The 123,348-nt window shown below is 56.5% G+C and overlaps 6 protein-coding genes and 1 long non-coding RNA gene across 13 annotated transcripts; 6 read left to right on the forward strand and 1 right to left on the reverse strand.

Moving 5' to 3' along the window:
- The first annotated feature begins 311 nt into the window (after nt 1-311).
- Nol12 (nucleolar protein 12) lies at nt 312-6,792 on the forward strand. Its single transcript, XM_046429346.2, has 6 exons — nt 312-469; nt 1,832-1,937; nt 2,209-2,257; nt 2,715-2,857; nt 5,657-5,754; nt 5,971-6,792. Exons 1-6 carry the CDS (start codon nt 384-386, stop codon nt 6,134-6,136), a joined length of 648 nt encoding a protein of 215 aa, XP_046285302.1. The 5' UTR covers nt 312-383; the 3' UTR covers nt 6,137-6,792.
- Nucleotides 6,793-16,011: 9,219 nt separating this feature from the next.
- Nucleotides 16,012-66,920, forward strand: Triobp (TRIO and F-actin binding protein). Of its 3 annotated transcripts, XM_046429448.2 has the most exons (23): nt 16,012-16,185; nt 21,225-21,352; nt 22,916-23,114; nt 23,889-24,042; nt 27,760-30,511; nt 34,512-34,626; nt 35,261-36,352; nt 39,144-39,221; nt 41,459-41,596; nt 50,034-50,090; nt 51,128-51,131; nt 52,207-52,319; nt 52,411-52,500; nt 52,829-52,938; nt 54,863-55,370; nt 55,970-56,080; nt 61,152-61,299; nt 62,871-62,973; nt 63,365-63,524; nt 63,670-63,780; nt 64,685-64,771; nt 65,568-65,730; nt 66,276-66,920. In XM_046429448.2, exons 1-22 carry the CDS (start codon nt 16,072-16,074, stop codon nt 65,727-65,729), a joined length of 6,534 nt encoding a protein of 2,177 aa, XP_046285404.1. In that variant the 5' UTR covers nt 16,012-16,071; the 3' UTR covers nt 65,730; nt 66,276-66,920. The 3 variants fall into 3 exon arrangements, with proteins under 3 accessions (XP_046285404.1, XP_046285402.1, XP_046285403.1); XM_046429446.1 differs by lacking the exons at nt 16,012-16,185; nt 21,225-21,352; nt 22,916-23,114; ... (5 more) ...; nt 41,459-41,596; nt 51,128-51,131 and adding an exon at nt 45,247-45,420 and having other exon boundaries at nt 52,251-52,319; XM_046429447.1 differs by lacking the exons at nt 16,012-16,185; nt 21,225-21,352; nt 22,916-23,114; ... (12 more) ...; nt 65,568-65,730; nt 66,276-66,920 and adding exons at nt 45,247-45,420; nt 56,226-57,373 and having other exon boundaries at nt 52,251-52,319.
- Nucleotides 66,921-86,528: 19,608 nt separating this feature from the next.
- On the forward strand, nt 86,529-88,557 carry LOC124082909 (histone H1.0). The gene has a single exon (XM_046429434.2). It carries the CDS (start codon nt 86,900-86,902, stop codon nt 87,482-87,484), a length of 585 nt encoding a protein of 194 aa, XP_046285390.1. The 5' UTR covers nt 86,529-86,899; the 3' UTR covers nt 87,485-88,557.
- Nucleotides 88,558-89,057: 500 nt separating this feature from the next.
- Nucleotides 89,058-95,533, forward strand: Gcat (glycine C-acetyltransferase). The gene is made up of 9 exons (XM_046429706.2): nt 89,058-89,318; nt 91,243-91,373; nt 92,737-92,838; nt 93,302-93,448; nt 93,895-94,049; nt 94,181-94,263; nt 94,383-94,554; nt 94,833-94,954; nt 95,214-95,533. Exons 1-9 carry the CDS (start codon nt 89,123-89,125, stop codon nt 95,363-95,365), a joined length of 1,260 nt encoding a protein of 419 aa, XP_046285662.1. The 5' UTR covers nt 89,058-89,122; the 3' UTR covers nt 95,366-95,533.
- A 4,568-nt stretch (nt 95,534-100,101) lies between these two features.
- On the forward strand, nt 100,102-102,114 carry Galr3 (galanin receptor 3). Its single transcript, XM_046429594.2, has 2 exons — nt 100,102-100,558; nt 101,345-102,114. Exons 1-2 carry the CDS (start codon nt 100,200-100,202, stop codon nt 102,111-102,113), a joined length of 1,128 nt encoding a protein of 375 aa, XP_046285550.1. The 5' UTR covers nt 100,102-100,199; the 3' UTR covers nt 102,114.
- A 4,913-nt stretch (nt 102,115-107,027) lies between these two features.
- Nucleotides 107,028-119,617, forward strand: LOC124083098 (uncharacterized). Its single transcript, XR_009225407.1, has 3 exons — nt 107,028-107,507; nt 118,887-119,059; nt 119,322-119,617. It is a non-coding gene; the product is annotated as an uncharacterized LOC124083098 (long non-coding RNA).
- Nucleotides 111,071-122,074, reverse strand: Ankrd54 (ankyrin repeat domain 54). 5 transcript variants are annotated; one of them, XM_046429665.2, is made up of 9 exons: nt 121,617-122,074; nt 119,365-119,412; nt 118,497-118,546; nt 116,195-116,288; nt 113,630-113,696; nt 113,074-113,121; nt 112,875-112,999; nt 112,567-112,674; nt 111,071-112,195 (listed from the first exon to the last, which is right to left on the reverse strand). In XM_046429665.2, exons 1-9 carry the CDS (start codon nt 121,948-121,950, stop codon nt 112,188-112,190), a joined length of 882 nt encoding a protein of 293 aa, XP_046285621.1. In that variant the 5' UTR covers nt 121,951-122,074; the 3' UTR covers nt 111,071-112,187. The 5 variants fall into 5 exon arrangements, with proteins under 5 accessions (XP_046285621.1, XP_046285619.1, XP_046285622.1 ...); XM_046429663.2 differs by having other exon boundaries at nt 113,630-113,701; nt 121,617-122,068; XM_046429666.2 differs by lacking the exon at nt 118,497-118,546 and having other exon boundaries at nt 116,195-116,293; nt 121,617-122,071.
- Nucleotides 122,075-123,348: the final 1,274 nt, after the last annotated feature.

Below are 123,348 nucleotides of genomic sequence, written 5' to 3' on the forward strand. Positions count from 1 at the left end.
AGGAAGGCAACTAGTCCTGGGTCACAAGCCTGTAGGTGGGGTACCAGACTACAAAACCAAGCACTTTGGCTCTCTCATGGAAATCACCAACCATTTGGCATCAGACCTAAATTAGGACCAGAGAATTTTGGCCATTCACGAATAACTCCACGTTGAGCGCCCTCTAGCGCCAGGCACTGTCCGAGGCATGGGGTCTGGGAGGACCATAACCAGAATACAACCCATTGCGGGAGGAGACAGAACAGGCGGCCCCTTTAAAAGGCGGGGCCTGACGGGCGGAACGGCGGGTCCACTCTGCGAAGTGCACCCGGAAGGCTGCGAACGCTACACCCGGAAGTCTCTTAGGCGATATAGGAAGCTGTGCTGGTGGGAACCTCAGCATTATGGGTCGCAACAAGAAAAAGAAGCAGCGAGATGGCGACGACCGGCGTCCCCGGCTCGTCCTCAGCTTCGATGAAGAGAAGCGGCGGTGAGTGACAGGGCGGGAGAGCGTCCCCCTCGGGCTCCCCGGCGAGGCCTAGGTCAGGTCCGGGTCGCGCCCGCCCGCGTGGAGAGCTCTTCCGGCCCCACCCGGGGCGTGGCCAGACTGTCCTTCGGGCTCTCCTAGCTCCGCCCGTTGGGGTGGCGCGCTCTCCCCCTGCTCGCCTAGAGCCGCAGCTCGGACCTCGGTAGTTCAGCTGGCTCCATCGACCCTGCGCCCAGTAGGCGCTCAGCCGTCGCTGAGAACGATGAGCCAATGAAACGAGAATGGCTTGTCTGCTTTCATTCACTCCCCAGACGCCTGTTGAGCTCCTGCAGTGCCCCAGGCCCAGCGCCCCGCCTAGACAAATGGCACAGAAAAAAAAATGGCACGAGAAAAAGCCCGTGCTGGGCGTCAGAACCAAACGGTTCTGACCTAAAGAGCAGCCGGCTCTAGGAGATGTAAAAGGGCAGGGGTAGGGAGAGAAATTCCTGGGTCTCACCCGGAAACTCCGAGGGTAAATCAGCAGCTCCTAGGGTGGGGCCAGGGGCCTGGGGAAGTGGGTGTTGGTTCAGTGGAGGACTTCTGCAGATCTGGTGTTCTTGAAAGCCCTGCCGGAAGTGGCTCAATACCCTGAGCGGTGATATTTGCCAGTGTAAAAGGGGCCTCAGCCAGTTCTGTGTGTCCACTACCAGCTCTTGTTTGAAGCCGAGAGCTCTGGAGAGTGTAGAGTGGAAAGAGGCAACATATCTCATATTTTGCTAAACTTAGACCGTCCAGCTCCGTGTGATGGCGCACACCTTCAACCCCATGGCTTGGGAGACTGAGGCCAGCCTCAGCAACCTGGTGAGGCCCTGTCTCAAAATAAAAAATAAAAAGTGCTGGGGATGAGGCTTAGTAGTAGAGCACCTCGGGTTCAATCCCTGCTACAAAAACAACAAACAAAAAGAAGAAAAACAGCTTACACAATCAGATGTTCCATAATGATGATTTGGTAGTGATGGCCCACGTAATGATGGTGTACCATGCCACCTCCATGTGTAGTAGACTATACTATTTAAGTTGGTGTGAATATACTTTGTGATATGTAAACAACAACACAATCACCTAGCAACTCATTTCTCAGACTGTGTTCTTATCATTAAATGGTGCATGACTGTACTCTGTGTGACCTGGGGCAAGTAACCTAGACTGTGTGCCTCCATGTCCCTGTCTGTTAATGGGGCTTGATCCCTACAGGTGAGGTGAGAGGAGGGTGGGTGAGTAGAGCCCTGCACACATGGTGCAGCACTGGCTGTGCTCTCTTCCTAAGCCAGTTCTTTCCTTATCTCCTCCAAACTCTCCTGCCTCTGGCCTGCTTCCTTCCTGTAGGGAGTACCTGACTGGCTTCCACAAGCGGAAAGTGGAGCGGAAGAAGGCAGCCATCGAGGAGATTAAGCAGCGGCTGAAGGAGGAGCAGAAGAAGCTCCGGGAGGAGGTGAAGGAAGGTGGATGGAGGGGGACTTACAGCCCCAGATGGCCCTGATAGAGATGGCCACAGGGAAGGTGGAGGGGTGTGGGGCAGGACAGGACTGAGAAGCCCTTTATACAAGGAGAGATTCTGGCCTGGGACTGGGGAAGGTGGAGTATGGAGTCTCCTCTTGACCTTGAACTATCAGCCGTGGTCTCACATGCCCTGAGGTCAGCAGTGCCCCTGCTGAGACTGAAGGAGAGGCCATACTCACTGTACCCTTCCCATGTGCCCTTAGCGCCACCGAGAATACTTGAAGATGCTGGCAGAGAGAGAGGAGGCGCTGGGTGAGTCCTCCTTGGCCTGACCTGGAGAACAACCAGGGAGGCTGGGCTTCTGGTGTTGGGGGGAGAGGGTGAGAACTGCACAGGTGACCTCCTTAGCTTCAGGGGTCTTGGTGATGACCTGGGCACTAGGGGTGGGCCTCTCATATCTCTAAGCACAGTGGATCAGAGACCAGGAGGAGACCCAAACCTCATGGTAAACTGAGCCTGAACAGAACCCTGTTTCCAAGGACTGGAGGAAGTAGTTGGAGGGAGGGGCGGTGGCAGCTCCTGGTATCACAGAGTTTGTGAATGGGGTCTGGCCTAGAGCAAGGAGGGAAGAGTGGGTGATTGATTACATCTGTCTGCAGGCCAGGCTCTGGGCCAGGGTGGAAGGGCCCCTGTAGTCCAGGCTTGGGAGGGAGGCTGCAGCTCCATTGCTTGTTCTGGGGTTGAGGCCTGATCCGTGGCTGCCCTGCAGAGGAGGCAGATGAGCTAGACCGGCTGGTGACGGCAAAGACAGAGTCTGTGCAGTATGACCACCCCAACCACACAGTCACCGTGACCACCATCAGCGACCTGGACCTCTCTGGAGCCCGACTGCTCGGACTACCCCTGCCTGAGGTGGGTCCTGCCCTGGGGAAGAACGGGCATGGGGCATGGCCCTCATTGGGTTGCCGGATACTGCCCATGTCGCGGGTATCGCAGTGCAAGAAGCTCTTGTGGTCTGCACCCTTTGGTCCCTGCCTGCACCACTGGGCAGTAAAGGAGTTTCTTTCTTTCTTTTTTTTTTTGGTACCAGGGATTGAACCCAGGGGTGTTTGTTTATTTATTTATTTTTGTGGTGCTGGGGATTGAACTCAGGGCCTTCCTTGTGCATGCAAGGCAAGCACTCTACCCACTGAGCTATATCCCCAGCCCCCCAGGGGTGCTGTTTTTATATTTTTATTTAGAGACAGGTCTTGCTGAGTTGTTTAGGGATTCATAAGTTGCTGAGGCTGGCTTTGAACTTGCAATCCTCCTGCCTCAGCTCCCAAGCCACTGGGATTAGAGGTGTGGGCCACCGCAGCCGGCTTGGGCAAGTTTCTTTGACTTGCCTTCTTCCCTGTCTTCATCCATAAACTGGAAGCTGCTCATGGTAGCACTTGCCTTGTGGCATTGCTCTGAAGATAAAAGTGGTGATTCCAGCCAGGTGTGGTGTGGCACTCACCTGTAATCCCAGCAGTTCTGGGGGCTGAGGCAGGAGATCCATCAGTTTGAGGACAGCCTCAGCCACTTAAACCCTGTTTTAAAAAATGAAAAGGGGAGAGTGGGGTTGTGGCTCAGCAGTAGAGCACTCACCTAGCTTTCGAGGCACTGGTTCGATCGTCAGCACCACATATCAATAAATAAATAAAATAAAGGTATTGTGTCCAACTACAAATATAAATATATAAATATATATATTTATATATACACACACACTTTTTCTTTTTTTAAGTTAAAAAAAAGGGCTGGGGATGTGGCTCAAGCGGTAGCGCGCTCGCCTGGCATGCATGTGGCCCCGGTTCGATCCTCAGCACCACATACAACCAAAGATGTTGTGTCCACCAATAACTAAAAAAATAAATATTAAAATTCTCTCTCTCTCTTTTTTAAAAAAAAAAAAAGGTTACATCTTTGTGGTGACCCAGGGTTCAATCCTCAAAAGGGGATGAATCCAATCCATGTGAATCACTTGGTACCTTGCCTGCCCAGCAGTGAGTGCTCAAAGATTGCTGTTTGTTGTGATTGTTCCCCTGGTGTGATAAGCAGCAGTAATATGGCACATCTGTATACACTGAGCATGAGTTTTCAACCTGTGGGTTGTGAATCATCAGTAGTTCACAGCATTAAAAAGAGGGGCTGGGGGCTGGTATTGTAGCTCAGCGGTAGAGTGCTCGCCTAGGATGTGCGAGGCCCTGGGTTTGATCCTCAGCACCACATAAAAATAAATAAAATAAAGGTATTGTTTCCAACTATAAATAAAAAACAAATATTAAAAAAATAAAAAGAGGGCTGGGGATGTGGCTCAAGGGGTAGCACGCTCGCCTGGCATGAGTGCGGCCTGGGTTCGATCCTCAGCACCACATACAAAGATGTTGTGTCCGCCGAAAACTAAAAAAAAAAAAAAAAAAAAGAATAAAAATTCTCTCTCTTTAAAAAAAAAAAAGAGGGACTAAGGAGGAGCTCAGTGGTAGAGTGCTTGCTCAGCATGCACGAGGCCCTGGCTTCCATCTCCAGCATGGCAAAAATAATAAAAAGAAAAGAATATAATTGATCCGGGTAGCAGGCACGCCTGTAATCCTGCAGCTCAGCGGGCTGAGGCTGGAAGATCACAAGTTCAAGGCCAGCCTTGGCAATTTAACAAGGCCCTAAACAACTTAGTGAGACTGTGTCTGAAAGGAGAAAATAAAAAGGGGGCTGGGAATGTGGCTCAGTGGTTAAATGCCTCTAGGTTCAACCCCTGGTACCAAAAAAATAAAAATGAAAAAGAATGTAATTGAAAATAGCAGAAAGCTTCCTCGTGAGTACATGTAACCTTGTTTCATGAAACACCACTTGTAATCACAGTTGCATCTGCCTGGTTCGCTTCAGGATTTATTATGTGCAGTTGTCCCTCTGCGGCTAAGGAGGATTGGTTCCAGGACTCCCGATTCCAAGATCTGCCGTGTCTGTGTCCCTTGAATAAAATAGTACCTGCTGTAGCCTGTGCAGTCCCCCTGGGCTTTTAGTCACCTCTAGACGGCTCATGACGTCTAATACCAGCCCGGTGCAAGGTGCATAGTTCACTGCGTTGTTTACGGAATAATGACCAGAAAAAAGTCTGTCATGTTCAGCACAGAAGCAATAATTTTTTTCCCAAATGTTTTCAGTTGAGTGTGAACCTGGGTACAGAGACCCACCTGCGTCCCATGGTGGCAGCGTCCTGCCCGAAGCCACTGCCTTGTGTTGTCCATAAGGGTCTGACTCTCATCTGCCACTGTGCTGGTCCCTGTGTGAGATCTGATGCAGAGACCAGTCCTGTCACCTGTTTGCTCGTTTTTTATTCATGAGTGTTCGACTGTCCACTGTAAACTACAAGCTGAGGCAGGGAGGACTTTGAAATAGGGCTGTCCCCTGTGTGATCTTGGCTTTCGGGTGGATGTGGGCCATCTGGCCAAGGCCTTCTCTGGCCTGGCTCCAGGCCTGTTAGGCATCAGGCCATGCCCACCACTGGACATAGCCATGCTCACTTAGGGTGTCCAGCCTGGTCCCTATCCATCCACTCCCCGTTTTTTGTGTTTTGTGGTGCTGGGCATTGAACCCTGGCCCTCGTGCACGGGAGGCGAGCCCTCTACCAACTGAGCTGTGTCCCCAGGCCCATCCACTTTCTGTGACAGTTCTTCTCCTGTGCTTTTCTAGCCAGGTGCTGGGGACGGGTCCAAGGAGGAGATGTCGTCTGTGGAGAAACCAACCAGAGCCTTACCCAGGAAGTCCAAAGACCCCCTGCTGTCTCAGCGGTGAGCCCTGGCTTGTCACCATGCCTGTGGGGGGAAGCTAGAGGGCCAGGCGTGGGACTGCAGGTGCTCTGGAGTCAGGAAAGGCCAACCTTGGGGTGAATTTGGGGCCTGTCCCCCCTGGCTGGATGATGGTGTGCCCCCAGCCCAGCCCTTGCCCCCCGCCCCCCCATTCCCAGGGCACACTGAGGCTGGGCCTCACCCCTCTGCCCTCCACAGGATCTCCTCCCTCACAGCGTCGCTGCATGCCCACAGCCGGAAAAAGGTCAAGAGAAAACGTCCCCGACGGGCACAGGATTCCACCAAGAAGCCCCCGAGTGCCACCCGCACCAGCAAGACCCAGCGCCGCCGGCTGACAGGCAAATCCCGGCATAGCGGGGAGTGAGCCCGATGGCCGTCCTGTAACCTGCGCACTGAGGCGGTGGCTCCACAGCCAAACTTGAGGGCCTCTCAGGCCTGGGACTGTCCTTGTCCGAGGACCACTCTGGGGCCTGAACCCCGGAAGGAGCAGGCAGCTGAGAGCTGGCCCCAGCAGGGGCCTTCAGAGCCAGGTCAGGCATCTCCCCAAATGTACCCCTGTCTGGAACTCATCAGATTTGTGAAACTCCAAATGTGTGCCTTGTGGTTTGGTCAGGAAAGGCCAATCTTGGGGTGAATTTGGGGCCTGTCCCCCCTGGCTGGATGCTGGTGTGCCCCCAGCCCTTGCCCCTCCACCCTATTCCCAGGTCACTTGTCACCACGTCCCAAGGGCGTGGTGGAAATGGCTGGGGCGGGGGCCCATCATTCTCTGGCAACTCTCCCTGAGGGTGCGCTAAGGTCGTGTTAGCCCTGGGTCCCTCTTGCATGTCCATGGCAAAGTCCAGAGTCCACCTGCTGCTCTGGGTGGCTGGACAGTGGCAGGCCCTGCACTCCTCTCAGACTTCCCCGGGCCTCATCAGGCTCCTCAGCTGGAGCTGAGGTGATGGAGAGCCCAGATCTGGGACCACTTCAGGCTGCCAGCAGCTCCCAGGGCCCAACAAAGGAGCATTCGTTGATCCTTGATCCTCGGCTTTTTCTTTCTTTCATTTTGTTTGTTTGGTTGTTTGGGTGGGGCTGGGCTGGAACCCTGGGATCCCAGTGCTAGGTAGGGGTACCGCTGAGCCCCACCCCAGCGTCCTCAGTTGTTAAAGAAAGTGCATCCCAACCAGCACAGTACGGCCCCTCCAGAGCTGACCCACCCCTGCCATCGCCCGGGGCTGCCATTTCTTCGTATTCTTTCCAGAGAGAGCTTCGCTGTGGCTTCGTAAGGCAGCTGTGCTCCCTCTTGGTGCAGCGTGAGTCCTGGCAGGATAAGTCGTATTCCCAGCTCCCAGGAAAGCCCGCGGGCTAGTGTGGGAGATGGTGCAGGGAAGCTCCTGGGGGGCCACAGGCTTCACCTCAGAACATGGGAGGGAATCAAGGATGGGCCTCCCCCAACTCCACTGGGGGTGCCAGGAGCAGCCGTACCCTTCTGGCAGGCAGGCTCAGGAAAACCATGGCTCAGGCCATTCCTAGGGAACCTGGCCTCCCTCCTTGGCACCACCAGAACCCACCCAGGGGTGTCTGATGACAGCGAGTTCATGTCTAAAACCCACGCCCAGGCATGGGAACAGGCCTCAGGGCTCCTGGCTGGAAGGCCTCAGGCTCCTTCCCTTGCCTCCCTGCCTTCCTCCTGTTCTTGGGGTGGGGTGATTCCCCTTGGCCGCCTCCCTGCTGCGCAGATGGACCTGTTTCCAGACCCTCCAGGGGTTCTGGTACTCAGCCCAGAGTGGGGGTGGGTCTCACCCTGCAGACCACCATGCGCAGCTGTATGGAAGATGACAAAACACCTCCCTCAGGGCCAAAGCAAGACCACCTGCTTGAGCCACTTGGCCACACGGGACACTTCAGGGTGTGTCTTCTGTCGCTGTCTCAGCTGAGACATCCACAGGTCCGGACTCCAGGCCCTGCCCATCACACTCACAGTTTTCCTTGTTTCTACAAGTGTCAAGTCCTGACCTGCCCCTCCCATGTGTGCCATGGTGTTTCCAGACAGCCAGAAAATTGAGTGACAGTGGTTTAGCGAATCCTGGGATCAGGGACCACAGAGTTGAAACTCCCTTCCTGTTGCCCTCCATCCTGGGGGACGACTTGGGCCTCTAGGAGTTTCTTCAAGATGGGTGAAGCCAGGCATGGTGGTGCACACCTGTAATCGCAGCAACTCAGGAGGCTGAGGCAGGAGGATAGCAAGTTTGAGACCAGCCTGGGCAATTAGCAAGATCCTGTCTCAAAATAAAAGGGCTGGAGATGCAGCTCAGTGCTGGAGCACTTGCTTGCACCACTGAGACCCTGGGTCCAATCCTCAGGGCTGAAGGAAAGAAAGGTTCCCCCTGGGCCTGTGGTGCACGCTGTGATCCCATCCACTCCCGAGGCGGGAGGATCTCATGTTTGAGGCTTGAGCAGTTTAGCAAGACTCTGTCCCAAGAAAAAATAGAAAAAGAGCTAGGGATGTAGCTCAGTGGTAGTATCCTTAGATTCAACCCCAGAACCACACTAATAATAATAAATAAAATTTCAAAGGGTTTTAGCTATATGTATCAAACAAAACTAAGAGGGCTGGGGATGTGGCTCAAGCGGCAGCGCGCTCGCCTGGCATGCGCGCGGCCCGTGTTCGATCCTCAGCACCACATACAAAGAAAGATGTTGTGTCCGCCAAAAACTAAAAAATAAATATTAAAAAAATTCCCTCTAAAAAAAAAAAAAAACAAAACAAAACTAAGAAACAACTAATTCTCTAGTTGGCAGACATAGGAGGTTACCAGCTTGGAGCTGGGAAGGCTGAAGGGTGGGAAGGTTGGCATTTAGTTGTTTGTTTTTGTGGTACTGGGGATTGAACCCAGGGATTCTCTACCAGTGTTTTAGTTTTTATGCCATTCTTAACACATGGCTTCTGCCTCATAGTCTAAGATGGCTGCTTGAGCTGCAGGCCATCAAATCTGCATTTCAGCTGGCAGGATGAAGGGGAAGGTAAGAAGGATACTTACTACTTTTAAGAACTCTCAACACTTGGGTTTTGTTGGCCAGGCAGAAGGCAAAGGCCTGGGTGCAGGGGTGGGTAGGGTGGAGGAAGGAAATCCTGGCTGCAAAAGAGGCTGGGGACTTTGGCCTTTCCTGGGAAACCAAATACCGGATGAATATCGGGGATTACAAGTAGGCCCTAATCTTCATCATGTGGATTAGGTCCCAGCTTCCTTAATAAGACTCCTATAGCAAAGAATTAAAACCAAGAATCAATAAACGGGATGGAATCAAAGTAAAAACTTTTTTTCTCAGCAAAAGAAACAATCTGTGAGGTGAACAGAAAGCCTACATCCTGGGAGCAAATCTTTACCCCTCACACATCAGATATAAAGAACTCAAAAAGCTAAGGACCAAAAAAAAAAAAAAAAAAAACCAACCCAGTCAACAAATAGACCTGAACAGCCACTTCTCAGAAGAGGATATACAATCAGTCAGCAAATATATGAAAAAATGCTCATCATTTCTAGCAATCAGAGAAATGCAAATCAAAACTACTCTAAGATATCATCTCACTCCAGTCAGAATGGCAGCTATTATGAAGACAATAAGTATTGGCGAGGATGTGGGGGAAAGGTACACTCATTGCTGGTGGGACTGCAAATGGGTGCAGCCAATATGGAAAGCAGTACGGAGATTCCTTGGAAGACTGGGAATGGAACCACCATTTGACCCAGCTATCCCACTCCTCGGACTATACCCAAAGGTCTTAAAAACAGCATACTAGGGCTGGGGATGTGGCTCAAGTGGTAGCGCGCTTGCCTGGCATGTGTGCGGCCCGGGTTCGATCCTCAGCACCACATACAAACAAAGATGTTGTGTCCGCTGAAAACTAAAAAATAAATATTAAAAAATTCTCTTTAAAAAAAAAAAAAAACAGCATACTACAGGGACACAGCCACATCAATGTTTATAGCAGCACAATTCACCATAGCTAGACTGTAGAGTCAACCTAGATGCCCTTCAGTGGATGAATGGATATAAAAAAAAAAATGTGGCATATATCCACAATGGAATATTACTCAGCAATAAAAGAGAATAAAATCATGGCACTTGCAGGTAAATAGATGGCGTTGGAGAAGATAATGCTAAGTGAAGTTAGCTAATCCCAAAAGAACAAATGTTTTCTCTGATATAAGGAGGCTGACTCATAGTGGGGTAGGGAGGGGGAACATGGGAGGGATAGATGAATTCTAGATAGGGCAGAGGAGGGTGGCAGGGAGGAGGCAGGGGATTAGCAAGGATGGTGGAATGTGATGGACATCATCATCCAAAGTACATGTAGGGGGGCTGGGGATGTGGCTCAAGTGGTAGCGCGCTCGCCTGGCATGCGTGCAGCCCAGGTTCGATCCTCAGCACCACATACAAACAATGATGTTGTGTCCGCCGATAACTAAAAAATAAATATTAAAAAAAAAACAAAAACAAAGTGCATGTAGGAAGACTCCAATTGGGTGACAACCTACTTCATATACTAACAGAAATATGAAAATTTGTGGTATATATGGGTAATAAGAATTATAATGCAAAAAAAAAAGTACATGTAAAAAAAAATTGGGGATTACAGGGGGTGGCACCCACCTGTGATCCTAGCAATATGGGAGACTGAAGAAGGAGAATCAAGTTCAAGGCCAGCCTTGGCAATTTAGTGAGAACTTGTCTCAAAAAAATAGAAGTGGGATGTAGCTCAGTGGCAGAGCAGAAGAGCACCCTTGGGTTCAGTCCCCAGTACAAAAGTAAATAAAATATATGAGGATTATGTTACTAATAGGAGAAGAGGAGTTGGTTGGCAACCAGAAGATTCTACCCCCAAAGCCAAATGTTCAAGGCTGTGATGGGGATCTGCAGACATTACCCTCCCTCAGGTCCCTCCTCGGCAGGCCCTGCTCTGGGACAACGAGGAGCAATGGCCGTGGTTCCTGGGAGTTTGGCTCAGCCCACTAAGGGAAGGAATCTCTTCTAGCAGGTTCTTTTGAGGTGGCCTGAGCTCCCTGTGGGCAAGGTGGGTCAGGAACTGGAAGAGAGGGTCCCTGTGTCAGGGTGGCCTCGGCCTCTGTCTCCTCCAGGGTTCCCAACTTCAAGGTGCTGACCTTCCTTTGGCTGTGCGGGAGGGTGCTCTGGCTCACCCAGGTTGCTGCCTGCTTGGAGAGGGCTGACCGATAGGCGGTCCGGGAGCCAGCAGCCCGCTTCTAGGAGCCCTCAGAAGATACAGGCTGCTCGCAGCCTTGGTCCCAGCCCTGCTCACCCTCCCTGCCTCTGGGCCACCGCCTCCAAGAAGCCTTCCCTGTCTCTATGATAAAATGGGAACAAGGCTGTTCTCCCTGTGCCCTGGACAGCATGGGCATCAGCATGCCCATGTATAGCAAGAGAGAGGCTTTGCAAGGGGAGGGCTGCTGTCACTGGATTGCTAAAAGCCCTTCTCTGCACCAGAGAAGCAGATTGAGCCTTTGTTTGCAGACTGTCCTGATAACTGACAAAGGCGATCCGTAAATATTTAATAAATGACTTGTCCTCATTGCTGCCTTGAGTTGGCTCTAGGTTTTGCTTGTGGGTGGGGGCAGAGAGCCGAGGCCACACCCTGTGCTTCAAATTCAACCCAAGCACCATAGGCTCAGAGGAGGCAAGTCCCATTCTTCAAGATCTCCAGCCAGGAAGCGCGAGGGGGAGATGAGCACTTCCTGAGGGGGGGTCTCTCTAGCCTCTGTTTTGCTTGGAGTAAGAGGGACCAGGCAGGAAGCCTGTGGCCCTTGTTAAGTGGGTGTGTTTTACCCAGTTCCATGCTGGGCCAGGATGACCCATTCAGGATTCTGTTTCTCTCACTGATCAGGAGGCCCCTCACCTTGGAAGGAGTCACATTTTATTCTTCTCTCCTCTCCCCTGTACCCTCCGTGGTGGCCTAGCATGTTCCAGTCACAGGCGAAGGTCTGATGAATCAGGAAGTGAAGATGATCTGTGGTGACTCACAGGGGTTTTAGGCCTGGCTCTGCCACTTACTAACCGTGTGATACTGGCAAGTTAGTTAACTTCGCTGATCTTCAGTGGCTGTGAAATGGGGACCTTAGTACTTAGTCCTTCAGGTGCATATTGGCTGGAAGCCATCCATGACCCATATGTGAATTGAGCCATGTGCATGAACTACAGCAATCTGGAAGCCATTAGGAGGAAAGCCTTGTATTTGGAACTCCCAGTAGCAACCTGGCTGGTTTGAGAGAACGCCTGGTTCATGTGGCTTCCTACCCAGCTCCACTGCAAATTCAGCACAGCATCAGAGATGGGGTGACCCGCTGGAGCCACACAGCCTCTTGGAGGTGGGTGTGGCTTGCCAAAATGCCAATCAACCTGTTTACTACAAGACCCTGCCATATGGAGAAGCAAGCACCAAACCCCACCGTTCCTCCCACTGAAACCTCGTCCAGATGCTCCTCTTCTTATATCTAATATCTGGTTCCATCTCTATTTCTTACTAACTATTTCCGACTTTTATGCCCAGGTGGCTCACACCTCCTGATCAGGAACCTACCCTGGAGGGGTGCTGGTCACCCTGCAATAACTATTGAGGTAGAATTGATTTTGGATAGTGGGGTTGAATCCACTAAGCCACATCCCCAAACCCCCCTTTTTAAATATTTGTTTTAGGTGTAGATGGACACAATACCTTTATTTTATGTTTTCATTTTTATATGGTGCCGAGGATCAAACCCAGTGCCTCACACATGCTAGGCAAGCGCTCTAGCACTGAGCCACAGTCAGGACCCCCTACCCATTTTTTAATATTTTATTTAGAGACCAGGTCTCCCTGAGTTGCTTGTGTCCTCACTAAATTGATGAGGCTGGCTTTGACCTCAATATCCTCCTGCCTAAGCTCCCAAGCCACTGGGATGACAAGCATACACCACCACACCCAGCCAGAGATTATTTTTAAAAGGTAGAAAGGAGACAAAAGAAAGAAAAAGGACATTATATCTCTAATCTGAAGGACTTGTGCCAAAGTTCGTACCTTTTATCCCCAAGCTAGTTCTCTCTACCAGGCCTGTCACTCCCACATTTCTGGAAAATCTACAAATCTTCACGGTGGTCTTTTACTTGTGTATTTATTCCTGTACTGAGGATTGAACCAGGGGTGCTTTGTCACTGAACTACATTCCCAGCCCTTTATTTTTAAGTTTTGAGACAGGATCTCACTAAATTGCTGAATCTGGCCTTGAACTTGTAAGTAGCTGGGATTGTAGGTGTGAAGTCACTGGGAATTTATTCACTTTTGAAAATTTCCCTGTGCACTATTAATTATCCACAGATATAGGTATTTTTAGAATAGATTGAGAAAAAAGAGAAACAAAACTTGCTATTGGGGCACTTTCCCAGTGCTATCTATTGATCAGATAGTGGAGAAGACGCCAATCTAAGAGTCCTGAAAGTGCCAGACTGCCACCACCATCAGTCTTGTCATCACCAGGCTGATGTCCCCATGAATCTTCCCACCACACCCCTCGCCAGGTTTCCTTTAAAAGAAGAGCCTAAGATCCCAAAAGCACACATTGCTCTCCCCCCACACATCCCCAATTCTCTGTTGAACATGAATTCCTTGCTTTCCTAAGTAACTTTCTGTACCTTCATATCTGATACTTGACAACTCTTTTCAGTCACTATGTCAAGGACAACATCCTGCGTTGAGGTCCCCTTCTCCAGGACCTCCTTGGACTCCTTGGTAGGTGACACTGTCTTCTTGAATGTCAGGGCATGGTGCAGGAGCCTGCGTGCAGACAGTACAGATCAAAGGTCAGCGTCAAAGTGGGGAGGGCCTGAGCTCCAGTTGGTGGAAATATGGAGTGGAGGTTGAAGCCTTCCTGCAGGGATGTTTAGTGGTCCCCGAGGCCACAACTGCGATGCTGTGTTAGTTCTGTGCATCTGTTTGGCATTTACTGGGTGCCTATTCTGATACACTTCAGTTTTTTGGGTTTTTTTTTTTTTTGTTGTTGTTGTTGTTGTTAGATGAGGGATGGGGGGTGGAGGGGGTGGTACCAAGGATTGAACTCAGGGGCACTCAACCACTGAGCCACATCCCCAACCCTATTTTGTATTTTATTTAGAGACAGGAGGGTCTCACTGAGTTGCTTAGCGCCTTGCTTTTGCTGAAGCTGGCTTTGAACTCGGATCCTCCTGCCTCAGCCTCCCGAGCCACGTGCAAACTGTTTTCATTCTCATTATGTACTATTACATATCCTGTTCCAAAAACAGGCGGAGAGGTGAAGTCTCGGCTAAAGTCGGCTTAGGGCACTGTGGCCTGAATAAACCAAAGAGAAGATCCACCGTGCCAGCTTCGTGGGCCCCCTGGGAACCGCGCCTGGGAGGGGATGCTGCTGCCCAGGCAGAACGTGCCGAGTCCCGCGCTCCGAGGCTGCGGGGTACCGCCCGCCTCCGCCCCGCCCCTCGTCTTCGGCTGGTCCAATCCCACGGCCTTCATGTAAATGAGGCTCTGAGAGCGAGCCTACCACCGCCCAGCAGCGTTTTGATTCATTGTTAAAATGTAAGGGCCGTGACTCTGGTACTCGCACCCCCGCAGCCCCAGTGCGTGGAAACCCGAGCCCAGGTGAGCGGCGAGCGAGCGGTGGAAAAGGGCTGCTAGGGAGGGGAAGGGGGCTGAGAGATGCGGGAGGAACTGGCTGCCGGCATGGATGGAGAGAGGTCCAGGGGTCCATTCTCCGGGTGGGGCAGGCGTGGCCACTTATGGTTTCGTTGTTAAATCTAAAGTGCATCTTAGAGAAAGATTTTGCCAACTGATTGAGGGTAGGGGAGAACGGGAGCAGCTGGGGGCACGTGGAATAGAGCCCCCCACCCCGCCCCCAGGGAAATGAATGGCGTTCTCCGTCCAAGGCGGTACTCCTTTATGTGGACCAACCGGGAAAGAACCGCCCAGGTGGTGCTGAGCATCTGTCCACCGTCGGCAACAGGGAGCCAGGCGGGGAGATGACTGCCTCTGCCTCGTGAAGATCCGAGGCTCCGATGCCACGGGCGGGCTAGTGGGTGCCCCACCCTGTCCCCTCTGCGGTCCTCTCTCCTGGGGAAGAGATGGAGCCTTCCCCTGCTGCCCCCGTGGAGACGTGAAATTCCACAGCTCTCAGCTGAGATTGACAACAAAGGCCTGATCCCTTGGGAGCTTTGGAGGAAAGTCACCAGGTCCGGTAAGTATGGGGTGGCAGGGGGAGCCTTAAGGTGTTTGTGTGTTTGGAGTCAGATGTCACCCCTGCCATCCTGGTCTCCTTACCGGAGGGGAGGGCTTCTTCCAATCCCTCTCCTGACCCAGCTTTGTTTCCAGAGGCTGAACATTGGAGCCCTGGGCTCAGGTCAAAGCATCAGGGTTTCTTTCCCGTTAAGCTCTGTCACAAACTTGCTGTGTAATCTTAGGCTGTTTACTTTTGTTTAAGACTTAGTCCTCAACCCTAAAAATACTTGGGTAGCCTTTTGCCTCTCCTTGTGTTTCCCAAGTGAACTGTGTAAGCTGTCAGTGTGACCCTAGGGCCCCTCGCTTCCACCTCCAAGAGAGTGGGCGCACACTGACCTGGATTTGAATTCCGCTCAGCCACATCACCTTGCCTGTCAGGGAACCTCTCTGAGCTCTAGTTGTCCGATCTGAAATTAGCATGAATTTGAACTGCAATGCCAGGATTGCTATAAAAAAAAAGTATTCAAATTTGGGGGTGCTTGCTGGAATCTCCCACGGGGAATTGTTTAAATGACATACCCCCAGGCCTCACCTCCTGGAGATTCTGACTGAGTGAATCAGGAGAAGGAATAGGGAATCTGCATTTTTTTAAGAGGCAGGGGTCTTTCTATGTTGCTCAGTCTGATCCTGAACTCCTGGATTCAAGCAAGCCTCCTGCCTTGGCCTCTTTAGCAGCTGGAAATCTGTATTTCTTTATGAGCAGACCAGGATTGTGTAACGTAGGGTCCTTGGAACACACTTTGAACAACACTGTAGTGAGGGCTAAAAACTCACATGTCAAATACTTGGCAGTGTGCCTGGGTGCTTAGGGATTGAGGAGTGTTTACTGAGTGAATAAATGAACATGAGTGGATGGATAGCCATGGATCCTTGGTCCTCGTCTGGCCTGGAGACACTGGGGCTAGGGTCTGAGTGGATGGCTAGTCAGTCATCTGGTCCTTGAACTACCCCCCCTTTCTCCCCAGGCCCCTTCTAGAAGGTCAGCCGGTGGCTCACAGGAGCTGCCCTGGCCTGGCTCACCCAATATGGAGCATGAGGCTGAGAAGGTCTCCTGTGAACCCTTCGAGGCCAATATGCTTACCCAGAGCTGCTGTCAAAACTGCCTCCACCCTGAGGAGGCCCATGGAGCAAGACACCAGGTGAGCTGGCTTTCCTGGGTGGCTGGGGTGGTTTGGGATGGGGGAATCACAATGGCTGGGCCATGAACTTGAAGTTGAACCCAAATGCTTCCTTCTGGCCAGCACCTCAGTTTACCTGTTGATACAATGAGGTGGCTGAACCATGTCGATGTTTTAAAATCTTTAGTCATTTTCCTCCAGTTTTTGATTTTTACTATAGCTTCATCTAATCTATTACTTATTGTTCCTTAGATTAAAATCTTTTGTGGGGGGATAATGGGGATTAAACCTAGGGCCCTGTGCAAGCTCTACCTCTGAGCTGCACCCCAACCCCAAAAGCAACATCTTTTTTTCACTTATATGAGACAAAACTTTACGCCACCACCACAAATAAGAAATTAAGACCAGGGCCTAACCCGATGTGTGGCACACACCTGTAATCCCAGTGACTCTGGAGGCTGAGAGGAGGATTGTGGGTTCAAAGCCAGTCTCAGCAATGGCAAGGCACTAAGCAACTCAGTGAGCCCCTGTCTCTAAATAAAATACAACATAGGGCTGGGGACGTGGCTCAGTAGTCGAGTGCCCCTGAGTTCAATCCCCGGTACCCTCCCCCAAAAAAGAAGGCAGGTTAGCAGATATTGGGTGTTAAAACTACCCCAGAACCTGCCGAAGACTTTCTTCCTGAAGCTGCTGTGAGAGCAAAAGAGTCTTGGTTTTCTTACTGTGCGGTTGGTGTGTCCGATGCCAAGCCCCTGTACGGTAATCCCAGAGCGCCTGGCACACACACCCCGGGAGGCGTGGGGCTCCTGGATCTCCAGAGGCCCTTCCAGCCTTGACCCCCTCTGACGTCGTCATTCCCTGTGGGGTCTGAGGCTCCTCCTGAGCCTGGCAGCGAGCTTCTTGCAGGGGTTGAGATCTGAAAGCGGCCGCAGTGGAGGGTACTCTTCGGTTTGGGAGCCAGCAGGCTGCAGGCGCAGTCCTGGGGTTACCATTTAACGGCTGTGCGGCCTTGGGCCCTTTACGTTCTCGGGCTTTACTGTCCTCCTGGGTCCGTGGGGGCAGCAGGCTCCTCACTCTGGATCGCTGCCAGTACTTATGCCCATTCAGTACCTGCAGTTTCTTCTTTACCCCCTTCCTGACCAGAGAGGTAAGCTTGGAGGCTCCTTTACACCAGTCTCCATACCTCCAGCTACAGCTGCCACCTTGTCCCTGAGGACAACAGATGCACAAAAGTGTTGTAAGTCCTTCTCCCATGCTAGTGACCTCCTCCCAGTGGGTGGGGAGACGCCAGTGTGGATTCAGACAGGTGTGAGTTCCAGCATCAACCTCACCTATTCTCAGCAAATACTCACGTATTTATTCATATTGAATAAGTGCGTAAAATGTGCCTGCCATGGTGCTGGATACTGGGACATAGTGATAAGTAAGACAGTCATATTCCTGCTTTGTGTAGCTGATAGTCAGGGAAATGGAGAGTCAGAAATTCTGCACGTGATTATTTAGTCATGGTTGTGATAAGTGCCATAAGTAATAGCAAGTGGCAGAGGGTAAATGATGGCGCATGGGGAAGGTTTCCCTGGTGACACTTGGCTGCTAGGGGTAGGCTTGCAGGAATTAGCCATCGAAGTTGGGGAAGTGCAGAGGAAGACAGTAGTACTACTGTATGTGCAGAGGCCCTGAGGCAGAAAGGAGGAGGCACATTGGTGGACTGGAGAGTGGTGAGAGGGAGGGACACTGAAGCTACAGGATGAAGCTGGATGGAAAACGGGCGGAGCCTCTGTCTCACCAGGTGGGGCCTCATGTGGCTTTGTGGACAAGCTGAGGATTTTTGGATTTTGTTCAGACAGTCATGGGATTCACTGAGGAATTTAAATAAAAAAGTGACAATGAATGTTATTCGATTTGCATTTTTCAGAGTCACTGTGATTTCTGGGCAGAGAATGAAGTACTGAGAGGCAGGAGTGAATCAGGGACCAGTGAGGAAAATGTGCGAGTACCCATTTGTGCCAGAGAGGACGGGGCTTTGGGGTGGTGACAGAGGACGCACTGGAGAACTAGCTGATAATCTGGGTGTGGGGGAGAGAGAAGCCCTGGCTGACCCCTCGTTATTTCTGTGGGCAGCTACTTGGGGTGGAGGTCTGCGTGGAGCTGCTGGGGCCTGGTGAGTGGGGCACTTGCAGGCACGGTGGAGACGGGAGGCTGCTGAGGACCAGGGCTGCACTTAGCGTCAGACCGCAGCAGGAGATGGAGCCGTGCCCATCGTTGGGGTCTGGCTCCAGCAAAAGTCTTGGGCAGAGTATGGGGTGGGAAGAGGAGAGGCCCCCAGGGCCAGGACACAGCTGTTTCTAGACAAGCTCTGGCCACTGAATCAGCTTTTAGCCCCAGGTAACAGGAGGCGGAGAATCCCGGAGGACAGAGACACGCAGCCCATGATGGGAGGCAGACACCAGAGTGTGGCCTCCTCCCAGCAGCCACAGGTAGAGTGGGTTTCATGACCAGAGAAGGGTACTGGTACCAAATCCTTTAGTTTCCAGTTGCTCCAATGACGAGACCCCAAGGTGTGAAACTCCCCTGAGCCTCCCAGGGCTGAGCCCGGCCGTGGGACCCAGCTCAATGGAGGACAGAATTCTTGTGTAGCAGATGTAAAAGGAAAAACTGACCCCTTAAAATGACTATGCCTGGGATCCCAGCTACCTGGGAGACCCAGGCAGGAGGATCAAGGCCGGTCTTGGTAAGTTAGCAAGACCCTGTTTCAAAATGAAGAAATAAAAATATAAAGAACTGGGGATGCTCTTGCCTAGCATGTGCAAGGCCCTGGATTCCATCCCCAGCACCAAACAAAACAAAATACAAACAAACCTCATGGCCCCTGAGATTTCAAACATGTGAAACGGAAAAGCCTCTGTTAGAAAGCGCCTCCAGTCTGAGGGACTGAAGTTTCCTGCCAGACTTCTACTCACAGTGGGCACAGAGACGCAGGGCCAGGTCCACTCTGACATCTTCAGCCACTCTAGAATAGGTGTCAATGGCCATGTCCCAGGGTGTCCCCATCATCACCAAGAATGACCAACTGCTGACCAAATGGTCAACAAGGAGTCCTTGGAATCCAGCTCCCACAGGCCCCTGGCTCCGGATTCCTGTCCCTCTCTATTCACAGCTGAGTCTCCCAGAGGCTGGGAGCCAGGGGAGGGGTCACATGACCTTGTCCAGGTCACAGCCAGGTGCGGGGCGGCAGGCAGTGGAAGGTGGGTGGCTGGGTGGTCGAGTCCTGCCCTTCCACAGAGTCTTGATTGCATTTAGCATTACTCTGACAATTGCCTGCGTCTACAGTTTATTTAATGCTCTTTCATTGTTATTAAACTTACGATGGGAAAGGGCAGATGAGCCCTTTACAGATATTAACTCATTTAATTCTCCTGGCAGCCCCTAGGACGTGGCTGAGGCCAGTTCTGCATGACATAACTGAGGCACAGAGAGGGCAGATCATGGCCATGATCCTGGGCATGCCTCCCTCTGCCTGCACTACAGAGACAAGGCCCTGGTGAGGCCATTGGCTGGGCAGTGAAGGAGCCCAGACAGGACGCAGGTCTCAGACTGAAGCCCGCGCTGACCCCCAGACAGTAGTCAGAGTGGGGACTGCCTGCCGGCCTGGGGAGTGGGCAGTGAGTGGGCAGTGGGTGGCAGTTGGGGTGAAAGTGGGAGCAGGTGCCATGCCAGACTGGAGGGGCTGCTGAACCAGGACCCTGGGTAGTGTCCAGCAAGCCACTCCCTCTTTTTCCTGCTGCGCTGTCCCCTGGGTGGCCAAGGCGCCGGGCCCGGCTGTGGATCTGACACCTCCTGCTGCCAAGCGCTGATCAGATCAGAATCTGGCTGCGGGGCAGGGGGTGAAACTGATCCCCTCGGCCTCCTCTGGCTGGAGTCGCAGCCGACACCTCAGCACTCCCAGGCCCTGCTGGGGGTGACTTTCCTGGGTCCAGGAAAGCCTGTGCCCACCTGGGGCACTGATCAGGCCGCAGCTTCTGCCCTGGACTCCAGTCCCAGGGTCCCCAGGGAGCCCCGCCCAGGCTCCCACCCGCCCTGGCTCTCAGGTGAGCCACGGGGATCGGGTTCCTGGGTCTCATGTGCCCCATTGTTCTTGGCTGGGCCCTGGCTCATGAAACAGTAATGAGGGGCCCCTGCTCCCGGCCGGCCCCTCTAAGGTTTCCGCTGCCTCTGCTGCTGCCGCCACGGCCCAGAGTCGGGCCAGGAGGGCGGCAGTGTGGGGGCCCGAGCTGGAGCCCCCCGGGGACGAGGGTGCTGACAGCCGCCAGCCTCTGCTGCTACCACAGGAGCCGCTGCCCAGGTAACCCGAGAGGAGGCGGGGCACGGGTGCCATGGCCGGGTGTCCCACCACCAGGGGAGGCCCTGCCACTCCAGGCAGCCAGAGGACTGGGGGGGCCCTAGTGGAGGCGAGCCGCCACCGTTCCCCCTGGGTGAGCCCAGCTCCAGGGCCCAGGTGTGGCCGTGCTGAGGCCAGGAGGGGAGAGGAGTACGAGGGCCATGGCCTTCACCACACCTGGGGCCCCAGCCTCCTGTCCTGAGCCCCTGCCTGGCCCTGAGCAGGGCAAATCTCTTCTCTCCTCTGAGATCTGCTTCCCATCTCGGCTCTTCTCCCCACAGACCTCTCCCTGTTCGCCAGGCCAGGCATCGTGCACCTGCCTTCTGGCCACCAGAGGCCCTTTTGGGTCACTTTGCCTTCTCAGACACACACGCACTGAAACACCCCTGAATGAACCTGCGTGCGCTCACACAAGCACACGCCCTGCGCCCCTAACGCTCTGTGCGCGCACACACCTTCAAGAGTCCCATGCACATGTGCGCACGCCACACACACACCTTAGAACTCGGCACCTGAGCCTAGGCCCGCTGTGTACACACCCCAGGCCCTGCCAGCCCCAGCCGGGTCCCTAGGGGCAGCCTCGTGCAGCAGCAGGCGCTCCCTGAGGACATGGCTGAAACCCACCCGCCCCGTGGCCCCGTGCGGGAGGCACTGAGCCAGTCTCTCTCCTGCTCTGCCTCAGGAGCTGGGGAGCTCTTCCAGCGTTGAGGCGCCCTACTACGACCTGCCCCGCTGCCCGCCAGCCCCTGAGGACCCGCTCAGCACCTCCACCTCAGATTGCCAGTCTGCGGTGGGCCAGGGGCCCAAGAGGTGGGTAGAGCCCAAGGACCCAGGGAAGGGCTCCCTGGGGTAGGGTGGCCTCACCTACCCCTCCTGCGCTTTCCACGGGGACAGCGTCTGCCTGATGCTGCTGAAGGGGGTCACGTGGGTAGTCCATGCTCTGGGCACAGGCAGGCAGGAGGCATGCACCTCAGCCCCACAGGAGAACTCGGATCAGACTGTCCCTTTGGGGTCCTGAGTCTCTGAGCCTACTGTCCCCAGCCCTGGCTGTCTTTCCTGAGGGTGCTACCCACTCGCTAGTTCCCTAGCTCAGCTTCTCTCCAGGGGGCAGCGGCCATGCAGAGGAGGCCTGCGCTTAGTGGGGTACCAGCTGTCACCCTCCCTCCTGGCTGTGCACTGCGCCAGTCTCTCGATTCCCTCCACCCAGGCCTGCGCTCACCTGGACTCCCCTGAACTCCCCGTATGGGGTCATGGAACCTGGGGAGGCCATGACTTCAGGATCCAGAAACCTGGGTCCCAGCTTCTGGTCTGTCCCTCAGAGGCTGTGGGACCTCAGGCAAGTTGGTCCATCTCTCTGGGCCTCACTTTCTTTGTAAAATAAGAGGGACAGGTCAGGGCTGGGCGCATCTCAGTGGTAGGGTGCTGGCCCAGCGCGTGTGAAGTTCTGGTTCCATCCCAGCACTGAGTGTGTGTGCGTGCGTGCACGCGCGCACACACACCCACACACTCACCGTGCAGAATCAAATGGCCTTGCTTGGAAACATGTGCTCCTCACAGTAGGCTTTACTTTTACTTATTCATTCATTTTTTATGGTCCTCGGCCCTCGCTGAGGAAGCGCTGTATTGCTGAGTTACATCCCTCACCCCAAGACGTTATTTTAAAGAAAAGCCCGGCTTTCAAATACATTTCAGAAACCCTGGGATAGGGGAAGTCGAATGCTTTCTCAGCAGGACTTTTAGTTTGTAGGCATGCATCTGCATGGTGGGTACGGGGTGGGTTTGGGTGCGGGAGGCAGAGACATGTGTTCTGTCCCAAACTTGACTATAGAACTCTTTTGGGGTCATCACTCATTACCAGCCTGTAGGTCAATCTGTGTGTCCCCATCTTGAAAGACATCAGCTACATGCCTCCTTGGGTCCGTGGCTGCCCTGACTGGCTTCTCTAAAGCAAGATTTTTCTCTGCAGCTCTTGCCCCACAGTCTCCCACCTCCCCGCATTAGTCCAGCATGAGTCTATCGTCTTATTCTTACTGAGCCTAGAGTCCCCACTCCTGCTCTGGTGACAAGGGTTTGGATCCCAGGCAATTGTCCTGGTTCACAATCCAGCTCTGTCCTTTTCTGGCTGTGTGACCGTGGCCAATATCTTGACCTCTCTGAGTCACATTTCCTTCATCTATAAAATGGGAATCATTGTACTTCAAAGGGAGGCTGTCATCGCACAGCTCATGAGGCCCTTGGTGTGGCTCCCTGTTCTGCAGTGACAGCAGATCCCCGGCCCCTGTAGAGTGTGTTCTCGTGTGCATCTGGGCGGAGGAGTGCTCCCTAACTCCCTATTACTTTTTGGGGGAAAGTCATGAGTGTCTCCTGTCCCAGGGGCCTGTCCCTGACAGCAGGGCTTCCTGAGGAGGACCCCAAAGCTGCCCCCAGGAGCAGGCACCAGGAGCTGGAGGCAGTGCCCTATCTGGAGGGCCTGGCCCCCTCCCCGAGTGGCAGCTGCTACGAGGACCCCAACTCTGACACCAGCTGGAGCCCTGGCAGTTCCACCCATGACACCAGCAGGTCATCCTCTGTGGTGAGCTGGGGGCTGGAGACAGAGGGGACAAGAGAGGATCTACCCCCTGAGCCCAGCCGGTGCCTCACAGCAGGAACTGGGAGGGTCTCCCGGCCGCTGGGCCTGGGGCGGTGGGGACAAAGGTGGTTGACTAGGCTCAGGTGAGTCACCCGCCCGCCCAGGCTGCCAAAGCCTCTCGAGTCCCAGAGGGCTGGGATGTGGGCGCTGTGTCCAGAGCAGGCCTGGGGCTGGGCCCTGGTCACAGCTGCTGAGCCCATGGCCACTCTTGGCATTGGTTTCCAAGGACAGGGAAGGGATCGTCCTGGCAGGGACTGGGCCCCTCCAATGGTGCGGGAGCAGGCCTGGAGTCCTCTCAAGCTCTCCGGTGGAGGGGCCGTCAGGGGGCAGAGGAGGCTGGCCTGTCATGAGACCCTCCCTCAGAGGAACCTGGCGGGGAGTGACAGGCTCAGCCTAACACCCCAGCCGGTGCCCCCCAGGTGGCCCGGGCTGCGGACTCCACCTCCCTCTGTCCTGGAGATGGTCATGGCCACTAGAGCCACACAGAGGGGAAGTGACAGGGCTGGGATCTGAACCCGGATCTCCTGGCTGCGAGGGTTTGGACAGACTCTGGGCTCTCTGGCTGCCTGCTGGCCGGGGTTGGTGGGGGGTTGGTGGGAGGTCGGTGAGGGCACTCAGTGGGCACCTTCAAGGTCAGTTCCTTTGGCGTCTTGTGCTGGGACTGCAGGCCGGGGCCACCTCCCCCCCATCCAGCTTTGTCCTCCCTTTTCCTGGTAGGACTTCGACACTGTTGAGAGGTGGGCGGAAGTCCCCAGCTGGGACCTGCTTGCGATGATCCCGCAGAGGCCCCAGGAGGGGCAAAGAGCCGAAGGTGCCCGAAGGGTCACCAGGTCCCCTACAAGAGGAGACACTGCAGGCCAGAAAAAGGATGGTGAGTCCTTCTATCAGGCTAGTCCCTGTGACCATGGACATGGTAAGGACCTGGAGTTCCCCAGATAGCCACCTCACTGGCAAATGGGCCACGGGCAGGGCTTACTTTGGTGACCTGAGTCCTAATAATAGTAAAGTTTCTGTGGAATTAGGGACAACCGTGATGGGCAGGCTGCCTGATTTAAATACATCATTTCACAACCAGGTTGGGATCCGTAAGTTGCAAGGAAAGAAACTGGTTGGACATGAATGGAATGACTCACATAAATAAAAAACCTCAGGGGTGTGACTTCAGGCATGGCTGGATCCAGGTGTTCAGCAGCATCAGGAAACTGGCCTCTGCTCGGCTTTCTTCTGAGGTGGTTCCATCCTTAGATAGACCCTCCCCTGACCCTGGCATGATGGCCACCGCTGTGCTAGGTGTGTCCCACCAGCTCATCAGCTTCCTTAGAAGGAGGGTCCAGTCTTCTCTAACCTGAGGCTAGTCTCAGGAAGGGTTCTCGCTGGGACTCAGGATGGAGGATGTGCCCACCTGGTGACCAGGGTCAGCTTCTGATGAACCTCATGGCCTTCGATATGGGGAAAGGAGAGAAATGAGGATGACTGTTACCAGAGAGGGGAGAGGCTGTCATCAGGCTGAGCCCATAGGGGCCGTGCTCACCAGAATACGTGCCCAGGATGCTGAATCCCAGAGTTTGAGCCCTCGCTTGATCGCCACTGCTCTGTGTCTCCTTGTCTCTGTCTTCAGCAGGGACAGGATTTGAGGTTAGGGGGCCAGAGCATCTGCATTTGAGCTCCAGTGGGCAGTCCTGGCCCCATGGGGGCCAGGGGTCCTGGAAGGGCAGGTGGGGGTTTTCACTGAGCCCCTGGTTTCTTGCTCCTAAACAGATTGTAGGCCGGATGTGGTGGCGCACACCTGTAATCCCAGGAACTAGGAAGGCTGAGGCAGGAGGATCACAAATTCAAGGCCAGCCTCAGCAATTTAGCAAGGCCCAAAGCAACTTTGCAAGACCCTGTGTCAAAATAAAAATAAAAAGGGCTGGGGATGTGGCTCAGTGGCTAAGTGCCCCTCTGTTCAATCCCTGGTACTAAAAAAAAAAAAGAAAAAACCCCACCTTACAACATGGGTGGGCAGCCTCGCTCTGTGCCCAACTTCATCAGAAGTGGACACCACTGTCCACCTGGTGGCATCTTCCTAAATGGCAGGCCAGGGGCTAAGGCCCAGGACTTGGCCAACTCTGGGATGCTGAGGGCTCCGCCCTCCACTCTCTGAGCTCTTGCCTGTTTGCAGAGCTCACCAGGTGGGCAGGTGACACAGAGCCCACCTGGCGGAGGACGGACACGCAGGCGCCTAGCCCATTGTGATCACTAAGGGCTGTGGGAGTGAGGGCGGTCCTGGAAGGGCCAGGCGCGGGGCTGCTTCAGATGGTGGGAAGGAGCTGGGCCCCCTGCAGGGGCAGCTCGGCCAGTGCCCACTCTCAAAGGACAGGGACCCCAGGCCCAAGCACAGCTAGAGCTGGAGGTGGCAGCACAGTGTGTACTGTGCACCTACTGTGTGCTGAGCGCTTTTCCAAGCCCCATCCCGAGGGCAAGGCCCTTCCTGAAGAGAGCTTGCTGGGGAGGGAGCCGGGGACCAAGTGAAGGAGACCATGTGAGGAGGCGACTCAGGGCTGCTCCCGGTGACAGGGGCACCTGAAGGAACCAGCCAGGTGAAGAGGGGCGTGCTTCAGGCAGAGGCAGCAGCAAGAGCTGGGGTGGTGAGGTGTCTGTGGTGTGTTCCAGGAACCCAAAGGTAGGCAGGTGCGGAAGCTGCCGTTGTGGGGGGGGCAGAGCCAGCCTGGTGGCGGAAATTGGGGATTTTATTTCAAATGCAGTAGGAAGCCCTTCTCTCTGTCTTTCTCTCCCTCTCTACCCCTTCTCTCTCTCTCTCTCTTTATAACTTCCTGTTTTGAAATACTCTTAAATTTATTCGAGGGCCTGGGGTTGTGGCTCAGTGGTAGAGCGCTCAGCTAGCATTCATCGGGCACTGGGTTCGATCCTCAGCACCACATAAAAATAAAATAAATATATTGTGCCCACCTAAAACTAAAAAATAAAATTTAAAAAAAAATTTGGCTGGGGATACAGCTCAGTGGGTAGAGTGCTTGCCTTGCATGCACAAGACCCTGGGTTCCCAATCCCCAGCACCCCCCCAAAAAAAATAAAATTTATTCGAGAGTTGCCCGGATGATATGAGAGGTGCATTATGCCGTTTGCCCCGGTTCCCCGGATGTTGGCATCGAATATGGCCACAGTGCAGTGATCTGAATTAAGAAATGAACACAGCGAGGGCTGGGGAGGTAGGTAGAGCACTCACCCAGCGTGTACAAGGCCCTGGGTTCCATCCCCAGCACAAAAAAGAAAAGAGCCGGGTGCAGTGGTGCCTCCCTGTAATCCCAGCAGTTTGGAAGGCTGAGGCAGGAGGATCGTGAGTTCAAAGCCAGCCTCAGCAACTCAGCGAGACCCTGTCTCTAAAAACATATAAAAAAGGGCTGAGGATGTGGCTCAGTGGTTAAGTGCTTCTGGGTTCAATCCCTGGTACCAAAAAATGTTGATTAGTTAATTAATGAACGCTGGGGTGTGACACTATTAACTAAACTACAACTTCATTGGGAGCCTCTCTTTTCTCTTCTAGTAGCCCTTTATGTCCACTCTAGCCTCCCACATGGCATCAGTTGCCAGGTCTCCTCTGTGTCCTCTCTGGGACAGCTTTCTGGTCTTTCATCCTCCCCTGCAAAACTGTGAGCAGAGGGATCTGGTCATTTTGCTTTGGAAAGGATCTCCCTGGGGAAAACCGTGACATTGGACCCAAAGAACACATGCCCGTGCTACTGCAACCACCCAGGCGAGGAACGGTGGTGGCAGGGTGGAGGGGAGGCTGGAGATGAGAGAAGCGGGTGGGTCTGGACACGCTCAGCATGGCCCGGGAGCATCAGCCCATCTGGAACAGCAGTGCTAGGGATCCAGATTTAGGTGACACCCGCGTAGCAAGGGTGGAGGGGACGGAGCTGAATGCAAAGGAGAGGGGACGTCCAGGAAGGCAGTTGTGGTTCCTTCAAGACAAGGCCACAGTACTGCTCACCTGACCACCAGCCCAAGGACACAGCTGGTGGCCAAGGAATCAGGGGTGGAGGTGACACCAAGGTCATGGCAATGCCATCGTGGGCCTGGGGATCAGGAAGAGGTGACTGTTGAGGGAAGTTCATTTGTCCCTAGACCAGCGCTTCTGAAGCTCTGAGGTGCCTAAGTCGTCTGGAATCTGGTCAATGCTGACTGTGCACATGGGGGCAGGGCCTGAGGTTGTGATTCCCTGTAGACAGCCAGTGCTGGGCGGGGCCTCCGGAGCTGGAAGAGCTGGCAGGCACAGGGAACAGGAGCCCTCTAGAGTGTCACACACAAGAGGCTCCTTAGAAGACATCGGAGCAACTCGCGGGAACCCCCTCTGCAGGAAGCAGGACTGGACGGGGAGTTGTGCGGTGGCTTCAGGCCTGGCGCCCCCTGCTGGCGAGCGAACCTGGCTTTGATTTCAAATCCCAGCCCCAGAGGAGAGGGAGGTCCAGCCAGCCTTATGGAGGGAGCAGGGTCTGCCCCCATCGTGGGTCCCTGGGGACAAAGAAAGATAGGGCGTGGGGACTGGCCTGGCGCCCTCCTCATCTTCACCTTCTGCGTCTCCCTCCAGACTCGGGCGCTGGGAGCCGCTGTGCCGCACAGCACTGGGCCAAGCTCCGGGGAGAAGGCGGGTACTTCTCCTTGGAGCGACAGCACTCAGCCCCTGCCCAGGCTTCCTCTGCGACACCACAGCACAGACCTCACAGCGCCACCACCCCGGCCTCTGCTCAGGCTGCTTCTGCACAGCGAGAAGCCCCCCGGGCCTCCTCTACCCACCGAGTCGCTCAGAAGGACAACCCTAGGCCCTCTTCCACCCAGCAGAACACCCCCAGGGCCTCCTTCACCCAGCGGAACACCCAGGCGACCTCATTGCCCCCCAGAGTAAGCCCGCGGGGTAGCCCCGGAACCTCATCCACCCAAGGAAGCCGTCCTCAACTGTCCTCTCCCCTCAGAGCTGCCCAGGAAGACAACCTCGGAACCTCTACTCAACAGGACAGCCCACAATCTTCTGTTCCCACTTCTCAGCGGGAGACCCCCAGGATATCCTGTGCCCAGCGGGACAACCCCAGAGCCTCCTCTCCCAGCAGAACCTCCCAGCGGGACAACCCTACAGCCTCCTGTACCCAGAGGGACAACCCCAGAACCTCCTCCCCGAGCAGAGCCACCCATCGGGACAACCCCAGAGCCTCCTGTACCCAGAGGGACAACCCCAGAACCTCCTCTCCCAACAGAACCTCCCAGCGGGACAACCCTACAGCCTCCTGTACCCAGAGGGACAACCCCAGAACCTCCTCTCCCAACAGAACCTCCCAGTGGGACAACCCTACAGCCTCCTGTACCCAGAGGGACAACCCCAGAACCTCCTCCCCAAGCAGAGCCACCCAGCGGGACAACTCCAGAGCCTCCTCTCCCAGCAGAACCGCCCAGCGGGACACCCCCAGAGCCTCCTCTCCCAACAGAACCTCCCAGCGGGACAACCCTACAGCCTCCTGTACCCAGAGGGACAACCCCAGAACCTCCTCCCCGAGCAGAGCCACCCAGCGGGACAACTCCAGAGCCTCCTCTCCCAGCAGAACCTCCTCTCCCAGCAGAACCACCCAGCGGGACACCCCCAGAGCCTCCCGTACTCACCGAGACACCCCCAGAACTTCTCCCAACAAAGCCACCCAGAGGGACAACTCCAGAACTTCCTGTGCCCAACGGGACAATCCCAGAGCTTCTTCTCCCAACAGAACCACCCAGAAGGAAAGCTCTAGAACCTTCTGTGCCCAATGGGACAACCCCAGAACCTCCTCCCCCAGCAGAACCACCCAGCGGGACACCCCCAGAACCTCCTCTGTCCAACAGAACGCCCCCAGAATCTCTCCTGCCCAACGAGCCAACCCCAAAGCCTCCTGTACCAGGTGGGAGCACCTCAGGAGCACCTGCACCCAGCGGGACTCCCCACACTCCTCCTTCGTTCAGCGGGACGGCCCTGGGACTCCCAGCGTTCAGACCAGTATCCCAAAGGACAACCCGGGACCACCATCTCCCTGCCGCTCCACTCAGAGAAACAGTCCCGGGAATCCTTCTCCCCACCGCACCAACAGAGACATCCCCTGGGCTTCCTTCCCACTCCGGCCAACTCAGAGTGACGGCCCCCGATCCTCTTCTCCATCCCGCTCCAAGCAAAGTGAGGTGCCCTGGGCATCCGTGTCCCTCCGGCCAACCCAAGGTGACAGGCCTCAGACCTCCTCTCCCTCCAGACCAGCCCAGCGGGACCCACCCCAGACTTCTGCTGGCCCCTCCCAGCACACCTTGCCCTCGGGGGCCACCTCTTCTACCCACGATCCTGGCCACCTCAGTGCCTGGCGCATGTCCTCGCCTCTGTACCCTGGGGCCCGCGGGGCGCCCCAGTTCTCTTCTGGGCCCTTCCAGCCAACATGTGCCGTGTGCATAGGACACCGAGATGCCCCTCGAGCCTCTTCACCGCCCCGCTATTTGCAGCACGACCCCTTCCCCTTCTTCCCAGACCCCCAAGCCTCTGAGATGGAGTTGCCCCACCATGACCCGCCCCCCCTGCCACCGGCTGTGTGCATTGGCCACCGCGATGCCCCCTGGGCATCCGCGCCCCCTCGCCACACCCAGTACGACCCCTTCCCCTTCCTCCCAGACACATCAGATACCGAAAACGAAAAGGAGCCCCCGCACCACGACCCTCCTCAGTTGCCCCCACCTGTGTGCATTGGGCACCGGGATGCGCCTCGGGCCTCCTCCCCGCCACGCCAGTTCCCGGAGCCCTCCTTCCTGCTCCAGGATTACCCCAGGGCCAGCACCGAGAGCCTCGTCCCTTCCACGGATTCTCTGCCCGAGCCCCCGCACAGGCCCGCCCCCGTGTGCATCGGCCATCGGGATGCCCCCTCCTTCTCCTCGCCGCCCCGCCAGGCCCCCGAGCCCTCCCTGTGCTTCCAGGACCCCCCCGGGGCTAGTATGGAGAGTCTGGCCCCCTCCACCGACTCCCTGCGCGGCTCCCTCCTGCTGCCCCCACAAGTGTGCATTGGCCACCGAGATGCACCCCGAGCGTCCTCCCCTCCCCGACACCCGCCCAGCGACCTGGCGCTCCTAGCGCCTTCACCTCCCCCTGGCAGCTCAGGAGGCTCCCGGGGCTCGGCAGCCCCCTGGGAAACCAGGCACAATTTGGAAAGGGAGGAGTACACCGTGCTGGCTGACCTGCCCCCGCCCAGGAGGCTGGCCCAGAGGGAGCCAGGACCCCAGGCACACGGGGGCCGCACCCGCAGCCCTGGCCGCGCAGAGGTGGAGCGCCTCTTCGGGCAGGAGCGCAGGTGAGCCCGGGGTGGGTAGTGGCGTCCAGGGGGCCTGCGGGAGGTGGAGCGCAAGGCAGGTGGACTCAGGGTTATGTTGCCAGAAGCAAGGGTCCAGTCCTTCTGCTTTGCTGTCCACTGGCTGAGTGACCTTGGGCAAGGCACTTTATCTCTGCTTTTGCATGTAGACTAGAGTCAGGCAGGCTGGGTTCAAATCCAGGGTCCAAGCCACTCACATCCTGTGTGACCTGCTAACATGAGTTCACCCATGTGAGCCTCAGTTTCCTCTTCTGTCAAAGGAGGGAGAGCAATAGCACATTTATTTAATGAAATTAAATTCTCAGAACTTTGTTTGACCCATAGTCAGGGATGTTTTATTTATTTATTTATTTTTCTCTCTTTCATGGGGAAGAACATGATTCTTTTCTGACGGAGCAAAGAAAACTCACAGGCCCTTTTGCAATTCCAAAAACAGAGATATTCATTTAAAATGTACAGCCAGAGCCATGTATTTTATCTTATTTATTTGGCAGTGTTGGGGATGCAACCTGGGGCCACACCCCCAACCAGAAGCCCCGTGTTTTAAATAAGTGAGCTCACAGACTGGCAGGGTTAGGGTCAGGGTTAGAGTTAGGGTCAGAGGTTACATATGATTTTCCTGGGACATAATGCTAATGCCTGGAGTCCAGGTGTGAACCTCCTTGGTCAGCCATAGCCCAGAGACTCTGAAATCTTTAAACCAAGTTAACTTTCAACTTTCAAATGGTGCCAGAAGGGGAACTGTCCCCCTCATTAGGTGGCTGAGATTTCCTTCCCAGCAGTGCTGGCTGCGGAGTTTTCAAGGCCCAGAGCTAGAATTCCATTAGTTGAGGTCAAGGAGATTAGGGGGAGGAAAGCAGGTCTGAAGCTCAGAACTTCCAGTGAAGTTTAGCATATTTACCAAGTTGTAGGGCCATCACCACAGCCTAGTTTAAAACATATCCCACTCCCTAAATACCTTTTTTTTTTTTAATGGACACAACACAATGCCTTTATTTTTATGTGGTGCTGAGGATCCAACCCGGGTCCCGCCTGTGCTAGGCGAGGGCTCTACCACTGAGCCACAATCCCAGCCCCTAAATACCTATTATTTAGGTAATATTTGGTGCTTAAAATTCCTCTTTGCTGTCCCTGAGACATTTCTCTGAGATCTAAACCTGCACAAGAAACCTTATCTCTTATTCTTCAAATTTCCTTTTCCAGTACACTTGATCCATTTGATATCCAAGTGACAACCTTTGGGGACTCCAGCATTGGTGTCATTCCTTCTTTGGCATTTATTTGTTTGTTTATTTATTTATTTATTTTTGGTACTGTAACTGAACCCAGGGGCACTTTACCACCTCCTCACCTCTTTTAAATTTTTAATTTTGAAACAGGTTCTTGATAAGTTGCTTAGGGCCTCACTAATTTGCCGAGGCTGGTCTTGAACCTGCAATCCTCCTGCCTCAGTCTCCCAATTCGCTGGGATTACAGACATGTGCCTCTGTGCCCAACTGATGCCAATTTGTATACCTCTGTTTTATTGAAAATTCAACAGAGACACTGAAATATTTTTATTTTTATTTTTTTAGTTGTAGGTGGACACAATACCTTTATTTTTTATTTATGTGGTCCTGAGGATCGAACCCAGGGCCTCACACTTGTGAGACAAGTGCTCTACCACTGAGCCACAGCCATAGCCCAGAGACTCTGAAATCTTTAAACCAAGTTAACTTTCAAATTTGTTCCCCCTGAAATGACTTTTGGAGAGAGAAAGGGATTTATAACAGAAATCAGGGATTTGTTTGCCCTTTTATTAGCAGTTTTGTTATTCTTGTACAATCTTACATATTTTATTCTGCTCCTCTTCAAAGTAGATTATTTACCTTTTGGTCAAAGTCTTATAACTCTTCTGGGTAAAATTTCCCCTTATGTGGCACTTTTCCACAGGGAATGCCAATTGTCTTCTGAAGACAAATTAAAAAAAAAAATTGTAGGTAGATGGATAGAATTGTTTTATTTTATTGGTGCTAAGGCTCAAACCCAGTGCTTCATACACGCTAGGCAAGCACTTTGCCACTGAGCTTCAGCCCCAGCCCCTGAAGACAAATTTTTAGACTATGCATTTGTGTGAGGGACAGACTGGAAGTTATGAGTGGGTGGGTGTCGGTAGAGTAGTACTTCTATTGTCTCCCATTCATCCATCCTGCCGTGTTTATTGAGCATCTACTCTGTCTAAGCATTGTTCTGAGCCTGGAACGTTTTTCTGGAAGGGCTATCACATCAAAGCATCAGGAGTTTTAGTTTGATATCTTGACCTTTTTTTCTTTAGATACTTTTGGAATCTTTTTTTTTTTTTTTTAATTTATTTATTTTTAGTTCTCGGCGGACACAACATCTTTGTTGGTATGTGGTGCTGAGTATCGAACCCGGGCCGCACGCATGCCAGGCGAGCGCGCTACCGCTTGAGCCACATCCCCAGCCCTGGAATCTTTTCTTTTAGAACCATATGTGTGTTTTGCTGTCACCTGAATTTAAAACAGAGCCTTTCTTCTCTGTGCTAGACTTCATGACTTGGAAGTCGATGAGCCCATTTATGCTTCCAAAGGAAACTTTTTAGTCCTCCTCCTTGTGGCCACACCAGCCCTCAGGAACAGGGGCCCCTCTGATAAGGAAAGCTGAGTCTCTGTAGGGGCCTCAGAGTGTTCTAGAATCCCTAGGTCCTTCTCAGTGTCTCACGGGGAAGAAAGAAGAATTCCTGGAAGGAGTGCCCATCTAGCAAGTGAAGTTTGGGAAATGCACACTGGGGAGAGAAGGCAGCTCTGCCCTGCTCCCTGGTGTGGCATTTCCTATCCTGCTCCTCTCCCTCCCAGGAGGGAGCCGCATCCACCAGTCACGCCTGGGGCTTTGCTTCACGGAGCCACCAGACCTCAGTTCTAGAGAAAACTCCCCTTTATGGCTCTCAAGGAGAAAGGAAAGTCGTGCACCTCCAATTACATTAAAAAGTGAACCTGATGGGGAGCGCCCCAGCTTACAAGCTCTCCAGGGGACCTGGGCTCTTCTCTGCGTGAGCTGCTAAGAACTGCAGAAAACTCAAACCACAGCCTGGGCGCAGCTCGGTGGGAGGGCGCGTGTATTCTAACCCAAATTGCTCTGTGGATCTGGTTCTAATGACACTGGCAAAAGCCACGTGACCAGCAAACCCCAACTGCATTTTTTTAGACTCTGCAAAACCCCTGCGCTCCCAGGCTTCTTCAGCAGGCTGCAGGGCGGCTCCCAGGGAGGCCCGCTTCCTCTCCCCTCCCTTTTCACTCTAGGCTCATCCTTTTCAGGCCTCTCCTCCCAGTTCAGCTCACTCTCCAGAGACATGACTCCAATCATCAATTTATTTTCATTATTTATTTTTGAGATGGTGGGGATTGAACCCAGGGCCTCAAACATGCTAAATACATGCTTTGCTACTGAGCCACCCCGTCCCCACCCACTCCCTCTCTGCTTGCCAATTTAAATGAAGTCAGACTCTCAAACCCCATGAAAATATTCATGGAGTGGCTGGGTCTACAGAGGTGACCTCCTTACTAAGGGAGGGGACAAATGTGCCCAGAGTCTGCTTGATGTTCTTACTTTTCAATGCTCAAAAACTGTTTGCTTAAACATTGTGTGCACAGTGCCTGGTACACAATAGGTGCTCAGTAAACCTGAATTCCCACAAGGGCCAGTCTACCTTTGTTAGAGTGGCTGGTGGACTGTTGGGCAGCACGACAGAGGAGAGATGTGGCCCAGGCCTGACCCTGCTTCTCTCCTGGCAGAGTAGGGTGGTACTGCCCAGCCCCATTTCTCAGAAGGGGAGACTGAGGCCTGAGAAGGTCAACCCTCATTTAGGGCTGTCATGGGTCTCTGGACCCCCCACATCTCCTCCCGCTGGGTGGGAGGGGAGGGGCTGGGGCACTGAGGGTGGAACGGTCCTGAAGGCCTCAGGAGCAACTGCATTCGCTCCTAGGAAGTCCGAGGCACCAGGGGCCTTCCAGGCTCGGGATGAGGGATGGTCGCAGCGGCCCAGCCAAGGTCAAAGCCAGCTTCACCGAAGACATTCCAGCCCCATCCCCAGCAGGCAGGTGAGCACTGCCAGCCGTCGCGTCCCAGGGGCAGTCACTGCCTCCTCCTCCCACTCCTTGCAAGGCAGGGTCCTGGGCAGGGCAGTCCTCTGTGAAATGGTCAGGTCCCATTCACGAGTGTCCAGGCCTCCTCCCTCCTCAGGGGCCAGAAGCTCTCGGTAAAATGTAAATGACCCAAATTAGTCTCTGCCAACAGCCCTTGGGTGCTGGCCCTTTCTTCTTTAGCTCCCTGCTGTTTGGAGAAGGTTGGGCTGCACCGCCCACCGTCCGGGGTGGGGATTGTGTTTCCCAAGAAGCTCGAAGAGGGCGAGGCCCACCCCAGTGGAACTGGGGATTGGTGGTGGAAATTCCGGCACCCGATGGCCCAGGGTGGAATCGGTGTCTCAGGGAAGGGGGAGCCCGGGGAGCCGGGGAGTGAGCAGCTTCTGCACGCCCCTCTCTGGAACTGGGGACATGGGTGGGAGGGCAGAGCTGACCCCCTGGAGGGGAAGAACCCCAGAGGCCTTGGCTCATTCAGTCTGCTCCATCCAAGCCACTGTGAGGACATAGCCGACTGTCCCGGGCCTGGCCAAGACAGACAGTGGCCACTCAGCCCAGTCCCGGGAGCCTCACCCGCCTCCTACCTGTTCCTCAGGTGACCAAGCTCCCTGCCAAGCAGCCAGAACCAGCCGCCCATCGGAGCAGAGCAGAGCCCCCTGGGTCCCGGAGTCTTGAGAGGCGGCCTGAGGGTAACCTGCGACTCCAGGCCCCCTCACCGCCCTCCAGGACATTAGCCAGACCCCCTGAGAGGGAGCCACGGACTGAGAGACCTGCTAAAGGAAGCCGAGCAGACTCCCAGCAGCCTCTGAGGGGGTGGCAGAGTCAGGAGGAGCTTACGGGGTCCCAGGGCTCTCACAGACACTTGGAAAGAAGTTGGAGCAACCACGAGAAAGGCCCAGGGCCTGAGGGCTGGCCAGGACTTGGGGAGCCCAGCCTGGGGGCTGCCAGAATGCTGGAGGGAACATGGAGAAGCCTTCCCAGGGAGTACAGGGACAGCTGGGGGCAGTCAGAGGCCTGGAAGGAGGAGCCCCCCAGTAATGGGCTTCAGGACCCCTTCCAGGAGCCAGCCCAGGGGGGCTGGGGCAGCCTGCAGGAGCTGTCCAGTCCCCACCAGCCTGTGACTCTCCCAGAGAGTTCCTGGGCAGGCCCCCAAGACTTCTCATACCCTCCGCAGCCAGAGACACCCACTGCCCTGGGCTGGAGGGGTGAGGGAGCATGCCCACACCTTCCCGGCCCCGAGAAGCCACCTGACCTCGACTGGAGGGACTTGCTGGGCCTCCTCCGGGCACCTGGGGAGGGGGCCTGGGCCCGACTCCCAAGGCTGGACTGGGAAGGTCTCCTGGAGCTCTTGCAGGCCCGGCTGCCCCACAAGGACCCAGCCAGACACTGGGGTGACCCTGCCAGGACTTCAGGACCAGAGCGGGTCCCCCCAGGCACAAAAGATGCCCCAGAGCCAGAGCGACACAGCCAACCCAAAGACTGGATGGAGGCCACTCAAGTGAATGGACATATCCCTGGGCAGCGGCCCCAGAGCCCGGCCCAGCCACCTTGCCCTGCCTGCACCTCCACCTCCACCCAGTGGCCAAAGACCAAAGTGACAAGTGACCTAGAGACCTCAACTCTGGAGCAGATAGGCCACCTGGGGAGCAGCAGCCCCACCGACGGGCCCAGCCCCCCAGTGCTGGAGGTGAGTCTGTCCCTCCTCTGAAGGGCGGCCAGAAAGTCCACCCCAGTGCAGATAATTCTTAGAAAGGCCTCCCTGTGGCATGACCCCAGCTCATGCACTTCCCCCACCCCGCCCCCGGTTCTTTTTGTTTGTTTGTTTAGTATTTTTTTCAGTTGTCAATGGACGTTTATTTTATTTATTGATATGTGGTGCTGAGATTCGAACCCAGTGCCTCACACATGCTAGGCAAGCCCTCTGCCACTGAGCCACGACCCCAGCCCCCCCACCCCCAGGTTCTTTCCTTGTCCTCCCTGCTGATTAAGACGGTCCCAGCTCCCAACACTGGATCCCAGCCCTGTTTTGAGCGTTTACTACAAGCCCAGCCCTGGCCCGGATGCTTCTTCTGCCCTGTCTCCCTTGTCTCCACAGCACCCTGATGAGGAAGGCGCGAGTCTGGAGGAGAAGGACTCCGAGGCCCCGCCTTGTCCACAGGTAGCGAGGGCTGGGCGGGGAGAACCAAGTCTGCCCCCTGGGGGTCACCCTGATGCGTTGAGCTGGACGCTCTGGTCAGGGCCTCTCTGCTTCTAGCCACACAGCACCTGGTTTGTGTTGTGTCTGTGGTCCCTACCTGGCCATGCCTGGGACTGCAGCCAGTGTGGCTGTGTCCCCTCCCCCTGCCCCATGCCAAGTTGCTGAGTCCAGGAGAGCCTCACCTCTCCCTGGGGCCCCTACTCTGCAGACACTGAAGAGGCTGGGGAGTGCTCCCTGGGTCGAGGTGGCTGCCAAGACACACTGCTTAAATGGGGACTGTGTGCAGAGTAGGCCCAGCACCAGGCACATAGTAGGTGCTCCCCAAGTCCCCCCCCCCATCTCAGTGGTACTTTGGTGCGTCCTCCAAGCCCAGAGCCTGTATCTGAAGGTGGGGGCAGGGAGAGACCTGCCACCTGGCTGTAGCTCACCAGGAACACGGCTGCTCTGGCTGCTCTCGGCCTATTCTTGGCCATAAAATGGGACCTAGCACTCGCGGCACCACTGGGGGGACGGGAAGGCTCCTGCTCACTCACCCATACAGCCCTCCCCAAGGAGGGTGAGCTTCTCGGCATTGGCGTTTGCTGCCATGTGACATCTTGGGTGCTGTGCCATCTGTGCCTCAGATGGACAGGAAGGACCTGCGACAGCCCCCTGTTATAGATGAGGAAACTGAGACTCAGATTCACTAGGCATCGCTGGGGACCACACATGCAGACGTTAGGAGAATGACAGTAAAGCCTCCACTCCAAAGCCTGTGCTTTCAGCCGTGGTGCTGTGAAGCCCTGAGCCCAGGGTGGGACTGGGGAGGCCTCCCTGGTGGTCTTTCCCTGAGGCTTTGTGTGTGTGTGTGTGTGTGTGTATACCAGGAATTGAACCAGGGGCACTTAACCACTGAGCCACATCCCCAGCCTTTTTTAATTTATTTTTTATTTTTTTATTTTGAGACAGAATCTCGCTAAGTTGCTTTTACAACCTCACTAAATTGCTGACGCTGGTTTTAAACTTGTGATCCTCCTGCCTCAGCCTCCCAAGCCTCTGGGATTATAGGCGTGCATCACTGCGCCCCACCCTGAGACTTTTCTAAATTGGTCTTTTAATGAGCTCAGTGCACAGACAGCAGAGATGCAGGGAGAGCCAGCTTGCTCTTGCCCTTGCCCTCTAGCTGCCCCTGGACTAGTTAGGGAGGTCAGGAGACTACAAGCAGCTCAGGGAGGAGGACATGGTGCTGTGTCCCAGGGGCCACTGGGGTGCTGCAGGCTGGACTCTCAAAAGGGAGGCAGGTGGTCAGAGAGTCTTCAGCCTCAGCTCAGGGGTCCCAGGGAGGCTCAGGAATGGTGGCTGGGGCTGCCTAGCTCCTCTCTAAGACGTCCTTGGTGCAGCGTCCAAAGCCTCCTCTCTGGGGGTCTGCAGGACTGAGCCCATCTCCCACCTTCACATATGCCGCTCCCCTGCCTGGGTGCTGTTTCCTTGCCTCTTCACCCACCAAACACCCGCTTGTTGTTCAAGCCTTATCTTGGGTGTCCTGTCCTCAGACCTCCCCAAACACCCCACCCCCAGCTCCCCTTCTGATGCTCCCCTTCTGAGCTTGGCAGTTTTGCTTCCCTCCATCTGTCACACTGGGCTGTCATTTCCCCATAGGAAACATGAGCTCCACAGGGGCAGGAGCCCAGCCTTCTTCATCTGTGTGCCTCTGGCCCTGGCCCAGGCCTGAAGGGGCTTGGCTCAGTGGATGGCTGGTCATGGCTCCGTCGAGGAGCATCTGAGAAACACAGGGAGGCCGTGGGACAGCGGGTAGACTGTCCCACGGGTGAATGATAGGTGCCAGATGTGTGAATGGGATGGATGGATGACGGACAAATGACCAATGGTGGATACACGGATGCTGGAAGAGTAGAGGGTGGCTGCGGGGTGTGCTGGCGGGCTATGGATGGAGAATGTCACAGGGATGAGTTAACACTGGGTGATGAATGGGAAATGAGGGCTGGGATGATGGTGGATGGATGAGCAGATGTTGAGCAGACGGAGGAGGATCTATACGTGATGGATGGAGAGGTGTTGAATAAATAGAAGCTGGATTGGGAGTAGGGGTCGGTCGGATGGTGGATGCCGAACGGATGAGAGGGTGGATGACGTTGGATGGACGGATGGACACTTGGACCCACTGATGCTGGGTGTGAGATACAAGTTGGATGGATGGATGAGAGTGGGACAGATGAGAGTGGACAGACAGATGGACCCTGGGGAAGAACCTGGGTTAATCTGTATTCTTTCTCATCTCCAGTTCCAACCAGAGGAGTGTGAGGCGTCAGAACCAGGCAAAGGCCAAGATTTACTGACTGACCAGAAGCAGGCAGACCCGGTAGTTGGGTGATGAGTGTGGGCATGGGCACAGGGGAGTGGAAGGGAAGGAAATCAGGTGGGAAACCAGGTCATCTGTGCACATGGTGGGGGTTTGGAAAGCTGGACAGCAGGGTGACTCTGGCTTGGAGACCTGGGAGTGGCCGGTCCCGGGGTTGAAAGCCCGGGGCTCTGTTTCTAACTTGCTGGGCTGCCCTACAAAGGTCGCTGCCTTTCCCCAGGCAAACGTGGTTTGACCCTGATGGTCTCTGAGGGCAAGGTCCTTCTGGTTCTGGGGGGCTGGACCAGGCTGAGGGGCAGGGTGGGACATTTAAGAGCCAAAGAAGTGTTGAGGAGGGCTGGGTCAGCTGGGCCTGGAGGGTCTCCAGGTCCTGGGGGAAGGGACATGTGATCAGGGGGGTGGGGTGGGACCTGTGAGGCCGCTCTGGGGCCAGGCTGCAGCTGGATGGAGCGCCCTGCTCTGCCCCACCCCTCCCCACAACCTGCCAAACAGATGATTCTCATCACCCTCAGCCTCCAGAGGGCTGGGATCAGAGCAGAGGGGCAGAGGGCAGGTGACACACTGTTCAGGGCTGTTTTCCTGGTCCTGCTCTTCCCTGTGCTGCCTCCTGAAAATCCAGGTGTGACAGGAGAGCATCTGTCTGGCAGCCTGGAGCCCGAGTCTGGCCCTGCTGCTTGGGAGCTGGGGGATCTGTGCACCCCTCCCTGTGCAGAAGAGGAACAGGCAGGGGTCATCCCAGGTCACATAGCCAGTCAATGGCTGGACTTGAACTAGAACCCAGGCTCAAGACCCCCACCCAGTGTTCCCTCTGCCCCTGCCCTCCCGCTCAGCTCTCCCCTGATCTGTGTGCTCCTTGTTAGCAGCTTGCTGGGCCAGTCTTCCCTCTGTGAGATGGGGATGGGACAGGGGACTCTGATCACTATCTGGGTTCTGACAACGTTGCTCTTCCTCTTTTGGAGTAATTTCTTCATACTTCCTGAAGCCACAGCTTTGTGAACAAAGAGGAAATAGCAATACTGGGGGACCCTCTGGTCTCCCAGCCACGTGGATAACCTCCCAGCCAGCCCCCAGCAGCCCTGACTGCGCAGACAGACGTGCTGACTGCTCCATTGGGTCTTCATCTGTGCGCTCCCTCGCGCACATCTGTGTGCAGGGCTGGGTCAGCCGGAGCTGGAGTGCCACTGCAGGCCCGTTCCAAGCTGGTGCTCAGGGCCGCGATGGGGGCACGGTAGCCAGGTGGGGCACTCTGTCCTCCAAAGCCTTGCTGGCCTCTGCTTAGAGGCTTCCAGCTCTGCTTCCAGGGAGTGTGGACTCCAGCTGTCGGGGGCACGGGGGCACGCCGCCTCTGATCCCCCCTCCTGGGATCTGGGGGGCTGGACCAGGCTGTGGGGGAAACAGGAGTGTGCACATTCAAGGTCAGCTTGGGCAACTTAGCAAAACTCAAAACCAAAAAGCATCGGGGATGTGGCTCAGTGGTCGAGCACTGGCCTAGCACGTGCAGGGCCCTGGGCTCGATCCCCAGCCCTGCAACCAAACCAAAGACCAAAGGAAAGCCCAGAAAATCTGCGATTCCAGAAAGGTACGCGTCCAGAGAGGTACGCGTAGCTCTGTCCCACCCCTGCCCATAACCCTGTGACTTTGGGCCAGTCCCTCTGCTTCCCTGGGGTCTGTTTCCCCAACAAGGAAGAGTTCAAAGGAACATTTTGGGGCTCTGCCAGAGGTGTCTGCAGGTGTCTGTTCTGTGACTCATTCCTTTCATGTAACCTGGGGTCACAAATCTACTGCCTGATGGCTAGGCAGGTGACAGGAGTAGGGGCTGGGGGATACTTGTATGACCCCTTGGCTCCAGACATTGTTGCTCTGAGGAAGAGGAGCCTAGAGTTCAGCACAGATTTAACGGTCTCTGCGTCTCTAGAACCTAATGTGAAACAGTCTGCCCACATCTCTTGGGGTGGACGCGTGCGTCTAGGACACGTAACCCTCCCCTTGGCAACCTGGGGTTTGACTCTAGGGTGTGGGGTGCACATCCCCAGGATGCTGAGCCCCAGGGGCCCTGTCTGTAAAACACAGTGAGGTGTGAACCAGTTGGCAAGCTTCTCTCCCGGGCAGTTCTGGGAGGGGAGAATGACGGGAACGCTGGGCTTTTGAGGTGGCAGAACGGGCAGGGGAGGCTGTGGCCAGGGATGCCCCCATCCTGCCAAAGGGACATGTGGCCAACACTGGACCCTGTTTGACAGGCAGACAAGAGGCCAGCAGAGGGCAAGGCTGGGAGCCCACTCAAGGGCCGACTGGTGACCTCATGGCGGATGCCCGGGGACCGACCCACGCTGTTCAATCCGTTCCTGCTGTCTCTGGGGGTCCTCAGGTGGCAAAGGGTAGGCTGGTTCCACGGGGCTGGAGGGGTGAGGGTGGCAGAGGAGGGAGGGCAGGGAGGAGGCTGATGTTAGTCCCAGAATAGTGAGGGGGCTAAGCAGGGATTGGGGCCCCACACAGAAAGAGCTCTTAAGCTCCTGACAGTCTCTGCGAGGTGGGTTTTCTTGCCTCCAGGGCAGGGTGGGGGCTCTTTTTGGCTTTGGGGGTGAGGACAACCAAATAGCCCAGTGACTGAGAGCTTCTCCTTGGTAGCTCCCCCCAGCCCTGTGCCAGGGGAGCCAGGCTGGGGAGAGGGAAAGGCGGGGGAGGCCTGCAAGGGGCTCTGGGATTGCAAAGTGTGCCTGGGTCTGAGCCAGTTTCACAAACATCTGGCGTTACGTAACCATCCCCTGCCCAGAGAGGCCTGTAAACACTCTGGCCTCTGATTGGGGCTTCCTCAAGGGCAGAGAGGGAGGCATCTGGGACCTGTACCCTCCTGTCCCCTTCGCTTCTGCTGCATGTCTAGGGGCTGCAGGCTTGCCCATGGCATCTCCTTTATTGGTGACAGGCCAACTCTTGTACTTTGTATAGTCGGCCCTGGCGCTAGCACTAATCCAGGTACCTTAGAGACAGTGTACCCATTTTATAGATGAAGGGACTGAGGCTTAGAGACGTGAGCTGATTGACCTGAAGTCACACAGTTGGGTGTCCTGGAGCTGATTTTCCGCTTCTCATGTGAGATAAGGGTTGCGGCCAAACTTACCCAGCCCTGGTTGCCACATCCATTGGGGAAAATCTGCCCAGAATTTCAGGGCTGCAGGGAGGGCTCTGGGAGATCCAGAGGCACAGAGGTTGGAGAGGGTCATCCACTTCTCATCCACATCATTATTCCTCTTTAGGGGATCAGGGCACCAAGGGCAATTGGGCAAACATAGTGATCCAGGTAGGGTGGTACCTTCGAGGCAGGGGCAGGAATTACCTTATCAGACTAGCTAAAGTCACCAACACACAGCAGGTCTGCCAGGAGGGGACACGTTCGTCCTCGGTGGAGAGAAGGAGGAGAGAAGTTGAGGACAGCACCCTGGGGTAATGATGATGGTGATGGTCACCAGCAATGACTGTGTACCTACTGTATGCCCAGCTCCATGCTCAGTGCGCAGTGCGCCTGACCACACTTGATGCTCACCACCAGTCACAGTTAGACACATGTTGCCCATTTTGCGGATGAGGAGATAAAGCACAGAGGAAAGTCACGTGTTCCAGGTCACAAAAGGGCAAGCGGCAGAGCTGGGATTCAAACCCTGCTCTGGCTGATCTCAGAGCTGGATGTCTGCAAACCCTGCCCAGCACCTGCTGCTTCCCCTGAGTCCTCACCTGCTGTGCGCTCTGGCCCGTGGCCCCCTTCTCTGAGCCTTACCTTATTATCCTCAATGGAGCAGTGGGTTGAGGCCGGACCGCCTGAGTTTGAGGCTGTGGTCTTTGCCATCTTAAAAACTCACTCCTGGCGTTGCCAGTTGTGTTTGGCTAGCCTGGGCCATGGCTTCTTTATTTGGTGTTTATCCATTTAACCAACCTTCACTGAGGAAGCACTGGGGGCCAAGGCCTGGCACACTCCATCCCCGCCCACAAGGAGAACAGCAAGGTGAGGTCCCTGAAAGGTAACTGTTTAGAACACAGCATGGCCATGACCTTGGTGGAGGGATGTGCAGAGGCAGGGGCACAGGTCTGGGCAGCAGAGGCAGGGATCACTCTGGAGGGAGCACGTGGCAAGGAGTTTCTAAGTTTAACTGGACACTCTGGCTCCCTTTGGCCTGAGGCATGAAGGGTGAAGAGAATAGTCCAGGCAGACATTCAGGGGGATGAGGAGAGAGGAAATGAGTGTGTGCATGCGTGCATGGGTGTGTGGATGACAGGGTGGGAAGTATTCCAGACATGGCAGCCAGGAGGTACAAAGGAGCTGGTTAACCCCGGGAATTTCCAGTAGTGCGGCGTTATGGACCCTGAATGTGAACGTACCCTTAAGAGGGGGACAGTAGGTGGGCCTGGTTGTGATGACTCCCCAGGATGAGAAGGTACAGCTGGTCTGTTAGTATGCATTGAGTGAGGAAAGACTTTGTACAGGGGAGTGCTCTGGTCACTGGGTTGAGGGTACTAGAAGGTGAATCCCTGACCAGAAAACCAGAGTGTGGGGCTGGTGTAGTTCCCAGGCCATGGGCCAGGCCCCTGGGGGTAGGTGGGGTCTTCGGTCTGTTCCTCACTCTCTTGAGGCCTGAGGAGAGTGGGAAGTACAGAGGAGAGTGAGAAGCCACACAGGTGCCTGAAGGCCAGTGTCTAGAGTGAGGTGGACTTATCCTCAGCCTCATTCTTCATGGTGGGGAGACTCCTAGCAGAAAATGCTGAGAAAGAACAGCAGGTCTCTGGACCTCCATTTCTTTATCTCTGAAATGGGGATAGTCATTACAAGGCAATAATTTCCTTTAAAATCTTTTTTTCATTTTAAGGGATACAATACCTTTATTTTATTTATTTTTATATGTTACTGAGGATTGAACCCAGTGCCTCACATGTGCTAGACAAGCACTTTTTCCACTGAGCTACAACCTCAGCCCCACAAGGCAATCATTTTTAACCCCAAGTCGTCAGATGAGATGAAATGGTGGGTAATCCAGGCTCCCTTGCCTCCCATGCCTCCCACCTAAGGAGGGCTAAGTAGGGATCAAGAGGTTGTTTCACATGCCTTACTTGGATTAAAGCTTAATCCTCATCTCAACCAGATGAGGTAATAGCATTAGTCCATTTACAACGGGTGAAACTGAGGCAGAATCCAGTGCCTTTCTTCAGGTAACAGTTTGGCTATGCTACACAGGCTACCAGTAGCCAAGAAATTCCTCCAAGGACTCCTCATCTGCAGGCCTCAGATGAGATCTGCAGCCAAAGAGCCTATAACTGTCAAGAGCTCTGGGAACATGATGGACGGGTGCACACCCACCCGCAAGAACCAAAAATGAGAAGGATCTGCTTGGCAGGAGGGAGCATTTGGGGAAGCCTTTACCATTCAAGAACTCAGTCTGCGTGCCATCTTACTTACTAACAATTCTGTGTCTTACTTTGTGACCTTGGGCAAGTTGGCCCACCTCTTTAAGCTTCCGTTTTCTCATTAGTAAAATGGAGACAAGGAGCACTCCCTTTCAGGTCTATGGTGAGGACAAAAGTCGTTTACAAGGTAACAGGTGTGCCCCTCGAGTCGTTAGGGCTAGATGCTTCGCCCATGTCCCCATCCAATCAAGGCGCGGAGACGTGGTTGGCCCAACGCCCCTAGCTGGGGGCTAGGGCTGGGGGGTAGCCAGGGCGGCAAGGAGGCCACCCCCAGCTCCCGCCCCGAGCAGTGGCTGGACGGAGTCACCTGCACGCCGGGCTCTTCCTTCCGCCAGGCAACCGGCTGCGGAGCCGGACCCGCCCTCCGTGGCTCCCTGCCGCCGCCCCCATCCGCCCGCCGGGCCTGCCGCCCTGCCGCCCCCGCGCGCCCGTCCCTTTGGGCAGGCCCCGCCCCCGGACCCGTCCCGCGCCCCCATTGGTCCGATCGCGCCCCCCGCCGCTGTTTGTCCCGGCGTTCCCGCCGCCCATTGGCCCGCCCGGGTCCTCCCAGGAAGTTTGAAAAAAAAAAAAAAGTTTTATGGGCGGATGGAAGGGGCCGGGACTGAGCTGGGGAAGGGCAGGGCTGGAGGAGCGGCGGGCGCCGGCCGAGAGGGGCGGCGGCGGCGGGGTCCCCGCGCCGCGGAGCCCGGACCGAGAGCCCCTTCCACTGTCCCGCCGCCTGGTCCCGCCGCCCCGGGGCGCCGCCATGACGGTGAGTGCCCCGCGCCCCGTTGCCTGCGCGCCGCCGCCGAGGCGGAGCCCCTCCGCTCCCCGCCCGGGCAGCCCTCTCCTCACTTCCCGGAGTTGGGAGGTGGTGTCGGCAGCCAGACCTGCCTCCGCGCCCCATCCCCTCGTTACCGTAGGAGCCCAGGCGACCCCAAGGAGCTGGGAGCTCCCGGTCCCCGGCACCCCGCTCGCCTTGACGGGACCAGTGGCGGGCGGACTCGAGCGAGCCTGTCCCACCTTCCCTCCGACTCCCTAGAAGACCCGACTTCCCGGGGTTGCCAGGGGCTCCGGCCCGGGAGGAGCGCAGATGGGCCTGGCCTGGGTTGGGTTGTCTCCGGGCTGCTTGACTGGGTCGCACAGACCTGGCCTGCAAAGGCTGGCCACCCGTGTGCGCGCTGGCCCGAGATTAGGAGGGCGAGAAGGGCGGCCGGCCCCACCCCACGGCCCGGGAGCCATTCTGAGGCTCTGAAGCTGCGGGATAACATACTTTCCCCCGCTTGGGCTCTGGGGCCTTGAGTGGGGCGACACTGCAGGTGGGGCGGTGGGCATGATGGCAGGAGGTTGTATTTCTCTGGGGGATAAGGTCTACTCAGGCGTTGTCAGTACCTGCGCCTTAACGATCATGTAGAGCCTCATAACTGAATTCACTGTTCCTACTTCCCAGCAAGATAAACTGAGGCTTGGACGGGCCTTGGTGAGTTGCCTGAGGGTTGCCCCTAACGTAAGGGAAGAAGTGCCCCTTTCCAGATCAGTCTGGCCAACTGATCATGATGTGCTGGAAGGGAGGGGTGGAGCTGCTTTTGATTTCTGGCTAATGCATTAGGGAGGCTCCAGAGTTTGGTGACCCTCCTGGGGTTAGGATGAGCAGAGGGTGTGTGTGTGTGTGTGTGTGTGTGTACACACACACACACACACATATATATATATATATATATATATATATATATATATATATATATATATACACACATACACATACACATATACATGCACGGCACATGCGCATTCTACCTTCCAGTGAGTGAAGTCCTAGTGAGGAGTGGGCTGGGCTGATGGAGGCGGGGCCCATGTGGGGCCCCTGGCCCTGTGAGCGGGATGACCTGGCGCTGCTGCCTGGACTTCCTCGGCCTCCGCACATCCTGCCACCTCCCTGCTGGCCCTTCCTGTCGACAGCAGCCTCCCCTTCCCTGTCAGGGAGCAGAGGGGGACGTGGGGGGAGGAGCTGAGTCAGTGTCCTGGGGCCAGGGGGAGGTGTTTACACTGCCCACTGGGTGCCTGCCAGCCCCTGCACTGGGTGCTTTCACCCTACCAGATGGAGCCTTTAAGGTCTGCGGTATAGTCCCCATCAGACAGCTACGGGAGCTAAGCTGTGGAGAGGTGAAGCAGCATGCCCGTGGTCCCTCTGTGGCTGGGCCACAGTTTGTGTCCAGTTCTGTCCCATTTTTTTTCCTAGGGAGAGATAAGAGATGTGTGTGGTTGCAGTTCCTGTGCTGCACGCGCTGAGCAAGAGTAGGCTGACAGTTCCTCCCCGCTAGTGGGAGGAGGGCCTGGGGAGGGAGATTCCTGTGATTCTAGAACTTTGTCAGGTGATGGACTGGGGAGGAGGGCAGCGTTATGGGGGAGGGGCATGTGGGTGAAGGCTGCTGTTGGGGATGCTGAGAGCGTAGAGGAGGGCTGGCAAGAGCACCTGGAGGCTCAGGAAAGCCTGGTCGTGGGAAAGGGGAGCCATCACAGGTTTGGGAGCAGAGACAGGCTCCTAGTCACCAATCTGGGGCTCAAGTGCTCACCTGGCTGCCATTTGGATCTGAGCCTGCTCCAAGCTGCCTCTCCTGTGCCTGACCCATCTCCCTGGCCCCCACCCCTGACCGAGCAGAAGGCACAGTACTGAGGGCAGGTAACTGCTCGAGGCTGTAGGAGCTGGTGATCTGGCGCTGGGCCTGGGGTCGGAATCCTTGTCTGCCACTCTTGCCTTAGTCCCAGCACAGCATTGCTGGGCGTCAAGTTATGTGCTTGTTCTCTTGTTTACGGTCTGCCACTCAAACCCACCAAGGCAGGGGCTACAGCCCTTGTTCCCAGCTGGCTTCCTGCCCTAGAACAGTACCTGGTGCCTAAAAAAAAAAGGTTGCTTTTTGTTTTTCCTGCAAAGACTCTTTGAGCTCCAGTGGGGTCTGGGTGAGCAGCCCACCAGGGGGAGAAGTAAAGGTCTTAAGACAATCTTGACACAGTGGGGCCTCTGTAAGGGGCTGTGGATGAGCGGCTGGTGGGTGGTAAGTATGGGGAATGGGGCCTCAGAGGTGACAATTAGGGCAACTCTTGAGGCACCAGTGGGGACTTGCTTGGCCGGCAGATGAGGGCACCTAGTATTTCAGGCTGAGGACAGGGGCAAGTGTGAAGGGCTTGGTGGCCTGGCATGATGTGGGCGCCGAGGCTGGGGGAGCCAGGTTGGGACAGCAGGTGGAGGCTTTTGTCACATCCTGAGGCAGTTATACTTTGTTTTGGAGACACCTGGAACCAACCTTTCAGGTCTTAAGCAACCCTATGACACTAGGCCTCTTTGAGTGAGCAGTGTGCTTAGAGGGGTCCATGGCCTTGGTCCAGGCAGGAGGCAGGGCTGACCGGTGGCCAAGGTCTGGGAGGACAGCCGCAGGAGCCTGTGGCTACTTCCGAAAGGACAACGGGAGCACTGAGCATCCTGCAAGTGCCAAAGGGTGACTGGCCACAGAGCCAGGGCAAAACAGGAGAAATGGAGTTGGCCATATCTTTTGAACCTGGCCCTAGGTTTCTGTGCCAGAGATTTTAAAAACTTGCTTTGGCTGCCTCCTTTCTCGCAGGTCGCCTTGCTAGGTCGTGCCTGACATGGCTGTACTGGTCTGTACTGATCTCTGAAGGGTCACCAGGCTGCTCTGTCTGCGGCAGGTTCCGGCCTCTTGGAAGGCTGGGGGAGGGCAGGACCCTCAGTCACTTGCCATATCAGGCATCTGGGGCTCCAAGAGGGATGTGTCCTAGAAAGGTCACAGCTGTTCCACTTTCCAGGCAACCCTCAGAGCCCCCGCCTGTCATTGCAGTGAGGGGGGGAGGTGGGGGGATCCCTGGCTCAGCTTCTTGGGTCCGATTGGCTGTCGTCTGCTCAGCCCACCCAGGGGTTCTCCCCTGGGGCTTTCCCCTGGATCAGCTCCATGGGCCCTGCCCAGAAGCACAAGAATTTAGGCCAGGGAGGCAGAAGAGGTGTGATTGGCAGCTTTTTCTGAGGCCTGCTGTAGCCAGGCCCTGTGGCAGGCCCCGGGCCGTGGAGGGTCTGAAGGGAAGTAGAAGTGTGGTCACTGGTTTTCAGGCTTGGTTTGGGACAGGTGGCTGACGGGGCAGGCAGAACACAGAGCAGACAGGACAAAACAGCCCTGGGGCTTCCTGGCTCAGAGCAGAGCCTGTCTCCTTGCTCAGACAGGTAGCAGGGTGAGGCCGCCTGTCTTTGAGGTCCCCTGACCATGGCCATGCATAATTCTGGATGTCCAGGCTGCTGGCCCAAGCCCCTCTCAGCCAGCTTCCTCCACCTGAGGAGAACAGGGCTCCCTGGGAGTAGGACTGGTCAGGAGAGGTGGCCAGGTCAGGTGGCTCTGGTTTCCAGCTGTCGCCGCCCACCCCACAGAGCCATGCCACCCGGCTCCCTCCAGGCAACCAGATACCTCGGCCTGTAAGCTGCGATGCAGGTGCTGATAGGTGGGCTCAGAGCCATGGCAACAGGTGGCTGCCTCCTCCCTGTCTGCCAGCCTCCCAGCCTGTGGGACTGAGACTGCAGAGGGACCAGGACATAAACAAGAGAGGACCCCTACAGGCAGGGACGGGCTGGAGGCTGGCACCCTTCACATGGACATGGTCAGGGATATGCCCGGATGTGCAGCTTCTTCCTGTAGGCCTGAGTGGGGTTTCTAGCTGCAGGCTCCCCAGGGAGCATGCTGCAGCTGGGAGCCCCCCGGCCCCGGGGTCGTGCCCCACTGGGCAGCACCTGGCAGGTAGGGCTTGCCAGGAGTGAGATGCTGGGCCTTCCCAAAGAGACTTGGGGGACCAGAGGGTTTCTGACCCCAGCCTGGGACTGGCTCCGTCTTTAAGGGTCTCCAATAGATGAGTAGAGGGTGGGACTAGGGGGACCTCAGAGGGTCGGAGCAAGGGGTGGGCAGAGCTTTAAGGTGCACACCTGGGCTCCCTTGGCCTGTCAGAGAGGATGGGACAGCTTGCTCCGACTGTTGCTCTGTGTTGTCCTCTGAGCCCCTAGGAGACTCTACAGGCAAAGTCCCCTCACCCCTTCTTTCCCCATCTTGGGTTAGGAAGGCTGGTGGGAGGGGAGCTTGGACATGGGTGGTGTGTATATCGGCCACTGGCCACTCCCTGGGCTCTCATGCCAGGTGTTGGGGAAGGGGCCAAGCTGCCTCAGTGGTGGGGAGCCCACCTGCATGTGGGGTAGGTGTTACCTGGGCCCTCAGCCCTCTCCTGGTTTCTCAAGACCTCAACCTTACCGGGGTTGGGGCAGGTGGGTGTAGTACCCCGTCCCCCCCAGCCCAGGGGCTTCTTGTTGGGCCTGACCCTCTGCCTCCTCACCCCCCACAGCCCGACCTACTCAACTTCAAGAAGGGATGGATGTCGATCTTGGATGAGCCTGGAGAGGTAGGAGGGCCGGGCCAGGGGAGAGGCTGGCTTGGGCTTCTTCAGGGCCTCCCTGCCTTCCCAGCCTTCTAGAGCCCTGGCCTCTGGGGGTGGGAGTGGGGCCCAGAGTGAAAACCCTGGGGGTACATTTCCTGTCCAGTGGAGAAGAGGGCCTGGGTCGTGCCGATGGGAGGAGTGGGCATCGTCCTCCTGGATGATCTGCAGTATGTGGGTCACCCTGAGTGGAGGGAGTAGAGGCCTGCTGGTCCACACACCAGGCCCCATCCTCTGGTCTCACCAGGGGCCGCTTGTCCTCCCCCCTCACAGGGGTCGGGCAGGAAGGTCCACAGAGATCACCAGGCCTGACACATGCAGATCCCCAAGACTCAGCCTTAGGGTGGGGCTCAGCGCAGCTCAGGAGTCTCACCAACCTGGGGCCCCCGCTGGTGGAGCCAGAGCCTTCTCTAGGCCTCAGCAGCTCCGTCTGTGATATACCCGTGATGGGAACTGAGTGGAGACAGAGGCACAGAGATAAGCGTGGACAAGTCCCCACAGCCCTGGCACCTATTGGGGTGATGACCCCTGCCTTTTTCTGTCATATCTGTCTTTGGAACCAGAGAGGACAGTGACCACTTCACCAGCTCTGCCCTTTCGGCTGCCAGGCCTGCCTGGGAGTGAGAGCTGGCTCCCCGCCACCCAGCCTGGGAGGGGACACAGCCTACCCCAGTCTGCGTGTGCCTGCGGCTCGGGGCTGCCTGCAGCCCGCATGCCAGGCAGGGCTCCGGGCCAGGGGGGACCTCATTGTATTTCCTGCCCACATGCTTTATTCCCTCCAGCCCACAGCCTTCCGTCCCTGCTGCCTGCCGCTGTCCTCTGGTGGCTGCTTTCCAGACTCACACAAGGCCTGGCGCCCTGCCAGTGACCCCTTCCTGGCTTCCCCACCCAGGGTCCCCGGAGGGCAGGAGCATTATGGGCCCCGCCCAGAACTGGCTGTTACTCACCCTCTTTCACAGGGTTTTGGAATGTCCGAGCTGGAAGGGCCCTGGGAGCCCAGCCAGCCCAGTCCCTTGGTGCACAGGCAGGAGAAGGCCCACCAGGGTGGTGGTCCCCTCCTCTCCTGGCAGCACCTTGGGCGGCCCAGGCCTACAACTCGGGACTGAGGCCCATGGCGCTCCTCCCTTCCGTCTCAGAGCCGTCCTGCAAGGACCAGAGCCCCATTGCCACAGCACCTGCCGCTCTCAGAGAGGCAGCTGAAGTCCTACTTAGGGAGGGCAGGGTGGCTGAGCCAGCGGCCTCTTAGGACCACTCCCAACAACCTCGGCCAGGCCCCTGCCAAGTGTCGTGAGAAACACAGGGGTAGGTACTTCTCGCCTTGCCAAAGGCTTGGGGACTTCTTGGTAGCCCCAGAAGACTAAAGCTCAGAGAAGTGCAGACAGCTGCACAAAGGCACTCAGCCAACAAGGGCACAGGCACACCCCAGGTCCTTGGATGTGACACCCGAGTTCCCAGGAGATACTGAGTGGGAATAAGTGGGGAGGTCATCCCTGCACACCCCTGAAAACTGACTATGGCCCAGGGGAAAGGAAACTAAGTGCTTGCAACAGCACAGGTAGGGCTTGATGATGGGGAGCCCCAGGAGGGCTGGGGCCTGGGCGACACGCACTGACCCTGGCAGGACACGGACTGCCCGTGGCATTCCAGTAGAAAGGCCAAAGCCCAGAGTGCATCTCGTGCCCCTGCCCCTTACTAACATGTTTTGCCACCTGACCCTGGACTAGAGGAGATGGGCACCACAGAAAGGTGCCCAAGTCATCACGTACAGGTTGGCGGAGCTCACACGCTGCCTGTGCCCAGCTCTCTGTCCCCTCCCCTGGGCCTCTTTCTCCTGTCTGGGAAGTCTTTTGTCCCTGACCACAGGTGTATGAAAAAAGCCTGGGTGATGTTCTGGTTGCCCTTAGCCCCTGACTCGGCCAGGAAGTGGCCTTACCCAGGACACGCCCCTCCCTCATCTGCACCTGGGAGGTGCTTGAGGCTCTGACTCTCTGACCCGGCTGCTTTCCCGGGTCAGCCATTCTGATGGCACGCACAGCCCCCCCCATCAGCCAGCAGGATGGCGCGCACAGCCCCCGCGGTCCAGCCTCCCGCAGCCTCAGCCCTTCTCACCTCCCCTCTCCCCAACAGTGGAAGAAGCACTGGTTCGTGCTGACAGATTCAAGCCTCAAGTATTACAGAGACTCCACAGCGGAAGAGGTGAGGCAGCTGGTGCCCACAGGCCCCAGCCGGGCTCGGTAGACTGGGACTCCCCAGGGCGCATGTGACCCTGCCGTGCTTTCTGCTCTAGGCAGATGAGCTGGACGGTGAGATCGACCTGCGCTCCTGCACGGACGTCACCGAGTACGCGGTGCAGCGCAACTATGGCTTCCAGATCCACGTGAGGCTGCGTGTGGCTGGGGGAGGTGGGGGGTGGGCAGCGTGGCTGTCGGACCCAGAGGAGGTGTTGGTATCGGACGTGACTCCCCCATTTATGCAGAGACCCTCTCCGCAGAGCCAGTCAAGCTTTGGTGCCAACACCTGGGAGTTCTGGGGAGAGCTTGGTGCCAGTGGCGGCTGCCCAGGCTCGTGGAGGACGTTTGCGCCCTCTGCAGACCCTTTGCTTATCACCTTAGACCCCCTCCAGGGAAGGAAGGGCCACCTTTCCTGCGTCAGCAGGGAGACTGTGGGGTTGACCACGTGTTAACCTACTGCTGTGTGGATTGCAGACCAAGGATGCTGTCTATACCTTGTCGGCCATGACCTCAGGTATCCGGCGGAACTGGATCGAGGCTCTGAGGAAGACTGTGCGTCCAACTTCAGCGCCAGATGTCACCAAGTAAGTGCTGGGCTGGGCTGGGCAGGTGTCCCTGCCTTCACATCTTGAGGAGTGGGATTCTGGGAACTCACCTGACAGCCTTGAGACTGAGCCTCCTGGGCCTCGGTACCTCTAGAACAAAGTAGGGAGCTGGGCGCTGTGGCACACGCTGTAATTCCATCGCCTTGGAAGGCTGAGGCAGGAAGATCACAAGTTCAAAGCCAGCCTCAGCAGTTTACTAAAGCCCTAAGCAATTTAGCGAGAAATCCTCAAAAAATAAAAAGGGCTGGGGATTGGCTCAGTGGTGGAGCATCTCTGGGTTCAACCCCCAGCACCAAAACATAAGCTAGGCAAGAACAGCGGGGGTTCTTGGCATTCACCCGGAAACACATTGAGAATTTGAAGTCTGACCTCTCCCCCTTCATGTCCCCCACATCCCGTAAGAGTGGGAAGGGGATTCAGCTCTTGAGAGAAGAGGCATTGAGTCAGAGGTCCCTGCCACGTGGCTCTTCCCTCTCTGCCTTGGGGGCCATACCTGCGCCTTTGTAGGGGAGAGACTGGGTCCTCTGGCGTCTGTGCAGTCCCCTCCCAGGTGGGGAGCCCCTGCTCCAGGCTGCCGGGGCAGAAGGGTGGGGTTCTTGTTACCTGGTGGCAGAGCCTTCTTGGGGCCAGGACTTGAAGCTGCTGGGCAGCAGGAAGAGAGCCTGCTATTGAAGAGGGCTGAGGTGAGTCCCCCAGCCTGGCCACACCCTGGCAGCTCAGCCTGGACCAATGACTTCCCATCTGAATTTCAGATTTGTCATCTGTCGTGTTGGGCTTTATGTCTGCACACCTGTGCAGATGTGCCCAGAGCCTTGGTAGGCTCCCAGGTCCAGTGCAGCGGAGTTGTTGTTCAGCATACAGGCTCATGGCCTTGACACAGCCACTCAAGACACCGTGGCTTAAGCCAGATAGCTGTTCACTCCATTCTCCAGATGAGCCCCAAGGTGTGGAGTCTAGCCTGGTGGGCTGCTCTGCAGCCTCTGTGCAGAGCTTGGGCTATGGCTCAGAGGCCCTGTCAGGAGCCAGGATCACCCAGCCCCATAGAGGGAGCAGCTTCTTGCACCTGCTGGTGGAATGCAGTCTCGGCCAGGGGTTGCTGCAGGGGCTGCTGGGAAGTGTAGTTTTTGGTTGGGTGACAGTGTACCCGCCTATACTGTGGAAGAAGAGAACTGCCAGTCACTTAAAAGTCCCGAAGTCTTCACCCCATCTGTAGAGACCACAGGCACCCCTCTTCTGCTCCACCACGAGCCCCTTAAACCCTGGGCCTTGTCTTTTTTTTTTTAATATTTATTTTTTTGGGCTGGGGATGTGACTCAAGTGGTAGCGCACTCGCCTAGCACACGTGAGGCACTGGGTTTGGTTCTCAGCACCACATAAAAACAAAATAAAGGTATTGTGTCCATGTAAAACTAAAAAATAAATATTAAAAAAATAATTATTTTTTAGTTGTAGTTGGACACAATACCTTTATTTTATTCGTTTATTTGTATGTGATGCTGAGGATCAAACCCAGGGCCTCACACACGCCAGGCAAGCGCTCCACCACTGAGCCCCAGCCCCAGCCCCTGGGCCTTGTCTTATACGTTTTTTTGTTTCTTGCTTTTGGTAATAACGCACTGGTCAGCATTTGCGAGGGCTTCCTGGTGCGTCCCACTCTTCTCTAAGTGCTGGCGTCAGTGCTGTCCCATGTTACAAATGGATAACGGAGGCTCCACTGAGTGGCAGAGCTGGGATGCCCCCAGGGTCTGTAAACAGTGAAACTCAGGTCCTCGGCCTCCAGGTTGGGTTGCTTACTCCCCTGGGCCCTGTCCAGCTCCTGGCACCTGAGCCGCCCTCTGAAAGTGCTCCTGGGGGACCGAGTGGGCAAGTCCCCCCTGAGAGTTCTCTGCTGTGCCCTGCCTAGGCTCTCGGAGTGCAATAAAGAGAACACGCTGCACGGCTATGGCTCCCAGAAGGGCTCCCTAAAGGCTGGGGAGCAGCGAGCCGGCTCTGAGGCCATCGGCCGGGCCGGCCCCCGGAAGGCGGATGGGCCTCGGCAGGCCCTGGACTATGTGGAGCTGTCCCCGTTGACTCAGGGCTCCCCGCAGCGGGCCCGCGCTCCCGACCGACCGGCCAAGCAGGAGGAGCTGGAGCGGGACCTGGCCCAGCGCTCCGAGGAGCGCCGCAAGTGGTTCGAGGACAGCCGGGCCCCCGAGGTGCCCGCCGGCGAGGGGCCGCGCAGGAGCCTGGGCGCCCCGCTGACGGAGGACCAGCAGAGCCGGCTCAGCGAGGAGATCGAGAAGAAGTGGCAGGAGCTGGAGAAGCTGCCCCTGCGGGACAACAAGCGGGTGCCGCTCACCGCCCTGCTCCACCAGAGCCGAGGCGAACGCCGCGGGCCCCCGAGCGACAGCCACGAGGCCCTGGAGAAGGAGGTGGGCCCCTGCCCGGCCGCGCCCACCGCGCCCACCACGCACGCCCTGGCGCTGCGTTGGCCTAGCTCCCGGGGTGGGGGGTCGCCCGATCTGATGCCCCGCTTCCCGGGAAGGGAGCCCTCCCCAGGCTGGGCCGCGTTAGTCGCGTGTGTATTTTCCGCTTCTGCCCTTAATTTTAAGCCATGGAGGTGGAGAGAGGTCACCAAATGTGCATCTTGTACACCCCAGGCCTTGTCCTTGGTCCTGAGTCCGCTTCACTGGTTACTCAGTCGCCGGGCAACCTGGGATCCCACAGTGCAGGCCTTCCACTGGTGGCCAAACAGACTTAAGGTGCCCCTGCTACCTCCCCGGTGTGGGCAAGGTCTGTGCCTGCCGTGTGCTGTTCCCAACCTGCTTGGGCTTCTCTGGGCTGAACTCGGCCATCCAGGAAACAGCCCAACCGTCCCCTTGCCTGCACCTCCACGCCAGGGCTGCGTGTCCCTCTCAGCCCCTGAGCCCTTCCTAAGCACCTGGAAGCTGGAGGCCTGTGGGCCTCTCCCTGCCTCCCACCAGGTCCCTCGTGCTTCTGCGCCCACTGACCTGGTCTCCTCCCCTCATAGGTCCAGTCTCTTCGAGCCCAGCTGGAGGCGTGGCGCCTCCGAGGGGAGACCCCTCAGAATGCACGCAAGTCCCAGGAGGATGGCCACGTCCCCCCAGGCTACATCTCTCAGGTATGGCACAGAGTTGTTTTGAGGGGTTGGGGGCAGGTTCCTGGTTGCTGTGTTACCCGAAAACAGCTAATGTTTTGGGAGCCCTTCCTGCCCGGTGGAACCGTGAGGCATTTGACATGCGTCATCTCATTTAATCTCCCCACAGCTGGTGGGCATGATCACTGTGCCCATTTTACAGACAAGGCCACTGAGCACTGAGAGGTTATGTGACTTGCCCGAGGTCACCCGACCTGCAGGTGTCAGAGGTGGGATTTGAGCCTGGGTCCAGCTGACTGCAGAGCCTGTGTGTGAGTCCCCGTGTGACACTCTGCACTTGGACCCCTCCCCTGCATCACCCTGGGGAAGTGGGGAGCCAGTGGCCCTGGGAGTTGTTCCTTAAACACAGGGAAAGCCTGCCTGTGCCTTCCAAGGAGGTCTGCAGGACACGGGCCCCCTTAGTGGCCCTCTGGGAGTACACTGTCCTCCCAGGACAGCGGCTCTCAACTGGGAGAGATTTTTGTCCCCCAGGAAGAGTTGGCTGTGTCTGGAAACTCTTGATTGTCACAACTGGGACGACTAGCTCGCCAGAAAGTGTGTGTGTGTGTGTGTGTGTGTGTGTACACATTTATTATAAATATTCCCCATATAAAGGATGTTTTTAGTATATAACTTACAAATAAAAATGATGAAATACTTTTTATTATGAATTCCATATGGCAGATGGACTTGTCTCAGGGCTCCGGTGACTTCTCCGTGCCGTGTCCATGTGTAGTTGTAATCTGTGTGTTGATGGATATGTGGTTTATGCTAATGAATAAGAAGACGTACATTGAAACTTGGTAAATGTGAGCAAACTTCTTTCCTGAATCAGATAATAGTTTCTACTGAGAATATTCTATTAAGAATATTTCTCCAGTTTTTGGTTCTGTGTGCATTTAAAGCTATCCATGACGCACTTCAGAGTCTAACCTGCATCCTTTCCGCATTTCCTCATCACTGGCTGAAGTCTGTAGTTGATCCATGAAGCAATAACCTGAGCCCTGACTTGTGACGCGTACGGGTTTCCGGGGTGTAACACTCCCATGTGGCCAGTGCCACAAGTCCAGCCCAAGTCCCTGGCGTATTGGAGCCAGGGTCTGGGAGGAAACACCGCAGGATAGGTAGCACTTCCCCTTCTGGCACCATCAGGCACACCCTCAGGACGTAAGCGTGCTAATAAACATGGGGAAACAATTAGGGAGTGATACATCCTGAGTATTTTTGTTTATAATGTAATTAATTTAATGATAAATATATAAATTTAATTTTTTGAAATGGTCTTGCTTAGTAATGAAGTCATAAAATTCCTAAAAATTTGATAATCAGCTGTCTGCAGTCAGCACATCACTGCCTGAGGAGAAAAGAACCCTGGGGTCCCAGACCCTGGGAGCAGGACCCTTCTGGAAGCTTCCAGTAGGGGAAGGGGGAGGTCACCACGAGGGGGATCCAGGAAGGCTTCCTGAGGGGCAGGCGCTGATGTGAGAGTGGTGGTGGGGGGGAAGGCCAGCCGCTGCCTCTTGAAGGCCTCCAAGGACAAGCTGAGGAGTTGGCCTGGGGAGGTCTGCCAGGGACACGGGCAGGTCTGGAGAGGGCAGAGCCCAGGCAAGGAGTGGGCCGAGCTGGAGGGCAGCGGGCTGGCAGGAGCCTTGTAGGGCTGGGCCCTGGGCAGGCCAAGGGGAGCCCTCGAGGCTGTCTGCTGTGCTAGTTGGGGCCACCCAAGGCCGAATTGAAGGTGACGAGTTCAGTGAGGGAGTGGGGTGGGGGCTAGTGAGGAGGGCTAGCCTGGGGTCCCTGGGTTTGGGGAGGGAGGACTGGGGGTGCAGGGGAACTGGTATTGTCAAAGTGCCTTGGGCAGGGCCCCTCCGCAAGCTGGGCCCACACCACAGCCTGGGGCACCTGGAAGACCTCAGAGGCCCCCCAGGGCAGGAAGCTCCAAGTGCTCTGGGTGGGCCCTGGAACCCAGCAGCTCCGCCTTCATCTGTTCTGCTATGAACCAGCTTTTGATCCATTTGGAAAGTGTTTCTGCCACTAAAATGAAGCTTGAACAGCAGCGTCTGGCTTCTGACTTACAGATAGAAGGGGCGTGGCCCTGGGCTGTCACAGACCTGTGTGCTCCAGGCCATCCGCCCCGTGTGTGCTCCAGAGGCCTCGGCACTCTCCTCTCGGGATGGGATGGGTGGGGAGCAGGCGGATTGGGTTCAGCTGAAGGAAGGTAGTCGGGATGGAAGGCTGCAAAAGAGAAGTTGTCAAGTGTCCCCCTCAGGCACAGGACAAGGTGGCTAGATATTCAGCGGGCCCTGGAGAGGTGTCTTCTGGGGAAGATTCCCCAGCCTGGTGTCTCAGGCCAAGCGGGCGCCCTTCCTGTGGGGCTCGGCACCCTTGAGGGGCCTGGCTTCATGCGCTGGGACTTCAGCCCCTCCGCTGGCAAAGGAGACCCCTCCGGCCCCATGCGGTGGTGCCGCAGTGTCTCTTCACTCACCGAGGTGTTCATGGAGAGGTGCAGCCAGTACCGGGACCTGGGGCCACTCAGGAAGGTAGGTCGGGGCAGCACCTCGCCTTCTAGGAGTCCTCTTCACGGGCACCTCCTGCGGTTACCCCACACCCTCAGCTGCCCTGCCTGCCTGCCTGCGCTGGCCCTTTAAGAATGCAGGCTTCCCCCAACAGTGCTGACCTTGTCCTCCTGTGCCCAGCGGCCCCTCTGCTCAGGGAGCCTCGTGGGTTGGTCTTGTGAGGCCAGTTTGAGAGGCTGAAGCTAAGCTCAGAGAGTGGGGCTCTGCAGATCCACTTCCTAAGGAATCCATTCTGTGGGGCTCTGAAGCCATGTTCTGTGGTCCTCAGTAGGGGACATTCGGAACACAGCAGAGAGGCCCAGAGGGCAGAAGTGCCTCTCCCACCAGAACACCTGCATCCAGGAGGCCCTTACCCTCCCTCCAAGAGGCCTGCTGCAGGGTCCCGCGAAGCTCTCCTGGCTCTGAGCAGTGCTTTCCTGCCCGGCTCCTCCCTGCCTTTCTTAATTACTGGAAACATTTTCACAAAATGATACAAGAGCTGGACGCGGTGGTGCACGCCAGTAATCCCAGTGGCTCGGGAGGCTGAAGTGGGAGGCTCATGAGTTCAAAGCCAGCGTCAGCAATGGCGAGGCACTAAGCAAGCCTGTCTCTAAATAAAGTACAAAATAGGGCTGGGGATGTGGCTCCGTGGTCAAGCACCCCTGAGTCCAGTCCTGGTACCCCTCAAAAGTTGACACAAGAGACATGTTCACATTTTCAAGACGTTCTCACAGGGGCTGGGGACGGAGCTTGGTGGTCGTAGAGCACCTGCCCAGACCTGGGTGAGGGCCTGGCTTTGACCTCCAACACCACAAAAATAATAGTAATGACTGAAGCAAATTGAAAGGTTAGAAATGAGCGTGTCCCTGCCTCTCCCACCCCAGTGACCATCGCACCTCGTCTCCATTTGTCTCCTCTGGCGCAGATGACCACAGACAGCGCTTAAACAGCACAGGTCTCCACTGGTTGGGAGGCTGGAGCCTGGCGCCGTCTGGCCGGGCTGCAGGACGGCCTTCCCCTCCGTGGCTCTTGCCACGTCCCACTTCTGGTGGTAGGCCTGTTCTTGGCTCCTGGTCCCTTCCTTCATCTTCAAAGACTGCAGAGGGGAAGTCTGGTCCTTGTCACTTCTTGCCCCAGTGACCACTCTTTCCTGGTCACATCTCCCTCCCTCGGCTTGCTGCTCCCCTGTGATTGCATTTGGCCCCATAGTCCAGCCTAATCTCCTAGTTTGTGGTCTGCTGGCAGCTGGTCAGCTGACCAGTAACCTGCATCCCGCACAGCCTTGATTCCTCTTGCCATGGACTGAGACGCAGTCCCAGGCCCAGGGAGTAGGGCATGGACATCTTGGGGTGCTGTTTTCCTCCCTCCCACAGTCTGTGCCCGTCTCTGTTTTCTCACACGCGACTTGGACACAGAGCCAGATGTGCTTTGCCTGTGAGCACACTTTGTGTGCATGGTCACAGCCAGCTTTCATGGCCTGGCTCCTGGGACACCCTCCGCAGCAGCTAGAGGGGCATCTGTGTCCTAGCAACTGCCTGGAGTCCTTCAGAAGGTGCCCTGCCATCATTTATTTAAGGGTCTCCCGTTGGCATTTAGATTGTTTCTCGTTTCCATCTGTTGCCAACCTTGCCACAAGGAATACCCTTGTCCCCGAGTCTGTACACGTGTGGCTTCCTGTGTGACTCCCTGTGTGACCACTTCAGAGTTGACCTGCTAGTCAAGGGATAAAATTGTTCAAATGCGGTGACGCGGGGCTGGGGATGTGGCTCAGCTGGGAGAGGGCTGGCCTCGCATGCACAAGGCCCTGGGCTCCATCCCCAGCACCACAGAAAAACAAAACCAAACAAACATTTGTGCAATGATGCGCAAATCCACCCGCACGTGTCCGTCATGGTGGGCACTCCTAGCGGTGGGCATCGCCAGTCTTTAAAACCCCTGCCCCCTTCTGCAGAACCCTGTTTGGTATTACATCATTAACTTCAGCTTGTTTGCTGAGCATCCGCTGTGTGTTGTGCCCTGGCCTGGACCCCAGGGGTCAGAGGTCCCTGTTTGGGGGTATTATGTTCTGGCAGAAGCAGAACCTTTGGAGGCAGGGAAGGGGCTGCCCAGGGACAGAGCTCTGAGAGGCATCTTGACTGGGCCGCAGGCCAGGCACCTTCCCTAGGGAGAGGACGGGGCATTCCGGGCAGTGGGAACAGCGTGCGCTAAAGCTCGGAGTATGGACGCGCCCAGGGTTGCGTTTTCATAGCGGGTTGCTGGGAGGGATGGGCCACAAGGCCAGCCGCGGGACAGGGACTGGAGCCTGCAGGGTGGGGAGCCCTGGAGGGTGTGAGGCCAGAGAGTGGCAATTGAGGCTTCTGGGTGAGGAGGGTGGGCGGGGTGGGCAGGTGCAGCTGGTGGGCAGGTCCGGGTACTGCCGAGGAGCTGCCGGAGGCCTCTTGCCTGGAAGGGCTGCTGGCCTGGGTAGTGGCGCAACCGGTGACCTCCTGGCCTCTGGCCCACAGGAGGCCTGCGAGCGCAGCCTGGCGGAGATGGAGTCCTCGCACCAGCAGGTGATGGAGCAGCTGCAGCGGCACCATGAGCGAGAGCTGCAGCGGCTGCAGCAGGAGAAGGAGTGGCTGCTGGCCGAGGAGACGGCGGCCACCGCCTCAGGTGAGGACGCGCCAGGCTCGGCCTCCACACTGAGCCTCCCGACGGAACTGGGGAGGCTCTGAAGAGGCAGGGTTTCGGTGTCGGGCTTGGGAGCCGTCGGCAGAACTGGTTTCTGGCCCTCCTTTGAAAGGCCAGACTGAGACGGGAAGTAACTGCCCCGGGGGTTGTGACTGCGTTCCCTCAGGGCCTGTAGCCCCTGGCGTCCACCTCAAGTCACAGGCCCTGTCCTTATAGGTGTGCCCTGTCCCTGGGCACATGGCCAGACCCGGGCGGCCCAGCTTTGGTTGTGAGCATTGCCCCAGGCCGCTGTGCCCACTCTGTGTTGGCCAGGAGATGTCCTTAGCCCTCACTGCTCCCCAGAGCAGCCCGTTTCCCAGGTGAAGAAGCTGGGCCTCAGAGAGGCTGCTGACTTGTCCCAGAAGGCAGAGCTGGAGGTGGCAGAGCCAGGGTTGGAGCCCCGAGCACTCTGACTGCAGTCACGCTCTGAGTCCCCCTGTGCCTTCAAGCCAGAAGCAGCAACTGCCCAAGGTGGCGACACCTCCTCCCCCTCCGCTGCACGCCTGCGGTGTGTGCTGGCACAGCCTGGCACCCGGGGGCTTGTGGCCAGGCACCCAGGGCAGAACGTAGGAGCCATAAAAGAGGCCACATGATGCGGAGCTGCAGCCGCCAGCTCTGGACACGGTGCTTCCTGTGCAGCCCACAGTCCCTCGTGCTGGGCCTTGGGCTCGGGGACTTGTGTTTGGGGAGGTCACCCTGTGCAGGCGCCATTGCCACCCTCACCCAGCAGGATCCAGGTGCCCCCTGTGATCCAGCACTAGAGCTTCTGCAGTGAGACGGATGGAGTGGCATTTGTGTGACAAAGCAAAGACCATGAACAGCCTCACGTCCCTTCACATCGGGGACCTCCATCAGAAGAATGATAGGAAACTTTCATTTCTGTGTTCAGAGCTTCTGGATTTGGGAATTGCGGGTAAAATTACAGATGGCGACTTGTTTAAGCCTCACCACAACCCTGTGTGGTGTGGAAAAGTACTCGGGCCTTGGGAGCTCATGGTCTGAGAAAAACAGCCAGCTAATGTCCGCTTTGTGCAGGGCCTTGCTCTAAACGCTCTACGCACATCCTCCAGGAACCCTGGAGTGGAGTCGCAGCTGATTCCCCACTTTCCAAATGAGGCACAGAGAGGTTAAGTCACTGCACAAAGTCACACAGGTTTGTGCAGACTGTCCAGCTCCAGCTCTGTTCCTTGAGCCTGGGCGAGGCAGACGGGTCTTGCTCGAGGGCCCTCGGGGCTCTGCAGGGATAATCCACCATGTCAGGTCCAACCCCACAGTTACTAACAGGAGGCACCAGTGGTTAGACATCGTGGTCTCCCTACGAGAGTCCATCAGACAAGATTCGTCTTCCGTGACAGGCTCAGAGAGGTTGAGCACTTGCCCAAAGCCACTCAGGGCACAGCTGGACTATGAACCCACTTCCTGATCTTGTCTCTACCAGTTCATGTGGAGGCTGAGAGGAGGCTGGGGTTGGTGCCTCCCCCCTCCAACCTCTCCTCCCCTCTGCCCGGTCCTAGCCATCGAAGCCATGAAGAAGGCCTACCAGGAGGAGCTGAGCCGCGAGCTAAGCAAGACGCGCAGCCTGCAGCAGGGCCCAGACGGCCTCCGGCAGCAGCACCAGTAAGAGGGAACAGCCCTGGAGCCCGTGGGCAGGGTCTGCCTGGGAGCCACAAGTGTGCCCCGTGGAGGCTCCTGCCCAGTCTCACACAGGAACAGGGACAGCAGGGCCGCAGCCAGCCCAGGCCAGTGCCGGTGACAGCTCTTCTGGCCTGTCTGAGCTGGTCTTGACCACCTCCCTCCTCCTCACCCCTTTAGTGTCCCCAGGCCCGGGCAGTGTCACCTCCCCGCCACAGAACACAGTTCTGGAATTGGGGGACTCTAGAGGCTTTCGCCACCACCCTGCAGCCCAGAAAGGCTGTCACCGGCCCCCAGGCCCCAGTGGGCCGAGGGCAAGCTGGGGAGGGACCAGGAGTTCTGGTCGCCTGCAGCTGGCCGCCCTCCCTCCCCGCAGGTCGGACGTGGAGGCTCTGAAGCGGGAGCTGCAGGTGCTGTCGGAGCGCTACTCGCAGAAGTGCCTGGAGATCGGGGCGCTGACGCGGCAGGCTGAGGAGCGCGAGGACACCCTGCGCCGCTGCCAGCAGGAGGGCCAGGAGCTGCTGCGCCACAACCAGGTGGGCCTGGCCCGGGGGCGGGCTGCAGGGGGCGGGGCGGGGCTCCAGGGGCGGGGCTCCAGGGGCGGGGCGGGGCTCCAGGGGCGGGGCTCCAGGGGCGGGGCGGGGCCGGGCCAGCACCCTCTGACGGCGCCCCCCCCCCCAGGAGCTGCACACCCGCCTGTCGGAGGAGATCGACCGGCTGCGCAGCTTCATCGCCTCGCAGGGCACCGGCAACAGCTGTGGGCGCCCCGAGCGGAGCTCCTGTGAGCTGGAGGTGAGGGGCTCCCCGACGCCAGGCACGGTGGCCCCCGGCCCGGGCTGTGCAGAGAGCTCCCTGTGACAGACGGAGTCACCTGCAGCTGGGGACCCAGCCTCATCCAGTCCTGTCCCGCTGCTTTCGTGAGCCACAATGGCTCCTCTGTAGGATGGGCCAGCGCCTCCCTTACAAGGCAACGTAGAGCGGGAAACTGCGCGAGATCCAGGGTCACCCCGTGTTGTAATAGTAACACACAGGTACACCAGGCACCCCGCAGCAGGGCACTTGTGTAAGTCCTTCACCTCCGTTGCCCAACCTCCCAACCCTGGTGAGTTCCATGTCCTCTTGGACAGAGGAGGAGCACACACGGGGAGGTCAGCACTTTCCTGGGGTCCCCTACTCCTCCTTGCAGGAGCAGGGCTTGAACCAGGCAGGCGGACTCAATCAGAGCCTTTAAGCTGGGCTGGGCTATAGCTCGGCTGGTAGAGAGCTGGCTGCGCAGGTGCAAGGCCCTGGGTTCAATCTCCAGCACACACACACACAAAAAGCTTTCGAGCCTTCCGGGCCCAGCTGGGATTGCAGCCCCCTGGTCAAGTTAGCAGCCCTGCCCCTGGGCCTTGGGGGTAGCCCACCATGGTCACCTAGCTCTGGTTGACCGTCAGTCCACAACACAGCCTCCTTTTGACCTCCTTGCCCCCAGCAAGGAAGGCCTGGTGCTGGGTTGGGGCTGCAGGTACGAGTGACAGATTCCCTTGCACTTGTTGTGGACAGGGTGGGGGGAGGGACAGAGAAGAGTGGGCTTCCCAGGGAGTCCACCCCGGATGTGGAGCAGGCTCCGAGGCAGCGAGAGGCCCTCTGGGTGCACTGCGGGCCTGGGTGCTCTGGCCTCCGGCCCTGGCTCACCCCGGCGCCCCGTCCCCAGGTGCTGCTGCGAGTGAAGGAGAATGAGCTCCAGTACCTGAAGAAGGAGGTGCAGTGTCTGCGCGACGAGCTCCAGGGGATGCAGAAGGTGGGCACCGGCCTCTGGGGCGGGGGCACAGGGGTGCTTGGGAGACACTGGGTGCCAGGCACCCTCTAGCTCCTCCTCTCCTGAGGCTCTTCTGTGTGTCCCACGAAGGTGTCATTATCCCAGTTACAGACGGAGAGACAAAGGCCAGGAAAGGGGAAGTGACTGGACGAGGCCCACACTTGCTTTCATTTATTCAGCAGGGTTTTGTCTGCTTACTATTATTGAGCGCCTGCTGTGTGCCAGGCACCATGCTGGGTCCTGACAGCAAACAAGCAGACCAAGATCCCTGCCCCTGAGGAGTGCGCACTCTAGTGAGGCCCAGGCCACGTGGCGGGGTGCTGGGGTGCAGGCCAGGTCTGCGCCTGTGGCCTGGCTGGCCCACCCTTGGCTACTATGTCCTGCCCCAACACACTCTGCCAGTTTGGGACCAGAAGTGGACATGTTGGTGGCTCTGGGCATGTGTGAGCAGCATGGGGCTCACCACACTTGAAGAGCCGGCCCCGGCACTGGCCAGGCTGACCTGGTTCTGGTCCCTGCCACTCACTGCCTGTGGTCTTGGGCAGAACGTCACCTCTCCAAGCCTCAGTGCTCACCCCAATGGGATGAGATGACAGTAAACCTGTGTCTCAGGTAGGGCTGGGAGGGGGTGGCCCAGGAGGGGCCCTAAAGGGGCCAAAGTACCAGGCTGCAGAGGGCCTGGCCACCTGGCGCTGTGTGGTCAGCAGCAAGGTGGGAATGTGCCCAGGTCAGGCCCAGTAGGGGGACTTCAGGCCCTCATAGCCACCCCCTCCCCCAGGACAAGCGCTTCACCTCGGGAAAGTACCAGGACGTGTACGTGGAGCTGAACCACATCAAGACGCGGTCAGAGCGGGAGATCGAGCAGCTGAAGGAGCACCTGCGCCTGGCCATGGCCGCCCTGCAGGAGAAGGAGTCCACGCGCAATAGCCTGGCGCAGTAGAGTGAGCGGTGGGCCCTGTGGCGGGCAGCCGTGGGTGTCGGGTCTGGAGGAGGGAGCTGCACCCGCCCCTCCTGCTGCCGGGCCACCTTCCCCCTCTGTGAGTGGTCACCCCCTGGCCACACAGGGTTGTCCCTGGGAGCTCAGAATCAGGCCACGGGCTGCACTGAACTTGTTTGCCTAAGTTTCTCCAGGGCCACTCTGTGGCCTGATTGGGCCACCACGGGGCTATTGGGGATGCAGGAGTGCCACTTTCAGGCGCTCTGCCCCTTCCCAGAGCCACAGGCCAGACCTCAGGGGTGCATTGTGCACACGGGGGTCCCCGCACATCAGGGGTTCTCCTCACTGCTTTCCCAGGGCCCGCCTGCCTGAGTGTCCTCTTCCTCCCAGGCCGTGCAGGCTTCCCAAGGCACACGGGAAAGGCCACGGGCTGTTCGGGAAGCCAGGGTCTGGCGCAGCCTTCAGGAAGGGAGGAGGTGGAAGGACCGACCCCAGGTGGGCCTGCGGCTGGGGCTTCCTGGCCCTCAGCACCCCGCCCTTGCCTTCCAGGTCCTCATGGTCCAGTCCAGCTGCAGACCCTCCAGCCCAAGGGACCAATAGCCCTCTTTCCCTGATGGATGGAGTCAGAAGCCAAGCTTTCTCGCCACCCTGTGGGCCGCGCATGCACGTGTACCAACACACACACACACACACACACACCCCCCACACGTGCACACTCTGCGGATCTGAGCGCGCCCTGCACTGGGTCTTACCTGGCACCTTCTTCAGGATTTTATATGTGAAGAGATTTTTATATAGATTTTTTCTTGCAGAACACTTTATACTTTTTAAAAAGCAATTCCTGGTGGTGTGTGCCCCAGCACTGAGTCCCCTGTCTCTAGTCCCCTGCTGGGGTGTCAGCTGTGGCCCTGCCCGGGGTCACAGAGGAAGCCCAGGCAGCAGCCAGGCAGGTGGCCCTGGTGAGGAGAGGCCACGAGCCAGCACCCTCCTCCTGCCTACCTCCCACTAACTACTTCCTGCCCTGGGTGGACCCACACCCTGGGACTCTGGACAGAGGACCGAGGAAGCCAGAAGCTGCCCCACGGCCCACCTCCTCCTCCAAGGGGTGCTGGGCCTGGAAACGCTGGCGCCACCCATGAGGGCGCTTCTCTCCTGCTCTGTGAACCTCCTTAACTTAATAAAACGTTCCAGCAACTCCGGTTCCCTGGGTGGCCAGGCAGCGGGGAATGGAGAGTGGGGTTTCTTCAAGTGGCTTCTTCACCGGCGCCCCATAGCGCCCCACCCTCGTGAGTGGTGGCCTGTGGCTTGGAGGGTGGAGTTGAGAAGCCAGTTCCTCCAGGAGGCGAGGATGTGACATCTGAGTGTCCTGCAGGCCCCGCCCTGACCTGCTGGAGCCGTCTGCTCTCCAACACGGTCCCTAGGGAACCATCAGCAAGCACCCAAGTCTGGCACGCCCTGGGGGAAGGCCCTGCACCCAGGCCTTGCAGAGGGTGGGAGCTGAGGCTGCCCTGGCCATGACCCTGGCGGGTCACCCTCTCCGAGCCTCACTTTGCTTTTCCATTAGAGGGCGTTTCCTTCCAACCCCGTTCCTGCATGGAGGACTGGCCTCGAGCCCATGAAAGCTCTGAGCAAGGTGGGCATCGGCTGGCCATGGCCATGGTCACACTGGGCTGGGAGGAGGCCCCACTTCTGAACCATAGAAACACCACGTTGGGTTGGATCCCAGAGGCCTGTGGGAACTCGAGAGCCCTGCTCGGCCTGCAGTTGCTCTTGGAAGCAGCTTGCACATACGACTTTTCCAAATGGGAAAGTCAAGGAGGGATTCTAAGCAGAAGGAGCCGCAGGAACAAATCCTGAGCCTATCCCTAGTGTGCCCTGGAGGAGAGCGACCCGGGGGAACGTGCCACCCCTGCCCGGGATTAGCTCAGAGATGGCCGGGAAAGCAGCTGCAGCCAGTGAGGTGCACGGAGGAGCGGGGTGGAGAGGGTCCTCGGGAATGTGTTTGCTTCTTTTTTTTGGGGGGGGGGCGGGTACCAGGGATTGAACTCAGGGACACTTGACCACTGAGCCACATCCCCAGCCCTGTTCCTTGCTTCTTAGAGGGGGCACAGGAAAGAAAGCCCCCTCGGCCTCTAGACGGCATTGAGTGAAGTCCTCATGCTGCCGCCATCTTGTCTCATCCATATGCTGGGAATCAGAGAGTAGTCAGGGTCCCCAGGCCTTCAAGTCACCCAGGCTTAGGGCTAACCTGCCTCAGGACCTCTTAGGGGACGAGGAGCATCCCCCACCACTCAGAGATGGAGATCTGCAGCTGGCAGCCCCACCTGAGAGGACCTGAGCCCTTCCTCTCCCTCCTCATCCCCGCCACCTACCCAGGCGGCCCTCACTGCCCCTCCACCGCGCCTCAGTCCGGTTCAGGACCCATCTCACCTGGGCTGTGGCAGTGTCCTCCCGGCTGGCGTCCCCCCTCCTCCTCCCCAGGGCTCTGGGTGAGTGGGACAGCCCCAGGCCAACGCGGGAAGCAGCTGGCCGGCAGGAGGCGCCAGGCATCGCCATTAGAAGGCCACACGCCTGCAGCTGGGACACCCAGGCTAGAAGGACTGACCCTATCAAGTGCTGGCGAGGACACGGCTGGGCTGGTTCTGCACAGCTGGTGGGAGGGTGCTCTGTGAGCCACCCAGGAAGCGGCCGGCGTTTCACTCCTGCGCACACAGCAGAGAGGAGCCAGCGGGAGCCACGAGTCAGCGGCTTCATTCAAAGGAGCCCAAATCTGGGGACATAACAGTTGTCCATCAACAACAGGATGAACAAGCTGGGGCGTGTCTGTACCCTGTGACACTGTACGGTACGGCAGTGCAAAGAAGAATCCCCACTGCATACAGAAACACGCACGATGAGCAGAAGAGCCGCAGAAGACCACGTGTCGCAGGATCCGTCTGCGTGACGTCCAAGAGCAGGCCATGCAAAGCGGGGCATGGCGGTGCCCGCCTGGAGTCCCAGCCGCTCGGGAGGCTGAGGCCGGAGGATTGCCAGTTCAAGGCCAGACTGGGCAACCTGGCAAGACCCTGTCTCCAAGTAAAATAAAACGGGCCGGGTGTGGCCCAGCTGTGCGGCTCTTGCCTGGTGTTTGGAGGCCTGGGTTTGATCCAGGTCACAGAAAACAACACTACACAAAGCAAACAGTCGGGTGCAACAGCCTTCAGAACGGTGGGTGCCTCGGGGCCGGGGGAGGGGCGCTGCCTGGCAGATGGCACAGAGGAAGTTTCTGGTGCCAGAAATGCCTGTCTCTCGAGCTGGGTAGTGTCACAGGGCTGTCACAGGGACACCAGTTGGGCTGGGTGTATAAAATGGCTGCTTGAAACACAACAACAAACAAACACCAAGCCAGGGTTCAGCAGGTGGCCACCTGGAGGACACCCGTAACCTCGGTCACACTGGGAATTGGGCCAAATCCACGTGGTTTGGTGGCAAGTTCTGGACAACAGCCTCAGGCAGCCAGGCCGGAGCTCCGGAAAGAGAAGGGTCAGCCCTGCGGCCGCCCCGCCCACCTGCCCGCCAGCCGGCTTGGTCCTGAGTCACCTCCCGCCCTGGGCCACATTCCTCAGGTGTTAGAGGGGCAGTGATGTCCCCTGGGCTGCGCGGTACTGAAGTGCCCACTGCTCCAGTGCTCCGCGGCCTGTAACCAACCCCACGACCTCGCGGCCCAGGAAGCCCTGTGCTCACGGGGTCCCCTGGGCGAGCTGCTCTCCTGGGCAGTCCTCCTGGTGTCCTTTTACGGTGGCAATCGAGTGGTGGCAGGGGCTGGAGTCGCCAGGAGCCCCCTCTGGGTGCACATCAAGGTGGCTCCTTCGCTGGGGGGTCGGTGCGTCCACCAGGACACGTCCCTCCCTTTCTCCATGTGGCCATCCCTGGCCCTCCTCGCTGCACAGTGGGACGTCTGGAGCCCCATTTCCTCCTGCCTCCTCCAGGTCAGGCTTGGCAACGCTGCAGCGCGGCTCCCACCACGTTGTCCAGGCCGGTTCCAGGGGACAGGATGACAGCAGAGTGCAGGGGCAGAGACGTGGCCCATCCAGAGCCATCCTGCTCCCGCGCCTGTCCCCAGCAGCTCCCCCCAGGTCCCCGGGGAGGAGTCTGCGCAGCCCCCTAACACCTGGTCCCCAGGGTCCGTCTTCCTTCTCCTGTCTTCTCCTCCCCGTGTTCTCCCGTGATTCCCTGACCCCTCATCCTTGGCTTTAGTTATTAGGGTGTAGACACCCCCGGGCCTCCTCGTCACCAGGAAGCCCTATCCCTGGTCCCACCATGGCTCTTGCAGCCCCTGCCTGTGGCACATTCTCCCTGTTTCCCCCAGACTGTGAGCTCAGGGCCTGATTCACAGGGGACAATTCAACTGGGGACAATTGTGCCACCTCCTGCACAGGCTGTTCTGGGGATAAGGGAGGGGAGGAGTGGGAAATGCTTCTGCAGAGTCCCTGCCCAGCCAGTGGTGACGAAGGTGGATAACGTTGCTGTCAGGGCAGGCGGGGGACCAGGGACAAGCCGGGCTGGGAAGACCCTGGCTCTGATTCACTTCTGTCTCCAGTGCCCAGCCCAGGGCACGCAGTCTCAGCTGAATGAGTGTTTGTTGACTGACTGACTGACTGACCGGCTGGCTGGAAAGGAATCCCACCCAGCCAGGCACAGTTACAGCCTCAGCTCCCCACAAAATGACAAGAGGCTGTGTCTCCCCATAAACCTGCTGGGAAGCCCAGCACTCAGCCTTCGGGGCTGGAGGCTAATGGCAGTTTCCAGAACATGAAGGGCTGGGCTGTAATCCTGAGTCATCCCTGTCATCCTGGCGTCCCATCTGGACTTCAAAAGGGCCCTGTGGGCTCTGAGGCCCAGGGAGCGTCTGTCACGTGCAAACTTTATCTACAACATTCCTCTTAATGCGCACAACCCTTTGAAGTATCCATGGATCTCCTCGCTTTACAGAGGAGGAAACTGAGGCTCAGAGAGGGCCTCTGACTCAGCCAAGGTCAACAACTCAGGAGGTCTGGCTCCAGAGCCCGGCTTGTCCCTGGTCCCCCGCCTGCCCTGACAGCAACGTTATCCACCTTCGTCACCACTGGCTGCGGCAGGGACTCTGCAGAAGCATTTCCCACTCCTCCCCTCCTTTAATCCCCAGAACAGCCTGTGCAGAGGTGGCACAATTGTCCCCAGTTTACAGGTGAAGATTTGGGCCAAATCACCTGGTCACAGAGCTGAGGTCCAGGGGTGCCAGTCCCCCAGCCCAGGTGGCCTCCAGAGCTGACCGGGCTCTTCTCATTGCAGGCTGCCCAGAGATGAGGGGCCCTGGGCCCCCACAGGGGCTGCGTATGGAGGGAGGTCAGGGGACCTCCGTGGGCCCTGAGGGGCCACCTCCACACCCGCCAGTTTCTGGAGAAGCAGAGTAAGAGCGTCCTTCCAAAGGCCCAGGACGCTGGAGGCCTCTGGACAGGGCAGGAGGGTGTGGGCCCCGCGTGGCTGGCCGCCTCGGGATCCCACAGCTCTGGCCTCACCACATCCCCATGCGGTGCCAACCGCACCTCCCAGAGCCCCTGAGCTCCCGCACGGCCCCTGCCTGGAGCTCCTCGCCACCCCGCGGCGCCCAGCCAGACCTCCCCAGGGCCGGCCACCCCCGCAGGCCGCTGCGGCTCCTCCCCTGGTTCAGGAGGTTGGCAAGGAGCAGGGTGAGGTCTCATGGTTGGTCACTCGCTCTGAGTCCTGGCTTGGCCACCCTCAGGCCCGTGTCCTTGGCTGCATGGTCACATCCTCCCTCGGAGCAGGCTGCGGCAGCGCTGGCCAAGGTCCGAGAGGGGCTAGGTGTGCCCCGGCTTCAGCGGGTGGCCCAGCTGCCTTCATGGGGGGGTGCCAGGGGCCCTGCAGAGAGACTCTCGCCTGGGGCCTGGCCTCTGGCTTCTCCTTAGGAAGGCAGGTGCCCCTCGGCCAGGCCCCCACCTCAGGCCTCCCCTCACAGCCTCCCCTGTCCCCTGGGCTCCGGGGCAGGGCGACAGGCCTTCCAGAGGACCGGGAAGGGAGCAGGCCTGCGGCAGAGGCGCACGCCGGGCGGCCGCGGTCTGTGCAGGAGGAGAATCGGCCCGTGGGGTTTCGCGTGGGTCTGCACGTCCTTAAGACCTCTCCAGAACATTCCACACCCAGGGCCAGCGAACCCGGGGCCAAGGGGCCCTGGCACTCGAGACCTGGCCACCGCGCGGCTGCTTCCTGGGGGAAGGCCAGGCCCGGGGATGGGGGACCCTTATTTCAGTATCAGGTGCCTTCAGACATTCTGAACTGCTCCAGTGTAGATTCTAATAGAAATAAAGTTTCGTTTTTCTCTTTTAATAATAAAATATCCCAGAAGGACTGTGGTGGGGCCCCAGGGTGCAGCCAAGCCCAGGTTCCTCCCTGCCTGCTCCTGCCAGCCGCCCAGGAGAGCTCACCCCCGCCCCCAGATGAGGTCACTAAGTGGGGTTAAGTCATGTCCACACCTGCGGAGGGACAGCTGTTACCAATGCTGTTAATGTCCTGGTCAAGCCTGTTTCAGGCACCAGGGTGACACAGATAATGGGGGGCACACCCTGTCCCAGCCCTCACCCCACCACACAACAACCAGGAAGAGCAGGTGACGCAAACGACCCAGCAGGGGACCCAGGGGAGGCTACCTGGCCTGGAGGTGCCGCCTCCTCTGAATCTTCAAAGATAAACTGGGGACGTTGGAGGGAGGGTGCCTCGGCCTGGGAGCAAAGCCACTAAGACTCATGAAGAAACCTCCCACTGGACTCACCACGTCCTCCCCACACAGAGCTCTGAACACGCTCCATCACGAACACCGAGCACACCCCGCCCCGGCCTGCGCGTCTCTTCTCCTCACATGTCTGTGTATTTGCTTCCAAGGGTGCACAGCAGCTGTGTGACCCCAGGGAAGTCACTCAACCTCTCTGGGCCTCAGGTCCCCCACCTCTTGCATGGCCATAAGTATCCACCATGTAGGGATGTGAGGAGGAGCACCTGGAGAGTGTGCAGGACCATGAGGTTTTCTGTTTTGGTCTTGTTTTTGCTGGTCCTGGGGGTTGACCCCGGGGTGCTCTCCACTGAGCCACATCTCCAGCCTTTTTGGTCTTTTTGTTCTGAGACAGGGTCCTGCTAAGTCACCCAGGCTGGCCCCAAGCTTTTAATCCTCCTGCCTCCACCTCCCAAGTTGCTGGGATCTCAGGCCCGAGCTGCTGCTGTTCCCAGGAGGATTCCCCACGTGTACGTTAAGGTGCAGAATCAGGGGCTGGGGCGTGGCCCGGGCAGAGGCTCGCCTAGCACGTGGGAGGCGCTGGGCTCCATGTCGGCAGCTGGTGAAAATAAATAAATAAAATAAAAGGCACGTGTCCATCTATAACTGAAAACATCTTCTAAAAAATCCGCATACTCACGTATCTGACCATGTGACGACGTTTCCTTATTTGTCCATATTCCTGGGATATCCTGGTGTTTTATCGGAGGCAGCCATCGTGTGCGAGTGTTGGACACACACACCCAAAAGCCTGTGCGCGCCTATTCACAAGCTCATGCACACGACGAATGTGTGTCCACACACTCTCCTGGCACGAGACGTGCAGGCGTGTGGACGTGCGCACCCCCGCAGGCCACCTCTGCCCTCTCCTGCCACGCTGGCCTCCACATGGGGCACTGAGGCCGGAGCCTGCAATACCCTGGGATCTGGGGAAAAGCGGCCATTGTTGCATGTGAATGGAAGATGTCTGGCTGTGAGAACAACCTGTGTTTATCTAACCCTGAAAAGCCCCAGGGAAGGACCATGGCTGTGCCGCGGTGACCCTGCGCCCTTCTTGGGAGCCGGACTCCAGAGTCTCCCTTCCCCAAGGGGCCAACATGGCAGCTCTAGTTCCAGGCATCACATCAGCATTTGACAGCAGGAGGGAGAAGAGGAATGCAAAAGAAGGGACAAAGGGCCCGTCAGCTGTCTCTCCCTGGCCCGTGCCAGGAAGCTCTAGCACAACTTGTCCATTGATATTCTTTGGCCAGAACTTGATCACATGGCCACTCCCAGTTGCAGAAGAGGCTGCGAAAGGCAGTCTCCATTTCTGGCACCACGAGCCTAACCAACCACCAGAAGCTGTGTCCCAGTGCTGGGGGGGGGGGGAGCGGGGGACGTGGACATTGGCCTCACATTTTCAGTATTTGCTGACCTCAGCTGCCTAAGACTCAGAGACCAACCATCTTGGAGATTCTCTGTACGTCCGGAACATAGAAACTACTCAGGGAAAGACAGACTATATATATATTTTTTTCTCTCTCTTTTGCAGTGCTGGGGATTAAACCCAGGGGTGCTCTACCCCTGAGCCATATCCCCAGGCCTTTTTAATTTTGATTTTGAGATAGGGTCTCACTACATTGCTGAGGCTGGCCTCAAACTTGCAATCCTCCTGCCCCAGCCTCCCTAGTTGCTGGGGTTATGGGATGCACCATGATACTTGGCCAAAGATGGACTCCAGCCATTCACCAGCCCATAGAGCTGCACAGAGAGGCGCTGGCAGTGACGGTAGCCAGAGCTCAGCTGCACTTTAGAGTTCAACATGCTTGACACCTGGCTCTAGCCCCTTCCCCCTGTGTGACCTTGGGCATGTCACTTAACTTCTCTGGGCCTCAGCTTCTTCATTTATAAAATAAGAATAATCATCCCCACCTTAGAAGATGGTCATAAAACCAGACCTGGTGGCCCACCCCTGTAATCCCAGCAACTCAGGAGGCTGAGGCAGGAGGATCACAAGTTTGAGGCCAACCTGGGAAACTTAGTGAAACCTTATCTCAAAATATTTTTTTTATTTGTTCTTTTTAGACATTCATGACAGTACAATGTATTTTGGCAGATTGTCAAAATTCAAAAAATTTTTAAGGCTGAGATGTATCTCAGTGGGAAAGAGCCAATGGGTTCCATCCCAGGACAGCAAAAAATAAAATAAAGTGTACTTTTTATTTTTTCATAGAGCCCAGGGCCTGGTACAGGCTGGGCAGGTTCTCCACCACTGAGCTACCACCCCAGCCCCTTTCCCCTAGTTTTTCAAAGATCAAAAATAATGCTACCGCTGGGCACAGTGGCACACGCCTGTAATCCCAGCTGCTCAGGAGGCTGAGGCAGGAGGATCGAGCCTTCAAAGCCAGCCTCAGGAACTCAGCAAGGCCCTGTCTCTAAATAAAATACAAAAAGGGCTGGGGATGTGGCTCAGTGGTTAAGCATCCCTGGGATCAATCCCTGGTACCAAAATAAATAAATACAAAATAAAAATAAAAATATTTTCAAAACATAATCATGCTACAGCGAATACCCTTGAACTCTAACATATTTGCTGAACTTCTGCTTATCTCCTTAGGTGACGTTTCTATAGTGGACCTCTTCCATGTTTCAAAAGTTTGGGTCTCAAACTCCATTAGGAAATTAGAGATTCCTGCATTCTCCAACCTTCAGCAGAGCCACGCGAAACCAAAAAACCGGAGCTTTGAATTAGCAGAAGGTCACTGTCCCTCACTGAATCCACATCAATCAGCCAGAAATGAAGACCCTCCAGGCTCATGTGTCTCTGCCACCTTGCTGGGGCAAGCGTGTGAAGTCTACCTGGGCGTCTGGAGTACCAGCCACGATGCCAACGGCTGACACTGCCACCTCCTGACCCTGTGTCAGCCTCTTCTTTCAGGGGAAAGGTCCCTGACATGTGCAAAGGAGCCAGGTGGCCCCCAGGGTTCCTCCACTGCCTGGAGCAGGGCCAAAGCATGGTGGGTGTTTTTTTGCTTTTTGGCACCAGAGATTGAACCCAGGGGCACTTTACCACGGAGCCACACCCCAGACCTTCTGTTTAATAGATTTGCTTTACAGACAGGATCTCGCTGAGCAGCTTAGGACCTTGCTTAATTGCCGAGGCTGGCTTTGAATTCACGATCCTCCTGCCTCAGCCTCCTGAGCCGCTGCCAAAGCACGCTTTGGACACCTGCAGGGAGTGACAGCAGCCGTGCTTGGGTTCCAGGCGGGCAGCTGGGTCCTGCGCATGGGCCTGGGCCTCTGTCTCCATGCCATGTCCCTCTGGTGCCCGCTGCTGGTCAGGGCACCGGCTGGTGCATCAGAGCCTGATGCGTGGAGTAGGAGAGAAGGATTTGCCCAGTAACTGTAAGAGAGGGCCACTCTGACCCTTTACATTTTAGAATATAAAGTGACATAAGTGGGTCCAGAATTCTTAGCTCCTGTGACTCTGTTATTCTGAATTTTTGATTCTAGAAGTCTTTGCCTTTTATTCTGGGAAGGCCATTGCTCCTCCTCTGAAGTCCAGGGTCAGGGTCAGCTGGACTTGGTACCTTGGAGGGAGGGACTCAGAGCAAGAACTTTGCTGTCTTTTGTGGAACGTCCTCTCTGTGTTGCTCTAAGGTGCCCTCGTCCCCCCACCATGGACCCCTGCTTACCTCCTCCTCCAGGCAGGCTCTGGCTCACACGAGGGGCACCAGGTCAAGCTCAGCTGCCCACTCGGATGGCAGAACACGTGCCCAACGTCAGGAAAACAGTGCTGATGTTGAGTGTTCAGAGCCCTGGGGATGGTGATGAGCGCAGGTGAGGACACAGACCAGCGCAGGTCAGGGCCTCAGAAGACCACAGGCAGCACCAGGACTGAACCCAGTGTCTGTCAAACTCAGCGTCGACGCCAAGCTCTGGACCAGGATCCGGGTCTGGCGTCATCATGGGCCTGACGTAGGAGAAGAGGGAGGGAGGAAGGGGCTGGGGCAGGAGGCCCCTGTGGAAAGTCCAGCCTTTCCTGGAGGTGCTGTGGGGGTGGGGCTCCAGGATGGCATGGCATTGAGGACAGGGCAGGGGTGGGTGGCACTGAGGACAGAGGCAGCCCAGGAAGCTGGCACGCCTGCCCTGCTGCTCCGGGGTGTGTCCTAGAAGGAGCTTCCCGCAAGACTCGCTTGACCTCGAGCACCCCCCAACTTACCGGGAGCATCTTCAAACTGACACTGCGCTGCGCCAGGAGAGCACCCAGGGCCCGCGCGCCTGCCCAGGCTCACAGCCGCTCCCCTCCACAGCCCTCGCTTTCTCTGCCGAGCTCTGTGTTGAAAGATAAGACCGTTGTCCCTCGGTGTCCACGAGGCTGGATTCCAGAGCATTCCTTGGACACCGAGATCTGCAGATGCTGATGTGCCTTATGTAATATGGGGTAGAATTTGCACAGGAGTGACGCAGGCCCTCCATACACATAACAGTCAGTCTGTTACCTAATGCAAGATAACCGCTGTGTGCCCAGTTGTTACACTGTATTGTTTGGAGAAAGAGTAACCAGGCTGAGGACAGGGAGTCGGCAAGTTCAGCACAATGCGCTATCTTCCCTCCCCCTCCCCCGTCTCCCCTCCCCCTTTCTCTCTTTCCTTCTTGCAGTGAGAGGCTGAAACCACACAATGGGCAAGTGCTCTGCCACCCAACTGCAGCTGTGGCCCTCTTTCTGCATATTGTTGGTCTGCGGTTGGTTGAGCCCACGGTGCGCTGAGCCGACTGTATGCAGAGTAGACAGCTGTGTCTACATTTTAACACATGCGCCTGCTGAATGGTCCCAGATGCAGCAACGGGGCACTCGACGCTCTGACGCCATCATCAGTGACACCTCAAGCACGAGGACATTGGCCTGCATGACCACAGCCCAGGGAGACACCCCGGAAGCGGGTCACAGGCACCACAAGTCACAATCGACTTTGCTCAAGATTCCTGGAGTGTCCTCGTCGCATGTTGAGTTTGATTGCCAGGTATCTTTGTCTCCTTTAAGACGGAATCAATCTCTGGCATTTTGTGGCTCTTCGTTTTTTCATCTGTTTTTTGGGGGGCATGCGGTGGACTTAACACAGGGGTGCCTTACTGCGGAGCCACATCTCCAGCCCTTTTTATTTATTTATTTTTATTTTGCGACAGGGTCTTGCTGCGTTGCTGAGGGCCTCATTAAGTTGCTGAGGCTAGCTTTGAACTTTCGATCCTCCTGCCTCAGCCTCCTTCGATGCTGGGATTACAGGCGTGCATCCCCGTGCTAGCTCGGCTTGTGGACCTTTGTGACATTAACGTCAGCAGGTCCTGGCCGAGCATTCTGCCAAATGTCCTCAGTGTGTTTTGCCCCCGTTCTTTTGTCTGATTGGACCCAGGCTGAGTCTGACCAATTTAAGGTCCTTGTTCCTAGAAGCAAATTGTTATCTAAATAGGTTGGCGGGACGCTGATGCCCGTGGGTGGGACTCGGTGTGCCTCTGTCACACTCGGCCAGCCCCACCGTCATTTCTAAAAGTCTTAGTTAATCTTGGTGGAAAGTTCGACTTGCTGCTGTTCACAGCTGTGTGGCTCCGTGGCCTGTGACGTGAAATGAGCTCCTTGTACTGATTTCTCTAGAAACAGTGTTCATCAACTTTCTCCTGATGGGGGGTCACGGCTTTCTTTGGGGCATTTGTTTGAGCCTTTGATGTCTTAGGATGTCTGCCGCTGCTCCTCTGTACCCCAAGGCTTTTTCTAGGTGATAATTTGCCTTTTCATCGAGTGTTTCTGACGTTATGAAGACCCCCCTGTCCTCTCCCTGCTTCCTGCAGGGCTGGGATTGGACCAGGGATCTGCGCCTGCAGGTGAGTGCTGACTGTGGCCGTGCCCTCTTCATCTTACAGAATAACTCGTGCTGATGGGCTATGGTATTAGACACTGTAGGAGTGTGAGGTCGAAAATAAAGCCCCCGGGAGCCGGGTTTGCCCTCCTCAGAGAAAGCAGTCTGAAGCTCTCGGGCGGTTTTACTTCCTGCACCTCCAGCGTCTACCCGTGCTTAAGAAGCCCCGTGTCTCCCTCTTGAGGTCTCTCCCAGAACAGCCCTGGAACCTCCGGGGCTGGGTGGGTCCAAAGGGGCAGCCTTTCTCCTGTGTCGGGTTCTTCCCTCCCGCCTCCTTCTTCCTCATTTAAGAATCCTTGGATCACATCCCGCCCCCCACCTTCCAGGTGACCCCCATCTCAAGGTCGGCACACAGGCTGCCCTGCCCCCCCACAGGCTTCATTCCCCCGCAGGAAACAGCACAGGCACAGGCTGGAGGGTCAGGACGGAGACCCGGGAGCCATGAAGACAAGGGCGGCTTCTCCCTGCGCAGGAACACGCTGCCTTCAGGGACAGCTCTGCTGGGAAGCTGTCCACACTCACGTCTCAGGGTCCCTCCATTGCTCAAGCCCCTTGCAAGTCCTCACGGGGACCCTGGCATCGTAGGTCAGTTAATTAATACAAACATGACGATTCTGGACTTTGTGATATTTTTCAGTTTTTTTGTTTCTTTTAATACAGGGTCTTGCTCTGTTGCCCAGGTGGGTCTTGAGCACTGGGCTCAGGTGACAGGCATCACACCATAACTGGTCTTCTACAGTTTTGTTTTTTTTTCAATCTGTCTCATTCTTAATATAAAATCACTTTTTACCTAGTTTTGTTTTATAATTTTGTGGGGTTTTGAAGAGGACCCTATAGTCAAATAAGCTTCGGGGCCTATAAAACTAGTCTGTGCCGGACATGGTGCTGCACACCTGTGATCCCAGCAGCTCAGGAGGCTGAGGCAGGAGGATCACAGTTTCAAAGCCAGCCTTAGCAACTTAATGAGGCACTCAGCAACTTAGCAAGACCCTGTCTCTAAATAAAATATAAAAAGGGCTAGGGATGTGGCTCAGTGGTCAAGTGCTCCTGGGTTCAATCCCTGGTATCAAAAAACAAACCTACCTAGGTGCCCTTCAACAGATAAATGGATAAAGAAACTGTGTTACATATATACACTGGAATATTACTCAGCTTTAAAGAAGAAAACTAGGGCTGGGATTGTGGCTCAGCGGTAGAGCACTCGCCTAGAATGCGTGGGGACCTGGGAATGGAATAAAGGTATTGTGTCCAACTACAACTAAAAATAAATAAATAAATATTTAAAAATTAAAAAAAAAAAGAAGAAGGAAACTATGGCATTTGCTGGTAAATGGATGGAACTAGAGAATATTATGCTAAGTGAAATTATCCAATCCCAAAGAACCAAGGCCCCAATATTTTCTCTCATATGTGGATGCTAATTCACAGTTAGGTGGGGGAAGAATAGAGGTATTCCGGACTAAACAGAGGGGATTGAAAAGAGGGGACAGGGCCTGGGATAGGAAAAATAGTAGAATAAATTGGACATTATTAGCCTATGTGCATATACAATTACCCGGCCAGTGTAACTCAAATCACGTACAACCAGATGAATGAGAAGTCACACTCCACTTATATAAGCTGTCTCAAAATGCAAAACTCTACTGTTATGTATAACTAATTAGAACAAATAAAAAATATTTAAACAAACAAACAAACAACTAGTCTGTGCTCTGGCCACGGCTTGACATGAACTGACCCCAAGCACTGTGCCCGGAGAGCGCTGCAGTCTGGATTCTGGGAGACCAGGCCTGACTCGAAGTCCCTCGGCCAGCCGCTCACCTCTCCCCCTTTCCTTGCGGCCTGAATTCTGCACTTTGCGGGAGACTCACGCTCTGTGGAGCAGACCAGGCAGGCGGGGGTTGGGGGGGGGGGCGAGGGCTACTGAGGACCCCAGAGCAAGACCTGGAGACAGAGGGATGGGTCACAAGGGACAAGGGACGGTCCCCTCCCTCAGGGGACACCGCCTTGCCCTGCAGGCCTGAGTCCCCTCTTCTCAGCTCAGTCCTGTGTTACACTTTGGGAACCTGCTGGAAATAGGGGGTGCCCTCACCTGGACCAAGTGTCACTTGGATTCTTTCGGTTGAAGAGCATCCGACATTTGAGGGTCCGCGTTTACGAATGTCCCTCCCTCTGCTGCGTAGTGGCTGGACAGCGTCCACCTGCCTCCAGCTCAGCTCGGCGTCTCAGGACATGGCGACAGCCTGGGCCTGGGCAGGGTGGCACCTGGCACGGGGAGGGTCCAGGGGGACTCCGCGCACACCGGGCCCCTCCCGCGCCACCCAGGGAACAGCACAGGACCACAGCAGCGCTCCCCAGAGATGCCCACAGCCTCGCCCCCGAAACCTGAGGGAAGGTACAGTACATGCAGCCAACGGAACCTCACACCATGTTCTAAAAGAAGAAATTCTGATACGTGCCACAACATGAATGGACCTTGGAAACAGGATCTGTGTGAAATAAGCTAGTCACAATAGGACAAAATTGTCTGATTCCACTGGGGCCAGTCGGGCAGCCTTGTAATCCCAGCTACTCGGGAGGCTGAGGCAGGAGGATGGCAAGTTTGAGGCCAGCCTCAGCAGCTCAGCAAGCTTTCTGTCTCAAGAAAAGGGGGGGAACTAGGGATACAGCTCAATGATAGAGCACCCTTTGGTTTGATTCCCAGGACCAGGAAAATGAAGACCAACAAGTAGAATGACTGCACTTGTATAGGAAGCTCTTAGAGTTGGTGAGTTCATAGGAACAGCAATGGTAGGTGTGGGGCTGCGTCATGGGATGGGCACAAGAAGCTATTCAAGGGTGAAGAGTCAGTTTTGTAAGATGAAGAATCCAGACTGCACAGCAGTGTGAGTGCACTTGACCTGCTGAACACAGTATGAGAATGTCTAAGCCAGGCTCCCACCTGGACACCCACACGGAGGCTAAGGCAGGAGGATCTCAAGTTCGAGGCCAGCCTCAGCAACATCGTGAGACCCTGTCTCAAAATTTAAAGTCTAAAAAGGGCTGGGATGCAGCTCGATGTTAAAGCGCCTCTGGGCTCCATCTAGTCTCAAAAACAAAAGCAAAACAATGGTGGCAACACCTTGCATTTCCAAGAGAAGGGCAGAGGGTGGTAGGGGAGTGAAGGGCCCAGTGCCCTGAACCCTGGGCCGGAGGAGCTCCCACCCTGGCCACCGGCCTTTCCTTCTGCACTTGTTCTTCATGAAGAAGCCACAGAGCAGTCAAACTCCCATGTCGAGCACGCCTGGGTTTGCAGTCCGGCCCTGCCACTTGCTCCGTGGAGACTCTGGGCCAGTTACTTCACCCCACCTCTCTGCAGCGGGCACGGCCAGCTAGCCCTCGGGGGTGCAGAGCTGCCCCCATCTGAACCACACTGTGAGGCGGAGAGGACACTGACGCACGGACCAGGGAGAACTGGAGTCCACGGGGCTTCACGGAGGAGGGTCCTGGGCTGGCCCTGAGGTTGGCTCGGATGTCCAGGGGGCAGGGGTGGCCGGCCGGGCTCTCCCCCACTGCAGCTCCTGGCAGGCTTCCCCCCTCCATCACACTCCTGGAGAAAGCTCACGTCACTCCCTGTCCCCCTCAGCCCAGAGCTCTCTGGACCCCCAACTCCCCGGCCATCTGCCTCCTGGGCACCTCTGCCTCTCCCTTCAGGCTCTGCAAACCCTCCCCTGTCCCGCAGTCCACACCCTGGCCTCCTGTGGACACCTGGACGTCGGGCCCCTTGGCCTCCATCACCTCTCTCTGTACCTGTCACTCTGGTCTCTTAAAATCCAGGCCTAGTCTTCAGGCCTCTCCAGGGGCCGCCACTTCTCAGACAGGGTCTGCCCCGCACCCCGCAGCCTCTGGCTGTGTCACCGGGAAGGAGTCCCAGGCCTTCCTGCCCCTGCTCAAGGCTCCTTGGCCTGCCCCTCCTGCTGCTCCCCAGCCAGGCTCCTTCCTGCTGCTGGTAAAGTCACCCACGCCCCTTCCTGCCACCCTGCCCTGACACACAGCCGTCCCCGCGGAATCCCACTCACCCTCCCCAGCCCAGGTCCTGTCCCCCGGACTCTTTCCTCATCCTTCACCGCACAACCTGCCCCCTGCCACAGTCCCTGCTTCCTCTTGTCCCTGAAGGGAAGACATGTCAAGGCTGGAGGCCCCCAAGTCCCTGTTTGTGAGTCCCAGAGGGTGGGAGGTGCTCCGGAACCCCAGGAGCTTCACCTTCCAGCTAAGGGCAGGACGGACGTCTGCTGCCCTGGCCTGTGGCATCGACCCTCTCTCCTTCCTGAGCCTCAGGACACACACCTCCTCCTTGTGCTTCTCTTCACCCCTCTGTTGCTCCCTCTTGGTGTCCTCTGCCAGCACCTCTACGTCACCTCCACCTCCACATCAGGTCCCACCGCGCCCTCTGTCCTCCTCCTTCCCCTGACCACCTGGACCCTGCAACAGCGCCTAACCCTGCTTCTGGCCTAGGCCTCTGCAGCCTCTTCTCCACTCAGCAGCCAGAGGTGCCGCGGGTGGGATCATGCCCTCCTCTGCTCAGAGCGCCCCAATAGCTTCTCACTCGGTGAAAACCTAAGGCCCTACACACAAAACCTGCCATTGGATTCAAGCACATTGCCCTCCCCAGATTCCTCCTTCTAAGCCTTACTTACCCACCCTTCACACCTTTTTAAACTCTCCTCCCTGCCTGCCTTGATCTGGCTACTCTGCCCACTCCTACCACAGGGCCCTTGCACTAGCTCTTCCCTCTGCTTGGAAGAACCTTCCACTAAGAATAAAAATGGCTCCCTCCCTTACCTCCTTCAAGTTTTTACTCAAATGTTAGCTTCTTAATGAGGCTCCTGGGACCACCCCATTTAAAACTGCAAACCACCTCCACTCCGTACTGCCTCTACCTCCCCACCCCGCTCTGATTGTTCTTTACAACCATCACCTTCAAGCGTTTTGTATAATCTCGGTTTATTCTTTATGCTTCTCTTTCCTCCACGGGGCAGGGACCCCTCTCCTCACTCACGGCCGGATCCCTGCATGTACCAGTGTGTCACACATAGGAAGCGGACACCTTAGGATTCCTAGTCCAAAACACGGGTGACCGCCTTGCCAAGGTCTCACGAGCCCACGGGGGCAGACGGAAGGGGCATGGCTTGGGCGTCTGTCGGCCCTGGGGTGTCATCAAGCCTTTCTGGGCCCCCGGTTTGCGAATTGGAGATGTTGTGTGTCGGGGCTCCGTGGACGCTGGAACCCCCACCGCCCGCGCCCAGTCCTGGCTGCGGGTCCACCTGTCCACGCAGGATTTCACCTGACCTTCCGCCAGCGCGAGGCCGGCAGCGCCCCTTTGTGACAGCGCCGAGTCCCAGGTGCACCCACGCCCGGCGCGGGAGGCCGAGGGTCGGCGGGCGGCGCGGGGCTCTGCCGGGACTACATTTCCCAGGAGCGGCTTCCCGCGCGCTGCGGCTCCGGCCTTTAAAGGGCTTCGCGTGGCGAGGGCGGGGGCTGGGGGCGACACCTCTGCGGCCGGCCAGCGGCCCTGCGCGGGCAGGGACCCGAGAGCCGCCTGCGCCTGCGAGGGGGCCCCGGGGCCTCGGCCCGGCAGCGCCCACAGGGCGAGGCCACGCCGGACTGGAGGCGGCCTCTCCTCATTTTGCCCCCCGACCCCGCCAGCCCGGGCCTGGGCCCCAGCCCCCGGGACCCTCCCCTCCCCCTCCAGCGCTTCCCAACAGGGACGGGCGACGAAGGGGGAGCAGGGTGTCCGCAGGCTGGTGGCCCGCTCCCGCCGACCCCTCCCCCATTTCTGGCTTTCACAGGTCGCAGGGACGGGCGGGGACGGGCGGGGACGAGGCGGGTGAGCCGCAAAATGAACTGAAGGCCGGGGTCTCCCCAGGAGAGGGCTGGCAGCGCCCTGCCCCACCCCTCCTTCCAAGCTCGGTGGCCCCCACGGTCAACTGGGGGTGATGGGGTACTGATCACATTGCCTCCCAGTCGGGAGGCACAAAGGATCAAGAAACTGGTGAAAAGCACTTTGCAAACTGTAGTGCGCTGCGCGAATTATGTTTTTCAGCCTCCTGTCACTGGATTCAAGCAGTCGTTATTCTGAGGCAAAATGGGCCTGGGGGCGGGTGTGGGGGTGACAGTCTCTGGGAGCGCAGGGTGGAACAGTGGTTTAGGGGTAGCTCTTTGGGAATGCATTTTCCCCTTCCAGATCTTAGTGGGCACCCGCAGAACTGTTTTTGAAAATAGCCAAAACAAACCTACTACAATGTTGTGTCTTAAAATCAGGAAACCTCAGGGTAATCGACATCACAGAAATGAGAACCTTGACCCTTCCAACCAACCTGGCCCTTGGGCTTCTCTTTGCGGCCTGTGCCACGGAGATAAGCCTTGGGAGAAGGCATCTCCAACGTCTGGGCCTCCCCCTCCCTGTCTCCTCCCCTCCCCCTCGTCATTTGGATTAACCCATCCCATGGTGTGTGGGGGGAACCCACTCACTCGCCTTGGACTCCCAGGTCCAGCAGGAGCCCTCCCAGCAGCCCCCCAATTACAATCCCCCCATCCTAAGCCTTCCTTCCCCCACCCCTCCCGGGCAGGACGGTCTGCACACAGCTCCCTGGCCGGCCATACCAGGGATGTGCTTATTTTGACCAGCTACAAAAACCCACTGCCAGTGTATTGTTCAATTAAAGAGTGACAGACCTTTTTGCTAAGGAATAAAAGCGGGTTGTTTGAGGGAGGGGCCCAGGAGCAAGCGTCCCAGAGTCCTATCCCGGCAAGGATCCCACTCCCTGCCCAGAGGACCTGGCACCGTGAGCAGGGCTCCTGGGGTCTCTGGGGTTCCTTCTGCGGGCATCTGAGCCCCTAAAGCCCCACCCCGAGCCCAGGTCTGTAGCCCAGGACTGCGCACAGACCGTGGCGCCCCTTGTCCACTTGGTCTGTACCTGCGGAGCTCCAGGAGGAAATGTTTACATTTTAACAAAGACGTTGCATCTTCCCAGCAAAATGGCGGTGGGCTCCCTGGATAACTGCACTCTTCCCGAAGATCAGTCACGAGCCGGGGAATGGGACCCCTCCTCGCCCGGCCTGCAGCACCCCGTTTCCCCAAGTCTCGAAAGCACTCAGGGCCTCTCTTCATCCCTGGGACGCCCAGGACCAACGGGCTGGCTGGCCTCTGGGGCAGCTCCTCCATTGTGGACCCCCCACACCCTACACCCAATAGGCTCCTAGGGACCTTGGGAGGGGGGCTGGACCCCCAGGCTGGGCCTCGGGGTGCGGGGCAGCGAGCTCGGCCTCCTCCGCCCCAAGGCTCCCAGGCCGAGGGAGGCACGTAAATGATCTCTCCGTGAGGGATGTGGGGGTCCTCCAGGGGAGCAGGCCACCCGGGGGCCCCTTCCCATCTCTCTGGGGACCCAGGTGGTACTGGGGGTCCGGCCTCAGGAGGGGACCTCGACGCATAAGTCGGGGGGCTCGCTGGGGGAGAGGACTCCGGAGGGGGAAGGGACGAAGTTTGAAAGTGCTCTTCCAACTCTTCCAGGGAAAGTTTCCTCGGGGGGGCCCGCGGACTGACGGGGGGTAGGGGTGCGGGGGGGTCGGGGGTGGGGTGACCCCCGAGAGGTGGCCGGACCCCGGGGGAGCGACCCCTCCCCCCTGTCCCGGCTCAGCCCGGCTGGGAGTCTCCCCTATCGGGGCCGCGTGTGTTAGTTGGGGCTGCTTTCCAGCCGCGCCGCGGGGCCGGGGGGCGTCGCAGTGGGCCGGGAGCCGGGTCGCTGGTAGCCCCAGGGGGGAGCTTTGCAACGGGGTGCTTCCCGCCGCGGTGCTCCCCGGCCCCGCAGAGCCAGCCCCCCGCAAAGGGGAAATGTCCCGGCGCCCCGGCGGTCCTCGGCGCCGTTTGGGGCGCGTGGCGGGCGCGGGGGGCGGCGGCGGGGCCGGCGGGCTGCCCAGCAGGGAAGCCCAGGGAGCCGGGCAGCGGCCCCGGGCGGCGGCGGGGGGCGGGAAGGCCCGGGCCGGGGGGAAAGGTCGGATTTGCTCGGCGGAAGAAACACAGATGGCGGCGGCGCGGCGCCATTCCGGGCCGGGAGCAGGCAGCCAGCAGCCCTGTCCTCACCGCGGTCCGCCCGCCGCCGCTAAATACCCGGATGCGCCGCCCGAGCGCCAGACGCGGAGCTGGGAAAAGGGAGGCAGAAGAGGCGGAGGCAGAGCCTGAGCAGGAGCCTGAGCCCGAGCCCGGCGCCTGAGCCGAGCGCACACCCGCGCCGCCGGGCCACGCAGAGCCGGCCCGGCGAGCCCTCCTGAGACCCGCGCCCGGCAGGAGAGGCCGCGAGCCCTCGCCCGCACCCCCGCCAGCCGGACCCCGCACTGGCCCGCGGGTCAGGGGCCTGAGAGCAGACCCCGAGTCAGGCTTCGCTCCGCCTCCGACGAGGGCTGGTCCTTTGGAAGGCGCCTTCGGCAGCAGGACCAGGAGGGCCACCATGACCGAGAACTCCACGTCCACTCCCGCGGCCAAACCCAAGCGGGCCAAGGCCTCCAAGAAGTCCACAGACCACCCCAAGTATTCAGACATGATCGTGGCTGCCATCCAGGCCGAGAAGAACCGCGCCGGCTCCTCGCGCCAGTCCATCCAGAAGTACATCAAGAGTCACTACAAGGTGGGGGAGAACGCCGACTCCCAGATCAAGTTGTCCATCAAGCGCCTGGTGACCACCGGCGTCCTCAAGCAAACCAAAGGGGTGGGTGCCTCGGGGTCCTTCCGTCTGGCCAAGAGCGACGAGCCCAAGAGGTCCGTGGCCTTCAAGAAGGCCAAGAAAGAAGTCAAGAAGGTGGCCACGCCAAAGAAGGCAACCAAGCCCAAGAAGGCTGCCACCAAAGCCCCCAGCAAGAAGCCCAAAGCCCCCCCAGCCAAGAAGGCCAAGAAGAAGCCGGCTGCCACGCCCAGGAAAGCCAAAACCCCCAAGGTCGTCAAAGCCAAGCCCGTGAAGGCGACCAAGCCCAAGAAGGCCAAACCAGTGAAGCCCAAAGCCAAGTCCAGTGCCAAGAGGGCCGGCAAGAAGAAGTGACAGCCAAGGCTTCTCTATGGACACTCCTTCCTCTCTGTTTTCTGTAAATATTCTCCTCCTTTTCTCTCTCCATCCTCCTCTGCAACCCTTTGCCCCATTCTATTCTGACTTTATGAGACAGAATTTGGATTCCTCAAAATTTGTGGGATAGTCCCCTTTTCCTTAACAGTGGTGCAAGGACAGCAGCGACAGACCTGGGCGCTGTGGTGCCGGGATGGGCTTGCACATTGTGTTCTGTGGATTCGCTAGTAGTCTCTGGGGTCAGGGGTTTGGGAGGTTTGTTTGCTATGAAGGTAGGTGGGGGAGGCAGTTTGTTCTTGCTGGACAAGAGGGAGCCCAGGAACTGGGGCGCTGTGGGAGTGTCTTGAAGTTGGGTGCCCCTTGTGAGAGTCTCAGAGCCTTTGCGCGGAGGAAAGCGGTGACAGCCACCAGCGGCAAAGGAGAGAGGTGGACCTCCCGGTGGTGAGCCAGTGGCCAGTTCCTCCTCACTTTGGTGTCCTAGTGGCCTCTATTGTCTTAGGGAAGGGGAGGGGGTCCAGGTGACAGCTGGTTGGGAGAAGCCAATGCTTCTCCCAGTCAGCTGGGAACTAGGCATCGGAGGGTCTTTGTGGCTTGGCAAAGTCCCCTGTTAAGTGGGAGTGGAAACTTTTGGGGAAGGGAGGGTAGTCAGCCAAGTGCCTCAGTGTGCCCTGCTAACTTGGGTTTTTCCACACAACTGATGGATGTGCCCTAGGAGGACTGTTTTGCTGTCCCTGTGTAAGACTAGGTCTCACTAGCCACTTGAGGAAACCTCCCGACCGACCTCTTTTTACTTCTGAATCTTTTATAAGTAGCTGTAGACGGGGAGGGGGAGGGGCGGGGAGTGGCCGTCAGACTTGCAGTCGGTTTTGGCTTTGCCGAGTAGCGTTAGCAGCTGGGTCTGTGCATGTGTCTGTGTCCGCCTGTCCAGGGCTCGTGCTCACGTTTCGCACCGGGAGCTGGGAGAAAAAACCTGTACAGTTGTCTTCCTCTTGTTTTTAATAAGAAAATCGCGCACTTGCGCGTCCCCCTCCCTTCCCACTTCTTTTTTTTTTTTAACAAGTGTTATTCGTGCCGGGAAAAGATTTACTGTCGTTGTAATTTTAAAACTTTAAAATAAAATTGGGAAATGGAAAAAAAAAACAGACGGAGTGGTGTATTTTTCATATATATACCTTTAAGACGGGAGGAGAATGCGGAGCCGTCGGGCTGCTGGGCGCGGGAGGACATCTGGGGCCGAGTTTGCACCTGAGAATGCCCGGGGGTGGGGGGTTCCGAGAGCTGGACGGAAACTTTGGGACTGGAAGGTGTAGAACGTGTCTCAGCCTCCGTCTAGACTCTGTCCTCTGGGGCCCGGGGGGCACCCCCTTTCTAAGAGGTGGGTGTGTAGGCGGGGGATGGGATTGAGATGGGGGGCCTGGTGGGCTCTACTTCCTCGGGTTCTTCACTTTCGTCCTTGGCTGATACTGCCACGCCCCGCGGGTTCCCGGCCCCGCCCCTTGAAGGGAGCCACTCTCGCTGCGATTGGCTGCCGCGGCCCGGCCCCCGGCCACGTGACAGCCAGCGGCAGCCGTGCGCACGGCTCCGGGCTGGCTGGCGGGCACCGGAGCGGTGGGCGCGATGTGGGCTGGCGGCTTCTGGCGCGCTGCGCTCTCCCGGGCTCTCTGCGGCTGTCGCTCACAGTCAGCGGTGGCTCAACTGCGCGGCATCCTGGAGGGGGAGTTGGAAGGGATCCGCGCGGCTGGCACCTGGAAGAGTGAGCGGATCATCACCTCCCGCCAGGGGCCGCACATCCATGTGGATGGCGTCTCCGGAGGTAACTTCCGCTCCTGGGAGTCGTCGGACCTGGCTGGGTGGTCGAGAGCTTGTTCAGGGCTAGCACAGTAATGGAGATCCTAGAGTCGGGGCGGGGGTTGGGAACGGCGCCTGCATAATAGAGCTCTGGGTCCCCTTCCCATCTGCCAGGCTGTCATGGCTTCCCAGAGTTAACTCTAACCTGGTTAAACTTGTTTCGACGCAGGGAGGTGATTTACCCTGGAGCACCTTTTTGGCAGAGGGCAGGGATAGGCCTAGACCGGGCACTGTGAGAAAAAGAGACCCAGCTTCCTTCCATCGTGTGGTTCCAGGGAAAGGTGGTGGGAAAGAATCTGTTCTTAAGCGGCTGCTTTGTGAAGAGGCTCTACTAATTTTCGCACGTGGGCTCCTGTTGGTCCCTAGGAGTGACTAATGTCATTTACGTTGTAGAAGTTGGAATTCAGAGATGTAGTTTGCCCAGAAACCCCCAGCTGGCTGTGGGTAGTTGTGGAAATCTGGACCTGGAAGTTTAGCTAACTGGCCAGTGAGGCCAATTTCAGAGTCGAAGTCAAAACCAGCCAGCTTCCAGGGCTGCTACAGAAGCCACACATGCGTGGTCCACACCAGGTCTTCCTCATGTTACTGCACTCAGTGATCACTGCCCATCCTATTTGTGCTGGCCTCAGATGAGTAGTGGTGGTTATCAACAGGTTCCTGAAGCTTCTGACTGCCTAGGAAATAGGCGTGAACTCCTTGGTACTGATGTTTCATTTGGAAGTCTGGGAAATCCTTGTCTTCCCCCACAGGAAGCATAGATTGGTGAGGGCAAAAAGAATGTTGGAGGTAGAAACACGTCTTCCAATCAGTGCAGTCCAACAGAACCCCAGCCAGTCCAAATCTAAGGAAAGGCCCAAATGAACACAGAGGTACTTAATCAAAAGATGGGATGTTAGCTGGGCTGGTGCACACCTGTAATCCTGGCTATTCAGGAGGGTGAGGAAGGAGGATTGCAAGTTCAAGACGGGCCTGGGCAACTTAAAAAGACCTGTCTCAAAATTAAAATTAAAAATAAAAAAGGGCTAGGAATGTCGCTTAGGGGTAGAGGGACCCCTAGGTTCAATCCCTAGCATCACACACATGCACCAAAGATGGGAAATTAGACCAAGTGCTCATCCTGTCTTCACCTTGCTCAGGCTGTGAACCTTCCTCTCCTCAGGCCTCAGGCTTCTCCTCAGGTCAGCTGTGCTCCCTTTGGGCTTTATAATTGAGGACCAGGGCCTCAGGGACCACCCTTGGGGTTGTGATTCTGTATGAACAACAAAAAACTCTGGAATCAAAACCACAGTGGGGCCAAGCACAGTGGCGTACACCTGTAATCCCAGCAGCTCAGGAGGCTGAGGCAGGAGGATCATGAGTTCAAGGCCAGCCTCAGCAAATCGCTATCTCAAAATGTTTTTTAAAAACGGTCTGGAGATGTTTTCTCTGTGGATAAGTGCCCCTGGGTTCAATTCTTGGTATCAAAACAAAACAACAACAACAACAAAAAAAAAAAACCCTGCAGTGGGCATCTGACCCAGCCCTCTCCTTTTACCCACAAGGAATCCAAGACCTAGAAGAGAGGCTGGTGGGGTCTTCAGGGCAGGAGAAGCCTGTGACGAAGGGCTAAGTTCCTCCTTAGGTGGAATGTGATTCCCCGAGTGCAGCGCCGAGCCAGGACCCCTCACTAACCTGCCTCCTCTGTAGTGTTGGATTCACTGCCTCCTGGGGGACCCCCAGCCCCGTCCTAGCCTCTGTCCCAGAATGGAGCATCTGTGTAGTTGTAGCTTTCTTATAGGTGAATCCAGGTTCCTTTCCTCTCTGGACCATTTCCCCGGGGCCTGGCGCTGTGACCTTCCAGGCCCTTCCTTGCCCTGCCTGAGGTGTCCCTCTCTTGCCTTCCTCTTCAGGGATCCTTAACTTCTGTGCCAACAACTACCTGGGCCTGAGCAGCCACCCCGAGGTGATCCAGGCTGGCCTGCAGGCTCTGGAGGAGTTTGGAGCTGGCCTTAGCTCAGTCCGCTTCATCTGCGGGACCCAGGTACCCAGTGGGTGTTGGGGGTGGCTGGCCCCAGCTGTCCGCTTCCCACAGCCAGCAGGGCTGCTTTAGCCAGCTCAGCTAGTCCCAGTGCTCTGGGCCCATGTTTGCCCAGAGCAGGTCGTAGAAAGGCTGGGCGCAGGCCTCTGGCCAAGACACCTCAAGATAAGAAACTTTACCTGTTTGAGCTTGTTTCCCCACCTGCAGAGCAGAGTTCCTCATGGTTTTCTCCACTGGTAAATTGGGGAAAATAGTACTTAATAGGACTGTAGAAATTAACGAGTTAGAACATGTAAAAATGCTTACAACCGTGCCTGGCCCACACTTAGTAAATTTTGGCTACTGTTTACTTTGTGTGATAAAATATGTTCATGTTAAACATGAAATATATTCAGTGCTTACTATGTGTCAAATCCTTTTTTCTTTTTTTTTAGTTGCCAATGGACCTTTATTTTATTTATTTATATACGGTGCTGAGAATCGAACCCAGTGCCTCACACACGTTAGGCAAGTGCTCTGCCTCTGAGCCCCAGCCCCAGCGCCTCAAATACTCTCTTAAGGACATTACAAGTATTAACCCATTAATTCTCTTGATATTCCTGAGGGTTAGATGCTCTTCTGATCTCTGTGGTTGACACGAAGACATGGAGGCTCAGAGAGGTTAAGTGATTTGCCCAAAAATATACAGCTTGTCATGGTGGAATTTGGACCCAGGTAGCCTGGCTCACTTTTTTCTTGAAGAAAAGTAAGGGTGAAATGAACATCAGGCAGAATCCCTGTCTCCCATCTAGATAGATACTCTCCAATAAAACCCCCAGCCAGACCCAATAGCTTTCAAATCTAAGATTCAGACGCCCGAATGAACAGTTACCATGCAACCCTCTTCTTTGTCATGAAGCAACCAAAGGGACACTCCTTTTGCTATTAGGAAGACATCTTCTCTAGCCTGTAATCCCAGTGACTTGGAAGGCTAAGTTAGAAGGATCACAAGTTAAAGGCCAGCCTCAGCAACTTAGGAAGACCCTGTTTCTAAATAAATAAAGGAAGGAAGATGTCTTCTTTCCCATCAGCACCCACGATTCCACCATGAGGTCCATCCAGGATAGGAAACCTAGTAAGTCCCCAACTCAGTAGGAACCATGTGTCAGGTTCCTGCCGGCTCTGGGATAACCTGTGCGGTGCAGAAAGAGGGATCCAGGGCCTGGGAATGTAGCTCATTGGTAGAAGGCAGGTGGGCAAGGCTGAGGCTTCAGCCTCCTGGGTTCTGGGCTGGGTCTGTTTGAGGCTCTCTAAGCCTGTCTTCTAGGACTAGTCCCACAGGACTCCACAGGAATGAATACCTACGTGGCTTGTGTCCATTTTTTAGAGCATCCACAAGAGTCTAGAAGCCAAAATAGCCCGCTTCCACCAGCGGGAGGATGCCATCCTCTATCCCAGCTGTTTCGATGCCAACGCTGGCCTCTTTGAGGTGTGTGGAGGCTGTGGGTGGGAGCTGAGTGGGGCCTGCAAAGCCACAGATGGTTTGGGATGGGCCATCAGGGGAACCCAGCAGGATGCGGCTGCTGTTCCTGGAAGTTCCAGTGCCCTTTCTTATGGAGGTCATGGTTGGGCCCCGCAGGTGTTCTAGGAGGAAGCCTGGGGCTGGCAAGGAGCCCCGGTTCTAGAGCATCTGGGGGTAACTGACATCAGCTGGAAGGCTGGGGCTGGCGGGGCCTGGGACTCACCAGGCCATGTCTCACCTGCTCTCACTGGAGGAGGGCCCTGTCCAGCCCTGTAGTGGGCACTGGGAACCAGGTGGAGGTGGAGGGGCCTTGCTTCCCTGCCCAGAGGAGTACCCTGGCTGGCAGTGAAATTCTGACCTGGGGGGGCATCATGAAGGAGAGAGAATGCCAAGGTGGCTGGGTGATGACTCTGCCGATTGCCCCCTCCAGGCTCTGCTGACCCCTGAGGATGCGGTGCTGTCGGATGAGCTGAACCATGCCTCCATCATTGACGGCATCCGTCTGTGCAAGGCCCACAAGTATCGCTACAGTCACCTGGACATGGCTGACCTAGAAGCCAAGCTGCAGGAGGCCCAGGTGGGATGAGGCCCTGGAGCTTGCCCTCAGCCTCCCTGGTGAAGGCGCTGAGACTTGGGGAGGCTCCCTCCTCACTCAGGTACAGCCTGGAGGTCTGACGCCACCAGGATCCCAACCCAAAGCCTCAGCCACATGGCTACCTTGAGGGCAACGGGCACCTTCCAGGACGGGTAGAAACAGCGGCAGGACCTGGCTTCGCCTCACCCTGCCCTCTGGGACCTGACCAGGAGGTGATGCCTGGGACACTTCTCACTGCCCGGGGCTATGTGTGGCTCCAGGCTGCCCTGAGGAGGTGTAGGGCTCAGTCAGGTGCTCGCGGGGGAGAGGATTTGCAGCCAAAAAGTGGCAGCACCTCGGTGCCCGCCTCTCAGACCCTCAAGCAGCGCAGGGCAGGTGCTTAGGCCCAGCTCACCACAGCGCTCGCTGTCTTCCTGTCTTCCCCGCAGAAACATCGGCTGCGCCTAGTGGCCACCGATGGAGCCTTTTCCATGGATGGTGACATCGCCCCCCTGCAGGACATCTGCCGCCTTGCCTCTCAATATGGTGCCCTGGTCTTTGTGGATGAATGTCATGCCACCGGTTTCCTGGGGCCCACAGGACGGTGGGAGCATGTGGCACCTGAGGCCTGGGTGGGGCTTCTGAGGGTGGGTGGAAAACCAGGAGGCCAGCCCCAGCCTGCCCCACGGGTGGCACTCAAGAGACCAGTGGCAGCAGTGGCTGCTTTCCTTGCAGGGGCACAGATGAGCTGCTGGGCGTGATGGACCAGGTCACCATCGTCAACTCCACCCTGGGGAAGGCGCTGGGTGGAGCATCAGGTGCCTGGAGGGGTGTCAGGGAAGTGGGGGGCAGCAGAGGACAGCACTCACTGTATTCCTGAGGGGACTGGGCTGGGCTCTGGGCCCTGACCAACCCCACGCCCCTCCCATGTTCTCAGGGGGCTACACAACAGGACCTGGGCCTCTGGTGTCCCTGCTGCGGCAGCGGGCCCGGCCCTACCTCTTCTCCAACAGTCTGCCTCCTGCTGTGGTGGGCTGTGCCTCCAAGGCCCTGGACCTGCTCATGGAGAGCAACACCATTGTCCAGTCTATGGCTGCCAAGACCCAGCGGTGCGGTTCCCAGCAGGGGTGGGGCAGGCGGAGAGTGGGGGTGTGGTGAGGGCTTCCTGGGCCACAGGCTCCTCCTGAAGTCTCCGTGCCCCCCCCCCCCCCCCCGTCAGTCCTGCCTTTCCCCCCTCTCTCCTGCCTGCCCTGGGTCTGCTTCCCCCTCCCTTGTAGGGTCTGTGCCTCTGTCTTTGTTGGTTCATCTTGCAAACTTGGGCACAGATCCTGAGCCATGTGCCCAGGAGCCCTGTGAATGTCCCTCAGTCACCTTGCTCTGTCCACAGGTTCCGCACTAAAATGGAGGCTGCTGGCTTCACCATCTCGGGAGCCAGTCACCCCATCTGCCCTGTAATGCTGGGTGACGCCCGGCTGGCCTCTTGCATGGCGGATGACATGCTGAAGAGAGGTAAGGGGCTGGGGCAGGAGGACCGAGGGATCCTAAGAGGAAAGAAATGGGAACCCAAAGACTGTGGGTCTCCCTTCTCCCCACCCCACCCCTCTCTTAGACCAGCTGTGAGTCCCGCCCCACAACCCCAGACATGGGCAGCACCATGTCTGAGACCTTGGGCAGCTCCTGGCCCTGTGCGGGCCTCGGGAGAGCCGGCACTGGGTGTGGTGTCCCTGGAGCCTGTGCAGCTCTTGCACTCTGCTGTCCACCTCCACAGGCATCTTTGTCATCGGGTTCAGCTACCCTGTGGTTCCCAAGGGCAAGGCGCGGATCCGGGTCCAGATCTCAGCGGTGCACAGCGAGGAGGACATTGACCGCTGTGTGGAGGCCTTCGTGGAGGTGGGGCGCTTGCACAAAGCATTGCCCTGAGTGCCGGGCACAGCGGCAGAACCAAGATCCCCTACTGCCACCGCAAAAAGGGGGGGCTTTTGATTAGGCCAGAGGCTCTAACCCCTGACCCCAAATCCTGAGCTGGCTCAGAGAAGGCCTGTGCTTGTGCCACGAGGGTGTGAGACAACAGTGTGAGACGTGCTGTGACTCCGGTCTGCTTTATTCTCTGTGAGGCCCAGTCCGGTGGTGGGGTAGACAGGAGCCAGGATTGCAAGGAAGCCTCCTGCAACAGGACTGTCCCTCCCAGGGCTGACCTCCTCTCCAAATGAAGACAGAGAGGAGTGTCTGGGAGATAAGCAGGGGCCATGTTGGCTCAGCTGCATTCTGTGATGCTATGTTATGCTGGGAACCAGCCCTGCCCCTCCCATGCCACTCACCCTGTTCTGCAGCCCCCCAAGTCTAGGGTTGGTGGACACCTTGTCCTCTACGCCCTATCCAAAGAATATCCTGTAGTACCCAGATAAGAAGAGATGGCGTGCCCAAAACCACGTTTGGGAGGAGAGGTAGGGCATTTAGGCCCTAAAGAAAAGAATGTGACTCGCTACTGAGAAGCCCCTGACAATCTGGAATGCTGTGTTCCAGACCACTTTGTCCCTGACTCCATGACCTGGGGCAAGCCCCGTTTCCTGTGTGTCCCAGTTTGCCCTACTGTACAGAGAGGCTGTTACATTGTGATCTAGGCTCTTCCATTGCGCTCTTTCCCAGGCCTACTGCCTGAAGATCAGCCGCCAGAGGGCGCAGCTATTTCAGGCTTGGGTCGCTGCACGGTTGCCGCCTGCCCCGCCCACTTCAGACTGGTGGCCTTGGACTGGGGTGATTTCGGTGGCCAAGGCCTGGAGGGACGATCTGCAGCTCCAAGGCCCCATCCTCCCTTCCCTGCCCCAAACGACTCGCCGCTCCCCTATTGGAGGTGCCAGCCTCTTTGCCACAGTCGCTGCCCCTGGTCCTACAGTCGTCACAGGATGAGGGGAGTGCCTGCATTGGGCTCAGGCTCCTGGGCTCACGGTGCTGGTGGGGGTGGGGACTGAGTTCTGAGTCAGTGCAGCTCCAGCTTCAGCGTGGCATGGCCTTGGAAAGCTCGTAGTTTGCCTGGTGTGTCACCTGGGAGGAAAGGCTCTTTGTCATTAACTCTCTGGCACCTCCAGCCCTGGGGGAGCTCTGGCCGGATCCTGAGGGTGCTTAAAGTTGAGATTCGGGGCATTGTAGCCTACGATCCGGAGGAGCTTGGGGCGGCTGCAGTCGTGCAGGAGGTCATGGTGCCCGAGGGGATCAGGCGGCAAGGCCGGCAGGTGTGGCCACATCAGCGGCAGGAACACTTGCAGGCCGCCACTACGGGGTAGAGCACCTGGCGCCATGCGCACTGCTGCAGGGGGAGTGCCTGGCCTGGTGGTAGCCTGGGACTCACCCAGCAGTGCCAAGCCAGCAGCTTGATGTGCATGGGCTGTGCAGGCCGGCAGGTCATGCCAGGCGGCCAGGAACAAGCAGGAGGCGACGCATTGCAGTCGGTGTGGCGGACCCAGCGGGGCCAGAAAACGGGGCCCAGATCTACCCAAGACGAGGTGAGGCCACAGGAAGCGAGGTCCACCAGCCAGTGGCGCAGAATGCTCGCGGCCTCCCACAGCTCCCAGGCGCCGCTGCTGGTGTTGGCAGCCACAGTGCAGGCAGCCACAGCTTGGCGACCTCCCGGGCCAGCTGGCCGCGGTAGCGCTCCATGCTGTCGGCCAGCTCGCGGCTCAGCGTGCCCATCCGCCCCTCCCACCGTGAGGCTCCTCCTCCGTCATCCAGAAGGGATCGTAGGAGGCGCCCAGCAGACTCAGCAGCCGATCCGGGCGCCTGTGTTTCGGCTTGGGCGCGTACTGGTAGTCGCCAACCGCCCGCGACAAGCCGTAGGGCCGCGCAGGACCCGAGGGCCGGCTGCGGATCAGCTGCAAGTCGGCGTCCTGCGGGGCCCAGAGCTCTGGGGACCGCTCCCAGGACTCGTGGTCCACTTCCTGTTCGTCAGGCACCTGGTTGAAGGGCGCGGCCATGAGTAAGGCCGTGAGCAGCAGCAGGAGCAAGGGGAGGAGGTGGCAGTAGGGACACCCTGAAGCTCCGGTCATGACCGCACGCCAGTCCTGCCTGCCCAGCCGCACTTTCCGTGGTCGCCTCTCTTCCCCTCCTCCCCTGCTATCATATCTGCTCAGCCCTGCCGCTGCCAGAAGCCCTTGGCCCTAGTACTGCCAGCCCAACCCCCTCGAGGAGAGGCCTTGAGGGCAGGGGGCTCCCAAGGAGCCCGAGGCGGCTGGTCATGGATCTCAGGGGCTTTCCAAGCGGTTCTGGGTGTTTCCACGCTACTACTGTCCATGATTCCAAAAAACCTACTGCACTAAGCCATAATCCTACAAATTCCCTTGATCAGGGATCATAAGATCCTACAATGCTAATTATCTCATTCAGTTTTGATGGTTCTGGATTCAGGTTTGGAGAGTCTAGGTCTGATTCCAATAGCTTCAATTCACTGAATCTCTATCTCCAAAATTTTGGGGATTCTCTATATCTGGAGTTGGTAATGCAGGGCTTCAGAGGCACCTCTGAGCCTTGTGAACAGCCCTGGCCTCCTAGGAACTGATCCCAAGGTCTTCCCCAGCTCCTCTGGCCTCCAATGGAAGCTTCAGCTCTGTCAGCACTCTTTACAGTCTCCCCTCCCAGTCAGTTTCTAGAAAGACCCTTCCTGACTCAGGGCAAACTGCCTTCTGCCTTACCACACCTGTCCAATATGACAGCAACCTCCTGGTTATGAATCCAGTCCACTGCACCGCACCCCAGTGCATTTGGCTATGTGCCACTCCTCCAAAGGGTCCAGGCCAGCACCCCATGAATCACATAGCCATTCACCTAGACCTTTTAACTTCTTTGGCTGTTGCCTGGAGAAGAGGTTCTGAGTAGGTTTCTCTCTCTCTGTCCATTTTTTTTTTTTTTTTTTTTTTTTTTAGCAGCTTGATGTGCATGGTCTGTGCAGGCCGGCAGGTCATGCCAGGTGGCCAGGTCATAATAAACTTCTTTCAAAATAAAATGTGCAGGTCATGTCCCTGCTCTAGAACCTTCATTAGCTCCCTGTTACTCTCAAACTAAAGAGAAACTCTTAGGACAGTTTCCTGAACCATCTGGAATAAGTTTAGGGGAGATGGGTTTCTGGGGGTTCACAAGGGCCTGAGGAGGGGGTCCTACCTGAAGTCTGCAGGAAGGGTACTCATATACTGGCTTCCCAGCTCAGGAAAGCCCTTTAAGACTAGGAATTCAGACGGACCTGGTGGTGTACTCCTATAATTCCAGCTATTCTGGAGGCTGAGAGGAGGATCACAAATTCAAAATCAGCCTCAGCAACTTAATGAGATCTTGTCTCAAAAAAAGTGTGTGTGGGGGGGTGCTGGGTTGCAGCTCAGTGGCAGAGGGCCCCTGGATTTAATCCCCAGTACCACACACACACAAAGACTAGGAATCCTGTCCTTGCTTAGTATGGATTGGAGCAGAGAGGGGAGAAGAGAAGGGGTGGAGTCAATGGCAGGGCGGATGGAGGTGGGAGTGTCAGGAATGTGCTGGGCTCTGGGCACCAAGTGGTTAACTACAAAGCCAATCTCAGAGAGCGAGATCAATGGGTTACTCCCAGGAAAGAGAGAATGAGGCAGCAGCAACGCAGACAGGCAGAGAAGAGCCAGGCAGAAGAGCATGCCACCCCGGGGAGTCAGGGATTGAGCACGGGTGGCTGGTGGCTACTCTGGAGGGAGTGCCCAAGCCGGACTCTGCAGACGGGGGCAGAGGAGAGGAGGGGCCTTGAAGGCGAAGGGAGAAGTAGGAGGCAGACCTGTACCTGCAGGGAGGCACCAAGGGGCAGCCGCTGAGCCAGGAGGCAGCCCTGGCCTGGCCGTTCCACCCAGGAGGGCCCAGTTCCCAGGGCTGAGGTGGGTGCTGCCTATTCTGGGCTTGGGGGCTTGCTGCATGCTGGGTCCTGGGTGGGAGCAGATGGTGCCTTTCTTCCCTCCTCCCTGCTTCCCTACCCCAGCTTTTAATCCATTCCTACTCCATTGTCCCAGCATGCAAGGGGATCCACAGGTAGCAGATGGGGATGGGGCAAGGATAAGGTTGTCAGTGGTACCATTGTTACAGCCTCTAATGAGCACCCCGGCCTAGGAGCCAGGGTACAGGATGCACGCAAGGTGTGCCATTCACCACCCTGTTCCCCCTCTGGGCCTCAATTTCTCCATGCTCAGAAAAGACCATATGGTTTTCCTACCTTTGCCCTCGTGGGGAATCTCACTAGACCAGACTCACCAATGACTTGGGGATGTCACACATTTTGCTGAGGCTACCAGCCAGAGAAAGTCCTGAACCCATGTCCAAGGGTCTCCCCTGAGCTTCAGAGCCCCATCGAGAAATAAGGGAAATATATCAAGCTCCTGGGATTGATGCTGCTCCTCCCCCATCTGCCATATCTTCACCCTGTTCTGTTGGTCTTCATCTGCCTCATGACTTGAAGGTGTCCTTCAATAACTCAGAGTCCTCTGCACCCTGGGTCACAGGAGTGTTCCCTAGGAAACTGAGGAACTGCATCCCCCCACCACCAATGTGACTGTGCCAGGGACTTGCTCACCCAGTGGGTCTCAGTGTTGACTTTTGGCTTTGCCCCTCTCCACCATTACCCATGAGCTTCCAGTCCAGGACACCTGGCCAGACCCAGGCTAGGGGAACTAGGGCCTCCAAGACAAGTGCCCAGAGCGGGGGACACACTGCCTGAGGACTCCAGCTTCTCTTCCCCAGGTGTCCATCTGATGAGGAGATGGCTGATGCCCAGAACATTTCGCTGGAGAGCCCTGGAAGTGTGGGGGCCGTGGCAGTGCCTGTGGTCTTTGCCCTCATCTTCCTGCTGGGCACAGTGGGCAATGGACTGGTGCTGGCGGTGCTGCTGCAGCCAGGCCCAAGCGCCTGGCAGGAGCCGGGCAGCACCACGGATCTGTTCATCCTCAACCTGGCCGTGGCTGACCTCTGCTTCATCCTGTGCTGCGTGCCCTTCCAGGCCGCCATCTACACGCTGGAGGCCTGGCTCTTCGGGGCGCTCGTCTGTAAGGCCGTGCACCTGCTCATCTACCTCACCATGTATGCCAGCAGCTTCACCTTAGCTGCCGTCTCAGTGGACAGGTGGGCTGTGCCTGGGGCCCAGCTGGGGAGGGAAGACCAGCACAGATTCTCACTGAACTTAGGAAGGAGAGAATGGGGGACCGACAAGGGAGGTGGGAAGGAGTGCTCTCTGGGCCCCTGCAGGGCATGCCTAAGGGGACCATGCTGCCCCTCCCATCTCCACTATAGAGTCCAGGGGACATCTCTTCAGTCTCAAGAGTTGACATAGGAGGTGAAATTCTTGGCAAAAGAAATTCCCAATGTTTTAAGATATTTTGCAACTGATCATTCCAGGCCCCGGTCATGCTCACACCTGCATCAAATGGCTTGAAACTTGGGGTCAAATCCAGGCTCAGTGCCTAGCTGATAACCTTGGGCAATTACTTGTTTCACCCTTACTTGATTCCGATGTGAAAGAATTCTGGACATCTAAGAATTCATAAAGTCTAAGTGCACGCCTATAATCTCAGGGCCTTGGGAGGCTGAGACAGGAGGATTGAAAGTTCGAGACCAACCTCAGCAACTTATCAAGGCTCTTATCTCAAAATAAAAAGGGCTGGGGGGGTTGTAGCGCCCCTGAGTTTAATCCCCAACACCAAAAAATAAAATAACATCGAAGGGCGATTGGGCCCTTGCTAGGTGTCAGGCTTGGCTCTCAGCACGTAGCGATAGCGCCCTGGGTCCTTAGGATCCCCCCACTGTCAGTCCAGGAGCTCCAGGTCCACCCCGGCACAGGTCCCCTGCGCAGGGGCATGGACGCGGGCCGGCGGGGGAAGGCCGCCGCTGACCCCGCGCCGCCGCCCGCAGGTACCTGGCCGTGCGGCACCCGCTGCGCTCTCGGGCCTTGCGCACCCCGCGCAACGCGCGCGCCGCCGTGGGCCTGGTGTGGCTGCTGGCGGCGCTCTTCTCGGCGCCCTACCTCAGCTACTATGGCACGGTGCGCTACGGCGCGCTCGAGCTCTGCGTGCCCGCCTGGGAGGACGCGCGCCGCCGCGCCCTGGACGTGGCCACCTTCGCCGCGGGCTACCTGCTGCCGGTGGCCGTGGTGAGCCTGGCCTACGGGCGCACGCTGCGCTTCCTGTGGGCCGCCGTGGGCCCCGCGGGCGCGGCGGCGGCAGAGTCGCGGCGACGGGCCACGGGCCGCGCGGGGCGCGCCATGCTGGCGGTGGCCGCGCTGTACGCCCTCTGCTGGGGCCCGCACCACGCGCTCATCCTCTGCTTCTGGTACGGCCACTTCGCCTTCAGCCCCGCCACCTACGCCTGCCGCCTGGCCTCGCACTGCCTCGCCTACGCCAACTCCTGCCTCAACCCGCTCGTCTACGCACTCGCCTCGCGCCACTTCCGCGCGCGCTTCCGCCGCCTGTGGCCCTGCGGCCGCCGCCGCCGCCACCGCGCCCGCTGCCCCGCGAGCGCCCGCCGCGCCCTCCGGCGCATCCGCCCGGCGTCTTCGGGCCCCGCCGTCTGCCCCGGGGGCGCTGGGCCTCGCGGGAGGCTGCCGGCCGGGGGCGGCTGGAGCCGGGAGCCCGCCCGCCTGGGAGAGGCCGGGCGAGCCCTGTGTGCCCGAGGACCCGAATAAACCTTGCCTTTCTGGACTCTGCTGGTATCTGTCCATCCGTCTGTCTGTCGGGCTGTTTCCTGTAGGGCAAGACGCCACTGGGCTAGGGGACCGGGCCAAGGCCAAGAGCCCTTTGAGGAGGCGCTTAGAGGGTGGCAGGACTTATCTAAGCTCCACAGCAGAGCCGCGGCAGATCAGGGTTCCAGCCCAGTGAAAATGTCCCGTCCTGGCCCTGTCCAGAGCCAGCCAGGCAGGAGAGCAGTCCTGCTACCCATCCATCTGGCCCCACCTTTCAGGCCCTGCTTCCTCCATCGTCTGTACCAGTCCCTTCTCTGTCCCAAACCCTGTCCTAAGTAACTGGACACTAGCAGTTAACAGCGAATACTTACAAGCTCTACATTCCTTATTAAGACAGCCTTACAAGGTAAATAGGGTTAGCCTCATTTTACAACCACGGCAATCAAGGATCAGAGAGGCTTAGTGATCTGTCCGAGGTCACATATCTAGTGTTTGGTAGAGTTGGACTCAAGTCCATGGCTGTCTGACCTTTTCTACTACGTGGGCTTCCTTTTCTACTTCCGGGGCCTCTCCTCTCCATTTCCATGCTTCCCAGTTTTTCTCGGTTCTTCCTACTTCACTTTCCAAACCTGCAGCTCCCCAGCTTCCCATAGCTGACTGGATGCTCTCAAAAACTCTGAGAGCTCCCAGTTTTTTTCCTTGAGAGTGTTCTGTAGCAAGTACCATGGCACATGTCTGTAATCCCAGCTGCTTGGGAGGCTGAGGAAGGAGGATCTCAAATTCAAGACCAGCCCCAGCAACTTAGTGAGGCCCTATCTCAAAATAAAAATTAAGACGGCTGGGGCCTGGTAAAGTGTTTACCCAACATATGTGAAGCCCTGGGTTCAATAGCCTACAGAGAGAGAGAGAGAGAAAGAAAGAGAGAGAGAGAGAGAGATCTGCTTGGCTACTCAGGCAGCAGGGCCAGTCAGTCAGGCCTCCTTTTCCAGTCAGTCCTGGGTCCATTCCCTGGCCCAAACATCCTGCAGTATTCCTTTAGCTCTTCAGTGCTCCTGGCTTAGGAAGACACTGAGTTTTACTTGCGGCCCCAGCTGGCCTCCCCACAGTCCTGGCTGCCCTGTGGCCCCTCCCTCCCTGTCCCCACATGCAGTGGGGAAGTCTGTGGCTGTAGAAACCACTAATTAACCAATAAATCAGTCTCGATGGTTCTAAAGCTGCCCCTTCTTCCTCCCTCCCCACACATCAATAATGTTTATTAGCTTTGGGATTGAGGCCTGAGGCCCTGCGGCTTCCACATCTCCCCACTATTTATACGTCCTGGCTGCTGGGACACCCAGGAAGGACCTTCCCTGACAAAACACAGCTGCCACGTCTCCATCACTGCCTGCCACCTGCCACAGACCCAGTGGTCACAGCGGCAGCGGGAGTCTGAGGCCAGGTGGAGGAGCCACACGCTTCCAGGGCCTGACCCAGGCTCCCGCACCAGCCCGGCACTCTTCCCCCACGTCTCTGCCTAGGTTCCCGCAGCTGACTCTGGACATGGCAGTCGGGGTGTTTCCTGGAGGCTGGGGGTGGGATGCTGCCCCCACAAAGCACCCAGTGTGACTGAGCCGTCACCCTGCCCTCTCCTGTGCCTCACCAACCCTGGCAGGAAAGGGAGAGCGTCTCCATTTTCAAAAAGAGAGCTGGTGGGGCTAGGGCTGTAGCTCAGTGGCAGAGCGCTTGCCTAGCATACGCAAGGCACTGGGTTTGATCCTCAGCATCGCATAAAAATTTAAAACAAATAAATAAAGGCATTCTGTCCATCTACAATTACAATAAATAAATAAATAATAAAAGAGAGAGCTGGGGCCCAAGGAGTGGGGTAATATGACCAGGATATTAAACAGAAAATGAATTGCAGGGCTGGGATCACTGCAGGGCAGCCCGGGCAGCCTCAGCAAAACAGGGAAGGGTAGCAGACGAGATTCACTGCACCTCAGACGGTGGGTGCCCGCAGAGTTGACGTGGGAACCTAGTGTCCTAGGTTGGGTGGCAGCTGCTCAGCTCTGTGTTGGCGTGAATAGGTGCCTGGGATGGACAGGAGACCAGATCACCTGGCCAGAGAGCACCCAGACTGGAGTTCGGACCTGCAAGAAATCCCGGAAAGGAGCTGGTCAGAGGAACCCTCTGCGGTGGCCCTGGGTTCTGGGACTGTGCTCAGCTGGTGAGAGCAGTTGTATGGCCCAGGGCCCTGGCTGGCAGTCTGAGATCCCCTGGTTCTGAAGCGGTCTCTCTGGCCCAGTGAAGCCACATGGAGGTCCAGGTCCCCAAGTAGCAGAGGACTGTGCAGCCTGACACATGGCAGACACACAGCAGATACTTGATACAGGAGGACAGGGGCGCCCGGGAAGGAAGACTTGTCCCTGACCTTCTTTCTCTTCTTGATCCTCAAAACATTTGAGGCTTGGGAGAAGACAGAGACAGCCTGCGCTCACCCTGGTCCCTGCCTTCCAGGAGTGCTCAGTCCTACTGGACGTCCAAACGCCAAAGAGAGGACAGCCCAGTAACATGAACACGCCCTGTTCTGAAAGGGCTCAGAGTGGGGAGCCTGCCTTCCCGGGCTGTGCAAGCAGGAATCCCATAGGTGACATTTAACGTGCATTTTTCAGGAAGGAGGTGGGAAAGGCGCACCAGGTGGGCAGCAACCCGCACAAGGCAGGGGGCTCAGGAGCAATAAGTGGGCTCGTGCAGTAGAAGCAGGGGGTCAGCCGGGGAGGCAGAGAGGGCATGTGGGGAAAGCAGGCTTCCAGGAGGGGAGGTGCCCCCGAGAGATGCAGCTCAGAAAGCTGCAGGGTTGCCGGGGACAGGCTGGGAGGAAGGACACCAAGGTCTGTTCTGAGCCCTAGGTGGGAAGCCAGCTAGTCCTGGGCCAGGGCTGGGAAATTATTTTTGCCACGGATGTGGCAGGAAAGTGGATGGCCTGCCGCTGGGCTTGGAGTTGGCTCAAGCGGCTCCTGGGTTTGCTTCAGTGGGTGATGAAATACCTGGAAGAGCAGATGGTTGAAACATCTTGGCCAGGAGAGCTGCAGCTCCCCCGAGTGCAAGGGAAGCAGTGGCACTGGGGAAGGGGTTCAGTGAGCCCTGGCCTCTGCCCCTGAGGGCCCAGGAGAAGGACCTGGTCTAGGACCTGCCAAGTCCATGGCTGAGCCTGGAGCATCTCAGGGATCCAGAAGGAGCAGCCATTTTCTCCTCCCTCTCCCCCTCCCTCCCTCCCTCCCTTTTCTTTCATTTTGTGTTTCAGCTCTGGGGATTGAACCCAGGGACACTTTGCCACTGAGCTTCATCCCAAATTCTTTTTTCTTTTCTTTCTTTTTTTTTCTTGAGACAGAATCTCACCTAATTGCCAAGCCAGCCTCAGCCTCCCGAGGCTCTGGGACTTCAGGTATGGTTTCTACAGCCACAGACTTCTCCACCTCATGTGGGGACAGGGAGGGAAGGGCCAGCTAAGGGCCCTTCTTCTTTTGGTCCTGGGGATTGAACCCAAGGGCACTTAACCACAGAGCCACATCTCTAGCCCTTTCTAAGATTTTATTTAGAGATAGGGTCTCACTGAGTTGCTTAGAACCTCACTAAATTGCTGAGGCTGGCTTTGAACTCACGATCCTCCTGCCCCAGCCTCCCGAGCTGCTGGGATTACAGTGTGCGTCACTGCTTTCAGCAGGAGCCCTGCGTAATGGAGGGAGGTTTGGATTCTGCAGCCCTCTTGCTTTCCTGAATGTGCAAACTTTTCAGGGAGGAGCCCAAAGTGCTCATATCTGGACACCCCTGGGGTGTGTCCGGGGGTTATGGAGCCCTGGAGAGGCCTTACCCTGGTGGCCCAACAAAAAAGACCCTGGAGGTGCCCCAATCCAGCCTTGAAGTGGAAATTCATCAGGGCAGATGGGAAGGAGGAGACAAAACAGGAGCTGGGCTGCCTGGCGTGGGGTCAAGGACAAGATAGGGGAGCCCCACAGGGGGGAGGTGGGAGAGGTGGGGAGGAGTCATGGAGGACTCTAAATTTGATCTGAAATGGAGGCCATACTTTGTCCTGAAGGCAATGGAGAGCCATTGAAAGTTTGTAAACCAGAGTGACTTGATAAGATTTAGGGAAGTGTTTCTGGCTGCCAAGGCTGATTTTCATGGGGTGGCAGAGCAGAGAGAGACATGGCAGGGAGACCAGGCAGGAGGCTGGGTGAGAATCCAGGGAGATGAGATCACCAAGGATATGGCCGTGGGGGGCAGTGAGAACAGGTGAGTCGACTACTTAGGAGGTACAATGCTCGGAGCCTGGTGACAGCCGGAGGACAAGGAGAGAGGGGTCCTAGGTGACACCCAGACTTTTGGCTTGGGCTACTGGGGGTGGCTAAGGGGGGAAATTGGGGGGAAGATGATGAGCTTGGTGGGACAAGAGGAGACCCAGGGGCCTGGGTGACATGCCAGGGGTATCTGTGTGCATACTTACCAGGTGTGAGGCCTATGTGTAGCCCTGAACTTGGGTCTCATCTGTCTTAGAATTTGAAGACAGAGAAACTGAGACTCTGAAAGAGCCAGGATGGTGGGGCTGGGGTTTTAACTTAGGTTTGTTTGACTTGGGGGATGATCTTTAAGGGGTGCAGTGGCAGAAGAGCCCCCCCCCCCCCCCCCCCGTGTAGCGACCATGGCAGGGCTACCCTTGACCCTGGCTAGGGCAGGTAAGGGGAGGGCCCTGGAACAGCCTTGTTAAGCAGCCCTGCTGTGGCTGGCAGGAACAGGGCCATTTATTAGCCTGGAGGCGTGGACCTGGGAAACAAATACCAATTAACCACCCTGAAGTTCTCCATTAATGAACAGCAGTGCCTCAGCCCTGATGAAGGCCTCATTTGTGAGCCGCTGGCTGCATGCAGAATGGTGTGGGTGGGGGGCAGGCGAAGCACAGGTGAAGCTGTTTCTGGTTTAAGGACTCCAGCTGTTGGGCTGAGCTTTTTTTTGGGCACTGGATATTGAACTCAGGGGCCCTCAACCACTGAGCCGCATCTCCAGCCCTGTTTTGTGTTTTACTTAGAGACAGGGTCTCACTGAGTTGCTTAGCGCCTGGCCGTTGCTGAAGCTGGTCTTTGAACAACTCACGATCCTCTGTCTCAGCCTCCTGAGCCACTGAGATTGCCCGTGTGTGCCACGCACCCAGCTAATATTTAATTTTTAATTTTAATTGTGCAAATAAATAGAAATGGAAAACTACATTCAAATCAGCTGTGAAGGAAGGGCAAGTCCTGAACAGAACTCTATGAAAACCCAGAAGAGCCGCTCCCTGGAGGCATGAAGGAAGTGGGACACCACGGGGAGGGGATCTCGGCCTCCAGAGAAGCCCAGGCCCACAGGTCTCCCCTCCAGCCACAGGTGAGGTGCAAGGAGGGCCATGGGTGTGTGTGGGGGGGGCTGCTGGCTACTGGGAGCCTGGTTCAGGAGTCCTCAAGGTCAGTTCCTTTCTTAGGAAACAAGGATGAGTCCAAAATGCCTGGGTGACACTTGAGGCACAGGCAGGGGACCACATCCCCAGGTCTTTTATATTTTATTTTGCAACAGGGTCTCCATAAGTTGCCAACTTAGCCTTGAACTTGGGATTCTCCTGCCTCAGCCACCCAAGTAGCTGGGATTCCAGGCGAGGGCCACATGCCCAGCCTGAGGCATTTGCTTGGTACCAAGTTAAGTGGCCTGTGTAGTGGGGGTGAGGCTGCAGCAGGAGAAAGGGAGCCAGCACCAGGGTGGAGTGCCTCTAGGTGCTCTGAGGTCCTCTGGTGGTCGTGATGCTGGGAAACTCTGGCTCAGGGAACCTGGGCCTGGGAGGCCAGCTCAGAGCCAGGACCGTGTGGGGGAAGCACTGGCTTTGGAGCCATGCTCTGTTGGGATCCTGGCTTCTGCACTTTCTAGCTATGACTTCCCTGGGTCTCAGTGACCTGCAGAATTGAGCTCTGACTGAGCAGAGTCTTATCAGAGGCGCTGGGGATCCTTCACCTGGGGGCTCCCTGTCTGTTCATCCTTATCCCATGGAGGCCCTTGAGTCCAACTGAGGAGATTCAACCCATCGCCTCTGCCCACTGGGCAGATCTACCCCCAAATGCCTGTGTGACATGGACCAACCTCCTGGGCTTCCAAAGCCACAGAAATTTGCCAAGTTCACATGGGTCAGAGTGACTGCTCTGTGGGCACAGCACAAGAGAGTCCTGGAGTCCTCATTTGGGGTGCCAGGCAAGACCCCTTTACCAGCCCCCTTTACCTACCTGCCCGGCCTGTTTTCTACTTAAAGAAGCTGGTCACATCTTCTTGCAGGCCCCAAGGTCCAGTGTGAGCTTCGGGGCTAGCATGGGAGCTAGGGGCTGTAATATCCAGAGCGAGGGATTTTTTTTTTTTGGGGGGGGGTACTGGGATGTGAACCCAGGGGCACTTAAACCACTGAGCCACATCCCAGCCCCTTTTTAATATTTTGTTTAGAGACAGGGTCTCCCTGAGTTGCTCAGCCTTGCTAAGTTACCGAGGCTGGCTTTGAACTCACAATCCCCCTGCCCCAGCCTCCAGAGCCACTGGGGTTATAGGTGTGTACCCCAGGCCTGGTGAGGGACTTTGTTGGGATTACCCCAGACATCATCGGCCTCCTTACCCCAGGGTGGACTCCATGTCTGATGCGGTCTGGGGAGCAGACTGTTCTGGTGGGGAGGACTTTCTCAAGGGGGGGCTTTACCTCAGACTGAGGTCACAGCCAGAGCTGGAGCATTGGGTACCTGCTCTGGGGTAAGGATGCATCTAGCCCCCAGGGTGGAGGTGACAGCTTGCCTTATCTGCTTTTTGCCTGTGGGGAAACTTCAGACCTCAGGACCTAGCCAGCCTCTCAGCCTACTGGGTACCTAGGCCTGGCTCAGACTGTCCCTTCTCCCACCTACCAAAGATCATCAGGGACCACTCCAGATCCAGCCCAGCTCCATCACCTCATATCATCCTCTTTCCCTAGGTGACAAGGTGCCTGCCTTGTCCCCTGAGTATGGGGTGTCATGTGCTCAGGGAAGGGTCAGACCCTCCCTGTCTGGGAACACGGAATGATCACAGAGACAGGGATTCACTTAGCACAGTCCAACAGTCCCCACCAAGTATGTCCCAGAAGCACTGGGGACCCTGGGATTTGGAAACCTGGCAGAAGGAATGCTCAACCCGGCCCGGCACCTCTGCCTGACCTCAAGCCAGTTCCTTTCTCTCTCTCTTCCAAGATGGAGGATACATAAAATAGTGACAACATCTTATTGCAAATATTAAGCCAAAGGGCTTGGATAAAGGGCAGAGTAACTCAACAAACGTCACCCTGCATGTGAGCAAATGTCCCCTGCGTGTGAGAGGGCGCTAGAGGCCAACATGGTGGAAACAGTGGGGACTTCGGGGTGGATCAGGTTCTAGCTCCAGCAACCTGGTGGGGTGACCCTGGCAAACCTGCTTCCCTCTAAGCGGCAGCAAGGCCACCTGGAGCAAGGCCAGCTAGGACACAGGGCTCACACGGGTGACCCAGGGCGTGTGAGGCAGTCTTCACCGGAGGGGGCTCAGCTGCTGCGGAGCTCCTTTCTGCTCCACCCACTGCCATGAGGGCAGCAGCTGCAGAGCTGGCCACCAACTAACTCTGAGGACACCCTCCGCCGGCCGCCTGCTCTCCTGCCCGCCCTGCCCAGCACTCGGGACCACTTGGGTGTTTTCTGACTCACTCCAGTGTCTGGAGCCGACTTCATCTGGCTGGTTTTTCAGACAGATTTGAAGTTATCGGAAATATCCTGGCTGGGATATTTCTGGCAAGGCTGGTCAGCTGGCTGGTGAGTGTTTAATGACTGACTTATCAGGCCCTCTGTCACCGTCTGCATGGCGTGTGGCTGGAAGGGGTGGGACAATGACAGGTGTTGCCTTGGCTCTCCGCCGCCTGGGGCTCCGGGTGGAAGATGCAGCAGGAGGTCTGCCCTGGTGTCCCTGCTGGGCCTGGCTTGTCAGGGCCCAGGACTGTGAGGGGTCAGTCAGGCTGTCCTGGGAACGTGCCCAGTCTCCTGGGGCAGTCTCGCGGTCCTAGCACACGCGACTCTGCAGGTACAAGGTGGTGTCACTGGTCTCAGGCCTGTCTGCCCAGCCTACAGGAGGGCTTGTGCCTTCCTAAGGGCCCCCTAACTGAACTCCTGCACCTGAAGTTCAGCGGCCTTTGTGCTTCAACTCTGTGGAATGGTCAGCCTGGGGGGAGGAGGCCTAGAGAAGCTGGGACCAAGAAAGGGCCCCGCTGATCGAGGTCCACTCCCTCTTGCCCTGCCCACCCTGAGCCATGGCCAAGGTCCAAGGGGAGCCCCTGGAAAAAGGCAAGCTCACTGCAGAGTGTCACCTGAATGTAGAAGGGAGAAAGGCCACTCCCACCACAACTTGACCCCTGGATTCGCACTGTGCTCGCAGCAGCCTGAGATCCATGGAAACCTAGTGTTCCCCCTCCCCCCCTGGGGACCGCAGCACCCCGACTCCCTGGCCTTGCCAACACGGGCTTTGGCTTCTCCTCCCACAGCTTGCTGGGGGCAACCCTGGGCTTGGCCAGTACCTCACACCCCTTTTCTCCAGGGTCTGAGGAGCAGCTGAGTCCTAGAGTTCAATTCAGACCTGAAGCACACCAAGCTGGGGCCTCTGAAAGTCGTCAGGGCTTCTAATCTGGCAAGAGGGCAAGTGGGCAGGCCAGACGAGCTGTGGCCTGATCATCTGAAGTTGTGGCCAAATGCCTCCTTGGAGGGGGCAGGCCAAGGGGTCTTTGGTTTCCTTACAGCAGATCCCTGCCTTGAGGGGCCCTGCCTGCGCCTGTCCACAGTGGGGTGGGGCCTGGAGGATGAAGGCCTCTGGGGTTTGCCGAGCCTCGGCTACAGCCTACAGCACTGGTGTGCCGGGACCCCGCAGCAAGTCACACACACTGAGCAAAGAATGCAAATTTATTCTCTTATAGTTCTGGAGGCTGGAATCTAAAATCAGTCTCACTGAATTAAAGTCCAGGTGTCAGCAGCGCCATCCTTCTGGAAGTCTGGGGGACAGTCCATGGCTTCTGGAGGTGGCCTGCATTCCTTGGCTTGTGACTCCTTCTCGACTCCTTCCCTCTTCAACGTCCTGCTTCCGTCAGCACACCCACTTGCTCTCACCTCCTGCTTCCCTCTTCCAAGGGTCTCTGTGATGGTACCCGGCCCACCTGGGTGGTCTGGGATCACTGCTCTCGGTAAAGACCCTGGACTTCATTGCACCCACGAAACCTGTCTGCAGGCTCCTGACCTGAGGCCTGGGCACCTTGGGTTACCATCAGCTTAGGACAACCAGGCTGCAGAGCCGTCTTACCTTCCTGGTGTTTCAGTGACCGAGAGGGCAAGGAGTGGAGATTTTTTGCTCTGGGTTCGGCAGGGTCCTTCCTAACCTTGTTGGATGTCACCAACCCTCTGTTCCAACCAGAGAACTCCCTGCACTGTCTCCTTGAAAGTTGGGATGAGCCTAAGCCTAAGCACCAGAAAAAGGTACAGGGACAGACAAGGGCCCCCATGGAGCCTGCTGGCCGGGGGTGCCTGAGGGTGCCTGCCCCAAGTCAGCTAACGGCAACAAGCCCGAGGCTGGGAAGGTGCATAGAGAAGGCTCGGCCTCAGGGCCGGACAGGGCCCCGGGAGGCCCTGGGATGCGTGAGGCCCACCAGGACAGCACGAAGGGCCAGCGTGTGCGTGTGGCTGCAGAGCTGGCTGGTGCTGTGGGAGCTGGAGCAGTAGCTAGGGGCTGTGGTCCCGGCCCGCAGAGATGGGACAGAGACTATGGTTGGGAGCAGTTCTGAGGTGGTGGGGAGAACATTTCTGCCCCTGGCCTCTGAGGGCGAGGGCAAGGTCCTCACCAGAGAAGTGTAGCTCAAAGTCCCAGAAACCCGGCTTTTCTTTGTAATGAGAGATCAGAGGGGCGGGGGGCAGTGGCAGAGCAGGAAGCGGGGGCCTCCCTCGCTACCTCCTCTCCATGTTCTGCATCTGCAAACTGAGGGAGGTGAAGCTGGCCAGGAGGTCGGTCACTTCATCCACCTGTAGGAGGAGACCCAGGCTCTGGTCCAGGTGCCAGGCTCCCTGGCCTCCCCGTACCACAGGCTCCGCCCCGGGCATGCCTTTCCTCCCAGGGCACCTGGAGGCTTCTCTTGACTATGGAATAATTTACCAAGGGCTTGATCCTTGACACTAGGTGGCCTCAGGCTGCCACCAAGAGCATGGCTGGGGAACACATCCCAGCCATTGTACCTTCAAAGGAAGGGGACGAGGCTGGGAGGGGCATGGCAGGCTGTGACCACAGGCATAGCCTCTCTCTGATACGAGGGTCTGGCGGCCTTGGAGCAGGGCTGGACTAGGGCTGGACTGGCGTCAAGGCTGTCACACCCGGCTGGACCACTAAGGGTGCTCACCTGCTCTTTGGTGCTCGTCATCTGGAGGCGGGTGCAGAGGTCGTCCAGCCGCTCCCGCTGTTCGTGCCGCCCCAGGCGATCCAGGTACTCCCTCAGCATGTGGATGATCTGGAAGAGGGGGGCCGGCTGAGCCACCTGGCACCCCCGACCTGGGTTCTGCTGCCAAAGGCACAGCAGAGCAGGAGCCTTCTGGGGCTAACTCGAGATGATCAGGGGCCCGGAGGCCAGAGGCAGGGTGTCTGTGGCGAGCAAGGCCTTGCACAGGGCTTGCGCAGGGCCTTGGACTCAGCACAGGAGGCCAGGCTCACCTGCTTCACCTCCAGCCGCACAGCCTCCAGGCACTGGGAATGGCCCTCCTGTAGGATGTTCAGCTTCGACTTGGCCAGGTGCAGGGGCGTGCGGCCAGCTCGGTCCAGGGCATCCACACGGGCTCCTGGGGGGAGAGGCAGAGGTGAGCACACTGGGGGTGAGGGTGAGGGAGGAGGGGCAGGAGAGGGGACCACATACCTCCTCGTAGCAGTGTGGTGATGACAGGGACATGGTTGGTGCAGGCCGCTGAGGAGGAACAGAGACGTCAGAGCGGGAGCACTGAGTGCAGGGGTCAGAGCTGTGGCTCCAAGTGAGCCTGTGCCAAGCTGTAGCTCCCACGAGGTGTCCCCAGGGCAGCCGACAGGCAGCACTCGGCAATCCAGCCCACCTCCCTCCCTGTGCGGCTGGGGAAACTGAGGCCTCACAAGCCACAAGTCAGCAGCAAGGCCAGAGCGAGGCCAAGGCCTCCCGACACTCCCACAGGTGCTGCTGGCAGGTCAAGGCTGCTACATGGGCTCTGCCAAGGGCACCGCCAACTGCAGAGGGACTGGATGGTCTACGGAAGACAGGCTGCTGGGAAGTGGGGCCTGGACGCTCAGGTTGTCCCCTGATGCTGGGAGCCAGCAGGACCCCAGACCCTCCATCTCAGGAGCATGTCTGTGCTACATAGGGTCTTTATTGTTCTTCTTCTTAGTTACACGTGACAGTAGGATGTATTTTAATACAGGTGTCTTGAAAACACTTGAGGACTTACCCAGGTGCAGCGGCGTGTTTCCCAGCCCGTCTCGCTGGTTGGGGTCGGCCCCGTGGTCCAGGAGCAGCTGCACTAGAAACAGGAAAACCCAGGGAGCTGTCAGCGGCTTCTCCGCCCCGGACCAGTCCCCTCGGCTGGCTGAGTCTCGCTCAGTGCGGGATGCTGAATTTGTAAACCCGGTTCCCTATGTTGTTTCATTCATTCATTTTATCACCACTCAATGGGGTTCACGTGCAGGACCCTCAGATCCGGGAATTCAAGATCCCAGGAGGGCCCCTTAGCACACACAGGTGCAAGGGGGATTTTTTTTTTTTTTAAATATTTATTTATTTTTTTAGTTATCGGCAGACACAACAACTTTGTTGGTATGTGGTGCTGAGGATTGAACCCGGGCCGCACGCATGCCAAACAAGCACGCTACCGCTTGAGCCATATCTCCAACCCCGCAAGGGGGCTATTTTTAGGGGTCAGGAAGTTACTAGAGAAGGCTGCCCACGTCATTTTCTTCTCCTCCCTTGACCAAGTGCCACAGTGAGAAATAGGCCAACTGAGGATGCTGAACTCAGTAAATGACATCCCCTCTTGACAGTCTTGGGTCACCTCAGGGGTGCCTGTGGTATTGCCAGGGTTTGCCAGTTACCCTACTGGATACTCAGGAAGGTCAACTGGGTCCAGGACACTGTGCGGGAGCACTGGACTGAGCCTCACACCATACACAAAAACTAATTCCAGAGGTACCACAGACCTAACTGTGAGAGGTGGAATAGCCTGGCTTCTAGAAGAAAACCAGGGAATATCTTCATGACCCTGGGATAGGCTAAGATTTTGTAAAAATCACAAAAATACTAAACATAAAAAAACAAAAGATTGATCAACTAGATTCGTTAAAATTAAGAACTTGTGTTCATTAAAAGATACCACTCAGGGCTGGGGATGTGGCTCAAGAGGTAGCTCGCTCGCCTGGCATGCGTGCGGCCCAGGTTCTATCCTCAGCACCACATATAAACAAAGATGTTGTGTCCGTCAAAAACTAATAAAATAAAATATTAAAAAAAAAAGATACCACTCATGGCTGGGGATATAGCTCTGTAGGTAGTGGTATGTGCTATGTGCATGCTTGTGTTCCTAGAAACTTGGGAGGCTGAGGCAGGAGGATCACAAGTTCAAGGCTAGCCTCTCCAACTTAGGGAGACCCTATCTCAAAATAAACAGTAAAAAGTGCTAGGGATATAACTTGGTGATAAAGCACCTGGGTTCAATCCTAATATCTACCCATCCCCCCAAAAAAGATACCACTCATAGAAGGGAAAGATAAACTCAAGAGAGAAGGGCACTAATAGTGGATACATACCTAGAATATATAAAGAATGCCTAAAATTTTTAAAATAAAATTATAATCATTTTTTAAAAATGCCGAGAATAAAATTTCACATAAAAATGTCTAAACTTGGGGCTGGGGATGTGGCTCAAGAGGCAGCGCGCTCGCCTGGCATGCGTGCAGCCCGGGTTCGATCCTCAGCACCACATACAAACAAAGATGTTGTGTCCGCCGATAACTAAAAAATAAATATTAAAATATTCTCTCTCTCTTTAAAAAAAAATGTCTAAACTTGTTTAGAAAATAGACAAAAATACTTGAACAGATGCTTCACATGAGAGGACCTACAAATGGCCAGTAGATACATAAGGAGGTGCTCGATATCACTGGTCAGCAGGGAAATGCAAATTAAACCACTGTGAGCTGTTAAAATTTAAAAAGAACTGGCAGTAAGCATGGGGAGGGAGGGAGACAATGTGGGACACTGCTGGCAGGAGGGGAAGGGGGGCTGGGACGTCCACTTTAGGGAAGAGTTTGGTACGTCCACCCTGGTGCTTCCACTCCCTCTCCAGGGCTTGCACCCCGCAGAGTCAAGCAGCGAATGCAAGTCCGAGAATGTCTGCGGCAGCTTTATTCTCTAGCCCAGACCTGGGAACCATGCACATGTCCATCAACAGACAGGTGAACTGGGGAAGAGCACACAGCCAGGTAGTAACCAGAACAAGAAAGGACAAGTTACTGACCCGCACAACATTTGTGCCTGGATGAACCGCCCCATGTAACTTTGATTGAGGGTGTGTCCAGAGGAGGGCCCGCTGTGTGCTTCTGTTCATGTGAAATTCAAAAGCAGCCCAGCCCAGACGGCAGGGAACGGGGTCTAGACAGGGTGAGAGCCTGGTGGGATCTAGACAGGGTGTGGGGCTGCCAGGAGCTGAGACAGCTGATGAATGGACAGGGGTGGACACGGCACGGTTCACTGTTTGAAGCTGCGCCACATTTAAAACCAAAAACAGCCGTCCTGCTACCTCCCTGAGGAAAGCTGCCAGTTGTCTAGGGCTCTGTCCCCGCCAGTGGACTCCTCCCTCAGAGTCACTCATGGTCCTTCCCCATCTGGCAGTGCTGGTTCCACAGGTGAAGGGGCAGGGGGCTGTGGTGCCAGGTTCCTTCCTGTCCGGTTCTCCCTGTAGCCCCGCTGTGCAGGCGGCAGCTCCCCCCACTGCCCAGTCCCAGGCCCTCCCAGGACTCACCAATCTGGTCGTTGCCGTTACAGGAGGCAAAGTGGAGAGCCGTGCGGCCCTTGTCGTCAGCTGCACAGGGATCGGTGCCATCTTCCAGCAGCTGCTGCACTGACACCACCAGGGTGGGGAGGAAGGGGACAGCAGCAGTATTAGCTGAGCTTCAGTCTCCAGCGGGGGGACAGCAGCGCTGGGGTCCCTCCAGACAGTGCTTAGGGCCTTGCTAAAATATCTGAGGCTGGCCCTGAACTTGCAGCCCTCTTGCCTCAGCCTCCTAAGTATTGGGATTACAGGTGTGTGTGACTACACCTGGTTAGATATTTGCATTTTGATAAAACAAATGGTTACACAGACTATGTTTATAATATACAAAATATTATGTGGGCTACAAAAAAGTGTACATAGCCGTTTTAAACCCGTAAAGAAAATTTTTTTTTTTTTTAGTTTTAGGTGGACACAATATTTTATTTTTATCTGGTGTTGAGGATCGAACCCAGTGCCTTGCGCATGCCAGGCGGGCATACTACCACTTGAGCCACATCCCCAGCCCCCAAAAAGAAAATTTCTATGCACAGGAAAAGGGACTGGACAGATACCAACAAAATATTTTTATTTATTATTTATTTTTTTAGTTGTAGTTGGACACAATACCTGTATTTTATTATTTATTTTTATGTTGTGCTGAGGATTGAACCCAGTGCCTCACATGTGCTAGGCAAGCGCTCTACCTGAGCCACAATCCTGGCCACCATAAAAAATGAACACGGTGTGTGTGTGTGTGTGTGTGTGTGTATGCACGCGCACACACTGCTGGGGTTGTGGCTCTGCAGTAGAGCACTCACCTCGCACGTGTGAGACCCTGGGTTCGATCCTCAGCACCACATAAAAATAAATAAGCAAAATAAAGATATTAAAAAAAAATGAACAGCAGGGCTGGGGCTATAGCTTATGTAAAGCATCTGCCTTGCATGTGTGTGTGGCACTGGGTTTGATCCTCAGCACCACATAAAAATAAATAAAGATATTGTGTGTCCATCTACAACTAACAAAATATATATATGAAAAAAGAAAAATTATAAAAAAAGTGAACAGCAATCAGATCCATTGCTAACAGTATGGATATTTTTCTTGTATGTTTTTATAACTTCCGAAACATTTTAAGTGCAGCTGTTATTTTCATCCTCAACATACTTTAAGTGATCAGGAACTCATAGAAAATCATTTATGACTTGACAATAACAACAGGATATAAACTGTATGTTCATTATAATTGTTAAATCTTATAAAACCCAACATGTTCAGAACGAACAGAAATGCTCACCATAAATGCCATGAAAATGATGGTGAGCCAGGCACAGTGGTGCAAACGGTAATCCCAGCCCAGAGGCTGAGGCAGGAGAGTCACAAGTTCAAATCCAGTCTCAGCAATTTAGCAAGGCCCTAAGCAACTTAGCAAGACCCTGTCTCTAAATACGATATTAAAAAAAAAAAAAAAAAAGGCTGGGATTGTAGCTCAGTGGTGGAGCGTTTGCCTAGCACGTGTGAGGCGCTGGATTCAATCCTCAGCACCACATAAAAATAAATAAATAAAATAAAGGTATTGTGGTATTGTGTCTGTCTACAACTAAAAAGAAGGGTGGGGGCTGGGGATGTGGCTCAGTGGTTGAGTGCCCCTGGGTTTAATCCCTGGTACCAGAAAAAAAAAAGTAATGGTGAAAAACACCATTGAGTCCTTCAGGTAAATCTAACAGGCTCTGAATGGAAAATTACAGAATTTCTATCAAAGTACTAAAACCACCTGATTTAAGATAGACTGAACTTTCTGTGGGAGGTGAGTGTTATTAAACATTCTCTGGTCATACACTGGAGATATTAAAAACACAATGGTTACTGTTTTTCATTGAGGAACTATCTTAGGTTGCTGCTTGAATATTCCAAAATATTAAAGTTCATGGAAAAAAGACCAAAGTGAAGAGAGTTGAAACCCCTCCAGTTGCTAGACCTGCCGACCACTGCTGTGCCAGAAGCAAGGGGAGAGTCTGAAGCCCATCGGGCAACACCTGCCCTCACCCCTGCTTCGAGTGGGCGCCTGTGACCCACAGTTCGTCATTGGTGCTCACAGTTGAGCTGCTGACCACAGCATCCTACCACCAAAGCAGAATGATGTGCAGAATAATGGTCCCCCAAGATGCCCCATTCTAATTCTTAGAATTTGTAGATGTTAGGTGTCCAAAAGGACTTTGCATATTTGACCAAGGCTGAGGACCTTGAGATGCAGGGATTATCTTGGATTATCCAGGTCTAATCTAATCACCTGTGAGTCCTTAAAATCAGAATCTTCCCCTGCTTCAAGCATCAGAGAACCTGCAGGGTTAGAAGGACTCTTCTTAGCTGGAGTTGGAGACAGTAGAAGAGACTTCAAAGCAAGGACTGTAGGGGGCCCCAGGAGCTGGAAAAGTCAGCGAAACACGTTTTCCCCAGAACCTCTGGAAAGAGATGCAGCCCAGCTGGCACCAGATTTTAGCCTGGTCAGTGAGACCCTGTTGGACTGCTGACCTATGGAGTTACATGAAAATACATTCATGTGGCTTAAGCCACTACATTTGGGTACTCTGTTAAAGCAGATAGAAAACTAATGCACCACTTTCCCCTGACTCACAGGGAGAATTAAGCCAGTGGACACAGTTAACTTCTTTTGTCCTAGAAGCTGTCTAGATGCCTTCCACGCTGCTGCTGCTGCCGCCACCACCTAGTGAATGCAGGAGAGCAGTCCCCTGAGTCCTGTGAGGGCCCTGCCCACGCCTTGTCAACCACACAAGTTGATCTGAGGACCAGAGTCTCATGGAGCAGCTGGAGGTGGCAGATGGCACCTGGCAGGTAAGTTCACTCCTATTAGCCTGAAGTTCAAAAGCTCTTGCTGAGAGTTGTGCTGGGTGCAAAAGCAGACATGGTCCCCAGCAACAGGGGACCCACAGGTCCAAGATGCCATGATCAGGCGGTTCCAGGTGACAAGGAGCAAGGGGAGTGAGTACTTAAGCTGTCTTACTTTCTTCAAAATGACTACAAAGCCAGAGAACGAATAACAGGCCAACTGGCGGCGTCTTCCCAGGTTTTGATTCCTGGCCCTTCCCCTCCCCAGCAGCCCACAGGTCCCTGGAGCTGGACCCACAGCACACACTCACCTGTTTCCACATCGTTGGCATTGGCAGAGTCCCTCAGTCTCTTCAAAGCTGTGACGAGAATAAGAAATGCCCATTAAAAAAAAAAAGTCATGACTTACAAGGAGGGCTTACTAGTTCTATTCCTCCTTAATTCACCCTTTAACCACCACAGTATCTAAAGGAAACAGCCAGGCACAGTGGCGCATGCCTGTAATTCCAGAAGCTCAGGAGGCTAAGGCAGGAGGATCTCGAGTTCAAAGCCAGCCTCAGCAATTTAGTGAAACCCTAAGTAACTCAGAAAGACCCTGTCTCTAAATAAAATATAAAAAAGGCTGGGTGTGTGGCCCAGTGGTTAAGGGCCCCTGAGTTCAATCCCTAGTAACAAAAAGGAAAAAAAAAAGGAAGTAAAGGTGCCAGGGTACACAACACCACACGGGGAACAAGGAGAAACTTGAACCGCACCTCAGCCACAGCAAAGGCCACTTTGTGTAGCAATTCTGACTTTTGGGTTTGACCTTGAGTGAGCTGGTTAACACCCCACGGCCTTTCCTCATTCTATCATCTGAAAAACAAGGGTGAGTTGCCCTGCCAGCTCAAAATGGCTGCAAATGCAAAATGAGGTGATTTACATGGAAGTTCTTGGGAACTGACTATACCAATCATCTTCTATTCCCCTCCCCAAACAGGTCATTCCCAATGACTTACCTAAATTTGGTAATTCCAAATGGAAACATACTCCCCTTTAATGATACTACTTCTATATTAGAGCTAATAGAAATCAATGCCTTCATCATCAGAGAAATGATCGAAAAATTGCAACTCAGATATAACAAATCCTTACATCCATGTAGTACCTCATAATATATATAGCTCCTTTTTTTTTTTGGTACCAGGGATGGAACCTAGAAGCACTTAACCACTGGGCCACATTCCCAGCCCCCTTTTATTTTTTATTTTTATTTTATTTTATTTTTAAAATATTTATTTTTTAGTTGTAGTTGGACACGATAATCTTCATTTTATTTTATGTGGTGCTGAGGATCAAACCCAGGGCCTTGCACGTGCTAGGCGAGCACTCTACCACTGAGCCACAACCCCAGCCCCTATTTTTTTATTTTAAGACAGGGTCTCACTGGGTTGGTTAGGGCCTGGCTAAGTTGCTAAGGCCGGCCTCGAACTTGCAATTCTCTTGCCTCAGACTCCATGTCACTGGGATTATAGGTGAGCACCACCATGTCCCGCACTTTAATTTTCACAACACCAACAAATGGGTTAATCATAATTTGTTTGAGGAGATCCTAAATATCGATATTATTACTATCTCAGGACCTGGTTTCAGTGTCATTCATAAAAGGTAGAAGACAATATGGTAGACATCTGAGAGCGGGAGTTTTCAGTGTGATTGACCTGGGTTCTAATATCAGCACATGCACTTTCTACGTGACCTGGAGGAAGACAATTTCTCTGATCCTCATCACTAAAATGGTCACAATTTCTGTTTCTCAAAGAGTTCTAGTGAGGATTACAAAGAATCAGTCAAGAGAGTATATCTGATCTAATACATCTCATTATGAAGATAAGAAAGTCAAATGGTCAGAGGATTTAGGGCTGGGGATATAGCTCAGTTGGTAGAGTGCTTGCCTCACATGCACAAGGCCCTGCGTTCAATCCCCAGCACCAAACACACACACACAAAATATAGGATTTAGGAGCCAGGATGTACTCAGTGGTAGACAGCCTGCCTCAAGACATTCGGTACCTTACTTGGCTCTTGCAACATTCCTGTAAAGCAGGTATTATACCCATTTTACACATGGAAAACCGGGGCTGGAAACGCCTGTAGTTTCCCCAAAAGGCTGAGTGTGGTAGAGGAGTCTGTGCACTTAAGCAAGCAGGTACAACCTAGCTATAGGCTCTAGCCTCCCCTCTCTCTGATGATGAAAGTATTCTCAGAATCCCGTATTATTATCTACTAATAAAACCCGCAGTCGTGGAAAATCTCTTCTCAGGAATTATAAAGTGCGGGGAGTCTGGAGAGACCGGCTCCGAGCAGGAAGACTTTTTTTAGAAAAAGTCCTTAGCAGCTATACTAATTATTATCACTGAAAGGAGACCGAAGGGTCACCCTGGGCTCTAAGCCAGCCGTCGGAGGACTCCAAGCTGCCGGAAAGGGGGAGTCGGAGGTCGGTTCTAAGGGGCCAGTAACTCGCGCCAGGTCCCCCGCGACGAGCGGCTGGGCAGAGCCGGCCGCTAGCGCCGCTCGCGCCGCTCACCGTGCACCTCCTTGCCGGTGGGCCCGAGCCGGCGGTGGGGCCTGGCGGCGCGCCTGAGCCGGCCGGCGGGGATCTTGCAGCGCAGCTCATCGCGTGGCTCCGCGTCCTGCTGCCACAGGACGTGGAGGTAGCGCAGCGGGGACTGGGCCCCGTCGGACGCCCGGCCCGGGAGGCCTGGGAGGCCCGCGCCGCCGCCCAGTGCAGACCCGAAGTCGGCGAAGGAGAAGAGGCCCTCGGCTTCCGTCAGCGGCTCCGGCGCCACCGCGCACTCGCCATCCGAGCTCGAGCGGCCCGAGCGCGGACCGTCGTCCGCGCCCCCGGCGGCGGCTGCCATGGTAACGGCTCCGCACGGGCCTGGCCGCTGGAGCCTCGTTCCCGACCGACCAACGGACCCAGTTCCCTCCGCCCTAAGTCTCGCTGTCAGCGAGCGAGCAGGCGGGCCGGGCCTGCAACCACAGCAACCGGGAGAGGGGAGGGTTCACAAGCTGGAGCTCTTGGACCAATGAGGATCCTTCCAACCTGCACCTCCCAGCCAATCGGGCAGAGAGGGTATAGTACGAACAAGATAATTGGACGGGATTTCCAGCAACATGACTGGCGGATATAAGAACCAATCATAAATTTGAAAGCCTAGGGCCCCCGCCGTCTGTACCTACTCGAGCCAATAAAACGGCGAGGTTTTTAAGACCCTCTTTTTTTTTTTCCCCCATTTCCCCTGTCGTATCAGGGAAAAGAAACCGGCAGATGTCGTAGCCAATCACGGAAAGGTGATCTGCAGCCAATCACGAAGGAAAGTCAAGAAGCCACACTGCGTGTAGCTTTAGGCGTGTTTAAAATATAAGTAGAAAAAGGAAAACATTCAAGTTTGCCATGCGCTGTGGCACAAGCCCCAGCTACCGGGGAGACTGAGGCAGGAAGGTCGCCAAGTTCGAGGCCAACCTGGCAATTTAACGAAACCGTGTCTCAATAAGTGAAAAAAGTAAAAATGTTTAAAATTTGGAGATACTAGCACGAACTACGGAGTAATAGCTTCTATATCTATTAGATTTCCTTCCGCCGGGATTCGTTTGGTCACCCCAGGGTTGATCACAGGGTTGGAATTACAATCCAGCGGCCTTACATCAGAGTAGCACCTCCGTCCAAGAGAGTCACTGAGCAGGTGTTTTTCCACGCCAGGTCTTGGACACAGATCAGACCCGTGCCCCCGTGATGCTCACAGTCCACCGGGGGGAGAAGTCAGAGTCCTGGAAACAAGTTCTGCAAAGCAGTTAAGGATGCATTTAACTACATCTCGCATCTCCCGGGTGCACTTATTTGTAAGATGTCTCACAACCTGCACCCCACAAACAGTTCTATAAGTAAGCAAACAATACCATTCCTGTTTAGTGGATGAGGAGCTGAAAACAGAGATAAGGGACTCGTTCATGGTGGCCCAGTTCTCAAGTGAGGAGGACTGTGTAGAGGCAAAATTTCTTCCCAAATATAAACCGTTTCATTCCACACAGTTAAAATGCAATCTTTCTTTGACGATTGGAGAATCATTTCCAGATTTTGTGGTGCCTACAGAACACCATTGTGAGAATTATCGTTATCCAGATGGGGGAAAAAAATGCTGTGTTCATTTGAACCTTCCCCTTCTGACTCATATTATTAAGACATATGCCAACTCCACTTGTAGCTAGAAGGAAACAGAGAAACAAACATTGTTGAAAATGTACCATCAATTAAGTAC

The sequence above is a fragment of the Marmota monax genome, unplaced genomic scaffold, assembly GCF_021218885.2.
Source record: "Marmota monax isolate L192 unplaced genomic scaffold, Marmota_monax_Labrador192_F-V1.1 WCK01_AAM20220418_F8-fsc00051, whole genome shotgun sequence".
NCBI classification, from domain to species: domain Eukaryota; kingdom Metazoa; phylum Chordata; class Mammalia; order Rodentia; family Sciuridae; genus Marmota; species Marmota monax.

What these genes read in the sequence shown, in the direction of transcription:
- Nol12 (XM_046429346.2), top strand. Translation starts at nt 384, where the DNA reads ATGGGTCGCAACAAGAAAAAGAAGCAGCGAGATGGCGACGACCGGCGT. An exon ending in AGAAGAAGCTCCGGGAGGAG is followed by an intron (nt 1,938 to 2,208) that starts GTGAAGGAAGGT and finishes ATGTGCCCTTAG; the next exon opens with CGCCACCGAGAATACTTGAA. An exon ending in TCGGACTACCCCTGCCTGAG is followed by an intron (nt 2,858 to 5,656) that starts GTGGGTCCTGCC and finishes GTGCTTTTCTAG; the next exon opens with CCAGGTGCTGGGGACGGGTC.
- Triobp (XM_046429448.2), top strand. Translation starts at nt 16,072, where the DNA reads ATGGAGCATGAGGCTGAGAAGGTCTCCTGTGAACCCTTCGAGGCCAAT. An exon ending in CCCATGGAGCAAGACACCAG is followed by an intron (nt 16,186 to 21,224) that starts GTGAGCTGGCTT and finishes GCTCTGCCTCAG; the next exon opens with GAGCTGGGGAGCTCTTCCAG. An exon ending in CTCTTCGGGCAGGAGCGCAG is followed by an intron (nt 30,512 to 34,511) that starts GTGAGCCCGGGG and finishes ATTCGCTCCTAG; the next exon opens with GAAGTCCGAGGCACCAGGGG.
- LOC124082909 (XM_046429434.2), top strand. Translation starts at nt 86,900, where the DNA reads ATGACCGAGAACTCCACGTCCACTCCCGCGGCCAAACCCAAGCGGGCC.
- Gcat (XM_046429706.2), top strand. Translation starts at nt 89,123, where the DNA reads ATGTGGGCTGGCGGCTTCTGGCGCGCTGCGCTCTCCCGGGCTCTCTGC. An exon ending in TTCCTGGGGCCCACAGGACG is followed by an intron (nt 94,050 to 94,180) that starts GTGGGAGCATGT and finishes CTTTCCTTGCAG; the next exon opens with GGGCACAGATGAGCTGCTGG. An exon ending in ATGGCTGCCAAGACCCAGCG is followed by an intron (nt 94,555 to 94,832) that starts GTGCGGTTCCCA and finishes CTCTGTCCACAG; the next exon opens with GTTCCGCACTAAAATGGAGG.
- Galr3 (XM_046429594.2), top strand. Translation starts at nt 100,200, where the DNA reads ATGGCTGATGCCCAGAACATTTCGCTGGAGAGCCCTGGAAGTGTGGGG. An exon ending in GCTGCCGTCTCAGTGGACAG is followed by an intron (nt 100,559 to 101,344) that starts GTGGGCTGTGCC and finishes CGCCGCCCGCAG; the next exon opens with GTACCTGGCCGTGCGGCACC.
- Ankrd54 (XM_046429663.2), bottom strand. Translation starts at nt 121,950, where the DNA reads ATGGCAGCCGCCGCCGGGGGCGCGGACGACGGTCCGCGCTCGGGCCGC. An exon ending in CACCGGCAAGGAGGTGCACG is followed by an intron (nt 119,413 to 121,616) that starts GTGAGCGGCGCG and finishes TTCTCGTCACAG; the next exon opens with CTTTGAAGAGACTGAGGGAC. An exon ending in CTGATTTTAAGGACTCACAG is followed by an intron (nt 116,289 to 118,496) that starts GTGATTAGATTA and finishes GTGTCAGTGCAG; the next exon opens with CAGCTGCTGGAAGATGGCAC.